At 37.7% G+C, this 144,179-nt stretch overlaps 1 protein-coding gene across 1 annotated transcript; it reads left to right on the top strand.

Annotated features, from left to right (window-relative positions):
• The first annotated feature begins 29,802 nt into the window (after positions 1-29,802).
• LCP2 (lymphocyte cytosolic protein 2) lies at positions 29,803-84,386 on the top strand. The gene is made up of 21 exons (XM_081319023.1): positions 29,803-30,023; positions 37,791-37,853; positions 38,249-38,295; positions 53,945-54,010; positions 56,667-56,698; positions 59,403-59,440; positions 60,405-60,600; positions 61,458-61,564; positions 62,267-62,333; positions 63,154-63,228; positions 65,176-65,198; positions 65,299-65,318; positions 65,417-65,521; positions 67,483-67,513; positions 70,153-70,165; positions 71,516-71,639; positions 75,659-75,699; positions 78,743-78,864; positions 81,386-81,463; positions 81,753-81,908; positions 82,285-84,386. The coding sequence occupies exons 1-21, from the start codon at positions 29,946-29,948 to the stop codon at positions 82,405-82,407; spliced, it is 1,605 nt and encodes a 534-aa protein (XP_081175149.1). The 5' UTR covers positions 29,803-29,945; the 3' UTR covers positions 82,408-84,386.
• The last annotated feature ends 59,793 nt before the right edge of the window (positions 84,387-144,179 follow it).

Raw genomic sequence — 144,179 nt, 5'->3', positions numbered from 1 at the left:
TCTGAAAGAAACATTTCAGTAGCAATAAGAAGTACAATACTGTTAGTCAGAATAGTGCAGTAGGATTTCCAAACCTTGTTTGTTAAGCTCTGAAAAAGAAAGATTAAGAGTAGCAGCACATAAATTGTTTGTGTTCACATGTACACTAAGCTACGGTTTAAGTATGACTTACTGAATAACCCACACCAGGTTATATTTGGGCTAAAGTATAATATAATATATTGGTTTCTGTTTGCTATAGATGTAATGGTTTTCAGGTAGGTCTTTCTTTCAGTCAGTATTAAGGTTTCTGTCCAGTATTTTTCTGGACGTTGATATAGAAGCAGATTGACACTGCCCTTTTCCCCAATAATTCTTTTCTTCCTACTTTAATTAACAGTATTGATACTTAGCTTTTCAGGGTCAGCCAAAGTCTGTTATTAATGTTACAGGACTAAAACAGAACTCATATTTATTCCCTTCTACCCTGAAATGTTGAAATGTAATTAGAAAAAGAATGAGCTAACACATTCAGAAGACTTGTCCATTGAAGCCATAGAATAGGGGTGTCAAACTCGCGACATCACGTGATGTGTCACGACATATCGTGACTTTTTTGCCATTGCCGGCAATGGGGTGGGCGCGGTTTCACTATGATGCATCCGGCCTGCAGGTCAGCAGTGTGACACCCCTGACATAGAACATTTGATAAGATATTTTCACTGAACCTATGGAGGTATTCCTTGGCAATTCATGAAAGATAAACCAGGAAGGAGTTGGGCTGCTCTGTGCTCCAAATGATTGGTAACTGCTAGAACATTCGATGCAGCATGAGAAATCATAAATCCAGTTGTGAGTATTCTGGCTTATACAGAACATAAACTTCCAGAATGCTGCTTCATGAAGTTGTAAACCAAGGATTGGATTGTAAATGTGATTATGAATCTCTCTCAGAAGACTCAGTTAAAGGTGCAGAGATCTAGCTATGGCCAGTCAGATAATCCATATTCAGTGTGGTAGCTGGGTGGCTACACAGATCCCCACTAGTGTAGCCTCCATTTGGTGATGCCACCATAAGGCTCCACTACAATCACATTCAATGAAATTTTGAATAAAGAATATTCAGAGAAAATATTCTCCAATGCTCTAATAGCTAAATGTAATAGCTAAATGTTTTATAAACCATCAGTTCCAAGAACTAAATCTTAGCCGCTGACTTTATCATATTGCTTTGATTGTGCTCACAGGTATACTAAGTCATATGTTTATTTATTTATGCATTTATTTATTGAGAGAATTTATATAACTGCCTACTCACTCACAGCAACTCTAGGCGGACTACAAGTAATACAACACAAAATAATGGGTTGACTTTTAATTTTTGAATCACGGCGCTTACCAGCCAGTGCAGTCAGAAATTAAATTGATAACCTAAAGCAAGGCCGGGTGTCCCCTCTGAAGAAAGGTTTTAATAGGCTTCCATGATAAATCATATAGGGTGATTGAATTTCAGGATTCTGTTTGATTATTCAATTTGTGGTCACTAAGGGTAAACCTTAATTTGATGACAGATATTCAATCAATCTGTAATAGTATTTGCAGAATAGGCTCAGCACATCTGGCATAGACTAGGAACAGATGGCTGGGCAGCAGTCATTTTGCCTTCTTTTTTCTGACTTAGGTAGCAGTTTCTGTGCCATGTATTGGACTGAGACTGGTTCTCTGGGGAGACCTTTTGCCTCTAATTGAGAACTGTGCAAAACATGTAACATGTTGAATGGTTCATGATAATACTCAAATTATATTTATATTGCCTTCAAGTCAATCTTGACTCCTGGTGGCTGCCAGGGCAAGTCCCTGCAGTTTTCTTGGAATGATTTTTGAAACTGGCTTGACAGTGTTTCTTTCCTAGAGCTGAGAGAGAAAGAGCGACTGGCCCAAAATTGCCACATTTGTCCCTAAGGCGAGATGAGAAGTTGTGGTATCCCTGTCTCTAGCCCTGTCCCTTTAAGTAATATACCAAACATGTTGTGAAATGAAGAAAAATATAGTGAAACAGCATTCCATGTTGAAGGGCAATCCTCTCGAAAACAAATCCATTTAGCTGGAAAGCAAACATAAAAAGCTTGATTTTAAATTAGGTTTGGACTCCACTCCAAACAGCTGAAACTCAAGTATTGATTGCATAATAATGATTTGCACATACAGCAAGCAGCTACCTTGGTACATAAAATAAATATCAATAAAGATGTTTATTATTGAGAACAGCTCATATGCTTCTACAAAGGTCACAGATGGAAGAGTTTTAGTTGAAATGAATGCAACCATGCCATACTTGTTTTTTAATAACAATAACAATAACAACAACAACAACAACAACTTGACATGGCTTAAGATGGGAACCATCAAGAAAGAAACGGAAGGATTAATGCTGACTGCTCAAGAACAAGCATTACAAACTAATGCCATGAAAGCAAAGATACAAAAAATCTACTGACAATCCAAATTGCCTGACTTTGCAACGACAAAGTTGAAACTGTTTCACATTTAATATGTGAGTGCAGCAAAATCGCACAAACTGATTACAAAGCTAGACATGACCGAGTTGCTAAACTAATCCACTAGGCATTGTGTAAAAAATACGACTTGCCTGTGTCCGAAAAGTCTTGGGAACATAGGGTGGAAAAAGTTGTCAAGGATGACAGGGTGAAGATCTTGTGTGACTTCTGAATACAGACAGATCGCCATTTGGAACACATTGCAGTCATACAAAACCGAAGTGTACAGTTGATTGATATCGCTTTGCCAGGAGATGCCAGAGTTGAAGAAAAAGAACTGGAAAAAATTACAAAATACCGCGACCTGGCTATCGAAACCTGGCCATCGCGATTATGGATGAAATGTGTAACAGTGATACCCATTGTCATCAGGGCACTGGGAACTATGTCCAAAAACTTTGCAAAATACATCAAGAAATTGCAGCTTCCTGCAATAACTCCAACAAAGCTACAAAAAACTGCGCTACTCGAAACATCTTACATTTTAAGGAGATACCTGGTTGATACCTAGGATGCTGGCAGCAACCCATGTCAACTATTAGTGCCAGTCAATTTGAGTGTTCAGTTGACTGAGTTTCATGTTTTATGAATAAAAGTTTAATAATAATAATAATAATAAAAGGTAAAGGTAAAGGTTCCCCCGCACATGCGTGCTAGTCGTTTCCGACTCTAGGGGCCGGTGCTCATCTCCGTTTCAAAGCCGAAGAGCCAGCGCTTGTCCGAGGACATCTCCGTGGTCATGTGGCTGGCATGACTAGACGCCAAAGGCGCACGGAACGCTGTTACCTTCCCACCGTAGTGGTCCCTATTTTTCTACTTGCATTTTTACGTGCTTTCGAACTGCTAGGTTTGCAGAAGCTGGGACGAGTAACAGGCGCTCACTCTGTTACGCGGCACTCGGGATTCGATCCGCCAAACTGCCGACCTTCCGATCGACAAGCTCAGCGTCCTAACCCACTGAGCCACCGCGTCCCTATAATAATAATAATAATAATAATAATAATAATAATAATAATAATAATAATAATAATAATAATAATAATAATAATAGTAATACCATTTTAAAAACTTTCTAAGGTTTTTGGCTGCATGCAAAAATAAGAGCAATCTTACCAAACTAAAATAAAGAACTTTTCCCACATTTACTGCTAGTGGGTTTCACAGATTATTCCAAATAAAATTTATATTAATACCTGACTTCCAGTAAAAAGCTATCTCTCCCTCCACACATACCACACAGAGATACACTCCTGCACACACCTCTTCTATCCTGATATAACCCTCACAATATAATAGATGCAACTCATTCTAATAAAAAGTTGTTGCAACCTGTTTTTAGGGGGAAATGTATATTAGTTTGGCTCTTAGCCCACTTTTTTTTTTTAACTGAAAAGAAAGAAGCCTTTACTACATGCATAGCTCACACTTGGTATAGTACAATTGTGGCTTATTTATTAAGCTGTAGTGGTGCACTGGTTAGAATGCAGTATTGTTGGGTATTTCTGCTCACTGCCAAGAGTTTGATCCTCACTGGCTCAAGGTTGACTCAGCCTTTCATCCTACTGAGGTCGGTAAAATGAACATATTGTTTGGGGCAATATGCTGACTCTGTAAACTGCTTAGAGAAGGCTGTAAAGCAGGCATGTCCAAAGTCCGGCCCGCAGGCCATTTGCGGCCCGGGGGGCGGTTTAATACGGCCCTCTAACAGCCCTCCTTGCTCTGTGTAAATGCAGCCCTCCCATGGCCCTCCCTTCTGATTGAGGGCGGCAAGCAGAAGACTGTCTGCCACAGGAGGGAGGGCGGTGAGAGGGTGTTTCTGAGCAGCATATGGAGTCTCGGGTGCTGCCAGATCCCCTCCTTCTTTTCCCCCTTCTCTCTCTCTCTCTCTGTGTGTGTCTGTGTGTGTTGGACCCGCGGGGAACAGCTGGTAGGGAGGCGGCAGTCCGGCATTTTCCCCCCTCTCGTTTGTGTATGTGTGTGTCGGACCTGCGGGGAATGGCTGGTAGGGAGGCTGGTAGGGAGGCAGCAGTCTGGCATTTCCCCCCCCTCTCATTTGTATGTGTGTGTGTGTGTGTGTGTTGGACCCGTGGGGAACGGCTGGTAGGGAGGCAGCAGTCCGGCATTTTCCCCCCTCTCATTTGTGTGTGTGTGTGTGTGTGTGTGTCTCGGACCTGTGGGGAACGGCTGGTAGAGGTGGTGGCAGTCTGGTGTTTGCATCTCTCTGTGGGCCCGACACACACACACAGGAGGTAAACAACGCCAGACCACCGCCTCCCTAACAAACCTCTCCTGCATGCGGAGAAATGCCCATTCCCTCTGCTGAGCCATCCCAGTTGCTTGCATTGCGGAAGGCAATCATTTGGAACAAAGACACGAGATTTGGCATTTCTCCGCCCGCGCTGATCTCGCCCTCCTTACAGTCTCCCTCTCTTTGTTTCAGCTTGCTTTCTGCATTTGGGATGAAGACTCGAGAGAGGGAGACTGTAAGGAGCGCAAGATCAGCGTGGGCTGAGAAACGCCGAATCTCGAGTCTTTGTCCCAAATGCAGAAAGTGCTGATCTCGCGCTCCTTACAATCTCCCTCTCTTGAGTCTCCAGTCTTTGTCGCAAATGCAGAAAGCAAGCTGAAACAAAGAGAGGGAGACTGTAAGGAGGGCAAGATCAGCACGGGCTGAGAAACGCCGAATCTCGAGTCTTCATCCCAAATACTTGCCTTCTGCAATGCAGGCAACTGGGATGGCTCAGCAGAGGGAATGGGCGTTTCTCCCCACGCGCTGATCAGCGAGCGCAGAGAAACGCCGATTCCCTGTGCGCCCTTACAAGATATGGAGGTGCTCCAGGGAAGTAACTAGGATGGCTCAGCAGAGGGAATGGGCATTTCTCCACACGTGCTGATCAGCGGGCGCGGAGAAATGCCGAACCTCGAGTCTTCATCCCAAATGTAGAAAGCAAACTGAAACAAAGAGAGGGAGATTGTAAGGAGCGCGAGATCAGCGCGGGCTGAGAAATGCCGATCTTGTGTTCAGATTGTTGGGGGCAATCTCGCTCCAGCGTCTCGGCGAGCACACTGGGCCGCCCCGCTCCTTGGGGCTCGCTGCTGCCATGGGGGCTGGCTCGGGGATTTGTTTCTGCAGGTTAAATCGGAACCAAGCAGCAAGTGAAAAAGTTAGTAGCAGTAGCGGGAGTGGTTTTAATTGCCAAGCATCCCCATGGAAGTCAATGGAGGTGCTGCGGCTGGCCTTTTGAGTTGGTGAGTGAATGAGAGCGAGAGAGAAACGTTTATTGAGCAGTGTGAGTGAATGAGAGCATGAAAGAGGCTTTTTGGAGCAAGAGTGAGGGAATGAGAGAGCGAGAGAGAAGCTTTTGCAAACAAAACATGAGTGAATGAGACCGAGAGAGAAACTTTTCCAAGCAAAGGTGAGTGAATGAGAGCGGATGGGGCAGGGCACCTGTATGTCTCCCCTTAGGCTCCACTGTTCTGTCAAGCCTCTTGTTTTGCACATAAAATACATTGTGAAAACTCAGCTGTCAGTTGATCTTAATGTTATAAAATGAAAAGTATGCCATTTGCAATTAACTTGGCATAAAATAATTCATTTGCATTTAATTGTAATTGTTCAAAGAATGTTCGGAAAAATGTTCGGCCCTCCAGCATGTTCACTTCATCCAATCTGGCCCTCTTTGAAAAAAGTTTGGACACCCCTGCTGTAAAGCACTCTGAAGCAATATATAAGTCTAAGTGTTGTTGCTATTATTAATGTATAATGTCAAGCTGTTATTGGGTAAAGACATATAGCACAAAATGTGATGTTAAGAATTTCTGGGTCATAAAAATGCTACAGGGAGAGTTTAGTTTAGGGTTTTTTTAAATCCCCTTTTAAAAACAGATTGTCTTATATATTTGTTACCCAATCTTTATTCAATTCATTATTCCTGCAGTAATTTTCATCTTAAAATGTATGCCACAACATTAGCTGAACAGTATATTATAATTTAAAGTGCTGGGTATGTATCTATTGTTTCCTTTTATCCTCATGTAATCTGGGCAGCAGGACTCTGCATGAGTTGAGCATCTTTTACATTAGTGGGCTATGGGAATTAAGGCGTATATTCCATTTTGGAATTTTGGATTACACGACATCTCCCAAAAGAATTGAGATGGCAACTGAATACATTCCGCATGCTAAATGCATATTATTAAATTAGTACAGTACTTATAAATGAGAAATAGCTCTAAATAAAAAAATGTCTTCTCTGTGCATATTGTTCTATGACTACATACAGTAGAGTTTGCCACATTCTTATGCCTCTAATCTCATTCATAATATTTAGTATGGTAAGGGACTAATCTCACTTTATAAAGATGTCCTTTGCTAATGAGAGGTAGGTAAGTAGGTAGACAGCCAGACCTGTGAAAACCCTTTGAAATAGATCCTTTGGAATGCACAGAAAGGGTAATCTTTTTGAGGTACTTCTTTATGAATTACTAAAGCAACCACATCCTGCTTTACAAGCTGCTTGCTGTCAGGTGTCCTCTTCATGGGTACAGCCTCTTCATTTGAAGTATTCAAAACTATTCAGAAAGAAGGGCCTCACAAAATGGCAATACCTTCCGAAGTATCTCTTTGGAATGATTTGTGTGGCTCTGATTAAAAATGTATTTATTAATTTATTTTTATGCCACCCAACTCCCCTATAAGTTGACTCTGTAAAGATACAAAGGCATATATTGTGCAGGTGTTTCTCTCTCCGACGTAAATACTCTCTCCCTTCATATGTAGTATATTTTGGAAGAAAGAACCAACGTATTAATGATGAATGGCTATTTGCAAGCATTTAATGAAACTGTTTCCCCTCATTGGACAATTTCATTACAATATATTTGTTGTTAGGCTTAAAGGCCCACAAATTCCATTTTGAAAATTAGTTATTTTCCACTTGAGTTTTTATTATTTTGTTTCAAAGCAAAGTGTGGGATGGCAGCAACCAACAGAAGCTGAAGGATACCTGCTGTGCTTAAATTGTTCCCCTCTTGCTGGGATTGTAATGAGAGTTTAGGGTTTTGATCATGAGGTTTATCTGTATGAATAGCCTTTAACTTCTATGTATGTATGACACCAACTTGCTTGCCTATGTTGCAATTATTATTATTATTTATTATTATTATTTATTCAATTTCTATACCGCCCTTCTCCCGAAGGACTCAGGGCGGTTAACAGGGCATATATAAATAACAATACAAAAATTAAAAAGAAATTAAACAAATGCCCAATTAAAATACAATAACAATAAAAACAGTAAAAAACCCATTAAAAAAACCCTAATGTTCCCCATCAGGCCAAACCAGCTAGTTCAAATAAGTGGGTCTTCAGCCCGCGCCGGAAGGAGCGAAGGTCCGATGCCATCCGGAGCTCAACCGGCAGTTGGTTCCATAACGCCGGAACCATAACGCAATTGCTTTCTTCATCTCCATTGCTTGTTTTCATTTACAAAAAGACAATGATGGTGTGTGGGAACATTCTCTCTCTCACACACACAGCCCAAAACAAGGGAGGGTACGAACAGATTTCCTATTCATCCCCCTCCCCTTACAATGACTGTTTTGAACTGCTGTTCAAATCCTTCCTGGTTCTTCAAAATATTGGTACCAGTTTATTATTATCTATGCAGTCAGTAAAACATCAGGATTGACAATACTGCAAACGTTATTAAAAAATAAAATTTCATGCAGAATCAGAAAACTGCATGGATAAAACACTGGGCATGCTTTCAAGCTAATACCCAGTTATACTTTTTTTTAACAGTTTTTAAGTGTCTAGATTAGTATTCCTCAACCTCATCCAGGAAACTATAGTCCAATCAGCTTGACATCAATACCTGGGAAAACAATGGAAAAAGATAATCAAGCAGTGGATTTGTGAACACCTAGAAATGAACAAGGTGATTACTAGAAGCCAGCATGGGTTTGTTAAAAATAGATCGTGCAAGACAAACTTTTTTGCCTTGTTTAATAAAGCAACTAAATTAGTGGATCAGGGAAATGCTGTGGATATAGTATACTTGGATTTCAGTGAAGCATTTGACACAGCAGATCACAGCCTCAGATGAATTCACAGTTGGATGACCAACCAAACTCAGCATGTAGTTCTCAACGAAACTACATCTACATGGAGGGGAGCATGCAGTAGGGTACCCATTAGTTAATTGCTTAAAATCTATTAAAATCACCAATATTATGAGCTTTTTGTTGATGCACTGGATAACAATTCAGATGTATGGGCAGTTAATTGCACACAGTTATTTCTGGTTCAAATTCTTGTTGGGGGAAATTACCAACCAGAAACTCAGCAACTCTCCAGCTGGAAATGGAGTGCATGATTTATGCCTTTTGAATTTCAGTCAGAGCTGATTTCCTTGACTTGGCATATTTCAGGTGAATGGGATTGTTGCCTGGGAATGCTAAGAGCCTGCCATCTGTCAGAGCAAGGCAGTGCTAGTCTGAGAAAGACTGAGTTGTGGATTCAAGAGAGGAGAAAATGAAAAATAATATGAAATCAGTTCTGAAAACTGAGGCACAACTTCTGAATCATTTATTGAACAATGTGCCCTGATGAGAAAGACAAGGGCAGAGGCAAACCATGACTAAAACATCAGAATGGCATATTCAGAGATGGAAATGTGATTGATAGAAAGGCAGCTATGATTGGGGATGGGGGGGCAGGAAGAAGAGAAGAAAGATGCCATTAATTTAGCAGGAAAATTTCACAGCAAGGCGCTGTATCTGCTGACAAGAATCATAATCTTGATGATATAAGTGGGAACAATGAAAACAGAGCCACCCTGAAAGCCTTTACAAGACAATTTCCTTCATTTACAATATGGAAAAAGGCTACATGCTAGAAGTTACTGATTATTTTTCCCATTCTTGTCCTTCAACAAAACCTTGTTTTAAGTAGAGAAGTGGTGATGACTCACCTCAGCAGCAAAAACAGTCTTGAGTGAGTATATTAACAACCATCCAGAAATTTCAGCTGTCATTCTGATTTAGTACCTTGAATATACAATTATGCCAGGAAAAGTTGTTCACTGGAAAAGTGTCTTATATAGAATTAGATGGTTGAGCCAACTGGCTCAAAAGATCTGCTTTGTAAAGACTGGGGAAAAAACTTCAGAGTATGGAGATGGGAGTACCAGACCATCTTATTTGTCTCTTGAGAAACCTATATGCAGGTCAAGGAGCAATGGTGAGAATTGGACACTGAACCACTGATTGGTTCAAAATTGGGAAAGGAGTCCGGCAAGGCTGTATATTGTTGCCCTGCCTATTTAACTTATATTCAGAGCACATCATGAGAAAGGCAGGGCTAGATGAATCAAAAGTTGGAATTAAGATTGCTGGGAGAAATATCAACAACTTAAGATATGCAGATGATATCACTCTAATGGCAGAAAGTGAAGAAGAACTAAAGAGCCTCTTGTTGCAGGTGAAGAAGGAGAGTGCAAAAGTTGGGTTGAAACTTAACATTAAGAAAACCAAGATCATGGCATCCGGCCCTCTCAATTCCTGGGGAAGAAATGGAGGTAGTGACAGATTTTATTTTCCTGGGGTCCAAGATTATTTATTTATTTTATTTATTTATTTTATTATATTTATATACCGCCCTTTCCCGAAGGACTCAGGGCGGTTTACAGGGTGATTAAAACAAAAAATACAAAAGTTAAAAAAAAAATATATCTGTCCCTGAACAAATAAAACCCCAGTTAAAATTAAAATTAAAATTAAAATTCTCAGCCGCAGATGGGGACTGTAGCCAAGAAATTAAAAGACACTTGCTCCTGGGGAGGAAAGCCATGGCAATTCTAGACAGCACACTAAAAAGCAGAGACATCACCCTGCCAACAAAAGTGCCTATAGTCAAGGCTATGGTCTTCCCAGTTGCAATGTATGGCAGTGAAAGTTGGACCATAAGAAAGGCTGAGTGCCAAAGAATTGAGGCCTTTGAACTATGGTGCTGGAGAAGACTTCTGCAAGTCAGTCCTAGAGGAAACCAACCCTGACTGCTCTTTAGAAGGCCAGATCCTGAAGTTGAAACTTAAATAGTTTGGCCACCTAATGAGAAGGAAGGACTCACTGGAGAAGAGCCTAATGCTGGGAAAGATTGAGGGCAAGAGAAGAAGGGGAGGCGTGAGCTTAAATGGACTCCAGAAGAGGACAGGAAGGCCTGGAGGAACGTAGTCCATGGGGTCACGATGGGTTGGACACGACTTTGCAGCTAACAACAACAACATGGATCCCCCACCTGTTTGTGCTGATTTGGGAATTTGAGAGCCTTTTATTATAACCCCTATAGGCATGGCCAATCAAAAACTGGATTATTAATCAGAAAAAAATTGAGTAACCTAACCATCTCCTCCATCTTTTCAAGGGTCTGCCTATTACCTTTGCTTACATTCCTCTTTCCTTCTTTTTGAATCAATATCACATTTACAAAGAAAACAATATTTTATTTTCTAAGGATGTCTCTGGATGCTTTTCTATCTGGGGCCCAGAATTATTGTTGGGGACACAGATTTTGCTTGGAAGCATGTCAGCTTCCCATGTATTTATTGTTTCTTAAATGAGATCAAGACTGCAAAAAGGTCTGTGGTAGAAAGCAAGTTGAAAATTGAGAAAGGGGATTGGGGGCGGGACTTGTTTTAAGATATCAGTTTTCTCAATAAATAAATGAATAACTAAAATGTTTTGACTCCTGTGTTTAATTGGATTCTTTTTTATTTTATTATTAATTTATATCCTACCTTTATTATTTTTACAAATAATTCAAGGCAGCAAATATATCCAACACACTTTCCTTCTCCTAACTTCCTCACAATGACAGTCCTGTGTGGTGAGTTAGGCTGAGAGAGAGTGTGACTGGGCCAAAGTCACCCAGCGACTTTAATGGCTAAGGTGAGACTTGAACTCATGGTCTCCCATTTTCCAGCCTGGTATCTTAACTACTACCTCAAACTCTTTATCTAGTTTGAAGATTTGAGTAGAGACCAGATCATGCTTTAGGTCCTATTTATGCAGATATATTAAAAATTCAAAAAGGTTTAGAAACTTTTAAATGCCTTTGTAGCTTTTGAATTTTTGTAAATTGGTGGATGGTTAGTGGTAAACCAGATTGTGAGGTCGTATTGCTTTATTGTATATGAGTTGCTAAGAAAGAGAATGACTTTTCAGAAGTCACCACCTTGGGTGAAGCCATCCACAGTAACATGTCTGCTTAAAGAAACCAAGAGAAGCTGAGTGTGTGTAGGGGGGTGTCAGTATAGTCCTTGAAATAAACCAGCCTAAGGCCCTAAATGTAATGGGAAATCTAGCACAGCCTCAAGACCTCTTTACTGACTCTGTAATAACTATTTTGGAACACAATCTGCCCATGTTTACTTGTAAATAAGTCCCGTTGTGTTTCTCAAACTTTTTGCAAAATGAACATGTTTAGGATTACAACATTTATTTATATTTCATATTTCTAAACCTCGCCTCTTCCTTAGGAGATCACAAACAGCAAGACAAATTGCAAATGCTAAGATGATGACGATGATGATGATGATGATGATGATGATGATGATGATAATAATAATAATAATAATAATAATAATAATAATAATAATAATAATAATAATAATAATAATAATAAGAAGAAGAAGAAGAAGAAGAAGAAGAAGAAGTTGGAAGGGACCTTGAAGGTCATCTAGTCCAACCCCCTGCTCAGGCAGGAAACCCTATACCATTTCGGACAAATTGCTGTCCAGTCTCTTCTTAAAAACTTCCAGTGTTGGAGCATTCACTGCTTCTGGAGTCAGGTTGTTCCACTGATTAATTGTTCTAACTGTCAGGAAGTTTCTCCTTAGTTCTAGGTTGCTTCTCTCCTTGACTAGTTTCCATCCATTGCTTCTTGTCCTGCCTTCGGGCACTTTGGAGAATAGCTTGACTTCCTCTTCTTTGTGGCAGCCCCTGAGATATTGGAACACTGCTATCATGTCTCCCCTCGTCCTTCTCTTAATTAAACTAGACATACCCAATTCCAGCAACTTTTCCTTATATATTTTAGCCTCATAGATACCATGATAGAAGCTTCTGCTGCTTTGCTTTTGGGGTTAGCTTCTGGAAGATTTAATCTCCCTGCCATCTTTCAGACACCAATGCAAAGAGTGGGAAACATGATTGCAGTCATTATTTAATTAAGGCATGCAAGTCAGTCCAATCTCCTCCCCTCTTTACCTTGCTTGAATTAGCTTCCCATAATACAAAGTTAAATACTATTAAAGTTACATAAATTATCATTATTACACTAATAAGAACAGAATGCCAGAGCTAGACTAGTACATTTTTTTCTAGGGGAGTTTGTTTTGTTCTAAGCTTTCTTTCTTTGACCTGTCTTTTCTGTGCTTAAACTCCCCACATCATTTGGTTTCCCACGTCCCACATACCAGCTTCAGTCTTATCAAGGTTTATAGTATTTTAGGATGATATTCATATTCCTTTGGTAACCTTTGATTTTCTGGAAGCATTTTCCATGAAGGTGAACTCATATGCAAACTAAAGAGGTCATCTGAGTGCCTTTGAGTATCGTACTTCAAAAGAAGTTTGCAAGCAGTTTCAAATATTTTGTTCTAGCTCATATAGGACAAAGGCAGGTTTTTTTGAGATATAACCAAAATACCACAATGATTTCCAAATATAGCATAGCTTATTCTAGTTAGTTGATAACAATGCCGCTCTATGTATTATTTTTGCATTCTTTTCAGCCTTGCTTTTACTTTGTTAATTATTCCCATTTTCCCCAAGCAGTAAGGATGCTAGGCAGGATTACTGCTTTTAGTTTCATTTGAATGAAAGAACGGTGGAGTAAAAATGTGGGATGACTGCAAATGGAAACAGCATAGACAACTTGATCTGATTTGATAATACAGCATTTTCTCAGTCAAACATTGCGAAATCTTTGAAGCTGCCTCATCAAATTTCCATTTCCAAAAGCAAAATGCGAGAAGAGATTTTGGATTCCAATTCCTACTATTAGAATAGAAGAGTTGAACAGCCACATTAAAATTGTGGGAAAGTAAAGGTGATTGGAAGGGACGCGGTGGCTCAGTGGATTAGGACGCTGAGCTTGTCGATCAGAAGGTCGGCAGTTTGGCGGGTCGAATCCCGAGTGCCGCATGACAGAGTGAGCGCCTGTTACTCGTCCCAGCTTCTGCCAACCTAGCAGTTCGAAAGTACGTAAAAATGCAAGTAGAAAAATAGGGACCACTACGGTGGGCAGGTAACAGCATTTCGTGCGCCTTTGGCGTGTAGTCATGCTGGCCACATGACCACGGAGATGATCTCGGACAAGCGCTGGCTCTTCGGCTTTGAAACGGAGATGAGCACTGGCTCCTAGAGTTGGAAACGACTAGCATGCATGTGCGGGGGAACCTTTACCTTTACCTTAAAGGTGATTGGATCTCATTAGTATGCCTTGTGTCCATCACCTAAAGTGAGTGTCAGAACTGCACAAGAGTTTATCTGAAGAAAAATAAACAAATTATCTGAACAAATTTAATGGGGATGTTTTATAAAAAGCAAAGAAAATTGCCATAGTTATTAAGGAAATCACTGCCAAGAAAATTACATGGACGTCATTATTGCTCCTTGATTTGAGGGCATAGTTACCTTTTGCTCAATTTCTCTGCTCTGTGTTATGTGGCTTGTTTTGTCCATACATGGAGATCTAGCTTTATAATTGTTTGTGATCTACTGCCATGCTCAGCTGTTGGTAATGGCATTAAATCATCCCATGAAGAAAAATTGCACCATCTCTGATATGATCAGGACTGGATCGTCAATCCAATGGTCTCGGTTTTCTTTGCCCATTTCTAGCTTATCCTTCTTGTCCATTTCTAGATGGATCTTCTTTGACTTTTTTCTCCAGCAAAGAGAAAAAATGTTTTGTTCAGGGACCATAGTCGTTACTCACTAGTGACTATTGAGGAAATAGTCTTCTTTAAACCCTTTTTTAAAGGGTTGTTTATGTGTTTCCAGGGAAAAGACTTCTAAGTGTCACAATGTATTGTGTCCAATGTGCCAGTAATTAGAGGAATGTTAAAAGGAGCATATTTAAAGCATGCCTTATTTGAACAGTTTCACATAACTTTCAGACTTCATACCGGTCACAGCAATCAATTTCTACTTTCCAGAAACTCACCTCTGCATTCTGTAATGAGCTAACAGCAGGCCCAGCAAAATTAACTAAGTGGTTAACTGCAGAGAACAAAATGTAATGTCTACTTCTGCTGCAATTTACAGCAGTCAAACCTTATATGTTCACATTCAGGGTTTGAAGTTTAAGTGTTGTTTTTTTCTTCACCTTTCTGAATCAGTGGATATTTTACTGGTTCTTCAAAGACGCTGGAGAGAGTTGCAGCTGACAGTCTGGGCTGAGAAGTTCTGGTTCCCATCTCTGCAGGTTCAGCTTTTTGGTGACCAGACTGTTTCAGCAGAAAAAGGAAGTATTAAACATCAGATTGTCTGTCTGCCTTTCTCTAAATTTAGGCACTGCCTGAATGGCTCACAGTGTCGTCTACGACAAATAAACAATAATACAGGTAGTCCTCAACTTCCAATGGTTCATTTAGTGACTGAAGTTACAATACAACTGGAAAAAAATGGTGTATGATCGTTTTTCACACTCATAACCTTTGCAGCATCCCCATGGCAACTGGTTCATGTTTATGATGGTTGTTGTATCGCTGGTTCATGTGATCACCTTTTGGGACCTTTTGGGACCTTCTGACAAGCAAAATAAAAGAGCCTTGGTGGAGCAGTGGGCTAATACCTCCTTAAGTAACACCAGCTGCCTGCAATTAGTGCAGGTTCGCATCCCACCAGGCTCAAGGTTGACTCAGCCTTCCATCCTTCCGAGGTAGGTAAAATGAGGACCCAGATTGTTGGGGGCAATAAGCTGACTTTGTAATAATGCCGCTTGTGGGGGGAAAGCCCTAATAAGCAGGCTTATACATAGAATGAAGGCTACTGCTAAGTTTGTAAGCCGCCCTGAGTCTTTGGAGAAGGGCGGGATATAAATGGAATTAAAATAAAAAAAAATAAAAATAAAATCAATGGGAAAGCCAGATTCAGTTAACAATCCTATTACTAACGTAACACTTGCAGTGATTCGTTTAACGACTTGGCAAGAAAGGTTGTAAAATGGGGCAAAATTCATTTAACAACCGTCTCACTTAGCAACCGAAATTTTGGGCTCAATTGTGGTTGTAAGTACAGAAGAAAAGAAGGTAGGATCCAGTCACTCAATACAGGAACAGACAAAAACACATTTAACAAGGGGTGTCATTCGTCTTAATTCAAGGCCTGGAAAAACAGCATCTTGAGGGCTTTGTAGTATTGACTCAGTTTAACATGCAGTATGCAAATTCTGTATTAGATTTAGAGTGTTTCCATTTATTGGTTGGTTTGTTTTTGTAGTGTTGAATTTTGGATTGGAGCTGAAACTTATTCTGGCATTTTTAATTCCCAGGACTGCATTTTTTAAATATATTTTTTTTAAATTTTTACAATAACAATCTTTAGTACTTGGTAAACAATGTGTTGTCTGGGTTCATCTATTTAACAACAATCGCTAATAGTTTCTATGATTCCATATTCAACATACTAGTTAGTGATTCATTTCCTTGATCTTCTCTTCTTCCAGTAGTATTTTCCTTTTGCCAACATTGAGTAACTACAATTCTTAGTACTTTCAATGCATACAAAGTTAGATGTAAATATTTTTTCTAGTATTTATACAAATAACATTAACATCACTGTATAACATCTTTTCAAATCAGCTTATGTTTCACTTGTATTTGCGAAGAGTCATTTTATTGAATCACCATAGGTCCTCTTTTCGATGTTCTTTTTTAAGCTTAGTTTCCCCTCAATATTCAAAACATTCTTATCAATTGTAATTTTCTCAAAGTTAGTTACATTTAAGTGTCCAGACATTCCACTCACAAAAGCCATCCCAATATTTTTGTATTTCTCTTAACATAAAAAGAAGAACAAAATCACATCCCTCTTACTATAGAACCCATTTGTATTCAAAATTTATCTATTCTTTTAGCCATATTTAAAAAAGTAATTACTCCATCTAGTAATGTCTGGGTTCATATATTTAACAACAATCAATAATAGTTAGTTTCTATGATTCCATAATTAACATACTAGTTAGCACTGTAATACATTTCCTTGATCTTCTCTTCTTCCAATAGTATTTTCCTTTTGCCAACATTGAATAACTACAATTCTTAGTACTTTCAATACATACAAAGTTAGATGTAAATATTTTCTAGTGTTTATACAAATAACGTTAACATCAGTCTATAACATATTTTCTAATCAGCTTATGTTTCAGTTGTATTTGCGAAGAATCATTTTATTGAATCACCATAGCTCCTGTTTTCAATGTTCTTTTTAAAGCTTAGTTTCCCCTCAATATTCAAAACATTCTTATCAATTATAATTTTCTCAAAATTAATTATGTTTAAATGTCTATAAATTCCACTCACATAAGCCATCCCAGTATTTTTATATTTCTCTTAAAGTAATAAGGAAAAGAACAATGGTATTATACTACTTATAAATCACATCCCTTTTACTATAGAACCCATTTATATCCAAAGTTTATCTATTCTTTTAGCCATATTCAAATAAGTGTTTAGTCATATAGAACTCTATCTGGTAAGTTGAATCATCTGATCTCTTGAATCTAACTTTAGCCTTCTTCTTTTTCCAGATAACTTTCTGAGTCAGTGTGTTCAGTTTGCCAGGAAATTATTTACTTACTTACTTACTTACTTACTTACTTACTTACTTACTTACTTACTTATTCATTCATTCATTCATTCATTCATTCATTCATTCATTCATTCATTCATTCATTTATTTATTTATTTATTTATTTATTTATTTATTTATTTATTTATTTATTTATTTATTTATTTATGGGATTTGTATGCCGCCCTATCTCCCAAAGGACTCAGGGCGGCTAACAACAATAAAAACACAAAATACAAACATTAAAAGGTATTAAATCAAATTATCCCATAAATAGTCCAATTAAAAACACAATAAAACAAAATTAGGAAAACCTCCCTTCCATCAGTCCAGGTCGGCCTGTTGAAAAGCCATGTTTTAAGGTCGCGATGAAAGGAACGGAGATCCGGGGCCATCCGGAGCTCCAAGGGGAGTTGATTCCAAAGGGCAGGTGCCCCCACAGAGAAGGCCCTCCCCCTGGGGGTTGCCGGTTAACATTGTCTGGCCAACAGCACCCTGAGGAGGCCCTCCCTGTGTGAGCGCACAGGGCGATGGGCAGTCATTCCTGGCAGCAGACAGTCCCGCAAATATCCCAGACCTAAGCCATGTAGGGCTTTATAGGTAAGAACCAGCACCTTAAATCTCACCCGGAGGACAACCGGTAACCAACGCAGCTCACGCAGGAGGGGTGTAATATGGGAGTATCAGGACGCTCACATCACAACCCGCGCAGCCGCATTCTGCACCATTTGAAGCCTTTGGGTAGTCTTCAAGGGCAGTCCCATGTAGAGAGCATTGCAGTAGTCTATACGGGAGGTAGTATTATTAGAGCTGGGGAATATGGATTAGGTGGAGTACTTTTGAGGGGGAGTTTTGCCCATTTGTATTCATTAAAAAGCATCCACTTTCCTTCTCCCTCATTTTTTTTCATTTTTTGTCTCCCAATCTCTAGTAGTTCTCCTGGCATCTCTATAATCCATTTTGTCACATCTTTTTTCTTATCCTCTGGTTTAATTTGAAGTCCTGAAAGATATCTTTTCCCTTTCCAATGTTATAAGAGAATCTTGCAGATTTTTCTTTGCCTGTGCTAAGCTGTAGTTTCTTTTGTTTATAGCCTTCAACTTTGGGTCACGTTCCTCCGGTTTGTATTCTATTGTCTGATTTATTTGTTCATTCTCTATCATCATTTTCTGAGAGGTTTTTTGGTTGTGAGCTTAAGTTAAAGATGTGTTCATTTATGTCATCAAAATTGTTTTTAATCTCATTATGATTTGAAACAATTGTCATTTGAATTAGTTGCAACATTGCATGCATTTCCTCCTGGAAAATATTTGTCTTATGTTGAAGTATTATTCCTGCAGATCTCTGATAATCCAGGCTGGGAATCTTCATAAAAAAATGTTGAGTGTGGTTTCCTACCACTTTTAATTAGGTATGCAACATCCATTTTCTTTCCCCCTTCTGAATAGTCTTTCACAGGTACCATAATCCCTATATATTAGTTTTATCCAACCAACCAATCTTAAGGTCTAAACAACAAATTTTTATATAGCTCTTATCTTTATATGTGGTCTTTATAGTCCAATGCATTTCCAATTGTCAATCCACCACTAAAAACAATATTTTATAACAGTTCTTCTGCTCAGGGTCCTACCATTATCAATCAATCAATCAATCACAATTTGTAGTACAGAATATTCAACCCTCCAAGAGCAATTCAGTAGCTTCTCCCCTAGAAGAATAGCCAAAAGTCAAGGTTTTTCTTTCTTTGCAAATAATTCTTGAGCCTAAAAAAAATCACTACTCAGTAAGTGTTTATAACCCAAGAAGGTCAGCAATTTTTATAACAATTGTAAATCTCACTCTGTAGTAGAAAGCCCAATGTATTTTCTCTCCTCTGTTCCCAGCTGTTCTCTGTTTATCTGGGAGTCACTGAGGATCACAGGGACAGGTTGTTATCTGTTTCTGGGCATTTTGCCAGTTTCTGAGCCAAGGCAGCTATAATTTTATGCTCTAATCCACCAATAGATGTCAGTAGCTGTTCATTTTTCAACTTTTAAAACAAATTTTTTTTTCTTGTAGTTTCCTCAACACTCTTTCAAAGGGAAGGTCTTAACAATTTCCACAGTTTTAAGATTTATCCAGACTATAGTTTTATATTAAATTCTGTTTCAATATGTTTAATATCTAATAAAAATTAGAGCTGCTTCCATCTATGGAAGGGTGGGGCGATCCCTTTCCTTCTCACTTTTTGAGGATTTTTGCTTCTTGGGAATCTTTTCCAGGAAATTAGTTGCAAAATAGAAAGAAAAAAAGATTGATATTCTCACCCAGTTTCCAACACGCTGTTCACAGTTGCTCGAGTTGGTACTTTTGGACATCGGCTGCAGGTAGTTTGGGCTAGTCACCGAAGTGCAGCTAGTCTTTCTCCAGTCAATTTGGAGGGCTTCCTCCAAATCAAACGGATTGACTGCTGTCTTTCTGTAATCCACAGGAGGAGGCCCTCCTTCTTTGTCGCCTCTCTGGGGCAACTTGAGACCCATTTAGGGTCCCCTGGCAGGGCAAAATCAGCCGTGGGGTGCACAACCCTGCAATCCCTCGGTCATGTCACTACGATGCAAAACTGGAAACCCCAGGACTGCATTTTAAGAGTGACCCAGTGCAAAGGATGTGGGTTGTAGACAAAAGTTTAACTTCTTGTTTAGAAATTCATTACTCACTGAAACTGTCCCATTGCTGTTTTAAGCACATTTATTTCCTTTATGTAAAGTGAGGAAAACATTTAATGATTCAGAAAGTGCATAATATATTGGCTATTCTGCATGCATTATATTTCTAAAGAATTTTTTCCCCCTCAAATAATTGCCTGTGAATCAGAAGATCTTGTTTATTGACGAATAAGAACAAAACCGTTAAAATTGAGAGTGTTAACTGGCTTTAAGAAAAATAACCCAGCAGGGCAGGAAAGGGGTTAAAAAAATAAAAGTAAAGATGGTAGTTGCAGCTATGCACCTGAAGCTCCACCCCTTTATTTTATTCAGTTTGTATGCCACACATTATTTTAAGATTGTTTTCTGGAAAAGCAATCTTAAGGTAATTTTAAATTGATTAAACAACAATTAGAAATTAAATTTTCCATCACAAATATAAAAGTTAAAATACACAGCAGCTGAGGAAGATGTCACAATCAGTAGTGGTTAGCACAACCAGGAGATGGGACCCTTCAAGGCAATGGGCTGAAGAACACAATCATGTCTTTAAGTCCTTGTGAAAGATTAGCAAGGTCAGAGCCATTCTAATCTTTCAAATACATGTGTGAAATTGATGCATGTACGAAAGGGACAGGGCTTTGCTGGTGTTGAACGTGATAATCATCTTGGCTTTTGGGAATCTCCTTGCAGATTCCACTATCTATGGTAATCCCGTATCTGTGTTAGTACGTCATAGTGAGTTAGTCATTTCAAACCAGAGAACTGTGTAGCTTGCAATAAGAGGTCAAACAATAAGTTTAAAAAGAATTCAGACAGCTTCAGTGAGGGAAGGACTACGGAAGGACTAAGTGACATGAAAGGGTGAACATCACTCACTTAATCCTTAAAAAAGCCATCATAGATGGCAGTGCAAGTCAGTTTTGTAAAAGCCACTAAAAAAAAAAAGTACCCTGCCATGGAACAGACAACAATACCGGATCTACTCTCCTACTGGCACTTACTGGCCATTTGTCTCCGAAGAAACCTACACAAAACAAATTTGTTTACGACAGATCACTTCAAAGAACACCGTATTTCTAAACACTGTCACTGCATATACTTCAGAAACATACACTGGGAAATATACAGGTAGTCAGTCCTTGAATTGCAGCTGTTCTTTTAGTGAGTGTTTGAAGTTGCCTCAGCACTGAAAAGTGATTTATGACTGGTTTTCACATTGACAACTGTTGCAGCGTCCCCATGTTCATGTGATCAAAATTTGGGCTCTTGGCAACTGGCATGTATTTATCACAGCTCCATTGTCCCGGGTTCATGTAATCACTATTTGTAATTTTCCCAGATGTTTTCTGACAAGCCAAGTCAATGTGTGTGTGGAGGCAGTCAGATTCACTTAACTGCAGTGATTTCCTTAATAACTACGACATTGAAGTAGCGGTGGGATTCAAATATATGAACAACCGGTTCTTTGTGTGGATGCCGCTTCTGGAAGTCTGTTCTGGGCCTGGGCAACAAAAAATTAGCTACCGGTTCTGCCAAACTGGTGCGAACTGGCTGAATCTCACCACTGCATTAAAGGTTGTAAAATGGGGCAAACTTCACTTAACAACTTTCTTGTTTAGCAATGGAAATTTTGGGCACAATTGTGGTTGTAAGTCGAAAACTTACCAACTACCAATGGGTCCATCAACAAACACATTGACTTAGGACCAGTGTATGAACCAATAAGAAAGAGGATCATTTGAGCCACCAATCAACGACAGAACTGACCACCCCCTTACCAGTTGAATTTTGTGCCTCACAGCAACTTGTCAGAAGTCACAAGACCAGAATCAGTCCTGTGATTCAATCATTCTTATGACTCAGTCACTCTTGTGATCCAGTCGGTCATAAGACCAACTGACTACCCAGGACCTATGTAAACATGGGGCTGCCCTTGAGGATCACCTGAAGGCTTCAACTGGTGCAGAATTCAGCCGCGCGATGGGAGCTTCCCAATACTCCCGTGTAACACCTCTTCTCCGTGAGCTACATTGGCTTCCGGTTGCCCTCCGGGTGAGATTCAAGGTGCTGGTAATGACCTATAAAGCCCTAAATGGCTTGGGTCCAGACTATCTAAGGGAACACCTGCTGCCGGCATCATCTGCCCATTGTCCTGTGCGCCACCACAGGGAGGGCCTTCTCAGGGTACCGCCGGTTAATGAATGCCGGCGGGTTATTCCCAGGGGAAGGGCGTTCTCTGTGGGTGCACCTGCCCTCTGGAACCAACTACCCACAGAACTTAGGACTGCCCCCGACCTTCGCTCATTTCGCCGGGACCTGAAAACCTGGCTCTTCAATCTGTTTGGTCCAGACTGTGGTGTTGTTAATTTAACTGGGTTTTAGATTTACTCTTGGGGCTTGAATTTAATTTAATTGTTTTAATTGTTTTTAATTTTTTGTATTCATGGTTTTAACTGCCCTGTAAACCGCCCTGAGTCCTACGGGAATAGGGCGGTATACAAATCCAATAAAATAAATAAATAAATAAATAAAATAAACAAACAAGACACTTCACCCCAAACCCCACTAAAGATGTTAATTAAATATGGTGAAGTTGCTGGATTGAGAATAAATAGACATAAGACTAAGATGATTGTTAAAAATATGACTAATAAACAAAAAGAAAAATTGGCTGGAATTATGGACATAGAAATAGTCAAAAAAATAAAATACCTAGGAATTAATATCACGGCTAGATGCACCTCACTTAAAGAAGATAACTATGATAAAATAGTGAAACAAATAAAAGGTGATTTGGAAAGATGGGGAAACCTGAAACTTTCATTATTGGGGAGAATTGCGGTTATCAAGATGAATGTCCTGCCCAAAATCTTGTTCTTGTTCCAAAATATTCCAATACAACTTGACTCCAAATTCTTTCGAAATCTGAACAAACTATCACTAAATTTTGTTTGGCAAGGGAAAAAACCAAGAATCAAAATGAAATACTTGCAGGATACAAAGGAAAACGGGGTTTTTGGATTGCCAGACTGGGAGTTATATTATCACGCCGCGGCGTTAAATTGGATTAGAGAATGGATAATTTTGAAAAATAGAAGATTACTGACTTTAGAAGGCCATGATTTACAATTTGGTTGGCACGCCTTTTTATGGACTGAGAAACAAGGATTATTTTCACACTTTCAAAAACATCGGATTAGGCAAGCATTATTTAACATCTGGAACAAAATTAGAACTCACAATTATACTAAAGTACCAGTCTGGCTATCCACTCTCGAAGCGATTGTTTACCCAAATCTATTTGATTCGGGCAACATAATTTCATATAAGGATATCATGAATGATGAGGGGGAATTGAAGTCTAGAAATGAATTAGATTTACAAGGAATAAAACTAGATTGGTGGGCCTATTTACAGATTCAATCAAGATTCGGGAAGGATAAAAAAGAATGGGGGATAAATACTCAGGAAACGGCCTTGGACAAAATATTATTGGGCCCAGATAATAAACAGATAAAGAAATTATATAATTTGCTTTTGGGATACAAGTTGTTCGAGGAACAAGTGAAGGACCCTATGTTGACTTGGGCTAAAAATCTGGGACATGGCATTGACCTTGATACATGGCAAACGCTCTGGGACAGAAATAAAAGAATAACATTGGCTTCATCTTACAAAGAAAACCTATTTAAAATGTTCTATCGATGGCATCTTCCTCTAGCACGTTTAGCCAAAATGTATAAGACAGTATCTCCCAAATGTTGGAAGTGCTCCGAAGAACTAGGTACATACTTTCATACCTGGTGGTCCTGTAGCAAGTCACAAAGATTTTGGGAAATGATTTGGGCAAGGCTAAAAGAAATATTAAGACAAGAAGTTGAGTTCAGTCCAGAATTTTTCCTATTGGGCATAACAAAAGAGAAATACCCTAAAGACGAGTTGTATCTGATGATCCACATTATTACAGTAGCAAGAATGTCATTTGCCCAGAATTGGAAAAGGAGTGAAATCCCAGTAGAAAACGAGGTAATAAGGAAAATTTGGGAATGCGCAGAAATGGATAAATTAACTTTGGAAATTAAAAATAAAGACCAATCAGGTTACTACAAAATTTGGAATAAATTTTATCTTTGGCGGGAACAAAAGGAAGGTCTCTATTAGAACTTATAGATTGGTTGATTGTTCTAAGTATTGTATTATATTTAATTGATTTGTATCTTAAGTGTATTTTATGTGTACATATATATATATGAATATTGTAGACAAGAAGGTATGTCAGTCCATTTGTACCGTGTCCAATGTTTTAAATAATAAATTTAATAAAGTTTAAAAAAAAAGAAGTCACAAGACCAGAATCAGTCCTGTGATTCAATCAGTCTTATGACTCAGTCAGTCTTGTGATTCAGTCAGTTATAAGACCAACTGACTACCCAGGACCTATGTGAACATGGGGCTGCCCTTGACGACCACCCGAAGGCTTCAACTGATGCAGAATTCAGCTGCGCGAGTTTTGATGGGAGCTTCCCGATACTCCCGTGTAACACCTCTTCTCCGTGAGCTACATTGGCTTCCGGTTGCCCTCCGGGTGAGATTCAAGGTGCTGGTAATGACCTATAAAGCCCTAAATGGCTTGGGTCCAGACTATCTAAGGGAACACCTGCTGCCGGCATCATCTTCCCATCGTCCTGTGCGCCCCCACAGGGAGGACCTTCTCAGGGTACTGCCGGTTAATGAATGCCGGTGGGTTATTCCCAGGGGAAGGGCGTTCTCTGTGGGTGCGCCTGCCCTCTGGAACCAACTACCCACAGAACTTAGGACTGCCCCCGACCTTCGCTCATTTCGCCGGGACCTGAAAACTTGGCTCTTCGATCTGTTTGGTCCAGACTGTGGTGTTGTTAATTTAACTGGGTTTTAGATTTACTCTTGGGGCTTGAATTTAATTTAATTGTTTTAATTGTTTTTAATTTTTTGTATTCATGGTTTTAACTGCCCTGTAAACCGCCCTGAGTCCTACGGGAATAGGGCGGTATACAAATCCAATAAAATAAATAAATAAATAAATAAAATAAACAAACAAGACACTTCACCCCAAACCCCACTAAAGATATTACCTAGCTTGGTAACGAAACATCTGGAAGCCAAGCAGCAAGCTTGGAAGACATAAAATCTCTGCCTAAATCTACAACCCCAGCTACGAATATTCTCTACAATTTCAAAAACTATCTGTATATCATGTAACAAAGAATTACATCAAAGAAATTTTGCAGTTTTTTTAAAAAAACCTTAGATAATTAACTTTAAGAACTACATAGAAGAAAGAATTGCAACAGTTGTAACGTTAGAAAAAGTTATGAGAGAAAAATGGAGACAGATTTTTAATCAAATTGTTTTCATCTATTTTTCAAAAAGGAAAAACTCAAGGTCAAGATATAGAAGATATTCCTCTAAATACCTCTGCAGGCTATTTTTAAAAGGCACTGTTTTATTTTTCTACCTCGTGACAATGCATGTGTTCTACAAGGCTGACTTCCACCTCATTCAGATTATATATGTGTGACAAGAATTGAGTTTGGCTGCACTCTTGTGGTGATGCAGACAACTACATATTATTTGTTTTTCTATTTCTTGATATGAAAGAGAATATCATCACTATGATTATAATTTTTAAACATCATTATACTATTTTAATATTCATCACTGTAATATAGGATGAAATAACTTGCACAAACTTCTAGCAGATGCTAACCCAGTTGTTAATGTAATTGGGAAAACAAAAATCTAGACCAGATCTACATAAAGTTTGTTTTTGATGTATTTTTGCCTCATCCAATAATAAACACAAAGAACAGTCTTGAATTTATTGATCCCTTACTTTCTTTATTATTTTTTTTCCACATCTTTACTTTGCATTTGCATAGCATGTTGCACAGTACTTGACAGATATTGGAAGACTAACAGTTGAAGTTGAACTGAAGGGACATCTGCAGGGATAAATCCAAAAAAAGTAGACAATGCAGCGTCAATTGCACAATTGTGGTTGCCATCTTCCTCCTCCTCATCCACCACCACCACCTCCTCCTCCTCCCCTTCCTCCCTCCCTCCCTCCCTCCCTTCCTTCCTTCCTTCCTTCCTTCCTTCCTTCCTTCCTTCCTTCCTTCCTTCCTTCCTTCCTTCCTTCCTTCCTTCCTTCCTGACACCCCTCACAAGCATTTCCATTTTGTACTAGCGTGCCGTTAGCTTGGTGACTGTGAGGCAGACATACTTGTGCTTGAATAATAATAATAATAATAATAATAATAATAATAATAATAATAATAATAATAATAATAATAAGAAGAAGAAGAAGAAGAAGAAGAAGAAGAAGAAGAAGAAGAAGAAGAAGAAGAAGAAGAAGAAGAAGAAGAAGAAGTTGGAAGGGACCTTGGAGGTCATCTAGTCCAACCCCCTGCTCAGGCAGGAAACCCTATACCATTTCAGACAAGTGGCTGGCCAGTCTCTTCTTAAAAACTTCCAGTGTTGGAGCATTCACCACTTCTGGAGGCAGGTTGTTCCCCTGGTTAATTGTTCTAACTGTCAGGAAGTTTCTCCTTAGTTCTAGGTTGCTTCTCTCCTTGACTAGTTTCCATCCATTGCTTCTTGTCCTGCTTTCAGGTGCTTTGGAGAATAGCTTGACTCCCTCTTCTTTGTGGCAGCCCCTGAGATATTGGAACACTGCTATCATGTCACCCCTCACCCTTCTCTTCATTAAACTACACATACCCAATTCCAGCAACCGTTCAGTATATGTTTTAGCCTCCAGTCCCCCAATCATCTTTGTTGCTCTTCTCTGTACTCTTTCTAGAGTCTCAACATCTTTTTTACATCCTGGTGACCAAAACTGGATGCAGTATTGCAGGTGTGGCCTTACCAAGGCATTGTAAAGTGGTATTAGTACTTCACACGATCTTGATTCCATCCCTCTGTTAATGCAGCCTAGCACTGTGTTGGCTTTTTTGGCATCTGCAGCACACTGCTGGCTCATATTGAAGTGATTGTCCACTAGGACTCCGAGATCTCTCTCACAGTTGCTACTATTGAGCAAGGTACCACCTATACTATACCTGTGCATTTGATTTTTCCTGCCTAAATATAGAACCTTACTTTTTCACAATTGAATTTCATTTTGTTAGATAGTGCCCAGTGTTCGAGTCTGTCCAGATCCTCCTGTATCTTAAGCCTATCTTCTGGAGTATGGCTATTCCTCCCAGCTTGGTGTCGTCTGCAGATTTGATGAGTTCCCCATCTATCCCCTCATCCAAATCGTTGATGATGATGTTGAAGAGCACTGGGCCCAGAACAGAGCCCTGGGGCACCCCACTACACACTTCCTTCCATGTAGATGCAGTTCCATTGAGGACCACATGCTGAGTACAGACTGTCAGCCAGCTACGAATCCATCTGGTGGTGATGCTATCTAACCCACATTTTTCTATCTTATCAAATAGTAGGTTGTGATCTACTTTATCAAATGCCTTACTGAAGTCCAAGTAAATTATATCTATAGCATTCCTTTGGTCCACTAGTTTTGTCACTTTTGTCAAAGAATGCAATAAGATTTGTCTGGCATGATCTGTTTTTGACAAACCCAAGTTGGCTTTTAGTGATAACTTTGTTCGCATCAAGGTGTTCGCTGATTTGTTGTTTGATTATCTTTTCCAGAATCTTCCCAGGTATTGAGGTCAGGCTGATAGGTCTGTAGTTTCCTGGATCTATTTTTTCCCCTTTTTGAAGATGGGAACTACATCAGCTCTCTTCCAGTCCTCTGGTAGTTCCCCAGTGCTCCAGGATCTTTGAAAAATATAGTTCAGTGGTTCTGAGATCACGTCTGCCAGTTCCTTGAGAACCTTGGGGTGTAATCCATCTGGTCCTGGTGATTTGAACTCGTCTAGGCTGGACAGGTGCTCACTTACCATTTTCTTGCCTATCTTAGCTTGCGTTTCTATTCTGTTTTTTATGGCACTGGTTTTGGTAGGTTGGACTGTTTTTTCCCTTTGTGTAAAGACAGATGCAAAAAATGAGTTAAATAGTTCTGCTTTCTCCCTGTTGCTTGTCACCTTCTTGCCACTTTCCCCCACTAATGGACCAATCATTTCCTTAACTTTTTTCTTGTTTCTTATATGTTGAAAGAAGCTTTTTTTGTTATTTTTGACTTTGGTCGCAAGCCTTAGTTCATTTTGAGCCTTAGCTTCTCTCACTTCATCTTTGTAGGCATGGGCTGTTTGATGACATTCTGCCTTAGTTATGTGCCCCTCTTTCCACTTCTTATACTTGTCCTTTTTATCTTTCAGTTTATCAGAGAGTTCTTTATGCAGCCATGCTGGTTTCTTTTGAAAGCTGTTATTTTTCTTCTTTGTTGGTATTGTGCTAGATTGGGCCTTTATTATCTCACTTTTCAAAATTTCCCAAGCTTCTTGAGTTGTTTTCTTCTTTAGGATTCTCATCCATGGAATTCTTCCCAAGGTCTCTCTAAGTTTATTGAAATTAGCTCTTTTAAAGTCCAAGACTCTAGTTTGGCTGTATTCTATTGCTTGTGCTTCCATAATGTTGAATTTCAATATTGCATGATCACTTCCCCCCAAGGTTCCTGTGGCTTCAACACTTTCTATCATTTCATCTCTGTTAGTGAGAATTAAATCCAATATGGCTAATCCCCTAGTTCCCTTCTCTACTTTTTGGGAGAGAAAGTTGTCTGCTAGGTTTGTCAGGAATCTGTTTGATCTTCCACTTGGTGCAGAGTTTGTCTCCCAGTTGATATCAGGGTAATTAAAGTCCCCCATTACTATTGTGATGCGCTTCCTACATACCTTAGTTAACTGACTAGCAAAAAGTTCATCTATTTCCTCTGCTTGGTTGGGCAGCCTATAGTATACAGCTATGGCAATGTCATTTTCCCCCCTTTTATATTGACCCAAATACATTCAAGTTTACAGTATCTTTAATTAGACTTATCCATTATACTGAATCAAAATGAGCTGGGTTTTATCTGAATCCAGGATCTTTATTTAGAAATCACACTTTCTAGTTTAGTTTTATTTGTTTTATTGGTTATTGTTACTTTGAAGCCACACAATTGTGGCAATAAAGCTTGAATAAACAAGCCTAGGCTTCATACAGTGGGTCAACATAATCTTTCAGCATTATCTTACTTTATTTTTTTAAGCTTGATCTTTGGCTGTCTTTCCTTTGCTAAAGAGGACTGGGGATATTTACAAACTGTCTTGTCACCCAGAGCAGGATGGTTATGTTAATTACAAGACAAGTATCAAATTTTGAAATGCTATTTCAAATATACAATAAATTTCATTCAAATGATTCTGAGAGAGGAATAGATGAAAAGAGATTCTGGCTTCTTTATTTCCTATTTATATCTGATTTTCTCCCCCTCCCTTTTTTTAAAAAAAAATAATGAATTCAAAAAGAATTCTGCAGCCTCAATTCCTAGCTTCTTGCATTTGAGCAGAACAATGTCTTTTCTCAAGGGTAACATGATTTTCAGGACTTCTTTTGCAACAATGGAATTGAACCACCTTATTTCCTTATTTATGAATTTAGCTTCAAAAAAGGAAGTGGTGAAGCTGAGCTACTTGATGACAGGTTTTCTGAGAAAGAGACAGTTCGCTCATACCGGAAGCTTTGCCGTCTTCAGTTGCAGCACACTTTGGAGGAAAGCCCAAACCTAGGAGTTCAATTTTAATTTTAAATTAATTCCGTGGATCTGCTGTATTTTTTTCTCTCTGTTGCTGCTGGGGAGATATCCTATGGTGTGTCACAGCCAAAGGTTAACATGTTTTGCTTCCTAACTGACTAACCAGAAACAGAAATGGATTTACGAAGCACGCCCTATCGTTCCGAAGTGGCCCACTGGTCGCCCAGTGACTTGGCAGACTACTTTAGGAGGGTAAGTTTCATTTTAGTTGAACAGTTTCAACCTTACCATTTTCAATTGGGTTCCCAATTTTCTTAATTGGAAAGTCTGAGTTTCTGTCTGTTTTCCTCCTCCACATTTTTCCATACATATATATTTTATGTAATTTCAGCTTTCCAAAATAATCCTTCCCAAAGAATTCCACCTCTTAGCTTGCATCTAGGGAGACACAGATGTATTATTATTATTATTATTATTATTATTATTATTATTATTATTATTATCATTATCATTATCATTATCATTATCATTATCATTATCATTATCATTATTATCTGTTACACTCTCTCCACTTATTTGTAATAAGAGCCTCTCATTTAGCATTTGAATAAGTCTTCCTTTCTTTTTTCTTTTTTCTTTTTTTTATATATATATGTAATATTAATATTGTTTGTAGTTATCCTATACGAGCTAGAGAGTGATAGATTTAAGAGTTTATTGTTGTTAGCATATGGAGGTTTATGATTGTTCTTTGTTTTTTATACCTTGTACTTAGCTCTGGGAAGTCGGGGGGGGAGGGGGGAATGGTGGGGAGGGGTAGGGAGGGATAGGTAGGGGTGGGGGGAGGGGGGGATTGTTAAAGACAAAATGTATTTTAAAACTTTTCAATAAAAAAAAAGAGCCTAGAATTCTACCGATTGGCAATAAAGCCACATGGCTTCTCTGTATAATTAGAGTGAACGACTACCATTCCAGATTCAAAGTTACAAGTGGCCAGATTATTTACATCCAATCTGTATCATAATCTGAATCTATCTTGGCCTTAAAGGCAAGGCTAATTCTTTTTTTCTCTCTCTCTCTCTTGGCCTACACATTCTACAGAGAGAGGCAGCATTTCTGCCTCAAAGCAAAGCTTGAGGCTTAGCTGACTTTTGATTTGAATGTCCACAGTTAAAGGCTTTAAAGCAAAAGACACATTTCTCACCATTCTCCATGGGGATTAATACTTGCCCAGAAAAAGAGGTATCTGGTTGTGCTTTGTCAAGTTCTTTGAGAAGGCTTTCTTGCATAGCCTGGTGTTTTAGCTTTTTAACTATTGGAAGAAGGATATGAATCAAATTGTAAAGAGCTATTGCTGTGCTAGGGAGAGGACACATATACAATCACACATTGGTGCTCTCCTTTCAGTGTAGCAAACATGGAATGCTGCTTATGTTTCTCGTAAAATGCCATCTCTCCTTCCACCAAATTGAATTAAGAGTGTGCATAGATTGTGTCGTATACTGCAGAGCTTTGAACATAGCCAACACTGGGCAGCATTAAAACAGTTTAACTCCAGAAATAGTTTGTGGTCTCATTAAATTTCCTCCTATTCCTCCATCCCTTTATGTCAATCACTCTTCTCTCTTTAAAATCATGTTAAGTATGATAAGTAAGTAGGTGCTACATAGACACCCCAAATAGTAGCCACACAGGCTCAGCTTGATGAAGTTTTCAGGAGACACAGTGCTTCCTGCCTTGTACTCCACTATGTGGCTACAACAACTTAATTTATTTTTCCTACAACTCATAGCAATGTGCTTTCGCAGATGAATATCATGTTAGCAGTCTCACAGAAGTTAAACCAAGTGGCAGACTTCATTAGAGAAGAGTAGAGACAGCAGGAACACTGACAATTACACTACCTTGGACTTACAGGTCTTCTAGCTTTGACAGATTCAATTAGTCTCTTTCAGCTTTATTATACCCCCGGGCAACAGTCAAGAATAAATCAAGCTCCAGTGACAACTTTGCAATGGCCCAGCAACAGACTACAACTCTCTGTAGTTCCAATGAATGTACAGATTAAGCCCTTTGTCAAACTGGAAGATAGATTTCTTGTTCTTTCTTTTTTTTACTAACTGCTTTAGTATGCCCTTCTTGCACTGCCTTTACAGAGTTGTGATCTATACTCTTTTTATGAAAAATATCAGCAGACAACCAGGTTTTGCCTAAAATATCTGGTCTTGCACCATCAACTTTTGCACAAAATATTGCACACAAAATATTGCACAACGCCACAAAATATTGGGGTTGCTGAAAGAGCTTGATTTTCATGCCCTTTGCATCTTAAAAGCCAAATTTCTTTCACGTGGTTCTCCATTACAGCATGAGTTTAGAGTATTAATAGTGATCATCTTTCTTCTCAGCTCTTACCTGTTTCTTTAAGTGGAGGTGGTGGGGGCTGAACTTGCAAACTTTTGAATGTAGCATTCATTCCACTAGCTTCCTCCAAAATTATACTAACCATATTTTCTTGGAATAAACAAAGGACAAATCTAAAAAGGGCACAAATCTGAAAGAGATTCATAAGGATAAAAAAAATCAAATGTATATATTTGTAACTTTGCCTTACAACAGACAGTCTAAGAGCAAGATCAAGAAAATTTTAAAAAAATAAAGAAATCTAAAACCTGAAATATAGGATTGTCGTTTGTAATAAAGGGCATCTGGTCACTGTATCCAAAATACACCAAGGATTCAGATGAAAGTGGTGTTCTTTTTAAAATAAGAGTAAAAATAATCGCTGTAAGCCACTCAAAGACATTGGTGGCTATATAAATAGAAATAAATAAATGAGAAAGAAACAGATAAGCAAAGACAAAAATCTTACACAGTACCAGATTTCTCCAACTTGACCATTCCAGCTGAAGATTTCTCCTTCATAAAGGAACATACAATAAACATTTGTATGCAAACCCTTATCTAGGTGAATACATATATGTGTGAGTATCTATAACTGCCATGGAAAGGCTAGTATGTTGAATTAATATATACATATGATATAAATTAAAATTAACTGCCTATACAGTAAAATACCATATTTATAAAGTTAATTGATCCTCAGTCTGCCAGCCCTTCTGTGTATACAAATTGCTGTCTCACACAGAAGCACAAAAGTGCATACACACACACACACACACACACAGAGAGAGAGAGAGAGAGAGAGAGAGAGAGAGAGAGAGAGAGAGAGAGAGAGAGAGAGTCTTATATTCTCTTCCAAAAGAAATAATAAAAAGGAAGGAACAAGGTAGAATAGGATGGAGAAAGGATATCTCTGCTGGGATGGAAAGAGAAAAATGGAAGAAAATTGGATAAAGGAAAGAAGGAAGCCTTGTATCGCTGTTTACTAACGTTAACTTAATCAAGTGAGCAGCTGGTGATTTGCTAATTTTTCAGTTTGCCAGTTTTTCAGAGTTAGACTCTGTTGTCATCTGCACTTGGCTGTTCCTTTGTTTGGAACAGATTCTTCAACTACAGCAGGGGTGTCAAACTCAATTTCATTGAGGGCCGCATCAGTATTGTGGTTGCCCTCAAGGGGCCGGGTGAGTATGGCCAAGGTGGGCGTAGCCTATTGGGTGGGCGTGGCTAGAGTGCATATGGCCTACTGGGTGGGCGTGGCCAGCTCTACATCGTTCACATCAAGGGTGCTTATGGGGGCCTGGACAGGAGTGGGACAGATCTGAGGGTCTCTGGCAAAAGGAGGGTCTCTGGGCCAGGGCCAAGGCAGTGGGGGCTGTTCCTTCACTGTTTCCAGGATGGCTTTGCGGGCCGCATGAAACCACTTCACGGGCCGGATCTGGCCCCCGGGCCTTGTGTTTGACATGTCTGAACTACAGTATTGTCTTCAGCAGAATGTAGGATGATCTCAACACCTTCCCCTCCCTTCCTGAATTTGTAAATAATTATCTGAAGAAAGAGCTTTATTTTTCTATCAGTAAATACCGTAAATGTGGTTCCAAAACCAAAATTACACAGGCATTCGACTATTTTATTTCTAGTGCTCTGTTGCAACACTTTTTAAAGCCCCATTGTTCACTTCTTTTGTGACAACACTGTCTTGCACTTCATAAACAAAAACCTTCTTCTTGTGTCCCTTGGGCTAATTCCACCAAGTGGCTCTGCCTCGGTGGAATCCTTTCTGCATCTATAACTTTGTGCATCTGGATTCTCACTCTTTTCCTAGTGGGAATGTAAAGTATGACTGGAGGCCTTGTCTCCCAGATGGTTAATGTAAGAAATTTTATTTCTGTGGATGTACCTTCTACTTTTTAGCAGCGTGGATTGCTAGAAATAGAGCAGTTGCTTGTTGTGAGGTGCAAATATTGTAGTTCAGATATTTCTGAATGTGGGTTGCCCGAATGCCATCCATGCTACCGGGACACATTTAGCATCAGGCCAAATTAGGGACTGAACTTTTCAGTACATTGATGTTTAATGCATTAGAAAATTCTGAACTGAATTGATCAGCAATAGGTTGCTTTGCAAAATCCTATTCAACTTTTGGACCTTCCTGCAGCTTTAACTTGCCACATTTCCAGCTTAGTGATCAATCGTGCAATCAGCAATGTGAAACGCTGCTGCAAGCCCATCTTAGTCTTTTCTTTTCTAGTATTAGATCACCTCTTGAGTAACTGTAATGAAGTAGTTTCCTTCAATGTTCTTTTTTTTGGTCCTATCAGTACTTTTCACCTTAAGCAACATGCTCAGTCCTTACAGACAAAGGTCAATCACTTCCTGTGCCTAATCCTGACTGATTTTCTTATTGCCTCAAATTAAAATATAAAAGCTGCCTTTGGTCTAATTATTTTGGATTACCAGCCTGTGTCAAATTTACCAGTCATAGACAAGACCCTTTGATGGGTAGTATCAACATTACTTGATTCCTAAATGATATTCTTTAGGAATATCAAGATATTTATTATTTTTGTATTTTCCCCAGTTAGTGTCTAAAATAATTTTGAGAGATAAACTGCTTTATTGACCTATGCCATACCTATCTTGGTCCTGTTGTGACTTGTGTCATGGGGGGACTTCTCTTAGTCTATTATTTTTATAATAGCATTGAGAACAGAAAAACCTTTCTAGGCCATGAGTTTGTGTGAGTGCTATACTTATTGTAAAGTGCTGTAAAGCACTATGGAGTGGTACATACTGTAAGTCTAAGTGTTATTGCTATTATGCTTTAGTTACTGTCTTGTTGAGGGCGGGACTCTGATTTTGTATTGAGAATTATTGTATGCATTTATGATCTCTAAGCAGGGATCCATTTTATCCCTCTGGCTAAGATTTATGCTTCTGGAAACAAATTTCAGCAAGGATATGAATGAGATGCTCTGTGTTTTGGTTCAAGAAGAGAGAAATTTTTGTCAGTCAGGAATCTTTAATGAATTCAGTGTTCGCTGTAATGATTGTAATGTAAGCTGTAATAAATTTACTGAATTCATTGAAAACTGAGTTTAAATTTAGAAAAAAAACAGAACATCGTTTTTATATCTTGGTTTACTGTATGCACAGTTTGTCTGAGCTTAAGTCTTAACATATTCAGTTAGCATAATGAGAACAAAAGGTCTTCAAAGTTTAAGAGAGGGATTTTTTTTTCCCCAGCACGATTTGTGAGAAGCCCTTTCTTAACCAAACTTAAGTAGCTACATGGTTTCAATTCAAACCATCATCCAGCAGTTCCCATTGTTGGAAGAATTTTTTTTTTATTGAAAAGTTTTAACATACATTTTATCTTTAACAGTCCCCCCTCCCCCTCCCTTCTCCCTCCCTCCCTACCCCTCTCCCCCTCCCCCCCCAACTTCCCAGAGCTAAGTACAAGGTATAAAAACAAAGAAAAACAATCATAAACATCCATATGCTAACAACCATAAACTCTAAAATCTATCACTCTCTGGCTCATATAGGATAATACAAACACTGTTAATATTAAGTATATATAGAAAAAAAAGAGAAAAAATAAAAATAAAAAGGAAGACTTATTCAAATGCTACATGAAACTTTTTAGTCCCATATTTGTTCTGGATATACTCAATCCATTTTCTCCACTCCATAATATAACGTTCTTGCGAGTGATCTTTCAAATAAGCCGAGATCTTTGCCATCTCTGCCAGGTCAGAAACCTTTAAAGTCCATTCTTCTATTGTCGGTAGTTCCTCCTTCTTCCAATACTGACCTATTAAAAGTCTTGCTGCCGTAATTAAATTCAACATCAACTTGGTGTCCACTACCGTAGCATCTGTAATTATTCCCAACAAAAAAAGTTGCGGACAAAACTTTATCCTTTGCTTGTTGGAAGAAATTTTTGTGGATGAACATCAGTCTCTTGATGCATGTGCAAAATACACTTTTTGCTCGTGGGTATCCTGGAGAAAGCATTAAGACAATATAAAGTAATAACTACCTTAGTTACTTCTTCAGTTCAGTGAGAAGAATTATGTTGCCTCTGTAGTGTGACACATCTCCTCAGCTTGAGATCACAGTCACTAGCAAAGGCCTAATGAGATTGTTCTGCACTCAGATTTGCTTTTAGGTGGTCAGATAATGGCTATACACAGGAGAAACCATTAAAAATATTATCAATATTTCTACACTTTTGCAAACTCTGGATAGTATACAGCAAAGCAAACAAGACAACTCAAACTAAAGCAATTACAGAATATGAATTAGTATACTAATTAATATAATGAATCTCACTATTATTCACAGCCATAGGCATGATAGAATAGAACAGTTATCAATTGCCTTAGGGCAGGGGTGTCAAACTCGCAACATCACGTTACGTATCATGATTTTTTTCCATTGCCGGCAATGGGGTAGGCGCGGTTTCGCCATGACGCATCTGGCCTGCGGGCCAGCAGTTTGACATCCCTGCCTTAGGGAGAACCAGGAAGGATGGAGCCAAATGCTAGCTAAGGAATTCTGGGAGTTGAAGTCCATACACCTGAAAGTTGCCGAGTTTGAAAAATACTGCTTTAGAGAGAGTACTGAAAAAACCTGCTTCCTGACCCACATTGGGTGTACCTTTTAAGGGTGTAGGAACCTCAGCAAGCTTTCACTAGATATTCAGACATGATGGGTAGACTCATATTGGCAAGGTGGTTCCTGATATATCTGGATATGTTATGCCATTTGCAGCGTTATAAGTGATACTTTAACAACTCTGCAGTAGCAAGCTGGCTCTGTCAGAAGTTTAGCAGTTGCATTCTGCACCAGATGTGAGTTGTCTCCAAAGGCAGATCCAGATAGAACACCTTGCAGTAATCCAGATGTGTACTGTTCAAGGTGCAAGTTATCTTTGTTAGAACATCCGGACTGAACATTAGCCAAAGTTGGGAAAAGCCCCCTTCAACCTGCTCTTTTAAAAGAAAACAAACCAATCAAATAGAAAAGCAGATATATTAATAGGGATTTTCTAAGGCTAAATCAGTTGTGAAACCGTACAAATTATGAAACTGTAGAAGATGAACTGCTACTTAAACAGCAATAAAAAAGAAAAAAAATCACATAGCACTCTTCTCACTGTGAGTAGTTACGATATTAGAGCTAAAATTACATGATCTCTTCTGCAATTAAGGTTTATTTTTTAAAATTAAAAAACTCTATCAGATTAGATCAGTATTTGAAAGCTTTGACAAATTGCGTCTTTAGCCTTTCAGTTCACAATGATGAAACAGCCTTGAATACTACTGTCTGACTACTAACATTATAGAAAGAAATTATGCAATCATAACTCCCATTGAAGTTAGTATTATTTCTGAAGAAGCACATCTAATTTGCAGCCATAAATCAATTATGCTTTATTCAGACATTTTAAATCTGGTTACAAATATGCTTGTAATTATTAACAGTACAAGCTTAACAATGTAAAATTGTGCATAACGTCTGAGTTTGATGGTATTTACTCCCCAAAAGTATGAGTAGAGGATGGCAGGCTAACAGTTATTTATCATTAACAATGTTAATTTTCATTTGCAGTTAAACTTCAAGGACTGTGAGAAAGTTGTTCGGAAACTTAACATAACTGGACAAAGATTTCTGGTAAGCTTTTCAATACTTTTATAGACTTACAGAATATAAAGTTGGAAATGGACATAAGGATTATTTAATCAAATTCTCTAGAAAGTTCAGGAACACCATTTAAATCTGGTTACAAATTTTCAGAAAGATATGTCAAAAGATTTAATTTCTTTGGCTAGGCAATCAGTTAATCAATCAACTGTTACTGATGAATAGTAAGTAAGCTAATAAAAACAAAGAGGTATTGGTGAATACTTAGGGAAGAAGATGAAGGGATGAGGAAATAGCATGTGTTACAAGTTACATTTAAGCAAATATCACTCTCATGTGACCATTGCAATTCTATTTCTATTTTATAATAAGTAACCAAAACTATGTCACATGCCTAATTATAGCAGTCTGCATTTTTGTTTCAGAACTTGTCTGAAAATGATATTCAGAAGTTTCCAAAGCTAAAAGTTCCGTAAGTAAATCACATCTATTTTAAAATCTGATTCTGTCACCAGTAATTTGATGCTAAATATGTGGAAAAGAAAACCATCACAATCCAATTAAAAAGAAAACTAATTCCTTGAACACAAGTTCTGCTCATGCTCTCTAGATGCTTCCCTCCCCCTCCCCCACTCAAATTGTCTTGCCCTGGATCAGATAAAATTAATTCCCTTTCAATAAAGATGAAGAGATGAGGGGCAGAAAACTACTTCTGAAAGATACAGCAAATGTTGGCCCAAAAAGGAAATATGATTGGAATCTACATGAGAAATAGATACAACCAATAAAACATTGTATAATTTATTTATTTATTTATTTATTGATGGGATTTATATCCCGCCCTATCTCCCGAAGGACTCAGGGCGGCTAACAACAAAACATATAATAAGTACATAAATCAAGATAAAATGAAATTGAGAACATCAGTGCAATAAAAAATTAGAGAATTTAAAAAGTGAATTAAAAATACTAAATATAAATTAATTAAAATGCCTGTTAGTCTATGTCAGCCTGGTGGAACAGGTGTGTTTTGAGGCCGCGGCGAAAGGATTGGAGGTTTTGGGCCATCCGAAGCTCAGGGGGGAGCTGGTTCCACAGGGCTGGCGCTCCCACAGAGAAGGCCCTCCCCCTGGGGGTCGCCAGCCGACATTGCCTAGCTGACGGTACCCTGAGGAGGCCTTCTCTGTGTGAGCATACTGGACGATGGGAATTTGTTCCCGGCAGCAGATGGTCAGACTCCAAACTAAGTTTATTTATTTATAAATAAGTATACCTAAAATAAAGAACTTGGGTAGAATCTAAGTTGAATTGCATTCAGATTTTATTCAAGTGAGTAAGAATAAGTCATGGACACCTTTTTGTACAAATTACCTTTAAAGCAGTGGACTTAGATGCCATTGATGCCATTATCATTGTCTAACATTTATTATGGAGTAAAAAAAAATAGAAATAATGATAAGGTGAAAAAAATAACTTCAAATTTTTATAGCCAAATATAGTGTCCTTTTTTCTTCCTTGTATAAAGCTGGCCATAAAGCTCCAATTTCAATTATATTACAAGAAATGTCAGGAACATCTAAAACTTTCACAATTTTTTTTTTTACTTTTCACATCAGGGAAGGATAAAAATACATGGAGAGCAATCAACTGTGTTGGTATAAACTCGATTTAGCTATGCTTCCTTTTCTTATCCACTTCGTTTAATATGTTTTGTTTACTACTTCTTTCTTCTGGTCTATGCATAACACTGCTTATTACCCCAAAAGGGAACAACACGTTGGGTTTGTAAGAATGCATGTCTAAAATTTAATTGTTATCGAGCAAAAAACATTCACTCCTGTCTTCTATGGTAGGCAATTGGTATGAATATATAAATGGCATTATCCACTGATATTTTGACTCATAGGCTTAATGGCTTTTTAAAAAAATAAAAATAAATCATTCTGAAACTATTATTGTCCTTGTTTAATTGTTTCAGAAGTGGTGTAGTTATACTGAAGTTCTGCTACATGCATTTTTTAAAAAAAACCTAAATTATCGCTATGGGATCTTTGCAAATTCACACAACAATTTATTGAGGTTGTTTCGGTACATTTAGGGAATATAAATAATCTTCTGGTACAAACGCAACACTCTGTAAAATTCCAATTTCTGAAATACTGTATGTCATAACTGTCCCTGGTTGCTCCGAATATATCCCAGAACTGTTCAGGCATCCTAGGCAAAACCATTTCTGGATGAGAATTCTGAAAATTTTAGTATCAATATATATTAAGGGCTCCAGGATGTGGAGTGGTGTAGTACATGAACGCTTGCTTGATCTTTTCTGCAATATTTTGATATTGTTTTTCCTTTCAGTGGCATGTGTTTTCCTGTCTCAGCTTTACCATCTAAAATAGCTTCAAGATCACATGTTTTGCAACACACAATATCATCTTCTTTTATTACCACCCACATATTGGTTCTCTTCCTCCCCATTTATAGTTCTTTTGCTTTTTGTCTCAACCATCTTGACAGTGGCAATGTTAACAGTAGGAGGAAGAATGTAACTGAGAAAGAATTACTGTTTTTCATTGGCCTTATTCAGGAATTATTCAGACTGACCAATCAGAGGTTCAGATTGACTTTGCTTTAGATAATGGAAAATGCTCTGGGAAAGCTTTGTTGGTGTCTGCCCATAATAGAATAACATAGAACCTGAGAATCATACTTGTGCCACAAATATTCTGTGGGATTTGATTAACATGTATGAACTAGGTCAAATAGAAATGACAGGAGACCTGCAAGAAACCTGTTTATTGCATGAGGTTTTGAAGCCCTGTACATACATGGCATGGCATAAATCATGTGAACTCATGTTCTGTATTATTACATTGTGGTCCCTATTTGTTCTCTGTTCATGTTTTGCTTTATTCTGGCAGATTGCCAGATGCATAAAATACGTCGTGTTTTGCAGGCAGATTGACAAATGCAAAAGAGTGCATTGCATGTGGCCTTACAAATAGTGTTGCTGTTGCTCTTTCAGGTTGCTAAATATAAAAACTATGTTGCTTTAAAATAATAGAAAATACTTGTAGCTCGGGTTTTAGATTTTGGCAGTGATTTGCTCTCCAAGCTTATTTCAATTTATTTTCTGAATATTTTGTTACCAGTCTAGGTAATATCATCAGCAGGATTTTCCTGTCCTATTCTCCTTAGCTTATAAAACTCTTGCATCCCAGTGTGGTCAGTTGGTCATGTCATTGGTTGTTTCTTTGGAGCTATATTTAAATTTTGAGCAGCTGATTGGTTCTCTTGTTGACTGATCATTTGAATGGTCTGCTTCCTTATGTATTCATATGCTGGATCTAGATCAATATGGTTGTAACTGCTCCTTTGGTGGAATGCCAGGACTCAATAAATTCACCTGTGTGGCAGGTGTTGGCATGCCCAATGATTTTTGTTCCTTCCCAATCAAACTGGTGTTTTTTTATTATCAATGTGGTTTGAGATCAGGGATTAGTGGTCATGCCATTTTAACTGCTGGTTGATGTTCATGAACCCTTGTTTTCAACATTGATTTATTTGGGATCTTTCTCAAGATCTTTCTCAACTTCATGGTTTTGCCTCCAGTTCTGAAGTTCTCTAGTGATCACTGTTCCTACTTAGTTCCCAAGCCCAAGTGAGGATATTGATGTTGACTTAGGATGCCTTAGTTTATCTACTGGGAAACTGCTGAATAGCTGGATGGCTGGCAACTACTATATATATGTTTCTCCCAACTTCTCTTGGGGAATGAAATTCCAAAATCAGGCTATCTGGAGGGCAGGAAAACAAATAATTGCAAGTCTGGGGACATGGAGAACTAGGAACTGAATAGCTACTAATCCAAGAGCTAGAATCTGAAACTTCTGTCCATAAAGAAGGCATGCTATGGGTACCATCAGCTAGGGAACCTAAATTTGGTGGGTCCCAGAAGATGTCCCTTCTTTGCTGTGGTGCCTGCCTTTTGGAACATCCTTTCCTCTGAAACTAGACTTGTCCCGTCTCTTTTGATTTTTCAAAAAACTAGTTATGCTTCTAGGCCTGGGGCTCCCAGGAACCAGAGATTTGTCTTGATGGCTCCATTGCTAAGGTGGTCGTTTTTAATCTTCGCCTTGCCTATAGTTAGTACTTTTGTTTTTATGAGGTTTATTACTGTCGTTTTTTATATTTTTTACCTGTTTTTATAATGGCTGTTTAATAAATGTTTATGTGCTGAGTCACCTGTTGTAAGATGGCTATATACATCTGATTAAATAAATAAAGTCTTTATTATACCAGTACTGTAAGTGATAGCACAGTTAGGATATAAACACTTGAGCCTTTGTTTCCTTATCCTCATTCTTTCCTTATCCTCATACCAAGATATGTAGACATAGAAAAAGAAAGGAAGTAGAGAATAGAGGAACTGGAGGAAGGGGGAAGAGGAACTTCTCCATTGAGCATTTCTGTGTGTTTTAACTTAAGAATGTTAAGTGAATTGCCTCTTTAAATCTGCTGACTCTAAAATTCTGCTGTTTTGAAGTTTGAGTATTAAGGTTCTGAGAAAAAGCTACTGAACGGTTCAAAAAGCATGGTGGGCTCTTTCATTAGACCACCGAAGCTTATCCAGCCTTTCCAAAAATTTAGACAACTTCTGCTTGGATTCAGTATGTGGTTGATCTTGGCAGCTTCCTCACCAGGGATTTATATCAATTTACAACATCATCCAGCCATTGCTATGGTGCTATCAGGTCTGCCTTGATTGATAGTGATTTATGAAATGTGCCCTGTTGGGGGGAAAAAAGCAACCTCTTAGCATTTGCTTTATATTGTGTGTTTGCTTACCTAATTTATATAGCCACCCATCTCACTTTTGGATGACACCAGATGGCTTACAATAAAACAAAAAGACTTCCGCTGGCGGCGCGGCGCTGAAGACAGCCTCCCCTGGCTGCCCGCGGCTCAGCTGTTTGTTTTTTCGCCCGAAACAGCGCCGATCAGCTGTTCGGGCGAAATTGAAGCCCCCTCCTCGGGAGAAGAGGAGGGGGTGAGGCCCCAGGTAGGGGTAGAGTTCTCCGAGGCCGCCTGAGCTTCGAGCTTGGGCGGCTGAAGGATCGAACTCCCCCGAAGCCTGGGTTGCTCCCAGCTGGCCGTCGTCTCTGCTCCGAACTTCCTGGAGCAGAGCCAGGCGTCTGCGAACCATCCCTGCCTGAAGAAAGGACTATGATTTAAAGGAGCAGGCAGAGCGGTACAAGAGGAAAAGGTGAAGAGGACTATTTTACTGTACTCTCTAACTTGTTGGACTTTTTAAACTTTAATTGAAAGTGCGTCATAATTGAGGATTAAAAGATGGCGGCTAAACCTCCCTCTAAAACTCTTCGGAGTGGAGGATCCTCGCCGGTGCAACAATCATCACTACAGGCATTGCACCCTCCTGAAGTGCTGACATCGAAGGATTTGCGAGATGCCTTGGATAAACATGCCCAGGTACTTTTGGAATCAATTAATCAATCAATTGCTGATAAATTTGCACAGATGGAGGAGAAATTGGAGAAATTTGAGGAAAGAATGGAAGAGAGGATGGAACAGAAGTACAGCGTGATGAAGGTAGACATTTTGACTTCAGTGCATAAAGTGGCGGAATGTGTGGAAGATTTAGATGAAAAAGTGGATGATTTGGCTCAAAGGAATGCTATACTAGAAGTAAAAGCACGGGAGAATGAAATTGAAAGAGGCAAGTTGGAAAGGGAGTTAAGCCATGCCCAATATTATCAGATGCAGTTTGCTGTCAGAATTAGAGGCTTAAAAGAGAATGTTAAAGAAGATTTAAAGCAGCTGATCTCTGAGGCTCTCGAAGGGGTATTGAACCAGCCAGCATCTGAAATAAGAGCAGCTATGGATAAAGTGTTTCGGGTGAATTCATGGATTGCCAGACAGAGAAAGTTGCCTAGAGATGTGGTGGTTTATTTTGCAAAAAGAGAAATTAGAGATCAAGTTATACAAGCTGCCTATGATGCTAAGGTTGTGATTGCTGAACAAGAAGTCGTGGTTTTAAAAGAAATTCCTCCAAGGATTTTAAGGGGAAGAAAGGACTATACATTTCTTGTGCAAGAGCTCAAGCAAAGAGATATAAGGTTCAGATGGGAGATTCCAGAGGGGCTGATGGTGATGTATGAAGGTAAAAGGTATAGGCTGACTACTGTGAAACAAGCACGTGATTTCTACAATAATGTCTTAAAAGCAACCCCATTAACGCTCCTGGAAGCTGGAAAGGGATCTGGAGAAGAAGAACAACAAGAGGAGGAAACAGAGGAAAATGGTGCTGGAGGAGATCAAGCTACAATCTCTTTGGATGATCCTAGAGAGCAAAGAGTGACGCGTGCTGCTTTAAAACGAGCAAAGAAAATAAAAGAACAAGATCAGCAAAAGTCTTCAGATTCTTCACATCGCATTCATAGCCAAGCTGTGGGAGGAGCACGGCCTAAAGTAATCAGTCCTATCAAAGCTGTGGTCCAAGAGCTTCTCGAGGATATACATGGCAACTAAATTTTTAACCTGGAACGTTAATGGACTAAACTCACCGCAGAAGAGGAAGAAAGTTTTTCAATATTTAAAACAATTTAAGATAGATGTTATATGCCTGCAAGAAACGCATATTAGAGTTTTGGATCAAAAGTATTTATTGAACTCGAGGCTGGGTACGCAATTTGTTGCTTCTGCAGAGAATAAGAAAAATGGAGTGGTTGTTTATGTTAAAAGTGCCTTAACAGCGGACCTAATTGAAGCAGATAAGCATGGAAGATATGTTATGATCGAGCTGTTGTTTGAAGGTAAAAAGACGCTTTTAGTTGGATTATATGCTCCAAATCAACAACAAGCTGACTTTTTTAGTTTACTTCATACAAAGCTTACCCAGTTGGATTATAAATCCTTTATTTTTATGGGGGACTGGAATGGAGTTATGGATGTACAGTTGGATAAGGCTGGAGCCTTTAAACGCATTTCAAGTCATGCTAGACTGCCTAAATCTTTTTTTGAAATGAAGGATGACCTGGAATTGCGAGATATTTGGCGTGAGAGACATTTGCGGGAGAAGGATTATACATTTTATTCTGATAGACACCAATCTTTTTCGAGGATTGATTTTATTTTGTTGACTAATGATCTTTTTTTGAGAACTAAAAAGGTGAAAATCTGCGCAAGAATTATCTCTGATCACAGTCCAGTGTGGTTGGAGATTGATAAGGAAAGAGGAGATAGACGCTCATGGCGCGTAAATGAGAATTTGTTTAGAAATCAGAGAAATGTGGAAGAATGCAAACAGCGGATGAAGGATTTTTTTGAGATGAATATGAATAAGGGTACCTCTATGGATATGGTTTGGGATGCTAGCAAGGCCTATATGAGAGGGGTGTTGATATATATGAATAATAGACATAGACGTGCAGTGGAAACTAGAAGGAAAGAACTGGAGAATGAAATAAAGGAAAAAGAAAAGGCTTTGATTTTGAACCCAGAGGAGGTGAAGATCAAGGAGGCTATTAGACTGTTACGAGGACAATTTGATAAATTAATGGCTGATCAAGTGGCGACCAATCTGCGGTTTGCTAGACATAATACTTTTTGCAATGCTAATAAGCCAGGCAGATGGTTGGCTTATAGACTGAGGAAAAAACAAAGGGCATCTAATATAGACAAGATTGAGCATAAAGGAAGGGTTGTGTATCAACAGAATCTTATTAAGGATGCCTTTGTGGATTTTTATTCGAAATTATATACTAAAGAGGACATTAATGCAAAAGATATTGATACGTATTTGGAGAAGGCTAGCATCCCGGTTCTTACGCAAGTACAAAAAGAGGGGATTAACCAACTGATTACAGAAGAAGAAATTTTTACAGCTATTAAGGAACTGAAGGTGGATAAAGCACCAGGCACTGATGGCTTGACTGCGGCCTATTATAAAAACTTACAATTAGAGATGATAAAACCGTTAAAGGAACTGTTCCAGACAATCCAGAGGGGGGGAAAGGTGCCCCCGTCTTGGAGAACAGCTTTTATCTCTTTGATTCCGAAGGAAGACCAGGATGCTACTTTAGTTAAAAATTACAGACCGATATCGCTTTTAAATACAGATTATAAGATATTTGCTAAGGTTTTGGCTAATAGACTGATGAGGGTTCTGCAACAGGTGATTCATGGGGACCAAACGGGGTTTATTAGTGGAAGACAAATGAAAACTAATGTGAGACATATAGTTGATGTGTTAGAGTTTTTGGAAAGGCACAACCAGATCTCTGCTGCGCTAATCTTTTTAGATGCTGAAAAGGCTTTTGATCAATTGAACTGGCAATTTTTGTTGAAAGTTTTAGACAAAATGGATTTTGGGGAAAAATTTTTACAACCGATTAGGGCATTATACCAAAAACAAACTGCCCGAATTATAGTTAACAATAGTTTGACAACAGTATGTAATATTGAGAAGGGCACAAGGCAAGGCTGTCCGCTATCGCCCTTGTTATTTATATTAACATTAGAGATATTATTGGTTAAGATTCGGAATTCGGAAAAAATTAAGGGGATACAAGTTGGAGATCAGGATTACAGATTGAGAGCATTTGCAGATGATCTGGTTGTTACAGTGACCCAGCCAGAGAACTCTGTTGTGGACCTGATGGAGATAATAACACAATATGGGAAGGTTTCTGGATTTAAAGTAAATATACAGAAAACTAAAATTTTGGCTAGAAATATGACAGTTTCGCAGAAGGCTTTCCTAGAAGGATTAACTGGATTTGAGATTGTTAAAAGGGTTAAATATTTGGGGGTGATTTTGTCGCCCTCTAATACAAAGCTATATAAAAATAATTATGAAAAGTTATGGGGGAAAATTCAAAAAGAACTGGAGAGTTGGGAAAAATTGCAATTGTCTTTGTTGGGACGGATTGCAGCAGTGAAAATGAATGTCCTGCCCAAATTTTTATTCTTATTTCAAATGATACCGATTCTTAAGAAAGACTCTAACTTGGAGGAATGGCAGCGTGGTATCAATAAATTTGTGTGGGCAGGGAAAAAGCCACGAGTTAAACTTAAGATTATGCAGGATACTCGTGAGAGAGGTGGCCTTAAAATGCCTAATTTTAAATTATATTATGAAGCTGCTGCACTAGTAGGAATAAGTGATTGGATTAATTTGACACAATCGAGGTTATTAAATCTTGAGGGCCATGATCTGTTGTTTGGCTGGCATGCATATTTGGTGTATGATAAGAAGGTAGATACTGTGTTTAGGATGCATATTTTAAGACAGGCATTGCTGAGAGTTTGGAAGAAGTATAGACATAAGTTAAGCAGCAAGATACCATTGTGGGCAATCCCAAAACACGCAATAGAAAATATACATGCTGGTTTCAAACATGATGAGACTACTTACAAGGAAATTTTAAGTTTGGAAAGGAATATTTGGTGCTTGAAATCATATAGTTCCTTGCGAGAAGAGAAGGTTGTTCAGACTTGGTTTCAATATATTCAGTTACAGGCCAGGTGGAAAGAAGACCAAAAAAATGGATTTGCAACGACTGATGAAAATTTGATAAAGCAAATTAGAAATCAAGGACCAGCACATATTAAACGGATATATCTTGCATTGATAGAGATCGATTCAGAAACAGAGCTTGTTAAGGATTGTATGATAAAATGGGCCCAAAACATTCAGGAAGTTATTACAATGGACACGTGGGAAAAGATCTGGGTGAGGAATGTAAAATTTACTCAAGCTCAAAGTTTAAGAGAGAACTTTTACAAAATGTTTTATAGATGGCATCTAGATCCTAAAAAGCTTGCAAGTATGTATCCGAATTATCAGCCTAAATGTTGGAGGTGTGGTGATGAAGAGGCAACATATTTTCACATATGGTGGACATGTAAAAAGGTCAAGGCTTTTTGGATAAAAGTATGGTGGAATATGCAGAAGATTTTTAAACGGAGGATAAAGTTTTGTCCGCAATTTTTTTTGTTGGGAATAATTGTTGACGCTACAGTTGTGGACTCTAAGTTGATGTTGAATTTAGTTACGGCAGCAAGACTTTTGATAGGTCAATATTGGAAGAAAGAGGAACTGCCGACTATACAAGAGTGGATTTTAAAGGTTTCCGACTTGGCAGAGATGGCGAAGATTTCGGCCTATTTGAAAGATTACTCGCAAGAACATTATATTATGGAATGGAGAAAATGGATTGAGTTTATCCAGAATAAGTATAGGGTCAAGAAGTTTTATCTAGCATTTGAATAAGTCTTCTTTCGTTTTCTTTTTTCTTTTCTTTTTTTGTCTTTTATATATATTTAATAATGCTAAGTTTTGTTTGATCCTATATAAGTTAGAGAGTGAGGGATTTTAGAATTTATAGTTGTTAGTATATGGTTGTTTATGATTGCTTTTTTATATATATATACCTTGTATTTAGCTCTGGGAAGTCCGGGGGGGGAGGGGGGTTAGGGGGAGGTGGGGGGGGAGGAGGGAGGGGGGGAGGGGGGGGAAGGGGGGAGGTAGGGAGGGGAGGAGGGAGGGGGAAGGGGGTTTTTTAAAGGAAAACTGTATTTTTAAAACTTTTCAATAAAAAAAAAAATAAAACAAATAAAAACATAAAACACATAATATAAAAAAATACAAAAACACAGAGCAGCTGGGCATGATCTAAGCTATCACGTTATCCATCTCCTAGCCTCCCCCCCCTCCCCCGGTCAGGGCAGTGCAGATGTTGAGAATTGAAATCCAGTCCTCCACAGGTTCAGAGTCTGAGAGACACAAAGTAAAAGAAAAGGGATGGAAAGGGTTGTGGGCAAAGAATGTGGTCACTCTAAATCTTGCTAGAGGAGAGATTATGTTGTTTCTCTCTCACTGGAAAATACTTTCCTTGGCTGATCTTCATTTTTTTTTCAGGGCCAGGAAAATCAAAAGCACATCCTTCCTTTGCCATTCTTCTGATATAAACCCTTGATCTGGATTCCTCACATTTCTGGGCTCTCGTAACCCTAGCGGAGGCAATTTCCTAAAGTTGTTGCTTGTCATCAGTCTCAAAAATCTTTTCTCTTTTTAAAAAGCTTCAGTGCAAGGCAGGAAATGCAAGGAGAAATAACACAGGTTTCCTTTTGCATAACCACATTGTCTTGCTGATTGGGTGAGGGCCCATTAATATGAATTCTACATTACCTGACTCTTGTTTGATACGCTGTTGGATGATGGCTTTCTTTCAGGTAAGAGCAGAAGACAGCAAGATTGCCCACCTGGTAAGAACAGGATGCAGTGGGTGTGTAGGTTTTTAATTTTAATTCCCTCTCTCCTTCTGCTCTTTTGTGGCTTGTATGTTTGTTAGTCATCTAGCCTCAAAGTTCATTCAACCTTTTCATACTGCTAGTAGGAAACTGCTTTCCATTGCCACCTTACTGGGCCATTTCTACTATGATCACAGGATCCCCATCATGTGACCAAAGCTAGACAAAGTATTCCAAGTGTGTCTTACCAAAGCAGTGTAAAGGGATATTAACATTTTGTGTGATCTTGATGCTCTGACTCTGTTGATGCAGTCTAGGACTGTATTGGTCTTTTTGGAAGCTGTGGCATAGTGCTGGCTCATACTTAAGTGATTGTGAACTAAACCTCCTAGATCCCTCTCACAGTTACTGCTGTTGAACCAGGCACCACCAGTTCTATACCTGTGCCTTTTTTGTTTGTTTAAGTATAAAACCTTGTTTTTCTCAACACTGAATGGCATTTTGTTGGATAGTGCTCAGCGATCAAGCCTGTTAACATATTGACCCTATGTTCTAAAGTATTGGGTATTCCCCCCAGATTGGTGTCGTCTGCAAATTTGATGAGTTCCCCTTCTATCCCTTTTTCTAAACCATTTATGAAGATGTTGAAGAGTATACATAAATAAAATAAAGGCGAGATGTAAATGATTGAATGAACAAACAAATGAATAAACAAATGAACAAATGAATCAAATTGATCGATCAATCAATCAATCAATCAATCAATCAGGGTGGCACCACTTTTGCAAAATTAGATTTGGCGCAGGCCTATCAGCAACTACCTGTTGATGAGGCCACGGCTGCAGCATAGAACAGTGTTTTTCAACCTTTTTTGGGTGAAGGCACACTTGTTTCATGAAAAAAATCACGAGGCACTCCACCATTAGAAAATGTTAAAAAATTTAACTCTGTGCCTATATTGACTATATATAAAGTAATTCTCTTGAATAGGAATCAAATAAACACAAAGAAAGTATTTTATAATTACTTTTCAATTTTTCCCACGGCACACCAGGCAACATCTCGCGGCACACTAGTGTGCCGCGGAACAGTGGTTGAAAAACACTGGCATAGACAATTGTGACCCACAGGAGGGCTTTCAGAGTAAAGCGCTTGCAATTTGGGGTCAGGGTAGCCCTGGGCATTTTTCAGGGAATCATGGAACGCATACTCAAAGGAATTCCAGGAGTTTGCCCCTACTTTGACGACGTGCTTATTGCCAGAGAATCCACAGAAGTGCTAGCAAGGAGGCTCTACCCAGCCCGGTGGGCAAGCTGGTAGGCCAGGACGTGCCTGGCTCCCCCAGGCATTCCACAAGGCCATGCAAACCTGCTTTTCTGAAAGATTTTGTTCTGTAATAATAAAGCTATAATGTTGTATGTACCTTGTATTTAATGCTGACCTACAAGATTGTAATGGACAATGGAGCTATAATGTTTTAAGTACTTTATTGTGCTGCTAAGTGGAACCTATTCACACCAGTGTTAAGTCTTTGTATTGCTGTAATTGCTTTCTATTGTTGCTATAGTGTTGTTCGTTCTAAGGGGGGGAGGGGTGTAATGTATTGGGCTTGCTTGTTAACACCACATGGTAATGGCTGGTAGGTTGCTAGAGCAGGGAGCTAGCTAACACTCCCAGCATCTCAGACAACCCGTCTCCAGCACTGCTATTGGTTGCCCCTAGGCGGCAATAGGTTGCTTCAAACCAATAGGCAGCCGCCTAGGGGCCAAGGTATAAATTGCTGCAGCTGCAGACCTGTTTTCTAGTTCAGATCCTGCAAGAAATAAACCATGCTCTTTGCTGAACTCACTCGCCTCGTCTTCATTCCTGTGCAACGAACCCAGTACACAACAGTTTAAATTCATAGTCACATGGGTACTTTGACAGAATGAATAGATTTTATGAATCCCCAATCCATCAAGTCTTGCAGAAGTTGCTTGAGTTCTTTTCTTTTCTTTTTTTTAAGGAGGCCTGAATCTAGATTGCTAGCAAAAATTAGCTTGAAAAGCTACAGTAACATGTATCTTTATGAGGCTGTAGGTTGCAAAATCAATTAGCTAAAGGATTCCCCAATAAAACTCAGTTTAAGTCAAAATTTAAGTCGATAAATGCAAACACTTGTCATAAGAAGAATTAATCCAGGTTCAAATCCCTCTATTCAGGCTATTTCTACATGAATCTGGACAAGTCTATTTTCTGGAGTCTAACTTCAAAAGAAGCTTAAGAGAGGGAAGTGGCAGTGAACTACAGTGAAGACAAGGGTAGGAAGTTTTGTGCTTCCTGTACATCTCCTAAGCTTTAGTGATTTTTTTTAAAATCTGAAATATGCTGCATTGGTAAAAACTGAACTATACAAACAATAACCTCTTGATCGGTCATGATGCAATAATACTTCATGCATAAATGTATAGTTCTGCATTTATGACCACTTTATAAACCATTAAAAAGCTAAAAGGGAAGAAAACATTGAAAGAGAAATTTGGTCTTACCAGTTCCTTCTTTATAAAAATATTTTTTAATTTAATTTAATTTAAAAGATTACTTAACACTTGCATTTTGACTAACCTTTTCCTACGCAAAAATAAAATTAAACCAAAATCGGAGAGTTTTTTTTTTAAAAAAAGGTGACAGTGGTTTTTGAAATAGTTTAATGCTCAATTTCATATATACAGTGAGAATGTAGGAGGGTTGACCTTTAAATTGCGGCTGCCTCTGCCTCTTTTTATTTATTTTTATTTAATTTACTGGAGATTGAAGGCTTACCATCTAATTCCAACTATAGATCCTTGCTTGTTACTCTCTTTACAAGCCAAGATCATATCCAAACACAATCCTCCAAAGAAACCTGGCTTATTTTTCAAAGCAAAATCAACAGTGAGATCTTTTGAAAATTATTGCATTAAATATGATCTATATACATTTATGAGGGTAGATTTTGCAGGACATTGTTGGGCGGTGGGAATTAAAAACCTCTAATCCAAATATCTTCCTAGGGAAAACAAAGCACAAATATGTCATTGTGGAGTCAAAAAGTCAAAATCAAAAAACAGTTTTCCAAGGAAATTAAAACTGTTATATCAGTAAATACGATGTGTCTTGTTAATGCATTCTAGAATTATATCTAGTTAAAATATGATTTCACTTCAGATTTAATATCTAATATACTGAGATGAACATTCACGGCTATGAGAAAGAATTTTGCTGAATATTGAAGAAAGATACAGCAGACATTTTATCTGGGAACTTAAAATAGGAGATATGCAGCAATGGCATAATTAAACCACATACTGTAGGTCCATAACAGCAGTTTAACCAAATCCAAGCAATAATTGATTTCATATATGCAATACATCATGTAGCAAATACAAATAAGCTTTCTCAGGGAGTCTAAATGTTTATAAATACTAAATATTGGTTGTAGGATTAAGAAGGAGGAACCAACAAAATATAACTTTTCTACTTTTCCATATAGGCATAAAAATATAGATTTTCACTCTGTATTTTCACAGACACACACAGACACACATGCACAAAGTGAAGACCTTAGCAGAACCCATATTAACACTGACATAAATGCCTTTCTTCTCATCTTTAAAGGTTTAACTTATCTAAATTCATCATGGTTTAAACATTTAAACATACAAATAGTTTATACTGCATAAATACCACTGTTCCCAACTAATATTTGTATTATGTAATGTATTATCGGCATCATATAACAGTTAATTGTGGGGGAAAACCTCTGTTAATTTAGTTGTTAAAAATTCAGAAGTCCAAGGTTTGCTAATATGCTGAGAAAAGGACTCTGCCTCTTAGCTCCTGCACAACTCTTTGTGGTTCTACTGCCCTATTATACCATAGTTATATCCTAACAGACTCACTGATCTCACTAGGCATATGAAATACAATGAAATACCTGGCTGCTATGTCTAATCACATATGCCACCACATTCTTTTTGATGTATATGTGTGCCTGTTACTCTCTTGTAATCCCTTCATCTCCAATCTGCCCTCTCTGCAAGAGGAAAAAAAGAAAAAAGTCCAACACAAGACAATTTGTACTGACTAATGGCAATCGTATGATTGAAGGAGGCTGCAAAGGTCATGAATGTGGGCATTGGTGCTAAAGTTATTTTTTCTGCAACATCATAACTTGGAATGGTCACCGAATGAGGCAGTTGCTAAGCAAGGAGCATATATATTTTAATTTACACTAATCTAATATAAGAAATACTATAACCTCTCCTCTTGTTAAGCGTTTTGACCTCCAGTACTATCAGTAAATTATTTTATACCTCAACAAAATATGTCTTGCTTCATACATATCACTAAAAGTTCTATGATTACAAGATTATTTACTCTTATTTATTTCCTTTCCTTCTTATTGCATTAAAGCAATAAGCTTGCCTTACCTTTCAGTAAGTATTATAATTGCATGGTATGTAGGTGATTTAAAATTTATCCAATCCTTTACTATAACTCCATTTAGCAACAGGGTTGTGGATATATATATATATATATATATATATATATATATATATATATATATATATATATATATATATATATATATATATATATATATATAATAACAGCTATTGACTTTGTCTTGTACTCTTTTCTTAGAACTCATGATGTAATCATTCTGTTCAATACTGTATGCAAAAAAAATAAAATAAAAAATAATGGAATAAATCCAGTTGACAATGAGCACCTTGAACTCCCATTTAAACCATAAGCTAATTTAACATACTATATCCTGTTTTATATAATGATTGTTTTATTAATAGTTTCTTTTCTCATCTCAGCATTCTAACCAAACTAAGTCAGGAAATAAACCGACATGAAGAAAAAAGAAGCATCTTTCCTAAAAGGTAGGAAGAATTTAGTATATTTCTGTTATAACAATAGTAAATGAAAACTTTCCAGTTACTTGCTGCCATTAGAGGGCAGGAGAGGATGCACATCCAACTGTTAGGATGAATGGAATGGCTTTCAGCTGTGTTCGCTTGATACAGTGTTAATTGCCAAACCACATCCAAGGAAGGAATAGTAAAAGCAAATTTACTTAAGCCCAATTCATCCAGCATGGATCAAGAGATCAAAATTTAAAACTGCATACGAGTGGCATTGCAACAGAACACATTCTATTAAACACCAGCAGAAATGATTGTGTTAATGACTTGGCACTTACATTCCCTTGAATAGATGCTAGATTTGTTCACCCAATTCAGCTGTACTACTATTATTTATAGGGAGAAATTACCAGTACTTTCATTCTTGGTTAGCGCCCTGAATTAGTTAATCTGAAACTCCCTCTGAAAAACTTTAATATTTTCAGATTCAGCAGCAGAGTCTAAAACAGAAACTTCTTCATCCACATTGGAGAGAACCTTCCTTTCCAATCTATTTGTCAGTTCTGCCGTCTTCGCAGTGGCATAGCGTGGGGGGTGCAGGGGGGGCCGGCCGCACCGGGCGCAACATCTGGGGGGGCGTGACCGGCGGGCTAGGGCAAGGCTGCTCGCGAGCGAGGGGTATCTGTGCCTGCGCCGACACAGAAACGCTTCTCTCTCCGGGTGGGGGAAGGCTCGGCGGCTCCCTGGGTCTATATACGCCTCTGTATGCGCACGCCGCCGCGCGCTCCCGCGAACGAGAAAGAAAGAACGGCAGCGGCGGCGTCTGCGAGCCTCGCCAGCGGCGGCATTCCTCGGTGTGGGCGTGCCTGCGTCTTTGGGTGTGAGGCTTTCGGAGAGGCTGCCTTTGGCTCCTGGTACTTGCAGCCGGTGTAAAAGAACAAGTCTGTGAAAGCGGGCGAGAATTTCAGGGGGGTGGGGGGGGACAGGAGATCGCGGGAGGCTCGATTCTTCTTACGCCAGGGGGGTGCCAGGCGTGCGGTGCGAGAGCGAGGGGGCACAAATTACTTGCCTTGCCCCGGGTGCTGACAACCCACGCTACGCCACTGCGTCTTCGGCCTGGTGCCCTGCTGACATCCTGCCATCAAATGCTGGGGGGGGCAGAAGGGAGCGAGGGGGGGACAAATGGACAATAAACCTGTATGGGGAAATGGTGAGATGTAGGGAGAGGGGTTTGACATCACGAGGAAGACCAAGATGCCCGGAACCAGCTTGTGCCAGTCTTCAAGGCCACGATGCCGAGCGGTCTGGGAATGGAATGTGGATTGCTCCAAACATCGAAGCGATTCTTACACCACCTATGTGGCTCTCCATTGGCTGAAGATGAATTGGTCAAATAGGAAGGCCTGGGTTGAGGGGCAAAAAAAAAAATTGTAACCTTTTGCCCCGGGGAACCTTAGTTCTAGCCTGAATTTACTGCAGCCAACAACCTTTAGTAAAAGAACCTATCATTTCAATCAAATGGAGTCGAGGGTCTTTCTTTTCTAAGGGATCTAACCAGAGCAGATCTGACATTAATATTATGTAGCTGCAATTGAGAAGGCTCAGCTGTGAACTATTTTCTTCTGTGAATTTATTTTACAACAAGAGCTTGGATTCAGGAAGTAGGCACCAAAAGTCAGTGGTACGTGCTTCTTTGCAAAATGTAATGCAACACTCAGAATGCTTCTGAGGGATTTTTTTTTTTTTGCCTCTGCAGACAGCACCCAGCGATTGGAATGAAGTGTTAGGGAGTTTCACAATCTAGTGGTGTCATGCAATATATTTTATTGCTAATTAGTAGATCTTTCAAGGGCAAAGGACTTAAGGCAGAAATAATACAGCCCTCCATTTGCAGCAACTCCATCCTGACTCTAGCACTGAGCACATTTCTTGAAATAAGTGTCATTAATTTCAGTGCCTCAGGCTTTTAGTCTCATTAGCTTCACAGCTGACTCCAATGGTTAGCACTAAGAAGAGAGCAAGAAAACTCTTTAAAGAAACCTCAGGTTGAGAGAGTGGTTTTTTTTAAAAAAAAAGCATCTGAATATTTAGTCTGGAAGAGACAGAAACTGCACAGAATCTGAACAGTATATCTGCACATAGCACAACTTGTACAGCTGCCCAAAAAGGAGGAGGTGTATCCACAAAGGCACACACTACCTAGGAGTGTTTAGAATGGGTTGTGCTGGCAAAAGTTGGAAAAGGTACCATTTTTTGATGCAAAAAGAGAGAGATGGAACTGCCTTTTGGCCAGGGCTGGATTGGGGACAGTGTCACATATGTGTCCACAGTGTCCACAAATGCTAAGCCAGAGCAATCAGGACATTTGAATCAACTTGTCAGGTGCAAGCAGCCAGAACTAGTCATGAATTATCTCAAGCAGAAACTTTATTGTTAGGCAAATATGTTACAAGGATCTCCCCAGACTGAGTGCATTCCCTTGGAATGATCAGACAAGGCTTCAGGAATTCTGGTGGAAGTCAAGCCTGTGCTGCTGTCTGCAGTACGAGGACTCTAAGCTCTGCCTACTCTTAGCTATCTCCCTCCAGTTTAGCTGGAGATCTCACCACATAACCCAAGTTTCTTATCATTGTCATCATCTAAAACACTAATTTGCTTATTTTCTAATTTACAGAACACAGAGGCAGAAATCTCCTGAAAATACAGGTAAAAATATTTGTTATGCCTATTCACTGTATACCAATATTCAGAATTCATGCTGGTAATGAGTGTTGTTGTGTTTTTTTTTAAATATTCCTACTGTGGCATAGCTTTAGGCTATGTTGGTTATACTTCAGTGTTACAGAAATCAATGTGAAATATTAAACATGATGTTTAATTTAAATGATTTCCAAGAGAAATAAATGAAATCAATTTACCTTGGAGTCAACAGTTTGATACATAATAATGGCTTTTAAAACAATGAAAGTTGAAGAGTGGAAACATGACATAAAATTTAGCATAAGCATAGAAACATTTTTCCTACTTGTACTTCTGATGCCATACTAAAAGAAAGAATTGGATTACCATTTTGCAGCTGTAAACCCATTTTGTGTTTCCACCAAAGCCATGTAAATTGCACTGATAAATAAAGCTGGACTGTTTACAAAACTTGCATCTTGCTCATGGGTCAGACGTATCTCTCCCTTCTATTCATTTTTATTGGCAAGCCCAGGGTTGAAGGCTTTCATTCACAAAAGATGAAAACAGCATTGCATAATTGCAATGCAAAACTCCACCTCTTTCATACTTGGGTGCGATGCCACAGTACACATTCAGAAGGGGTGGAAGTCACAACTTGGTGCTGTATTTGTTATTTGATCTTTTGAAACTATGGCTACCCAGAATCAAAACAAACTTATCTAAGAAGCTTAGTATTGTATTTTGTTTCAATACTGATTAATCATAGGCTATGTTTTCACTTCAGTGTCAACTTTCTCCCTTAACCAAATGATTTTGCTCTAAAATCCCTCCCTCTAACCCAATGAGACAACTGTAAGTCATGTTTAACTATATCAGTAAAAACATACAATTAGAATATAATTCAACAATAGAATCAAGGTGTGTAAAATCTGTTATGCTTTGCAACTTATTACTTAGAGGCAAAGTTAGATGTACAATAGAGAGTATGATAGAAGGTAGTTTGTGAATTGTGGAGAGATATTACATAGTCCCTTTCTCCTGGTTATTAAGTCACCTCAACTATAGTCATCTCTTGCCCAATGTTGACCCTTTTCATTAGCATTCAACAAGTTCCTTTGAACTTTGTCTATTTACAGCAACAACTACTCTCCAGGCTTCCAGCTAGAGATATGAGAGTAGAACAGACTTCCACTATTTTATTTAAAGAGTCAGAGGGATCACTTTAGCTTTCTTCTACTTTAATAATATTTTGAAATGTATTTAACTGAAGCTCTGTTTTTCCTCATTGAGTGTCCAGAAAATTATGAAGGACAATAAGCCAGATTTTCATTTATCGTTACCCTTATATCAGTCCATTTCGATTGCTTTCCCCCAGTCCTGGGAAAGTAATGAAAATAGTTGCCCAACAGCTGATCAATTTTAGTTCTCTTTATAAGTTACATAGTTAGCAGGATTTCTCATCTTCCTATCTTAGTCTTCCTGGAGTCTTTCTGTGTGTTTCACATATTTTAACCATTTAGATCAGGCATGTCAAACTGCCGGCCCACGGGCCAGATGCATCACAATGAAACCGCGCCCTCCCCATTGCCGGCAATGGGGAAAAAGTTGCGATACGTCGCGTGACGTCATGTGACGTTGCGAGTTTGACATGCCTGATTTAGATGGTCAAACATCTCAAGATGTGGAAGGAGGGACTTCCTAGAAAAACCAAGCAGAATCCTAATGAGAGACTAATCATATTCCTGCCTCAGTAATTATCATGATTCATGATTATCTTCATGACTGACTGTCTGATATCATGCTGAAAGGGAAGAGTGGTAAAACAGAAGAGAAAAAAAAAGCCATGCCTGTACCAAATGGATGTTCATCAGTCAGGACGACACTATTCGGTGCTCATGCAGAGCAGGCATAACAGAGCCAGGGCAGGAATTGTCATTGGACATTTGGGGGGGGGAGGGTGTAAAAAATAGGAAATGTTATGCATGCATTTTTTCTGCCAACCTAAAGGTGGATGTATAGTATTTTAAAGAATCTCTGAGGATTAAATGCAACGTTCTAAGAAGATGGGAGAGAAGAACATCAGGAGATCAAAGTATAGGTTACAAACAGGGCAAGACATTTTCTTGCCTGAGGTGAAAGACAAAATAGCACACTCTCTATCCCGTGTACAGACAATGAACAAATTGGCAGTTCAGTCTTTCTACAACATTGTTTCTGCCTCCCACTCACACCCAACGAGAATACTGTAAACTAATAATGGGGTGCAGGTGATATAGCTTGATACACACAATTGTGTTTTTCACCTCAATTTCATGCAATTGAGTTGGAAATGGTATGGTCTGTTTTTTTAAAAAAAAGTACAAGATAGGGAGTTTCTCTGAAGCCATGTTCATCATTTATATGTTCTCCCAAGAGGTGTAGTAAGAGAGCCATGATCATAATTAAGTAGGAAACCTGATACATGAAATGTCAAAACAGGGCTCCTGACATTTCATGCTCTATCATTTTCAGTGGAATACATTTAAATATTCAACTGATGCAGCCAAATAATATTGTTGAGGGATTATCGTGACCTATCAGATAATATATACATTACTTTATTAACTCTGGTTCCTCTACCATGCTCTGCTAACTATGCATTAACAGTTAACTGGGTAACCATCTCACTTGGTTATTTATATTCTTCTGTGTATTAATAAATATATTATTTTTTACTGTTTTTCCACAGAATATAAACAAGAGGAGGAGGATGGCTGGTCCTCCTTTGTAAGTATATTTTGGGATTTGAGGCAAGAGTTGCATATGTTTTAAAGAATACCCAGGCAAAGAAATAAAGCTGGTTAAGTGAAAATGTATATTAATTTAATTTAATTTACAAATTAATATAGGGTTAAATAGAAAAAAATACCCATTTATGTAGCTATGAAAATGATGACTGTTACTCAGTGGTAAAATTTGAAGAAGCTCTAGATGGTGCACTTAAATCTTGGTTTTAAATACCACAATAGATATGCTTGAAAGAAATGTAATTATAGTCAATATGACAAGACTGCTACTACACTCTACTGTTTTACTTGGCCTACAGTTTGGGGTTGAAGCTGCTACTAAAATGTGACAATGTGTATATTGTAATATTGTTTTTAATCTTTGTAAACCATTCAGAGTTGTGCATGAATGAACAGCCATAGTGTTATACATGAATGGACAGTCATATAAATTAAAATTATAAATTAGTTTTTTCAAGAACATTATTTTGTTTAAAAAAGCCCGAAGTATCAGAAGTAATTCAACTTTCTAATGAAACCTATTATGCAGGTTTGAGAACAGATAAACATGTTTGAAGAAAGTGAATTTAGTTTAAGTTACCAAATTTCTATTGTCACAAATTCTCTAAGCAACATATTTCCCTGACAAGGCTAAATGAAGCCGCCTTTCAAATCAGTCATTGGGGAGACAGCAGTATCTAAATATCACATTTTTTTTGAAAAAAAATGTAATGCCACAGCAGTTAGCATAATTCTTGAAAATTAAGGACTACATAGTTAGATTTTCTATCACCTTATCAGAGTAATCACTATAAATAGAGGTCTTAGCTCCTGAAGTGTGTGTATATGTTTGTGTATTAAATATTACTCTTGGTTGTGGCTTGTGATAGAATTCATTCTGTACCTTGAAAGGTAATCTTAAGATGATAGATTGTTTTGGCAAAAGGACACATCTGTTTTGACAGGATGAAAGTGATGGTTATGAAAGCCCAGATGACTATCAGAGGGGAGATGCTGTAGATTATGAAACACCCAATGATCAAGAAGGGTTTGAGGATGAAAATGAGGCAGATTATGAACCTCCTCCATCAAATGATGAAGACACCCCCCGCAATGCTATATTTCCTCCAAAACCGATTCCGACCATTTCTGATTACATAGGTAACTATTTAAAATCTGATTTCAAGCACCTCATTCTTCAAATAATTGTAAGGGGAGATGTGGTATTTTGCAGAAGAGATGTGGAAAACTTTTTCCATGGAATAATAATAATAGCAACAATTTTCTGATTCCTTAAAATAATTCTTTCTAATTTGTTTTTTAAAATTCACTTTTTAAAAAAGTTTGCACACTCTGTCAAGCTGCATTATGGAATTCATTGATGGATTTCTGAAAAGACAACCTAAATATAAATATAAAAGTAAAATAAAATGTCTTTAGACATAAAATTATGCATCCTGACCACTACTTATCTAGATTACTATAATCCACTCTACTTGGGGCCAGCTCATAAAGGATATTCAGAAGTTTCATGTGGTCCAAAATGCACCAGCCTGTATGCTGTATGGCTTCTCAACATTGGCAGTACATATCACCAGTTTTGAGAGCTTTGCATTGGTTGCCTTTTGGATCCAACTTAAGGTCTTGGTTTTGAACTCTAAAGCCCTTCATGGCTCATAAATCTATAGAATTGCTGTCTCCAATCAGTTTGGCCTGATTCTAAATCTAACAGGAAGAAACACTGTTTTAGACACCCTTCCCCTGATTGATTTTGATATTGCTATCATTTTATTCTATTTTTTTTAATACTGTGGCATTGTACTGTTTTTATTTTTATGTTGTTTGAATTGTGGTATGTTTTCATTTTTATATTGGATGTTTTTTTTTACATTTCCCCTCCGCATGGAAGCCACCAAGAACCATGTTTATTGTGGCAATATAGAAATATGTTAGAAAATACATAGCTCACAGAACAAAAAGGGCTGAATATATTCTGTAAATGTCCTTGCCTTTGTTAGACAGACCTGCAACAGAGAGAGGTAAACCAACTCTCCAGCCTCCTATTCCCCCACAGAGGCCTATCCCCAGTCCCACACCAGGAGCATCTCGAACCAGAATCCGTGAGGTATGTTTCTTTGAAGTTCAAATAGTTTATTTTGATATTTATTTGAAGGATGAAAGCTACCTACTTCAGTGTCATGAGGAAATGCTGTATATCAATGTCTGCATATTCTTCCTCACATCACTTAATCATACTGTCTTGAACTGTTGGCTTTGAGTGTGCTTTAGGTATAATCTGCATCTCAGAGTTGATGAGGCATTCTTCACTAAAGGTATTCTAAAGTATAAATAAATGTAGAGACATCCCTTAAATACAGTATATAGTAGCTCTACCATCCCTACCCAACCTTGGTTAATCTTGAAAAATATAGTAGGGCTAGGCCTGGCTAATATTTGTTGGGAAACTAGTAGGCACATGGTTTAGATTGGGTTGTAAAAAAAAAGTGTGCAAGAAGGCAAAGGGATTTTTTTTATATGTTATTGTCAAAACCCCTAAATAAGTATGTCTAGAAAGTCAACGGGATTCAATCTTCACTTAAAGGACAGTTTTTCATTATAGCTTAGCCTACTTCAATATGCACTCATACATAAAAAATAATTGTAGAAAGTAGGACAGATGTATTTTACTTGCTCATTCTGATACTTTGTTGGCACCTCTGTGGGGGGACCTAAAATTATTTAAGCAAATTAAAATCAAGTTAAGTACCATACTATTGAATGTACTCCGGTTTATTTATTTGTTTATATTAATGTGTTCTTTTGGCAGACACCTTTCAGTTCTCCTTCAAGCAATAATGACAGTTACAGTGACAAAAGTGCAAATCTCTTTAAACGTAAGTGTGCTTACTTTCTTTCATTTAATGGATTTCCCCTATTCAAAACTATTAAATAGTTTGCCTACTATAGAAGAATGGGTGTTTAAAGTATCAAATCTTGCAGAAATGTCTAAGATTTCTGCTTATTTGAAGGATCATTCACAGGAAAGATATATTTCAGTTTGGAGGAGATGGATAGATTATATTCAGAATAAATATGGGACTAAAAAGTTCCATTTAGCTTATGAGTAGATTTTAGAGGGATATTGTTATTAATTTCAGTGTTAGTACTTTGTATGTATCTATGTTAAAGGGGAGTTAAAGCACATTATGAATTTGGTTAATTTTATATTATGGATAATTTTTAGTTAGAATATGATTATTATATCTATAACCCTGTATTTAGCTCTGGGAAGTGGGGGGGAAGGGGGGTGGTTTGGGGTGGGTGGGTTTTGGGGATATGTATTGTAAAAGCTTTTTTTGTAAAACTCTTTAATAAAAAAAACATTAAATATTCCTCCTGCCTTCCCAACTTTTTCACAATTCTAATTTGAATTTGATTTTTTCTTAAATGATAGCATGTTGAGTTTTTAAATTAACTTTATTTTGTAAAGGGTTTTTGATTTATTTATGAGGAAAAAAGGGGATATCACTAGTACCCCAAATAGTGCTACTCCACCCAGATGGTTAAAGCTATTCTTTAAGTTTAACCAATTTTTGAATGAAAGTTATTTCTAGAATTCTAAAAATAAGTAAGATGACTTTGAGTTATGGAAATAACACATAAGAATACTAGCACACTATCTGATCCAATATACTTTTTTGGGTTTCACTCCAGCACCAGTCGATCGAAGCAAAAAACCACCAATGGACCGACCTGGGCCAACCTTTGAGAGAGAAAGCCTTGGAACTGGTGAGCATGTATTTATGACCATCATTTTTTAATTCTGGCCTTTGTTCAGGGTCAGATTTGTTAATTGCCTGAAAAAGAGAGGGCACTAGACAAATTATTAGAAAATAGATGGTGATGAGATAAAATGTATAGCTTCAGAAGAACACAATGGACAAGCAATAGCAGGAGATTTTTTTTTCAACCGAGCTATAATTCTGATGAGTCTTCAGGAACATTGTTAGAAATATCAGAGGTTTTTGTAGCACATGTTTCAAACCACAGAAAAATTGGATAAAGGTCAGAAAACAAATTTAGAGTGGGTGTATAAAGCTGGAGATAAAAAGTGTTATGTCTTTGCAAGAACATTTTAAATGGGATGCCATAATTTGGTTTTTAACAAGGAAGAGAGAGCTCCCTTAAAGAGTTTAGTTGATTGATCTAGCAAATAAAGGAATAAGAAAGACACCATGGTTAATGCACCTTTAATGGACTTTAACAGTAAAGCAGTTTCTCAAAGGGAACTATAATTTCTTTGGCATTCCAGTAAGAGAACATTTCTAATTTCAGTCTGAACATTCTTTACATTTAGAAGTGCAAGTTTGAAAGTATGACTTTGAAATGCTATTGATGCCTTTATGAAGAATATTGTATCATATATACCTACAAACAAGGAAACAGGTTGTGATAAGATAAAGTACTTATCTCAAACCGGCCAAATTTCAGTTTTATTTACTTCTACATTGTCATCAGTATAATTATGATGTAAAGCATTTCTACAGAGTTATTGTAATAATAATAATAATAATAATAATAATAATAATAATAATAATAATAATAATAATAATAATAATAATAATAATAATAATAAAGTTGGAAGGGATCTTGGAGGTCAACTAGTCCAACCCCCTGCTCAGGCAGGAAACCCTATACCATTTCAGACAAGTGGCTGTCCAGTCTCTTCTTAAAAACTTCCAGTGGTGGATCATTCATCACTTCTGGAGGCAGGTTGTTCCACTGGTTAATTGTTCTAACTGTCAGGAAGTTTCTCCTTAGTTCTAGGTTGCTTCTCTCCTTGACTAGTTTCCATCCATTGCTTCTTGTCCTGCTTTCAGGTGCTTTGGAGAATAGCTTGACTCCCTCTTCTTTGTGGCAGCCCCTGAGATATTGGAACACTGCTATCATGTTACCCCTCACTCTTCTCTTCAATAAACTACACATACCCAATTCCAGCAACCGTTCCCTATGTGTTTTAGCCTCCAGTCCCCCAATCATCTTTGTTGCTCTTCTCTGTGCCCTTTCTAGAGTCTCGAAATCTTTTTTACATCATGGTGATCAAAACTGGATGCAGTATTCCAGGTGTGGCCTTACCAAAGCATTGTAAAGTGGTATTAGTACTTCACTTGATCTTGATTCTATCCCTCTGTTAATGTAGCCTAGCACTGTGTTGGCTTTTTTGGCAGCTGCAGCACACTGCTGGCTCATATTGAAGTGATTGTGCACTAGGACTGTGCAGGGTGACAGCCCCATTCACACAAAATCAAATGTGAACAGGGCTGTAAAGGGTTGCAGAAACAGCACACTACACTGATGGTTCTATTCTTAATCCTGAATCCCTCAGTTATGCTGATTCCAAGTCCTCAAGTACAGGACACAAGGCACTCCACTATCCAATTGTTGCTTATAACAAGAAATTCCTTTAAGAGAATCTCTTTTTAAGGCCTAGTTAGGGATGCAACATGCAAGCTGTCCACAGAGCAAGATGGGAGTGCTCTACAGGCAAATAAAACACAAATATTTTAACACATTCTATATGAAGGAAAGGGATTATTAGATTTTTATTTTCTTTACAATGACATGGTAATACCCTTCAACTTTCTCTTAAAGTTAACATAACCTTACAGCACTGTCTAGTTTTCTAAATCCAGTGATGAGTAATTAACTGTTCTTCCCTTTTTTTTCTTAATTAAGGCAAACGAGTTTTTCCTGAAATGGTAAGTGATGGCTTTATTCTAGTGAACTCTTGCAATATTTTAGCTTGTTTTTTTTCTAGTTTTTTTTAATGTACCCTTGTTTTTCCTTCCTTCTTTCCAGGGTCTGACACCAAAGCTCAGGTAACCATTTAATTTTCTGTAAAATAAACCATCAGAATTAGCCAAAGAAACACAATGTGAAGAAATTCTCTTTCAAATCCTCTCTCTTTCTCTCTTAGGTCTCTGGCAGAAGACTTGGCAAAGATACAGAAGCCTCCTCTGCCACCAACTGAGAGATTTGAAAAAAACAGTCCTTCCTCTAGAAGAAGGCCGCCACCCACAAAGTAACTATATCTGTAAAATATAAATAATTTATCATTAGCCTAGAGTCAGGGGTAGGCAACCTTGGCTCTTTTATGACTTGTGGACTTCAACTCCCAGAATTCCTGAGTCAGCCATGAGTTGAAGTCCACGAGTCATAAAAGAGCCAAGGTTGCCTACCCCTGGCCTAGACAAGTGCTGTGCACCAATGAACTACATCTCTGGAAACAACTCTGTGCACTTATTCTTAGCAAAGTATCTTCTAATGTTGTTTTGAACATGCTCTGAGTACCCTGTTTTCATTTTCAAGCTGTAACATAAATGTAGCAGAAGGTCACGTGACTGAAATGCAAATGTGTATTTTCAGTAGCCCACTTGAAATTTTATCTCCATTCTAAAAATGGGGACATAAATGATCTGCATAGAAATTCGTTCCTGAGCTGTTTCCCTCAACTATTGTCATTGCCTCCTAATGCTAGTAGTCCTTGTTTAGTGACCTCAATTGACACAGGAACTCTGTCATTAAACAAAGCAGTTGCTAAAGGAAACCATAACTATGCTTATGATCTTTATCCCAAAGGTGCTTTTTCAGGAGGCAACTGGACCAGCTTTCTGTAAGAAATATAAATCCTTCCATTCCCCACCATCCAGTCAGAGCTGAAGAAGCTTCTTGCATGAGAAGCAAAAAGTCTTCAAAGAAAAAAACAATAAAGTCCAGTTTCCTTCTGAAAAAGCACCTTTGGGACAACCATGATCTGGATGATCAAGAATCTCCATAGACTTATGATCTACTGAAGTCAATGCAAGGATTGGTCTCAAAATTACTTTTCCATTATCCTAGTAACTATGAATGGTCACTGTATGAGGCAGTGGCTAAACAAGGACTACCTGTTTTGGCTTCTAAGTTCCTTATGTTTCTTTTAGGTTATAAGCACTATTACAATTAAAACAACTTCGGGAACGTAATGTATCATTTATTATTAATGTTAAATTTATATGCCACTCATCACATAGTTTGAAGCAACTCTTGAGTTCAGAGAGGACAAAAGTTCAACGGCTAGTCTTTGCAATCAGTGCTGCCCTTTAAGTCTCCTTGCGTGTTTAGATTTCTCTGCAGTTCACCTGTCAAGAGGAGGAATATACAGCTAGTCCTGGACTTATGACCAGAATTGAGCCTCAGGTTTCTGTTGCTAAGTGAGACATTTGTTAAGCGAGTTTTCACCCATTTTACAACTTTTCTTGACACAGCTATTAAGTGAATCACTGCAGTTGTTAAATTAGTCATACAGTTGTTAAGTGAATCTGGCTTTCCCATTGACTCTGCTTGTCAAAAGGTCACAAGACCCCAGGACACTGCAACCGTCATAAAGATGATTTAGTTGCCAAGTGTCTGAATTTTGATCATGTGACCATGGGGGTGTTATAACAGTCATGTGAAAAATGGTCATAAGTTACTTTTTTCAGTGCAGTTGTAACTTCGAATGGTCACTAAACAAAGTGTTGTAAGTCAAGGACTACCTGTATAGGGATTCCTCTGGTATATACTTAAAAATTAATTTACAATGTTGGACCGGCTACTTGTATACACACTAATGTATAGGCAAAAGTTGAGTATGCATAACATATTAAAGCATGGTTTGTTTTACCATATTCTATTTAATTAACAATCACAAAGTTATAGACCAAAGTTTGCAAAACACAATGCCCACTTCATACGGTATATTAAACCTTAATTGCTTTGGTTGATTTTGATTTAATTGTATAATTAAATTTGGTTGCATAAACAGAGGTACTAAGTAAAGATTTTATACTTCCATTTTCCTGTTTACAACAACAGCAAATTAGCTGGAATCAAGCCATCTTGTTTACTGATCATGCAATTCCATTACTTGAGATTTATTTTTTATTTTATTTTTTTAACAGAGTAACAGTTTTTATTAAATAATACTAGCAGAAAGTATTATTAATTTTACTTGTTTTCTAGGAGCAATCAGATGCTTGAAAGACAGACAGAAGTAAGTATATCTATATATAATCTCTCTCTTCAATGATGTTATTTGTAGCATGTTCTCAATTTAACTTCTTAACACTTTTTTTTACTTTTTCTAATTTGAGTCTCACTAATCCTTGAACTCGTTTATAGCATCCCTTTGCTGTCTTGATATACCATGTTCAAATATCTTTAACTTAAGGGATAAATTAGTAGCAGTGCATTTAAGAACCTGGTTGGGTTCTTTTTACAGTAAGTTTAATACATGCTTCCTACCCAAATAGTGGAGGATTTAAAAACAGAGCCTCCCAAAATTATGCTGCCAATTGGCAGAGTAGAGAGTAGAAGAAAGTAGTCATCCCAGAAGATGACAGAAATGTTTTGGTTGAACAGGTAAAAATTCGGCTCCTTCAACATGCAGTTGGAAATCTAGTCTGACTGAGATCCACACCAATGGGGAAAATGCCTATGTAATTGCAAGCTAAGGCAATTACTGAGTAGATCAGGAAACCAACTCCCCAGGAAGACTAGAGCAAGGCTTTTCAACCTTTTCACCCACTGTACCACTTTTAGGATATGGCAACATCCGACTACCACCAGTCGCCTAGCAAGGTGTCAAAAACTTGATGACCCAAAAAGCCCTGGACTAGAGTGATCCTTTCATGGCTGAAATAAGAGTATCTTGCAAGTCTGATTGTGCTTCTCCTTCCCTCCCTCATCTTCCTCAGTCAGAGAGGAATTATCCTGAGACTCCTCTTAATAGGGGTAGTCCTCGACTTACAACCACAACTGAGCCCCCAAAATTCTGTTGTTAAGTGAGACATTTGTTAAGAGAATTTTGCCTGATTTCACATTTCTTGCCACAGTTGTTAAGTGAATCACTGTAGCTGATAAGTCAGTAACCTGATTGTTAAGTGAATCTGGCTTCCCCATTGACTTTGCTGGTCAGGAGGTTGCAAAAGGTGATCAGGTGACATTCTCACACACACCCCAGGATGGTGCAACGATCATAAGTATGAACCAGTTGCCCAGCATCTGAATTTTGATCACATAATCATGGGGTGGTGGCAAAGGTTGTAACTGTGAAAATGGTCATGTCACTTTTCCCCCCCAGTGCTGTTGTAACTTTGAATGGTCACTAAATAAACTGTTATAAGTTGAGGACTACCTGTATACTATCTCTCATCCCAGGATTTAAGGAACTCTTCCATCCTTTAGTCAACAGCTTCTGAATACTGTATTTGTATCAGGCCCCTCTCCTTGGCTCTCTACAAAGGAAAATCCTACAAAAGACAGCTTTGTGGTGTTTCTTTGACAGATGGGTTCCAATTGGCAGGGATTCCCATCTTCCTGCTACTCAGGATTGTTCCTCTACACTGCAGTCAAGGCTCGATTAACACCTTGGTGATTTTCTCTCAAGTTCCTGAGTCTTCTGGAGTGACTCTGCTGCTACCATGCATAGGAGACACCTGTTTCTTCCCCCCTCCCCCCACTATAAACAGATGCAATGAGGGAAGAGTGAGAATGGGAGCAGATGGTAGTCTGGCTGCCATTTTTCATGCTGCCACCTGGGCTAGTTGGAGGGAATGATGGTTGGCTAAATGGGACAATAGAGGCCAGTGAAATAGGCAACAAAGTAGTATAGAAATGCTTCAGAGCATGTTGGGGCAAAGCTGGTGTCTGTTTGGAAGTATCTTCTCTTATATTGCCACAGAAATAGTTTCTCGGCAGAATAACTTTGGGTCACTGTGTTTGTTCATTCTCCAGTTAACTTTTGAAAACAATGACATCCCAATCAATTGGATGCCTAAAGGGTTTTAAAAAGAGGAAGACTGATCTTAGATATCTATTCTTTCTTAGTCCCTAAATAAAACTTTTCAAAAATCACCTTTAGCAAAACATAGCTAGACCTCCTGCGAGTCCCTTGGACTGCAAGGCGATCAAACCAGTCAGTCCTAGAGGAGATCAATCCTGACTGCTCTTTAGAAGGCCAGATCCTGAAGCTAAAACTCAAATACTTTGGCCACCTAATGAGAAGGAAGGACTCACTGGAGAAAAGCCTAATGCTGGGAAAGATCGAGGGCAATAGAAGAAGGGGATGACAGAGAATGAGGTGGCTGGATGGAGTCACTGAAGCAGTAGGCGTGAGCTTAAATGGACTCCAAAAGATGGTAGAGGACAGGAAGGCCTGGAGGAATGTTGTCCATAGGGTCGCGATGGGTCGGACACGACTTCGCAGCTAACAACAACAACAACAAGCTAGACCTAAAACTATGCTTCATTAAATTACTTTATATAGTTTTAATTACAGATGCGATGATTTATTGAATTGATGTCTCATTTCTGGCAAATTGTTGGTTATAATGATAATTACTGAGGGAGGGAGGGAGGAAGAGGAGTAGTAGGAGTAGGACGAGGAGAGACATATATTACTACCTTAAAAGATTTCTTATCTCTTCTAAGATAATTCCTATTATGTCATTCGTATGTGTGTGTGTATGTATGCAATGTATGTATATGCACACATATATACTGTACCTATGTTACATTCTTTTGATTTCTGTAGGTTTTGTACAGATTATGTTGATATTCTGAATAAACCAATGCAGTTAATCAATAAAAAACTGGCAACACTAATATTGATTTATGTTATATTTCTTTCAGATGGAATCTGACAGTACGTAATGTTTTATATTTACTTTACTATTGTCATACCCAGTGAATCTATTTTATGTTAAAAATTAACAGTAAAGAATGAGACCAAACATTTTTCAAGAAAAAAAAAAGAACTCTGGAGAAGGTGTTGAAAAAACTTTCTATGGGAAATAAGCAATTTGCACTGAACCACTTTCATTGGTTAGCCATTACATTGCTAACAATAGTATATGCTAAGAATGCTAGCCAACTCAACTTGGTTTGAAATTAATGAGCAAATTTGAAGCCAGTGGTGGCTTTGCAATAGGGACTCAACTTATTAGAAATCTTATTAGATGGAAGACGTGAATAGGACTTACTGTCCTTGCACAATTATTTTGCTACAGCATATAATATAGCTGCTGGGAATGCATAAGAATGTAAAAAAAAGAGTCCTGCTGGATCAGGGCAAACCCAGCTTAGTTCAGCATTTTGTTTTTCACAGTAATGAACCTGATATCTTTAAGGCAGGGGTCCACAATCCTCGGTCTGTGGACCAGTACCTGGCCGCGGCATGCCAGCAACCAGTCCACACAAACAAGGAAAGCCCTATCCAGAGGATGCAGGCAGCACACAAAACCACGCCCCCTCCGGTCTGCAGAAAAACTTCTCTTCACAGAACTGGTCCCTGGTGCCCAAAAGGTTGGGGACCTCTGCTTTAGGGTGCTCAACAGCAGGAGGTGGATATATTCCTCGCTCTTACCACTGTTCCCCTGCAAATTCTATTTGGAGGCAGGCTGTCCCTAAGAGACAGTTAAACTTGAACCTTCCTAGACCAATAGCTCCTAATAAACCTGTCCTCCAATAATTTTTCCAATTTCTTTTTAAGACCATTCAAAGAAAGGCAATTTCTATATTTGCGGTTATTCATTCCACAAGTTAACTGTGCCTGATGTGAAAAAAGTACTTCATTTTGTGTGTTTTAAATCTTCTTTCAATCAGCTCTATTTTATGGGTTTGGGACAAATGTTTTGTGGTAGTGACAAAACTTCCCTATTCAGATTCTCCATGCTGTTGGACTTTATATCCCTAACTTGTGTCTCCTCTCAGCTGCCTATCTTCCAAGCTAAAAAGTCCCACATGTTGTAGCCTTTTCTTATAGAGGAGGTCTTTGAGCTCTCAGATAATTTTGGTTGCCCTTCTCAGTAGCCAAAGATGGCTACCAGACTACCAGGCCCATAAGCAGTATTCTAAGCAAAGATGTACTACAGATTTGATAAGAGCATTACAGTGTTAGCATTTTTATTTTCAATCCCCTTTCCCAGTGAAATTGGCCTTTTTCACAGCCAGTGAAATGTTTTTGTCAATTGTTTGTTTTTGCTGTTCTTTGTAGATATTCTCCAAAGGCCAGTTCCACAGCCATCAGCTCAGCCCTTCAACACCTTTCCTTCCAGAACAACTAAGTCTAATATAATTCTTTTACCACCCAAAATGAAGCCTGATCTACACACAGAAAGGTTGGTTTAATGAACTGTAAGCCCAAAGTATACAATTAACTTATGCTGCAATTATTATTCATCATTTAATTCTATGAATAATATTCTCTTAATAATGACATAGTATGCTAGTATTCATTTTAATAGTTAAGAAGGGCGTGGCACTTCCAGACGTGCAGGAAGAGTCTGCTCCCTGCCGTCTGATCTTTCTTCCTTGGAGGACCCTGAAAAGGGTCGAAAGTCGCCCTGGAGGAGCGACCACTGTGAGGAGGCCATCCCTGTGATTGCGGAAGGGCAGCAGCCCTCCACTTGAATCCGGAGCAGCTCCTTTGGCCCAAAGAAGAGGCCGGCCATGAAGTTGGCCGATCATTAAGCCCCTCCCTGCCAAAAGCCAAAAGCACTACCTAGCACTAAGAAGCAATCTGGAGGACCTGGGTGAGACTTTACCTTTCTTATTCCCCTAATCATCTTTTTGTGGGACTCTTCTGAAAATTTCCTCCCCATTTTTTGAAAGAACAGCGATTATATACTTGGGGAATAACTTTTAAAGCCTTAAAGCCTTAAAAAAAATCAAGTAACTCAGCAAAGAAATTAAGCAATCTTATTTCTACTTACTAAAAAGCTCCTACTTTTTGGTGGGGATCTACTACCCGATTTTCTCTTCAAGCTGTGAATTAATGAAAAAAAGAATGGACATTAATTTTTTGGGGAAAAATTTTTACATCTCATTTTATATGCTATTGATGACATCTTCTGGCGAAACTTGGTACAGCAAGAAAATCTTTTTCCTATTGTGAGAGCTAACTGAATAACAGAGCTGTCCTTGACATTACTTTCAAAGATAAGTGTGGGAACACCTGGCACTGAAAACAATTCTTTTGGAGATGGAAAATCATTGACACTTATTAAAATAGCCTCCATGGAAGATTTAGCTGTAAACAACAATGAAATGGATGAATATATCCCACCACTTAATTACAAACTGATACTGAACATGATTTTGGCAATGACAGAGCAAATTAAAGCCAAACTGCAAGATAAATCTGACAATTTAAAGCCACCAAATCAAACTCTGACCTTAAATGAGGAACTGACAATCCAAAAGCAAACAGAAGAAGTGGAAACTAACACTAAAATAGGAGATTTCAAAGAACAACAAATGCAACCTACAGAGAACCTTAAAGTCCAAATTTCAACATCAACTACAAAACTTACAACTCAAAAAGCAATAGCACCCAAAGAAAGCAACATTAAGAGTGAAGATATTAAAGGCCTTCAAATACACTATGTTGAGGATTCAGCTAATCAAATGACAACCATAACACCAACTACTATTTTCTATCTAACCCAGATGGAATTGGAAGAAGAAAAAGACAACTACTGTATATTACATCAAACATCAAAAACTGAACTATTAAAGCAAAATTTTAATGGTTACAAAGGGGACACTTTCTTTGCAAAATTGATATTTGGATGGTCTCCCTGGATTCAAATAAGGGGTGTAGGAAGAAAGAGAGATACATTTGAGAATTTAAAGATGCCAAAAGGGAAGCCTGATTGGCACAAAAGGAAGGCAAGAGTTAGATTTAAAGAATCGAACTTGTCTCTTTTTAGGGATTCCTAAGGGTAGAGTTTTAAAATATCTTTTAATGGATTAAGGGGAATCTCTAAAAAATATAACTGATTTTACATTTAGGTTTTAGATCTGTAAGGGAAAACAAAATTAAGCTTCTAGCATATAACTCTGAACTATATTATAGAATTTGGAATGATATAACAAAAGATAGTATTTTAACAATTAATGAAGGGTTAAAACGACATATTGAATATATTAGTTGTAATGATATAGACAAAAACTCATCTTGTATTTAACTTTTAAAGGAAAGTTGGCTATTGGAATCGATACATATCATAGAATTTGGAAAGGTATAATATAAGATATTTCGCTATAATTGGTGAATTGTTAAGATGATAAATTGACGTTATTGGTAAAAAAATAAGAATGTTTTGAAATGAACAATGTAAGTTTTGTAGACAGGATAATTACTCTTTATTGAAATAGGAAAATGTGGGTTACCCAAAAAGTAAGTTTTCTTCCATTTATCATAGGCTACTCTAGATTATTTTATTGCAATTAGGTAAAACCTAAAAGCGGGATATTGATATGTATTAGTGAAAATATATTGAAAATTCTTTTAATTGACTAGGTCACAATTAGAAACATATTAATTTGACTAATTTGACTATGTTATAACTAAGGGAATTGGAGAGGGAATCCTTGTTGATGTAACCTGAGCTATTTACAAATAACTTGTTATTTGATATTGTTTACTTTTGATTACCCAACCACCGTATTGCTTCACAAATATTTGAATGTAAATATTAAAAAATTAATAAAACTTGAAAAAAAGAAACTTTCATAATAACATATTTAATATTTTTAACCTAAAGATGTTTCACTGCAATGGAAATCCAACAGGCAAATAGATAAGTTTATAATAATTTATTATATGTTTATAAAATTAACAAGCAAATTAAAATATTTTAGCATCAGTCTGAGACTGCTAATTATGTCCTTGTTTCTATAAAGAACATAAAGGAAGAATAGGAGGAATAGGAATAGGAGCAGGAAAGGAAGATACAGCCTCCCTCTATGTTTTTTATGGAAAGGTTTGATGCTTGTTTTAGACATAGATCTACTGTACTTCTTTATTAAAAACATCAAAGCACATTTGACAAGTGTCTAATGGAAGTATAATTTTAATATTTATTCGCATTATAAATGTTCACTCTGGAACAATAGCAATTTGAAAAATAGAGGCTATATCCTTATTTTGGAAATAAAATCAAGACAATTAACCAGTGGAACGGCTTGTCTTCAGAGATCATGGGCACTCCATCACTGGAGGTTTTTAAGAGGAGACTGGACAGTCACTTGTCTGGAATGGTAAAATTCTCCTGCTTGAGCAGGGGGCTGGACTAGAAGACCTCCAAGGTCCCTTCCAGCTCTATTCTATTCTATTCTATTCTATTCTATTCTATTCTATTCTATTCTATTCTATTCTATTCTATTCTATTCTATTCTATTCTATTCTATTCTATTCTATTCTATTCTATTCTATTCCAGTAAAATGGTGATCCCATCTTTTCTTAAGAAGGTAGCAATGCTTCATCTTCATTCCCTCCTTAAGAAACCAATGCTGGACCCAATCTTTGGACCAGAAATTGGGCAATTTTGGTCATGTGCTCAACCTGCCCATTTAGGGAAAATCGTTGATTTTTAGGAAAAGTCAGGACATAGCTTCAGAGAGTTCAGGATATATCTGAACCCATTTCAGTTGGATTTCATATTTAGATATAGTATTGAAGCAGAATTTATTGTATTTCTGGATGATCTCTACTAAGAACAGGATGACCCTTCTGAACTTTCAGTGACCTTTGGTACTATTAATCATGATATCTTTCTGGATGGGCTAAGTGGGTTGGGATTGGGGACACAATGTTGTGGCAATTCTCCTCTTTCTTCTGAGGTCACTTCAGTCAATGTTGGTAGATTGGAAAGGCCTTTATGCTGTGCCTGGCTTTGCACAGTTCCTCAGGAAATTGGATAAATGAATGAGTTTAAAAAAGCTTAACCAACTGATTGCCAATCAAGTCTCTAGGTTATTTCAGTTATTATAAGAGGAATGTGTATTACCTAAAACTGAAGTGGTAATATATTCCATTAAAACATCACTTATCTTTCTGACATGCTCCAGACCCATGTAAAGCTCCTAAGGTACTATCAGCATTAGAATTTGCTTTAGATTATTCTAAAGCTACATTATTTTTATAGAAGTATTGTAAATATTGTTACTGGCAAGAATTCTAGAATAAAGGATTAGAATAAAGGCAATCTCTGGTTTACATATAATGAAGACTATAAAAAAAGGGGGCAGCAAAAGTTAACTTCTTGATAACACTACTGTTTATATAGCTGGAGATTAAGAGACTATCAGTATTCATTCGTGTATCCTAATCAGTCTTTGTTTTCATTATAGCATTCCCTCAAGTGCATCATTACCACCCCGTCTTCTGCCAAGTATGTATTTTAGAAATACTTTATTTCTTGAGCTTGTATTTCTACTGATATTGAAATCTAGTATCTAATTAAATCTTATCAGTTGGAGAACCATAATGTATTTGTGTTAAAGCAAATTTATAAAGCATCAAAGCATCAATGATCTGTGTGTCACTACAAAGGAATATGACCAATAAATTAAAGACATGAAATAAAAAGAGAAATGTAAAACTTACGCAACATTGTTCACCATTCTTTTTTGTAGTTTCCCATACTTGCAAATCAGGCACAACTTCATATATTTCCTTTTGTTCTAGATTTGAACTAGTGATATAACTATAAAGAGATGGAGATATGTATAACTACTATGTTGTTGTTGTTGTTAGCTGCGAAGTCATGTCCGACCCATTGTGACCCTATGGACAATGTTCCTCCAGGCCTTCCTGTCCTCTACCATCTTCTGGAGTCCATTTAAGCTCACACCTACTGCTTCAGTGACTCCATCCAGCCACCTCATTCTCTGTCGTCCCCTTCTTCTATTGCCCTCAATCTTTCCCAGCATTAGGCTCTTCTCCAGTGAGTCCTTCCTTCTCATTAGGTGGCCAAAGTATTTGAGTTTTAGCTTCAGGATCTGGCCTTCTAAAGAGCAGTCAGGGTTGATCTCCTCTAGGACTGACCGGTTTGGTCGCCTTGCAGTCCAAGGGACTCGCAGGAGTCTTCTCCAGCACCATAGTTCAAAGGCCTCGATTCTTTGGCGCTCAGCCTTTCTTATGGTCCAACTTTCACTGAAATACATTGCAACTGGGAAGACCATAGCCTTGACTATACACACTTTTGTTGACAGGGTGATGTCTTTGCTTTTTAGTGTGCTGTCTAGATTTGCCATGGCTTTCCTCCCTAGGAGCAAGCGTCTTTTAATTTCTTGGCTACAGTCCCCATCTGCAGTGATCTTGGAGCCCAGGAAAATAAAATCTGTCACTACCTCCATTTCTTTCCCATCTATTTGCCACGAATTGAGAGGGCCGGATGCCATGATCTTGGTTTTCTTAATGTTAAGTTTCAACCCAAGTTTTGCACTCTCCTTCTTCACCCGCAACAAGAGGCTCTTTAGTTCTTCTTCACTTTCTGCCATTAGAGTGGTATCATCTGCATATCTTAGGTTGTTGATGTTTCTTCCGGCAATCTTAATTCCAACTTTTGATTCATCTAGCCCTGCCTTTCTCATGACGTGCTCTGCATATAAGTTAAATAGGCAAGGCGACAGTATATAGCCTTGCCGGACTCCTTTCCCAATTTTGAACCAATCAGTGGTTCCGTGTCCAGTTCTCACTGTTGCTTCTTGGCCCGCATATAGGTTTCTCAAGAGACAAATAAGATGGTCTGGTATGCCCATCTCTTTAAGGACTTGCCACAGTTTGTTATGATCCACACAATCAAAGGCTTTAGCATAGTCAATGAAGCAGAAGTAGATGTTTTTCTGGAACTCTTTAGCTTTCTCCATGATCCAGCATATGTTGGCAATTTGATCTCTAGTCCCTCTGCCTCTTCGAAATCCTGCCTGTACTTCTGGTAGTTCTCAATCCACATACTGCTGAAGTCTAGCTTGTAGGATTTTAAGCATGACTTTACTAGCATGAGAAATGAGTGCAATGGTGCGATAGTTTGAACATTCTTTGGCACTGCCTTTCTTTGGAATTGGAATGTAAACTGATCTTTTCCAATCCTGTGGCCACTGTTGAGTTTTCCAAATTTGCTGGCCAATTGAGTGTAGCACTTTTACTGCATTGTCTTTTAAGATTTTGAATAGCTCAGCTGGAATATTGTCACCTCCACTAGCTTTGTTGTTGCTCAGCTTTTCTAAGGCCCACTTCACTTCACATTCTAGGATGTCTGGCTCGAGGTCAGTGACCACCTCATTGTGATTATCAGGGACATTAAGCTCATTCTTGTATAGTTCTTCTGTGTAATTTTGCCACCTCTTCTTGATCTCTTCTGCCTCTGTTAGGTCCCTGCCATTTTTGTCCTTTATCATGCCCATTTTTGCATGAAACGTTCCCTTCATTTCTCCAATTTGAAAAGATCTCTGGTCCTCCCTATTCTATTGTTTTCTTCTATTTCTTTGCACTGTTCATTTAAGAAGGCATTCTTATCTCTTCTAGCTATTCTCTGGAATTCTGCATTCAATTGGGCGTATCTTTCTTTTTCTCCCTTGCCTTTGGCTTCCCTCCTTTCCTCAGCTATTTGCAAAGCTTCCTCAGACAGCCATTTTGCTTTCTTGCATTTCTTTTTCTTTGGGATGGTTTTGGTTGCTACCTCTTGTACAATGTTGTGAACCACTGTCCATAGTTCTTCAGGCACTCTGTCTATCAGATCTAATAATTCCTTAAATCTATTTGTCACCTCTACTGTATATTCAACAGGGATATGATTTAATTCATACCTGAGTGGCCTAGTGCTTTTCCCTACTTTCTTCAGTTTAAGCCTATATAACTACTATACAGGGTAATAAATATACATATTAAATATATGAGCAATTAAGGTGACCCTTTAAAATGTGTGTGTGTGGGGGGGACATTTTACAAATATAAAGAATGATGAATCATAATTTAGGGTAGAGTAATAAAAGTAGGGAGATGCACATGGACCAGTGAAGGCCAAGATCAACAAATAACCTAACATGTACTATATGACCAGTTAGTACTGTACATGATTTACCACAGAATATCATCATCTATTTGTCTTAGTTGCTTCTACTCTCCTAGCACCAGTTAGAGGAGTAACATCTCTATATACATTATAGTGAAAGAGAATATCTGTAGTGGATTTTACAAATGGAAAATTTTGGGAATTTTCAATGTATTTGGGTGTAAACGTTTGTGGGTGATATAGTCTGTTTTTAATCAGTTTGCATACCAGATTTAAGCTACAGCAAAACAGCATTAATCTAAATCTTGGTGTCAATATGAAGTACATATAGTTCACTTGAAATAGATTCCTTAACCCCATCTCAGTATGAATTCAGTGGACTAATTTTAATTTCTAAACACATTTAATGTTTCTGAAGGTAACCTCTCCAGAACTTTTTCCAAGATCCCAGCAGATGGCAGACCACCATTACCAATTCCCAGTAAACCACATGCAGAATTTCCTAAAGCTGATAATGAAAGAGGGGAACAAACATATAAGGTATATACAAATATCATCAAGAAAAGTTAAATGGTGGAACACGTAAGTGATTTATTTAATAGAAACTCAGACCCAGCTGGTCCATACGAAATCAAGAGAGCAGTAATATGGACATAGGATAAGGTAAGATAAGTAGAGATCAAGGCAAGTTGAACAGTAAAGTCAACAGTAAAGGCCAGCAGGAAGGAATCTACTTTTATTATTTAAGTAAAATAAAAAATATGTTTTTTAGGAAAACTTGTAAAAAGATTTGTCATAGGATCTCCTCTACATAAAGTAGGAGCTTTTAATAATATCTGTGGCCTGCAGAGGTGGGAACTAGATCTGCAAGAGGGTCCCATTTAAGCCACCCATCAAAACTTGCCCTCTCCCAAAGGCACATGGCCCCTCCAGTCACATATTCATTTTGCTTATCAAACACCACCATGTGGGGACGGGGAGACTAAAACACAGGCAATGGGAATCAGCAATGGGGACAACAAACTCCATGCTAGTGTAGAATGATAGCAATCCAAAAACAACTGGATAATATTTTAACTTAGTAGTTAGTAGTTAACTTAGTAGATTTGATAAACTACTATAAATTTGATAAAAAGGAGCCACTGGTGTTAGAAAAGGGAAAAAAGCTAACAAGAATGACTTGTCTAATTGTGGACTAGGGACATGAAAAAGAAGTTTGGACTGCACAAAAGAATACACAATCCAAACTCAGGTCAAACTAACACTTCTCTTGGTTTAAACTACACCTCTTTAAACTTAAGATTTTTCCCACTGTTTCTACTGCTTACCTCATTCTTTGCTGTTATAATACTATCTAATTACCTTACAAGGCGGAAGTATTATAAATCATATAAATTGTATTATATACAGGTAGTCCTTGACTTACAACCACAATTGAGCCCAAAATTTATGTTGCTAAGTGAAACATTTGTTAAGCGAGTTTTATTATTATTATTATTATTATTATTCAGATTTCTATACCGCCCTATTCCCGAAGGACTCAGGGCGGTTTACAGGGCAAAGTTAAAAACAGTTAAAACAGTACAAAAATTAAGATAAAATTAAGATTAAAATAGGATTAAATAACAATAGCCCAAATATAAAATTAAAATTTAAAAATTTAAAACCCCTCAGTCCAGGCCAGATAAATCAAACAACCAGGTTTTTAGGTCCCGGTGAAACAAACGAAGGTCGGGGCGGTCCGGAGTTCCACAGGCAGGTCATTTTACAGGGCAGGCGTGCCCACAGAGAACGCTCTATCCCTAGGGATCACCCATCGGCACTCAGTGACCGGCGGCACCCTAAGGAGGCCCTCCCTGTGGGAGCGCACAGGATGATGGGAGATTGATGCTGGCAGCAGGTGCTCCCTAAGATAAGGTTTTGCCCCATTTTACGACTTCTCTTGCCACAGTTGTTAAGTGAATCACTGCACCTGTTAAGTTAGTAACCTGGCTGTTCGGTGGATCTGGCTTCCCCATTGACTTTGCTTGTCGGAAGGTCACAAAAGGGGATCACGTGACCCTGAAATATTGCAACCGTCATAAATATGAACCAGTTGCCAAACATCCAGATTTTGATCATGTGACCAACGGGATGCTGTAATGGTTGTAAGTGAGAAAAATAGTCATAAGTCATTTTTTTTTCAGTGATATAAGTTTGAATGGTCACTAAATGAACTGTTGTAAGTCGAGGACTATCTGTATTACAAAAAAAAATATACAGAATTTCTTTATAGACCCTTAAGCAAAGACAAAGCAAAGCAAAAACAAAGATCTGGCAAAAGCTGGGAAATATGGAAGTTGTTGATTAGATAACCCATGTGTACAAAACAAGATTCAGAGATACTCTGAACAAATGGGGTTATCCGGTGTCTTCTGCCTTTGTGACAGTGATGACAAGCAGACAACAACACATATGTATAGCTGTCCTTTGTGTCCTGATTAGTGTATACTTGAGGATCTCATGGCAACACAATGCAATTAATGTTGCTAATTTCTGGGCAAGATCTGTTTAGCTTGTACATATTTTCATCTTGTGTTTTATAGTTTAAATGTTATGCTGTATAGTATGCCTTACTTTAATCATGATGCTTCTGACATGAATAAAGAAAGAAAGCAAAGATAAAAATGTAGCAGGGAGAGGAGAGATGAAGGAAATATCTCTGGGTAGGGTGAAAAGTTCCAAATACTAGTTGGAAATTCTATCTTAAGACAGAATTTGGAAAATTGCATGGAAGTATTATTAAACTAAAAACATGCAGGTACAAAATTTTTTAGAAGAGCATCCAAAAGCCATGAAGGATAAACAAAACTTTTTCAAGAAGATGTAATATAATTTGTTTATTTACATTAAACATAAATATTTAGCAACATAAGAAAAATCAATTCCCAGTAGATGAATACTTTCGGGTCTTTAAGTGATCTGTATGCTTTCCTAAATACATTTCAAAACTCCACATCCATGTTTATGATCATAAACACATTTTTCCATTTCTTTTTTCATTTGGCCGACTGATCATCAGGGTCAACAAAATCGAAAGTGGTATGTTGCTGATATCACCCGGTCAGATGCAGAAGTTGCACTTAGGAACATAAACCAGGTAAAGATTTGAATGTTATTGTCTGTACGAATCAGTATTTATCAACCTCAGCAAATTTAAGATATGTGGGTCTCATGATGGTGGGGCATTCTTGGACCTGCAATCCACACATCTTAAAAGTGGCCAAGGTTGAGAAACTCTAGACATACTGTATATATATAAGAAAATGGTTAAATGCTTAAAAATGCAGTGCAGATCTATTTCAGTTATTTATATATTTATTCAACTTCTAAAACTGTTGTGATGATATCTTTTTTCAAAAACATTTTAATATGTTACTTTTTTTTAGGATGGTGCATTTTTAGTAAGAGACAGCTCCAAAAAATCAGTTGAGCAGCCATATGTTCTAATGGTGCTTTACCACAACAAAGTTTACAATATCCAGATACGTTATCAACAAGAGACTCAAGTCTACTTCTTGGGAACTAGCTTGAAAGGAAATGAGGTATGCTGTGGCATCATTCTCTTAACTCCATAATCTTTCCACTATGGAGGCTTATTAAATGTAAGACTTTCTATGTCAGTCCAATTGCTCTTCCCTAGATGTTCTACAAAATCTGTATATATTAACTAAGCAGAATCAAATTATAAAAATAATGATGTTATCCATTTAGGCATGTCCAACTCTTGGCCATTCTATGGGCCAGGTCTTCCGATCTTATACTTTCGATAAAAATATTAGTAACTAAATAAAGATCCATTGATCTGTCCTCGACCAAATAATTCTATAAAATAAAATTATAAGAAAGTAGGCAAAATGAAGTTGTTTGAACTTTTTTCTGTCATGGAAGTAACTGAAAAGTATTTTGCAAATCACACAGGACTTCACTTCGGTGGCTGACATTGTTGATTACTTCAAACGGATGCCCCTTTTGTTGATAGATGGCAAAGACCGATGCTCGAAGAAGCAATGTATGTTAACATATGCTTCTGGTAGTCTTTAGAGGAGAGAATGCATGAAGATCAAGTTCAAGCTCCACTTTGTCTTTTCAAGTTAGAGGAGTAATTGATTTGTGTTGGATGAACTGAGATTCAGATTAGAGGAGTTACCAATTTGTGTTGGATAAACTGAGATAATTTCTTATTTGTTTTTTCTAATATTACACTATGAATGTTATTATTGTATTATCTCTTCCCCCCTCCTTTTGTATGAAAGCTATTAATCACATTCATTTTTCACTGAAAAAAATTATGTGTGATATCTGTTGATTGAAATATACTCTGTAGACTGTGTCATATTATTATTGAATATTTTTCTTCAAGATGAAGAAGTCTTCTAAACAATAGTTCTAGATATCTTTTCCATATAAAGATTTAGTAACAGATTCATTCAAGAATAACTTAACAGATATTTCCTGATGTTATTAAACCCAGCATGTATGCTAATGTTTGTTCTTAGTGAAAACATTTGTTTATTGAGTTTCATATATGATGGCACCAATTAATTGCAGTCAGAAAGTGTCAAAAGGATTTTTGTGTGTGTGTGGTCATTTTCTACTTAAACATTTTTAAAGAACTAATTGTTTCTCTTGAAGTCTTCATTTGTGTCTTTCAAAGCTATTGTATGTTATGATTTCTCATAATACAGTACATATGATATAAATGTTTTTTTTATTTCTTATTGTTCTTGAAACTATGAAATGTAAATTAATTTCTGTACCAATCACTGAATATGGTTTTCATTCAGATTGGGTATAGGAAACCCTCTAAGCAGGAGGTTGGAGTAGAAGACCACCAAAGTCCTGTCCAAGTATGTCAGTCTGTTATTATTGTTATCTAAAATTATCTAATTTTAGATAATTGCCAGTCTGACCTACCAAGATGTATATTTCTATTAAACTGCCATTGCAATTTGTCTGGATTGTATTTTTTGATCATTAACATATTATATCTTGGTGCCCAAGTTAAACTGAAGAACTATTCTTATATTTTATACTACTAAAGAAGCTGAAATGACACCAAAATATTAGTGTGTAAATTTCATAATGTATCTTACAAAATGCAAAGATGGTGGAGTAGAATGGGTAGATTTCATGAAAAAATATTTTAGTGACTTAAGCAAACCTTTTAGTCAACAACTGTTCATTATATTCTTCTTGTACAGGAGCGGAATATTAACATTTTAAATTTTGATTATAGTAGAAGAGTGGTTGGATCTGCCTGCTGCAGTGTAAAGCTTGTATATTCTTACCTTATCCAAAACAAGAACATTTGAACATCATACCAAAGCATACTGTGGTGTCAGAAAAACACAAGGAGCCACAGACTTGTTCTTATGTGTCTAAGATACAATGTTTGGAGGTATTTGTCTCCAGTTTATTCATTTAGATGAAATAAAAATCACTATTAAATGTGATTAAAATTAATTATGGAATAAAGCAAGCTTGAAGCTTTGTATATTAAACAAAATATGACTAAAACCAATCTCATACCAAGCTATGATTGGGGGGGGGGAAAGAGTAAAAATTTCTGAGCAAAGGAGTAAGAGAGGGAAGGGAACCCATTATTGCAAGACTTCAGTGGTTTGAACATGTTGTCCCAAGCAAGAAATAATCTGATATTTCAAATGAATGATCAGTGAGCCCCCTTCGCCCCAGCAGAAAATATTTTGATGAAATTGATTATATGTTGCTAGTTTGCTTTTTTCCCCCCAGGAAAATAATTATGAAATTTACCTGTCAACAACTGCATTTATATAAATCAATTTTATTTAATACACAATTGTTTTAACAGCTAAACATTCCAAGTTAAGAATATAACAAGTCAAAATATGTTATAATTCTTATTGAAATAATATAATATTGAATATTTATTAGATTTAAACAAATAAGCAAGAAATGTATATTGATGTTTATATAAACTGAAAATAGGCATGGCTTTTATGTTCAGAAAAAATATTTTGCTATAATATATGCTGGGTCTTTTTCACAATACAGAAATATCTTAAACCGAGGAATAAAGACTTTTTTTTAAAAAAAATCTCTTTTTCTCTCTTTCTTTTTCTCTGCTCTTACACAATACACGCTCACTTTCATGTAAAATGTTGGTAAAAAGAATAAGAAAATGCCAAAAACATCCTAGCTTATATATCAATATTTTAGTAACTAAAGACTTTACTTCTGACTTCTGATACTCAATTAGAAACATATTCAGAGAAATATTTTAAAGGACATTATGATACGAGACCGTTAAGAAATCAGTAAAATTCCCTTTCGCTTAAACATTTTAAATATTGATGTTTTAGACAACAAAACTACTGGAGAGATACTAGCAAAAATGATAGTCAGTTTTTATTTTTGAACTCTTCTTGACTCTTTTCCTCATCTTCTCTTGAAACATCTGCTTGAACAGGATGACTGAAGTTCAGAAGAAGATCACAAAGCAGGAGTTCAGTTTTTACTGTAAGGCAACATTTGATTTTGTCTTGATTTGATTTACACAAACTGGGTACAGATCATACAGTATTCTTGATTTCAGAATTAACCATTTGTGCTAACAACACCAGTGCCATGGTTTAGCGCATTATCATAGGATTTATGTATAAATTCCTGACACTACGCTGCAAAATGGACTGGAAGGGCCCAGAATTTCAGCAAATATGAGTTATGCTTTGAAGCAGCTGAAGACAAATTTAACTAAACATCCCCTCTCCCATTCCTTAATGCTATCATCGCAAGCAGTGTTTGCATTAAGTAATGTTTTCTGCTGCCTTTCTGGAACCACAACCAAGATGCAGTGATTCTAGACATTGGCGGCCTAGATGCAAATCCTTGCTCAACCACAGAAACAATTCAGCAATTCAGTAGCTTCTGGAAAATTGGTGTATCTCAGCCTAATCTAGAACCAGAATGCCGTCATAAACTGCGTTAAAACTGTTTCTCTCTCCCTCCCTCTCTCTCTCTCTCTGTGTGTGTGTGTGTGTGTGTGTGTGTGTGTTTATATGTGTTCATTCAGTGGTGGAATTCAGCCAGTTTGCACCAGTTCATTAGAACTGGTAGCTAATTTTTTGTTGCCCAGGCCCAGAACGGACTTCCGGAAGAGGTATCCACACAGAGAATCGATTGTTCACATATTTGAATCCCACCACTGTGTTCATTATATAAAAATATTGACTTAGCAAGTTTTAAAAGCACAGTTTCAGCAACAGAACATATAATCTACAGCTTCTACTCTCATACATTTGAAAAATATGTAGTTTTAAAAAACTAATATACATTCAGAGCAGGGTTCTCCAAAGTGGTCAGTATCAATCCCTAAGACTTGACAGTATTATCCATTATTGCTATTATTATTATTATTATTATTATTATTATTATTAGTAGTAGTAGTAGTAGTAGTAGTAGTAGTAGTAGTATTTATTAATTTTTTATAATAAATGGTTTAATGAGCTGAAGTGTTTTGGGACCTCCAATTTAAAGTAAGTAAAAAATTCATATTCATATCATTCTTCATTTCGTATCTTTATTCTTGCCTTGGCATTAGAAATTACCAATAAGTGTATTCATTTCAGATGATATTTTATTCAAAGTTCTGATTGTATTATCAATAACAAGCAAGTGATCTTTCTCATTCATGGACATCTGAAAGAAAATAAAAATAAAAATCAGAACGAAAAGCAACAACTTTCTCAAAACTCTTCAAACCATTTTAGTAACTGAAAAGAAAGATAACTATTGTCATTTTTTACTATGGGCACACTGGCACACATTAAAAATGAAATTCTGTTGCCTGCTCTCAAAAGTGTACACATACATGCTATATACATACATATGTAAATACCTACACCCTACATATAAATACATATAATCACTGTCCATCTTGAATACATAGCTGAAAGAGGAAGCTTGAGAGTTCACAAGGCTGATACTATATGGAACAAAACTGTGACTGAATTTGGATGTTTTGCTTTGGATACCATGAAGCCTTCTCCCAGAAGGTAACAAGTAAGGAGTCTACGTGTAAGTGTAAATGTAAGTGTAAGTGTAATGGAATTAATTAGGGTAAAACGTGAGCTAAGAAACAGTTTGTTCTTTAAACTCCAAATAATGGTAGTTTATTTATATCTCACACACATACAATAAAATGCTAATAAAATGATAAGATCTTCAGGGTGGTTAAGTTTGATTCCTGATTATTTTCTAAGGAACAGAACTTAAGAGAAACTGCCTTTGCTTCTTATAGTGTATATTTTTTAACTTATAAATAACCTTATAACCTAGTCTAGACCACATTTTTTTCAAATTATGTTCTGTAGAATCTTAAGTTTCCATGAAAAACTTGATGGGGTTCTGTGAGAGGTTAAGGGAGAAAGAAAGAAAGAAAGAAAGAAAGAAAGAAAGAAAGAAAGAAAGAAAGAAAGAAAGAAAGAAAGAAAGAAAGAAAGAAAGAAAGAAAGAAAGAAAGAGAGAAAGAAAGAAAGATCACTGCTGTTTTTTTAGTTTTGCCAGCAGCTCATTTCTATCTGTACATTTTCCCCTGCTCTCTGCACTAATTAAGTAGTGTTCTCTTTATCAGGGATTACAGGATTATAATATTAGCAACAGGTTTCAAAGTTTGGAAATCTTTGTCTAGGCTACAGCCTTGGCATCCTAATCAAGTACTAAGCAGATTCAGTACTGTTCAGTTCTTTCAAAACTGGTAAAAATTAGCTAACGTCTGCCACCTAGCAGTACAACACAGAATTTATCTGCAAATACAAATAGCAAATATAAAAATACAACAGGTAAAATTCCCATATTGCTATTTCACAGACAAAAGATAAATATTTTTATTTACAACTGAAAAAAGTCATATAAGTGACTGAATATAGTTTAAATCAGAGGTCTTCAAACTTGGCCCTTTTATGACTCGTGGACTTCAACTCCCAGAATTCCTCAGCCAGCATGCCTGGCTGAGGAATTCTGGTAGTTGAAGTCCTCGAGTCATAAAAGGGCCGAGTTTGAAGACCCCTGGTTTAAATCTTTCTTGCTTGACATAATTTTGTTAAACAAACTGAAATAACCTATTTGTGTGGAAATGGGTTGAAAAATTTAACAGCATCTGCAATCACAACTGAGGTAGTTGAATAACAATCAGTAGAAATGACAGTCTCCATATAAAGCACCTATCATGAAAATAGGCAGTTCATTATCTATTGCTTTTACCATATATGCAAATAAACTTGTGTCCTATAGTATCTCTCTCTCTCCCCCTCCCTCCCTCTGTTTGTATTATATACGTCAAAAAAGCAGCAACTGCTTTAATCACCTTAACCACAAGGGGACGACTTTGGCATTTTAAGATATTAGAGTATATTCATCCCGTTAGCTTTATTTTACTGTACTACATCATGGGAACTCAAAATGTAAATACACTTGTTTTATTAAGAGATGAATCATGTGATAAATAGTAAACACCCTTGTTCATTTTAACCCACAAAAGCTGTTCTTTTGGGTCACGTCCTGCTTAGAAGAAAAAAGCATTCAATTAATTCAATTGTTATAGATATCCTGCCGATTTTCTTCTGTATGAGTCAGGAGTAAACAATAGTGTTAATCTAAAAATATACTAGATATGTTACATGATGGAAAAGTAAAAGCAGCCCGATTTTAAGTTATGGGTTAGGTTTTAAGGAGGCCGAATTTATGTTTGATGCCAGATTGGGTGGTGATCTGCATTGTCCTTGGAAGTTGTGATATTTTAGGTAGAAAATACATATATTTAGAACAAAGTGACACACATCCCGGCAGACCATCCTATGAAGTAAATTTTGAGGAGCGTGTAGGTAATAGAAATTAAGGCAAGAGCTGCGGGTGAAATTTGCTGTTTGCGGTTCGTTGGTACTATTGAGAAAAGCCAGAGAACAGATTTTAGAGATCGTGGAAGATGAAGTATTTGTGAAAGAAATTCTGAAAGGACGTTTAAAGCTTTTCTATCTGCTATGGAAACGAGGGCAAATATATCGCCTGTCCCGGTATATTTTAAGCCCCTTTTGCTTGCATACTAAAAGGCGATAGCGAGGAGAAAGACCGGTAAATAGAACTCAGCCGTGTAGTCTGCGGTAAATCTTTTCTTCCTTTCCTTTCCTTTCCTTTCCTTTCCTTTCCCTTCTTCCGCTTCGTTCTAATGTTCGGCCACGCGGGGTCGTTCCGAACAAACGTTCCGAAGCGAACGCCTTTTTCTAAAAGTCGAACGCGGGTTGCGACAGGAGAAAGAGCAAAATAAATTCTAAAAAGGCGCTATTTGAAGCTTCCTGAAGAGTATCCCTAATTCTTTCGTTAGACCAGGGGTAGGCAACCTCGGCTCTTTTATGACTCATGGACTTCAACTCCCAGAATTCCTGAGCCAGCCAAGCTGGCTCAGGAATTCTGGGAGTCGAAGTCCATGAGTCATAAAAGAGCCGAGGTTGCCTACCCCTGCGTTAGACATTAAGCTACGTATTACCACGCGACTTAAAACCAAGCGTTATTCCAGCCGGAAAGGACTTCCCCGAGGCTTTATATGCGGAGCTTTATATGCGTCGAACCCACACAAGTGAAATGGGACACGACCCTCAGATGCCTAAAGTAAAATAAACAAACTTTTAATATGTGCATGTCCAGAATGGCCGTCAGACTATGACCACAGGGTGAAAGGCAAGGCCCACCTAGAAGAAAGCGAAGTCGACGACCCACGACGAGGGGAAAGGAGGAGCAGTGACAGCCGGAAGGGTGAAGGGGGAAATGAGGTGAAGGACGAAACACGGGGCGGGGGAGGAGAGAGACTACGCGAATGGAGGGAAAGAGAGAGAGAGAAAAAGGAAGAGCAGAATGTCTGGGGAATGCAGGAGATAAATATCCGTCTGTATGTGCTTGCCTTTATCTATATAGCAGTGTTTCTCAACCTCAACCATTTTAAGATCTGTAAAGTTCAACTCCCACAATTCTCTGGCCGGTGGTTGCTGGGGAATTCTGGGAATTGAAGTCCAACCATCTTACAGTTGCAGAAACACTGATCCATGGCAAAATAAGCACTAAAGCCCCCTTTAAACCATTACTGGGTCCAGTGAAGTTACCACACATTTTGCTTTCAGTAGTCCCCAAAGCTGCCCCTCTGACAGCAGAAATATTCCTTGGACTCAAACTCAGATGTCTGAAGCCAGGACAGATACTTAAGCACCAGCCACCATTTCCATTCCCTGCCTGGCTTCTGGGGATGTGCAGACCAGCCTTTTTTGCCAGAAAAGTTCCCAGCTCCAGAGCCTGAACTAGTTGTCGCTTACAAGGGCAGACAAGTAAGGAACCAGTACCACTGAGTTAGGCACTAAAGGACTAGCAGCAGCATCAAATTTAATCCCCCTGAAGACTTAATCATTTTATTAGCATTTTATTATACATTTTATTGTGTGTGAGGTACAAATAAACTACAATTAATTGGAATTTAAAGAATCTCTCTTGGTCTTTCTGCCAATGCAGATCCAGAGGCCTCGGTCTTTTTCTGTCTCTGAGATTGGGAAAGAAAGGGCTAAGCCACTGGGCTCACTCAATCTAGTTAATATCTTCTCCAAGCATCTTCAGCAGGAAAGCTACTGGTGCTCTACCAGGTGACTAATTCCTCCACCCCATTACCTCTGGAGTGCTTGGTTTTCTTCAGCTTCTCTTACAAGTCTCACGACCATGCTTTCTGCAATTTTTATTAATTTGGAATGGGTTGGGCATGCTACTTTGCCTAAAACTGCTGAGAGATGGGCAACATATAAATTAACATTATTATCATTCTGGTACTATTTTATATAGTTCCATGACTAGCAAAACCTAGATATTTCCAGGTATTGCTAGCCATAACCACTTGTTATCAACACTGCAATGCCCTTGGACTACATTCTAATTTGTGCTGTGTGAGATATTCATTCCATTTTTGATGTCTGTTTCCTATGAGGCAAACTTATTTGTCTTGATTAAAAGCCATTCTATTATTTCATACCATTCCTCTGTCATTTTGTGATGTTTTTTAAATTCATATATTTAAAAGTTGTCAAAGTTTAAAATAAAGTTCTTGTCAAATTTGATAAGAATTCCCTCTACCTCCTCATCTCTAAACCATTAACAAGTTACCGATAAGTACAGGGCCAAGGACTGAATTTGTAGCAACACTTCCAGTATCTTTTTTCAGTTTTATGGGTAACCACTGATGAGCACCCTGACTGCTATTTTCAAGACAACTCTTTACCCATTTACTTGTCATACCATTTATCTGCACCTAACCAGCTTATATCTATTGATGTGTAACACTTTCAGCATACAATCAAAACGACCTCATCACCTCATCGAGAATAGTTTCATGGAGAATAATTTCAACCTGAAATTTGAATATTTTAAAAATATATACTGGAATATGCTGCTTAGATCCCAGACTCCTTACCTTCTGCTAATCAGAAAAACAAGTATTTCCAGTATCTGGTATAGTCATACCAAAAGTTCCATTTAGTTTTTTAATCTGTCTCAGCCCCCCACCCCACCTCCAGCCCTCTTGCAGTTTTCTGTATGCTTTGAGCAAGTTTTTTTTTTAAAAAAATCACTTTTTTTGTCTTCTCAACTTTCTTGCCTCTATCTTTTAAAACTTCTTGTTCTTTTTTCCTGCCTCTACAGATTTTTGTTGGCTTTGATTCTGTCTCTTTTTTTAACATAAACTTTAGTGAAAATATGCAATCTTTTTGTTTTACTTCCTTAATAAAAAAATCAAGTTTCTTGAACAGCTCTGACTTAAACTTCTTGCTTCTGATTATCCCCAAAACTGTACTCTCTGTATTCTAGAGTAATTTCATAAATGCCCCTTTTTAATGTCAGTTCAATTGGACTTGCATTTCATTTCAGTGGAACTGCATTAAGGTAACAGTTGGGAAAATTTCTCCAAACACGAGCCAGATTTTCACTTTTCATTCCACTCTTTGTATTGCGGAAAGTCCCCTACATTGCAAACCCCAAATACTTAAAGCAGTTTATACTTCTAGATCAGGGTCCATATGCCAAGTAAACTTGCTGATATATGTTTTCTGATTTTGAAAAATTTGAAATGTGTTATTTTCCTATATACTAAACATTTGAGATATTGGAAAATGTATTGAAAAATTTTCTTAAAGAACATAAAAAATAAAATGCAAACTAAATGAATTCCTCACCTTTCCTAGGTATGGAACAATCCGAAGAGCAGGACACACAGAAAAGTTTACATTAGAATGCTACATATCTGGACTTAATCATTAGAATTTCACATTTCAGGGAAGAGTGAATTACACCTGGGCACTAGAATAAAACCAATGTGGCTTACATATAATACATAGAATGTTTTAATATATTCACACCAGCTAATAATCAAGGGGTTGTGTTCTGAATCACTGGAGTGTCTATACAGTTTTCAAAGCACCTCAGTATAAATCAACAGTAATCACATCAATCGTTTTAAAACAAAGATATCATAGAGCAAAGACATTACAAATTCCATGCATTTTTAAAATCCCTAATAATGACTTGATCCTTTGATGAAACTTTGTATTTCTCATTAAGCATTTCTAGTACATAGAAAATTGCATCAAAGAAGTTCATTCACATTATGTCAAAGCAACCATATTTGTATAATGTAGTCAGAGATATATTTTATTGGGTGCCTTGTATCTTTGCTTTCATATGCAAGGAGATAATCAAATTTAAGCTTGTCTTAAAGCATGTTAATATTTCTCCTTTTTAAATAAGTGCTTTCACATTCTAATAGCATCTAATTCAACTTGTTAATACATAAGATATATCATTTACACACAGCAGTACTTAAGCCCTCTTCATACTCACTCATTATATTGCCTTAATCAGACCATGACAGAAAAGAATACAAAGCAGGATTAGTTCATTTTGCCTCAAATTATTCTCCCCCAATATTTGCTGGAACATTCAAATCACTCTTGCTCCTGAAGTTCTTGAAGTTAAATTAAACCCATTTTTAAACTAAAACAAATAGCACCAGTAAGAACATTTTTAAGTTAATTACTAATTTGTGCGTAATACAGCAGCTTCTTGATGCCAATAACTGTAAGACCTAAATCTATATAAACAAAATGACCTCTTAAATTCAAATGTACTTTACATGTGCAAATATTTGTGTTCTAGTTTATATTATTTAGAGTTCCCTGCTTAGAGTTTTAGCTTAGAGGTGGATTACTGTTTTACATTGCAGTTTTGCATGAAGATATTGGGTTTCTGTTTCTTTTGATATATTCTTTTCTAGTGTAGGGATTTATATTAAAAAGATAAACCGCCTAAGAAAGCTATATTCCTTCTGTTTAGTCAATGCATTCTTTGTTTTATTATCTCATGGAGATGATAAAACTATATTTTAGTTAAACTTATCTAAAGACAATTTGGTTAGGCATTACAGCATAATTTGCACATTTTTGTGCCAATTATATTTTGAAAGTCTAAGTCAGGCATGTCAAACTGCTGGCCCATGGGCCAGATGCGTCATATCGAAACCGTGCCCATCCCATTGCCAGCAATGAGGAAAAAGTCACGATACGTTGTGCGGTGACACGTGACATCGCGAGTTTGACATGCCTGACCTAAGTGGTCAACAGGTAGTGTTGATTTACCACTACCATCAACCAACATTCACACTATTCATTATGTATTTGCTATGTGCAAAGAAGTAATCAAGATAGGTTTGGTCCAATAACAACTCATACAAAAAATGTGTCTTTTTTTTCTAGCAGAGTGGTTAATACTAATTTGTAACAGTAATTTATTAAACTTGTATGCTGCCTAAGTCTCAATAGCTCTAGATGAATTTATGTTCAATAAATTCATCAGTCCCATTTATGGTCGCAACAGGATTATAGCTACCTTAAGAGACAACATGACAAATTTACATTATTATATTGGCATATGCTACACTATGCACTATGCCCAACAAGAATCAGAGCACCCTTTATTGTAATATTCCTTTTCTATTAAAGTTTAATGTAAATAAATTGGCTGGCAAATAACATTAGCTGACATTTGTTACTAGAGAACAAAGTATCAAGGATAACTTTACTAGTGTAGATACATGCTTGAACTGGCACTATATGATGATTGAAAGACTTCTGACCTGAAGGAAGCAGAAACTGATGTGAAAGACCTGTATACGTATTTATGCCTTTTATTTCTTCAGTAATAAGCACACTATAGAAAATATATCATGTCTAATGCACTTCTTCAAAATAAAATAGGATACTATTGAAACATTATATAATGTAGAATGAGCAGAAAGCTACTGTGGGAACCCTAAGGAAACAATATTTGATATGTTAGTTCTTTGATTTATGTGAACACATATTAAGAAAACACCCATGTTGTCTTATCCAGGCATGCAGTCCTTCCATATGAATATATCCAGCTGCATGGAACTTAGCTCCAAGGAGTTCCAGCACCTTTTTTGGATGGAACCCTGTAGGGTAGGCAAGGTGGGTTGTATGACATGTGTGAGTTCCGGCAACAAGTTACTAATTAATTACTGGCAATAGAAAAGGCAGTTTATAATGCTTAATTTCTGAAATCTTCACAAAAAATTATCATTTATGTGCCTTAAGGTAATCAGAGACCATACACAAGTTGTAGTTTTCTTCATTCTTGTCTTTACCCAGACAAATAATTGAATGTGTGAATAGCTTTTGTATCATTATTGTCCAGCTAGATTTACCAACAGGATTATACTCACAATTGTGGATATATAAAAGCCTGCAAAATACTATTTTGTTTGTGATAGGAATAAAGCTTATCTATTTACTATTGTTTGGAGGGATTATGGAGCAGCCAATTATTTCTGGATTTATTCTTACAAAATAGGTTTTCTTCCCAGATCTTAAAATTGTTATAGCCTATTTTTGCTTTGGTAATATTATCGAACTATCACATGTTATACCTCATAGGGATGTAAAGTCTTAGAAAAAGATGTTTATAAGTGGACAGATGGGTGAATGATTTCAAATGCAATGTTTTCTTAAAATTGTTAGGGAACAAAAAAAGCAACAACATAAGGTTCACTTCAATTATGAATATTTAATTGAATCTCCCTTATATTGTATCTACGTGAAGTCCACAAAAGAGAAAACTCTCTATGGCAGCATTTAAGAAAGATGAAGTACCGACTCATATTTTATTAATACAACCATTATGTAATGAGATATAATGGGTATAAGCTGCCTTCTGGTTCAAAAACAACATTTTATGAATGCCAGTTGCTGGGAAGTAGATACAGTATATGTGAAAGATTTGTCGTTATGAAGAACAAGCAGAATTAGATGGATTCTTGGTTTGATCCAGACAAGTTTTTCTTATGCACCTATGTTTATTTTTAGAAAGTTATTTAAGAAACCAGCAGAGGCATACAGCTTTCTGGTATTTACAAAATGTATCAAGTTTGGGTACAAGTTTTGGTGTAGGAAAAATTAATATTATTTAATAGCTGTAATATCTTCTATCTTTTTTAATTGCAAAGAAACTCCCAAGGTATTTTTTTTAAAAAAATAGTATCAACAAAAAAATTCTGAAAAATATAAGTACAAACTATTAACAAGAAGTTACTTACTTTACATTGAAAGCCAGATATTTTTTAAAAAAAAATTGTTGGAAAGCTACTAAGAAATTTATAATTATTTCCTTCAACACTGCATACCCATGAGACCCACTGTGCCATGAGTGCACTGTTTAGCATTAACTTCTGGATAGAATTCAAAATGCTGGTTATCACCTATAAAATCTTTCCTTGGGCTTTGTTTGAGGGACCAGCTGTCTCCATTGTTTCTGCCTGTCCAGTGGGATTGGACATGGTGAGCACACTTTGAATGCCATCTATTAAGCATCATGCAGCATCCAGGGTGCCTTATCTGGCATGGTGCTTGTCCTCCAGAATGATATCCTCTCAGGAATCTGGGTGGCTCTCAACCTGATGACATTCAAGCAGCTAATACAAATAGACCTTGACAAATTTCTGTCGCTAAGCAATGCGGTCATAAAGCAAGGCAATGCAGCTTCTTGCCAGCTTCCTCCCACAATCATGTCAGCTGAAGTGACTCTGAGGTTGCAAGTTTCAGGTTGTTCTCAAGCATGCTGGCAGGTAGATAAGTGGCTGCTGCTGAATGAGGAAGAGTGCAAGTGTAAGAGCAAGGTGTGGCCAGACTCTGGTAGGTGTAAGATGGAGCACAAGGTTTGGGGAAGGTGTGTGGATGTATGCAAGAGAGGTGTGGAGAGGTTCTGGAACAATATGAGTGTGTGAGAGTGGCTGGCATGTGAGTGCAGGAGGCATGGGGGGAGGTTGTATAGGTCGAGGAGACATAACCCAGTAACGTGCCACATTCCTTGCCAGCTTCTCCATTGACTTTCTGGGAACGCCTGCAGGAAAGGTTGCAAATGAAGATTGCAGGGTGTTGCAACCATCGTAGGTATGAGCTGGATGTCAAGCACCCAGATCATGATCAAGTGACTAGAGGGTGCTGGGATGTCCAAAATTCCAAGAATTGGTCAAAACCAGCACTCAGGCTTCAGTGCCAGCATAAGCTCGAATGAAAAAGGATAGTACTTTATTTGTTGAGATAAGAAATACTTTAAAATGTTTGCTCATTTTTTAATGTGTAAAAACATAAGGTGTTTGACATATTGGCACAGAATCATTCTACTACATTAGGAGATATTTTCTCAGATAATCTTTTTTTTCAGTTGGAAAGGCAAATATCAGAATCTATGTGTTTTAATTACATTAAATCTTTTAATTAAAATATCATTTTTAAAGGGAGATAGTGTTAGCCCTTGAAGATAGGTTAAGTCTGGCAATAGACTCCACAGGTCTGAATGGAAATACTGTACACTTTATTGATTATAGAGTATAGTAATATAACCTTAAAAGGGACGCGGTGGCTCAGTGGGTTAGGACGCTGAGCTTGTCGATCAGAAGGTCGGCAGTTTGGCTGGTCGAATCCCGAGTACCGTGTAACAGAGTGAGCGCCTGTTACTCATCCCAGCTTCTGCCAACTTAGCAGTTTGAAAGCACGTAAAAATGCAAGTAGAAAATAGGGACCACTCCGGCGGGAAGGTAACAGTGTTCTGTGTGCCTTTGGCGTCTAGTTATGCTGGCCACATGACCACGGAGACGTCCTCGGACAAGCGCTGGCTCTTCGGCTTTGAAACGGAGATGAGCACCGGCCCCTAGATTCGGAAACGACTAGCATTCATGTGCGGGGGAAACTTTACCTTAATATAACCTTGAAAGCTTGACTGAATTTTCTTTTTCCTCCCTCCTACACTCCAGTGAATTAAAAAGTCAGTTTGAGCATTGTATTTATTTATTTAATACATGTATTTATTAAATTTAAAGAGGTTTTTTCTAAAGTTTTATATTTTTCTGATTCAACACATATTTTTTTCAATCGACTTCAGAAATTTCCAAACAAATCTCTGTGATTACACATCATTAAGATATGCTGAACAATTAGAGCAAAAAATCCAGAACTCTTTTAGGGCCTCTGAAAACTTTTTCAAACCCCTGTATTAAGAACGTAAAATGTAGCACAGATTGGGAAAGGAATCAAAGTCCCAAAAAATGCCAATGTACTTAATAGAATTAGAAAAGCTAATAAGGAGAGAAAAATGAGAAAACAGAAAAGAACACATGAAAAACAAAGTGCTGAACATTAATTATTCAAACTTTTCTGATATATCAGCCAAAATACAATTCAAAACTAGTCACAGTTTGAATATATTCATATAACAGGTTGGTTTATTAGAAAAAAAAACCCAGTGAATTACCAATAATTATTTTCATTTCTAAAAATGACATATTGTGGTTTCTTAAAAGAAATGAACTTTGAATTATTGAATATTTTCTATATAGACAGAAAATTAAACAATGCAGACCTACAGAGAGAAAATATTTTGTGGCATATCCTGGCAATGTCAATATCATCATTTCTGTTCTAGAGCTACTGAATTCTTTTTAATAAATGAAGGATCAAGTTACTTCACTGTTTATGAAAATAGCATTTACTGAATAAATAAAGAAAATGAAATAACTACAAAATCTCGAAGATTCAGATGAAATTTTCTCTCTGCTTGATGCTGTTCGTATGTTCTGTCTCTTTTTTAAAAATAGTCTGTGCTGCGTTACCATTTAGAAGCACATAAAAGCATGAACCAATGTTTCTTGTAAACACAAAGCTTATATGAGATCACATTACAGTTTTGCTGCACTTTGATTCAGAGTAGATTATTTTAAAATGAGAGAGGATGTTCTTCCAAGAGTTGTTTTCTTAAATGTCAGTGATGGTTTTGAGAAAACATTTTATTTCATGTAAAAATGCAGTGCACAAAAACATAATTTCATCCCCACAGAGATATTAGGAAAACACGGAGCTGGGATCCTTCTGATATAAATCCAAACATCATATTTTCATGAGGCGGTACCAGGGATTTAGGTACAAGCACTGCTTACTGGATGTATCATTGTGTTCCGCTTTCAAAATATCACTGACGATCAAACTGTTATGGGAAGGAAGACAATCGTGTTTTTCTAAGACATTATGTGCTTATTTTTCAGTACAGCCAGAGTGTGCAAATTTCTGTTGACTTTGATGAAGTTCCCATCCTACCCAAACTGTTGTTTTTTTTTTGGTAATGTTGTGATAATAGAGCAGAGTTCCCCAACCTTTTCAGCTTTGTGGCCTGGTGGGTGGTGGTGGAGGAGGAAGAGGGGACGGTTCAGGGTGAACAGAGGGCATATGTAGCTCCATTTGTGCTCACACAAATAGAGTGAGTGTATCTGCTCTTGCAAATGGAGCATGTGGGCATGCGCTCGCCCACTGCTCATGCAAATGGAGATGCATGTCCTGCTCTCCTGCCACTTCCGTGGCCTAATTCTGAATGGCTCAAGGGCCAGTAGTGGGCTGCAGCCTAGGGGTTGGGGACCCCTGTAATAGAGGGAGACTTTTCCTCCATAATCACTACATTATAAAAAAAATAGCTTTTTCACTGTACCGTCAGGATAAAAGGAAAGATAAAGACTGCTGACTGGAAATCTGAAAGCTCCACTTTGGCATTATTTGACTACACATTTCAAGATGACCCAGTCCTTAACTTTTGTGTATTACAGTATGAGAGGGAAATTATCAAGCTTCTAGTGTGATATACTGCAGCAAATTGAGCCCTATGTCTGTCCATGTGTGTTTGAGTAGCACTGTCCATATTTAATATTTTAACACTTAGGGCTTCAAACCATATTTGTATAAGTGTGTGTGTCTATGTGTGTGCGTGGAGGGCGGGGGGCTTTGGGAAGGGCTGACATTTCATAACTGAACTTACCATTTTCCCTATTCTATCTACCTTCCAGCTGTTGATGAGTTTTTAAAGGTAAAATGTTGGTCATCTGTTCTATAGTGCTTGTGCCATACTAGATTAGTTCATCTTTGTTTTCAAATTCTCTGGTTGGTCAGTTGGAAAAAATAATTGGCATATGTTGTTAATAGCTTGGGGATTTTCAGGTCACCAAAAATGAGGATAATTAAAATCAGCTTGTGACTAGTTGTTGAGGGATTGAGGGGGTCCAGGCAGAATGAAAACTGCCACTCTAGAGTGTCACACTCAGTTCTCTCTCTTTTTTTGTCTTTGATTTCCATTAGGATTGACAGAATTAGGCAGAGCCAAACTGGTTGCATGTACACATTTGCTCTTCATCTCTTAGTTTTTCTGTAATTTGAAAAATCACCTAATTAATTTTTGTAAAGCAGGATCAGGTAGAGTATATGTGAGGATCATTCTGTTAGATTTCCAAGGAGCTATCATGATAAAGGTATTTAATTCCATGATATAGAGCATCCATGGAAGCAATCAAAAATAATCTATAATTTTTAAAATAATTATTCCAGTCTTCTTATAGGGCTTCTTAGAGAGGGCCAGAAGGAGCAATGACTAAATTCTGTTGATGTTTGTCTGTATGGGTTCATGTGTATGCATAATTAGCAACTGGGTTGCAGGTATTTATGGAGGCCTTAGGGAAAGCACTTATATATTTAAAACATGGATTATCATGACACATGAGTGCTTGAGAAAGTACTACAATGGTACCTCAAAATTCATGCTTAATTGGTTCTGGGAGGTGCAATAAATACTAAAAAGGATGAGTATCAAACAAACCATGTGACTTACCATGTTTCAGCTGGGAAGGAATTCCTATCTGTCCCTTTTCGTATATCAGTGACCCTCCCAGCATGGCCACCTTCCTGTCTGCTCTCTGTGGCTGTCCCCCACTTCCTTTTGCAGCATGTTGAATGACAAAGAGTACCGGGACAACATTTTCACGTCAAAATGTGTCGAGTACCAAATTAGATGAGTTTTGAAGCGGTCAAGTACTGAGGTACTCCTATATATGCTATTTCCCATTCTGCCCGTTTGTTTTATAGGGATCATGATGTTCTTTAAATCAGTTTGATTTTTCTATATATTATCCAAAAGCAGTAAGCGAAACCACCAAAGCACATTGTTTTAGGTCAGGCCACCACCCATAATATTCTTTGATTTTTATGCATGTTCTTGAACTTATTGATAGTTGAAGTAATTTGCATGCAGCCTGGTAATTTAGGGACTGCTTCCCCTGATTGTATCTACTCACCTAGCATCCAGCAGGAGAGGCATGCTATGGGCCCTATCTATTAAAGAGTGTGATTTGATTGGATGTGTTTCCAGTGTGGTGCCCACTATTTGGAACACCATCTTCCTTGAGATTAGGTTGGCCTTGACCCTGTTGGGCTTTCTTATGGGCTTGAAGATGTGGTTGTGTCACTGAGAATAAGTAGAAGAATTTGTGAATGGTTATGTTAGACGGGTGTTGTGAAATGCTGTGGACATAGTATACTTAGACTTCAAGTAGACATTCAACAAAGTGGACCGCAACCTACTTCTTGGTAAGCTAGAAAAATGTGGGATAGACAGCATTACCACCAGATGGATTTGTAACTGGCTGACAAACCATATTCAATGAGTCGTCCTTAATTGTACTACATCTACATGGAGGGAAGTAAGCAGTGGGGTACCACAAGGTTCCGTCTTAGACCCAGTACTCTTCAATATCTTCATAAATGACTTAGATGAGGGAATTGAAGGGGAACTCATCAAATTTGCAGATGATACTAAGCTGGTAGGAATAACCAACATCCCAGAAGACAAACTCAGGATACAAAACATCTTGACAGGCTTGAACAATGGGTCCTATTCAACAACATTAAATTTAATGTGGAGAAAAGCGAGGTTTTATACCTGATCAGGAAAAACCAAAGGTACAAATACAAGTTAGGTGAAACCTGGCTCAAAAACAGTAACAGTAAAAAACAGGGACCTTAGAGTCCTAGTGGATGATCACTTAAACATGTGGCAGCTGTGTGTGGCAGCAGCCAAAAAAGCTATCCTTGGTTGTATAAACAGAGGCATAGGATCAAAATCATGTGATGTATTAGTACTGCTTTATAAATCCTTAGTAAGACCATACCTGGAATACTACATCCAGTAGTAAGTTGAGACTTTGGAAAAAGTGCAGAGAAGAGCAACTAAGATGATTAAAGGCCTGGAGACTAAAACAAATAAAGAACAGTTGCAGGATTTGGATTTGGCTAGTCTAGAGAAAAGAAGAACTAGGAAGGACAAGATAGCAGTATTCCAGTATCTGAGAGGTTGCCACAAAGAGGAGGCGGCCAACTTATTTTCCAAAGCACCAGAGGGAAGACAAGGACAAGAAACAATGGATGGAAATTAATCAAGGAGAGAAGGAACCTGGAATTAATGAGAAACTTCCTAACAGTGAGGACAATTAACCAGTGGAACAGCTTGCCTTCAGACATTGTGGGTGCTTCATCACTGGAGGTTTTTAAGAAGAGACTGGACAGTCACCTGTCTAAAATGGTATAGGGTCTTCTGATTAAGCAGGAAGTTGGATTAGAAGACCTCCAAGGTCCCTTCCAGCTCTATTCTGATTGATTGATTAATTATGTCAGCTGTTGACTACAGGTAGTCCTCCACTTACAACCGGTGATTTAGTGACCATTTGAAATTATGAGGGACTCCCCAACCCACTTTCAATATTGTGGCCACTGCAGGATCCCCACAGTCATTTGCTCTTACAACTGACCAAGGACACTGTAGTACCCCCATCCCACCACGTAGAGTCCCAGCAAACATTGGGCCTGCTTTTCCGCCCTGACCAAGTTCCTGCAGGCCTTTGGCATTATTTAAAGTGACTAAAATCATGATTATTAAAAGTAAAAGGAAGCGACTTAATAACTTTCTTATATCAGATTTACAAAAGAGATTTGTTAAAGCTTTGAAGAAGTTTTAGACAAAGAAAAAATGAAATCGGGTTCTAGAACATTATTTGAAGGGACTAAAAATCAAGATGGTTAAAAAGAAAAGGAAGCAATATAACTTTGATTATTCTATAAGGTTAAAATAAACTTGTTATCTGGTAACATTTAATAAACTTTTGCCAATCAGAACTGAACAATGAGGCCTTAAGGATTTGGATAAGAGAAGATATGGGAAGAAGTGATCATTTGCTGCATTTTAAGAAAAGTTGATAAATTGTTAAAATTGTTTATACTTGCAATGGGGGAGGAATAATTTTTTATTTACTGCACTTCTTTTTTATTTCTTTACTATATTCTTATTTTTTCTTTCTTTTCTATTTTTTTTCTTTTTTTCCACTTTTTCTTTTATTCTTATAGTTTATATTAGTTTTTATATTTTAATTGTATTTTCATGGATATTTTCATAGTGAAAATGCTTCCAATAGAAAATAACATCTCTGACTTTATGCTAGTAGCTATTGTAGCACATTTGAAAATTGCAGCATGCTTGCCACATATTGTTTATTTCGACAAAGCTCAATATATCTGTAGTCCCTTTACTCTACATGGGCTTCTACTAAGATACAAGAGCTCTTGGATGCCCACCCTGGAAGGGGAGAGCTCATAATATGTAGCATTCTGTTACTTTCTCTTGTGTGATGGAGATAAGGTTAAACTAATGTGCCAGGATCAGATGGAGTTTTCCCCTCCTCTCTCATGCACCCTGTGCTTTGCGTTTGCTTGGGCTATAAAAATAAAATCAACACATTCAAAATCAGCAGGCACTTTTTTAGTTAATGACCTTCATCTTCTTTTTTCAGGATTGTTTGCAAGAGTGCACCGATACAAGTGGGCACAAACACATTTGACTTTGCTAACCAGCAAAGGCTTATTTTGCAAAGAAACATCAAGTGTTAGTTGTTGAAACTATGCTGTGCATTCCCACAAACAAATGACACTATTCAGAATTTCCTCTTTGACCAGTAGATAAAGTCTGCGGTGTTGACAATGCTAATATTATATGCAAAAATATATTTTGTCTTTATATCTTGCAGATTTTTATTGCTTTATATAAATTGCCCAGCAGGGACTCATTTCAAGAAAGAACTGTATTTCTTAGAAGTGCCCTGGACAGGGTCGGGATATTAGTTTTGCACCATGCTTATGGATGGCTTAAGGAAAGGATCTGAAAAGAAACAATTTTGGGTGCACCTCATGCATTTATAGTTGAAATCAGTTATGAAGACAGAAGATTTTTAACGTTTCTTGCATTGCTTCATAAAAGGTGACATCCTGAATGGACATTGTACAATGATTTTACTGTTATCTCTGCTTTTTAACTAGAGACAGATATAATGTATATATTTCAGCTTTGCCAGATACTGTGGTATCACAGTATGGAACCTATCAGGAAACAAAATCCCTCTTTTATGGATAAAAATTTATATATATTCCTGTGATGATGTACCTTTACCACTATTTTCAAGTGTTATAGACACCTTATACTGAGCTTTGGAAGATGGGATTTATGGTTAACATATGAAAGTTAATGAAAAATGTACTGTTTTTAAGGTAAAGTAGATAAATGCAGCTTCTCTTCTAAAAGCTTCATGAATTTGATGCTGTTCTTGACATTTCTTTTTCGATTGATGGCTCATCTTACACATTTTCTTTCAGTATGTGTATGTGTGTATGTATATGTATGTATATATTGGATCTACCTTGTTTGAAAAGAATTTATTCAAAATATATATCCTTTCAACATTTTTTTTCTTTTAATGTTTGCGGTGCTTTATGTATGTACATGTTTGTCATGGAAGAACAGTCTGTAAGTTATGAATGGTCTAATACCAAATAATTTGTCTGATACCAAATAATGGTTTTGATTGGAAATTTTCTTTATTATCTGCAGTTGTCACTTAGGTAATTGAACATAGAGGAAGCACATAAGTTAACTGTTGGGAAGTAATATTTACAATACCGTAATTTCAGCTTCATCAATCTGATAATGCAGTTGGGAATTCCATTCCATTCAAAGCCACCTGTTGAGATGCAAACAATCCTGCAACCTCAGCTAGATTCACTACAGCAAAACCTTGCCTTTCATTTTCCCCCCGAGTACTGTTTATGTACAATTATTAGTTGTCTTCTAAATATTATTTTTAAAGGGAATACTTACTTCCATCAGTTTTAGATATTTTTGGAGATTTGTTTGTTGGAGTTGTACAACTGTGACCTAGAACAGAGATGTGATAGATAGAATGTGCGGAGTTATAAACTGAAAACATTCTAGGCTGAGCTGCCTTCATAGTACCCATTTATAATATATGTCTGAATGGTAGTGAAAATGTTTGTAGTAAATTACTGTAAGATATACAGTCCTTGACAATACAACTTTTCCCATTATATTGCCTTTTACCAACCTGCTACACCAAAGTAAACAATTCTGCTGTTTCCTGCCTTTGTTTATTTTCCCCAGGACCCGCTTTTATATTTTTCTATCCAATAATTTTTGACAATTACTGGTAACTAGTCACATCTTTATTAACCGACGTGAATGTATTTTTAAAAACCCTTTTGAAAACCTGTTTCTTTACAGAGATTTTGCAGTCATTGTGGGTGTTATTTTCCCATTTCACATTCTCCACTTCTGAGATAAAATTGTCTTATTCTCTGTTCCTGAAACTTTTTTTTTGTCAGTCTTTGTTCTCTTTCTTCTCTATTGTTTTGTATCTCACATCACATTTGGAGCATCGACTCCTGGAGATAATCTATGATATTGATAAAGAGTTTTGTTGTTGATGGAAGGGGCTATTGAAATATTTGTTGTCAAAGCATAAGAACACAAATTTGCTTTAATTAATCCTACATTATTTGGAGGAATGGTTATTTCTCAGAACATTTTGGCCACCTGTTCTTTTTTATTTACAGCCTTGGAGAAGAATCATAGGCATGAAGATTGTGGTTTTTGTCTAAATATCTTTTAAAAAAGCTGCTGTAAAGTACTATTCCAAGGTATTATAATCATGTCTGTTTGGTGACCAAACAAATCAAATGTTTATAGAGAACCAATGTAGAATCCATAGAACAGAAAGAAGTTGTGTTCAGCTTGTCACTGGTTTTAGACATTAGTTACCTAAACTCTTCAAAAAGTGTTTGAGATATTTTCCAGAAAGATTTAAATAATTTTGCATTCAGAACATCTGTGAATCAAGAATATGTCAAGTTAGGCAAGTGACTAGATTATTTACTTCAATTCTCAGATTTTGGTGAAAAGATGCCATTGTTTCTCCCAGGACAGATTGATATATTGACAGACAGACATTCGATTCATGTTTTCTCATAAAGTTTAAAATGTCAGGTGGAAAGCCAAAATATGTTCCAATTGTAAAAATCTTGATTCCAAGATCCTTGGAAACTGTGGAAAGACTGGACTGAACAGCTGGCACCTTTGGACAATCAGAGACACAAGTAATCCAGAAGAAATGCAAGTTGTCCTGAAAAGAGTGAAAGGAAAATATCTGGTGAGGCAGCTTTAGTTTTTTCCCCATTTTTTTATAATAAACAAAACTATAAGACATTATATCTCCTGTTGTTGGAACATCCTAATATTTCATTCTCAAGTTGCAGACATACAGGAGGTAGGGGGAATAAGAGATACAGAAATTATTTTCTTAATAAAATCCACAAACTTATAGTACCTTCATTTTGAGCCAAGCTCTCCACTATAATGTCTAGTAGGCCTTTCCAAAATTAGTATGAAAAATTAAAATCTTTATTTTAAAAAAATATCAGATGTAATGGTTTGATATTCAGCTTATTTACAAAATAAAGAGGCTAAGCTCTTCCCATCTCACCTTTCTTCAGTAATTCAAGTCTACTTGCACGGAATGCAGTATTGTTTCCATTTATCCAAGTAAAAACAGGTCTTGCTATTTATGAGGATTTTTACTTACAGGTGATTTTGTTTCCATTTCCTTATCAGGCATTTGGAGAGGTTTGCTTATTTATTTCTCTGAAACAATTCCAGTTTCAGTTATGCAGATGTCAGTGTACTATTATATTAATAAAGGGGAAATCATTAGATAAAAATGGTCTAAATCAATCTAAATTGTTACTGATTTTTATACCAAAAGAACATTCTATGCATCAGTGCATTCTAGCTCAATGGGAGGCTTAAAGCCTTGGCCAAAAAGAAAGAAAAGAAAGAAAGAAAGAAAGAAAGAAAGAACAAAGCAGTTTCTATAGTTTATCACTGCAACCATAAATTGGAATCACCTGGTGCTAGGGTATATTGGTAATATGTGGTAAAATTTTACCTTTGATATATTTTTAGTAAACAAATGTTTGTTTTAATTATGGGATTGAAACACATTTTATGATCATCTGTTCATCTGCTGTAGAAAGCTGCAGATTAAAATAAAACAATTAAAACGTGATCTAAAGGGAGAAATGCATAAACACAATCCAGGAAAATAAAGAGCTGTTTAAAGCCCACTGTTTTCAGTCAAAGGTAGAATATTCATTTCAGGGTCTGCTTAGTCTTTTAGTGAATTATGGAAGACAGGCAGAATGCCACATTAGTTGACTTCTATATGTCAACACTTAAGGGACGCGGTGGCTCAGTGGGTTAGGACGCTGAGCTTGTCGATCGGAAGGTCGGCAGTTTGGCGGGTCGAATCCCGAGTGCCGCGTAACAGAGTGAGCGCCTGTTACTCGTCCCAGCTTCTGCCAACCTAGCAGTTCGAAAGCATGTAAAAATGCAAGTAGAAAAATAGGGACCACTACGGTGGGAAGGTAACAGCGTTCTGTGCGTCTTTGGCGTCTAGTCATGCCGGCCACATGACCACGGAGACGCCCTCGGACAAGCGCTGGCTCTTCGGCTTTGAAACGGAGATGAGCACCGGCCCCTGGAGTCGGAAACGACTAGCACGCATGTGCGGGGGAACCTTTACCTTTACCTTTATATGTCAACACATTCAGAAACAAGTGTTTAAATATAAATATTGTTAAGAATGTGTTTAAAATTAATATAAAACACTAATTATTGCAAGCATGTATGGTTTAAAAAATAATCTGAATATTTTTATCTATGTGCACACATGAGAAAATACAGGAATATCATGTCCAGTGTTTGGGATTTAAAGAATCACGTTTCTTTTACAAATATGCTCTGAACCTATGTTTCCAGAATAGCTAAGGTTATGAGATTGAATCAGACTTGGCCATAGATTATAATAAAGTTACCTGCTGTGGTCTTGAACTATGATTAGGAATTCAAAATTCAAGTTCACCATCAAATCTGGAAGTTCCCTGTTGACTTGGGTCAGTGCTTTCTCTTATTGCTATGAGGGGGGGGGGGGAAATCTGGAAAGAAGGCCGTTATGGATCCCAGGAAGGAAGGAAGGAAAGAAGGAAGGAAATATAATAATAAATAAAATAAATATTTCATTTTAATTTGAAATGGCTTGCTGAAAAACTGAAAAAACAGATTGTACTGTCTTGGAATCTAACTTGAATACCTTAAGAAAGAGCTTTAAATGGTCCAGAACACTAAAAAAGTTGATAAGCATTCCTCTACAGGATTATATTGATGGACTGAAATAAAGTTCTGGTACTTTAAGATTACTAATGTCCAGTGTTCCTCTCTTAGCTGCTACTTTCACCTGTACTTACAACTTTTTTTTGGGCAGGAGGGAAATACCATTGCATTTATTAATGGTTTTTATTGTTATAAAATACTCTAAATGGTGCATACTTCTGGAAGGCAGAATATACATTTTATTGGCATGTGTATATTCTTGAGCCTACATAAAAGATATATTTCAATCCAGTCAATATTCATAATCTCTGACACTGGGATTTTCCATTACGTGCGTTTCTGATACCTCTTTTTGCCCTTCAAACTGTAGAAGGGTTATACTTATTTACACAAAATATGGTTGGCCTCATTTCATTGTTTCAGTTCTTGCAACCAATGTAATATACCATCCATTTGCAGTCTTAGCAGGAAACAGTCCTACCACAGGTCACAATTATATGACTTGTGGGTTCATTCCATTCTGAAAACTTTAGCAAGCATGTTGTTTCTAACAACACATCTGATGTAATATTTACAAAAGTTCAGCCTGTTCTGTTTTCTACTTATTGGAGATATGACTGTTATCAAAACATGATATTACAGGCACTATTGACCTTGATTTTCAGAGGATCATATCAAGGTGATATTTGAAAGTTAAAACAAACTTTGACTTGCATGGATGCTAGTTCAGTGTGCTATATCTTGCTTTTGAAGCATAACTATACTGATATTTTGCATTTCCTGACTCTTCATTAAAGTGAAGATAGATTCTAAACTGCTTAAGAAGAGTGAATGTCAAAAGTTGCTGTGAATATTTACTAGAAATTAATGCTTTGTAGAATACTGATATTATGTCTATCAAGAGATCAAAATGACAAATAGCAAAATAAATAAGCAACAACAAACAAGAAAATTCATGACAGCTGGAATTTCCAGAAGGATTACAACAAAGTCCCATGGAACTAAGTAAAGTTTCAGCAGATGAAAGCGCTTGCATGTGTTGTCACTTTATGAATATTTAGAAGCTTAGTAAAACAATAGATCTCTTTTTAAGTGCTCCATTCTTGGATAGAAATAAATATAGAAGAAAGTCTTTGGATTCTACAAAAAAGAAGCCAGGCAGTTCAACAATTTCAGTTCTGCTAGCCTGGAAAACTCAGGTTCAATAATTGGTTCAACATATATCCAAACTATAAAGCTTTATTGAACTATCAAAGTATAACAGATCCAAGCAGGAAACAACAGGAAACAATTCCTACTAATCAAAGACCATTTGCCACTCAACACTTGTGTGTTCTCAGTGGTGGGATTCAAATATGTGAACAACTGGGTCTCTGTGTGATGCCACTTCCAGAAGTCCATTCTGGGCCTGGGCAACAAAAAATTAGCTACCGGTTCTGCCGAAGTAATGCAGACCAGCTGAATCCCACCGCTGTGTGTTCTCCACCCAAAACTATGAGATTTTTATTTATTTTTATTTTAATTCCATTTATATCCCGCCCTTCTCCAAAGACTCAGGGCGGCTTACAAGCTTAGCAGTAGCCTTCATTCTATGTATATGCCTGCTTATTAGGGCTTTCGCCCCCCCCCAAGCGGCATTATTACAAAGTCATACACCAGATGAGTGTTTGTTATTATTTTTTTCCATCTAGACTTCTTTCCACTTTTAAAAATTAGGGAAAATGACAAAAGAGCTTTTGTTAGTATGGGTTATATTTATTGATACTTACTACATTAAAAATGAAAATTCACACATTCATACAATATTTATTCAATTGTACAAAAATATTAAATATTAGATGTTAACATAAATACAATATTTTTATGATAACCCCCTTCTATGTTTTTAACAAGTAAAAACATAATGGAAAGATTCACATGGTTTAAAAATTTTCTTCAGTATCTGGCAAACAGTTCTGAGCTCATAGGCTCTGGAGAAGATTTTGAGAAACCTCCAGAGATTCTTAGATCACCCTTTAAGAAATACTGATTACATAGTTCTTCTGCAACAAGTGTCAGCTTCACTAACACACAGTGGAATGGTTTCTGATATAGGTTGTTGGAATCATACAAACAACTTGTTTTCAAGTACTATTATGCCAATTATTGTCTTTCAGTTTATTATACAGCTCTGAAAAAACAATAGCAAAAGTATGTTAATGTCCCAGTGATGGTGGGTAAATTCCAGTACTTATTGAGCAGTCAACTCCCACTGGAAATTTTCTTTTCTCTTCTAAAACATTCTAAAGTTTTGGCAGAATCCACACAACATGTGACGATTTAGGCCAGGGGTAGGCAACCTCGGCTCTTTTATGACTCGTGGACTTCATAGCTGGCTCAGGAATTCTGGGAGTTGAAGTCCATGAGTCATAAAAGAGCTGAGGTTGCCTACCCCTGTTTTAGGCCCTGTGGGAGGCAGTGCAGAAAGAAAGTTCCTAATATTAACCTGATACTCTTGTACTAATTGTGCAAGATTTTTAAGATTTGGATAAATGTCTACTCCCTTTGTGATTTAATGAGCCTCTTTACAAATGAACTTACTAATCTTCCTATGATTCTGAACAAGAATCTTGAGAAAAGGCAACAGAGGAAAGGGGAAAAGATGGGTTTGTATCCTACCAATACAACAGTAGTTTTCACCCCCACCCCCATAATTTCATTCTTTGTATATGCTGGATTTTATCTTTGTCTGGATATTTTGAATTTTTACAAATTTATTCTATGTTATTATCAAATTTATAATATTTTTGCTTTAAAAATTAACGTTGTAGTAATTTTTTCCCATTTTTAAAATTCTTTAAGGTTTTTTTTGCTTTCTGTTTGCTTATAGAGAGCAATTAATCCTGTTCAGTTATATTTTACCCATAAATTCTTAATTCCTGACTGCAGTACATTTGTCCCAATTTTCAGTCAGTTAAATGATTTCTATTTACTTGGTTGAAAATTAAAGTTTCCATACATCTATAAGAGACCAGTTGGAGGAATCTGAAACATGTCTAGAACAGATATAGCCATCTGCTTCAGGAATGATTTTAGAACATACACTTTTCTGTATTAATTAATTTATAAGCTGCCCCAGTGATAGACTCTGGGAAGGTATGAAGCTGGGTTTGGATATTTTTTTCAAGAAGAAATTTGTATAAATAAAGTACTTAATAATACAGTACCATAGATGATGCCATAAATGTTCAGATGAATAGAGAAATGAAATGCAACATATTAAAACAACATCTTAAATAATATATCTTGATTGTAAATGTCTTTTTCATGATGCATTCATCTATGATTGTTTTTACCAATATAAAGGAACCAAATAAAACTCGCATAGAAGGGGTAAAATATTTTGATTCTTCTTTGGTCTGGCAGCTACTTCTCCAATACTTTTCTGAGTTAGAAGAGGGAAGCTAATTGTGAAACCAGTTCTGGAGCTCTTTGAGGGACAATGGGTAGAAATTGTTTAAAATTAATAAATGTACCAAATATTCCAAGCTTCTTTATATCCATACAGAAATCTGTATAATGATTTTAGGACAAAGATTATAAAATATTCAGATAGTCTAAAGCCCCAAGAGGTGACATCATGGAGCATAAAATGTAAGAGTTATGGCATCTGGATTCTCTGTGAGAAATTAAAGATTTAGTTCCATGGGAATCAAAGACAAGGATAAGACACCAGTCCTAACATGTATTTGATTTTATTATCTTGCCCACCAATGGGATTTAATCAATGCACAACAAATTTGCAGCATTAAAAATAATGTTGCAGAAACTGCATTTTGAAATAGAAATGTCTGTTCCAGTATGTAGCACAAAGCCACTAAATAATATGTTCCTAATAACATGATATGTTTCCATAATCATTGGCAGATGATATTTGATATATTCACCAATGAAGGAAAACTTTACCATAAAGAAGTATTTTCATAAAGCCAGTGGAATGGGATAGTAAAACAATTGGAGCATGATTTGAGCTTGCACAAAAAAGTGGATTAACAGTTTTGGTCCTATACAATTCTACTCAAAAATCTGCTTGAGTTTAGAACTTCAAAACGTATGTTTAGGAATTGCAATATAAATAACCTTTCAAACTGAAAAGGTATAGGCAATTAAGAAGAGTTTGCTGGGCAGCTGTTGTGGTGAGGGAATTTTCATATGACCTGATGTTGTACAATAAAGAAAGTAGTCAATAGCTTATAAACTACATGCAAATTCAGTAGCAGGAAGAAGGTTAGCAGGCTCTAGTTTCATCTAGTTTTTATTCAAAAACAGCTTTGCTTCTTAAATAATTTTGAACTCCACTGATCTTTGATAAAAGCCCCGTTAAGCTCTTCCAGTTCTACTCAAGGCTAATGGGTGTCATAGATCAGTTTTCCTTCATGAGTATGGATTTGGATATTCACTCTTCATATTGATTTAAAGATATCAAATACTTCATAGCAGATATCTAAATATTTTGAATATACAATACTTTTAACTAGATTTGGTATTGGTTTTAGCTGTAGATACTTCATTCAAACCATAATGTAATCTTACATATACAGTATTTGTTACAGCCTATAAAAACATAGTCAGTTTAACAAACACATATTAAAAATGTAGTTCCAAACATACTTATTAGGATTAAGACTTATAAGTATTATTGGCGCTTATTCTTATAGTGAAGGTAGTTTCCACATAAAGCTGTTGACTCCATTGCAAATACAGTAGTTGTTTTGAACCTCCACATGATTTACACTGGGCTTTACAGTTACCTTTCCCCCAGTGGTAGAAAATTCTGAATATCATCTGCACCTTGCATGGCATCTTTTTAAATGAAGTAGAGTATACTTCCCTAAATGTGACTGTTGTGCTCCTAATCAGACACTGGATCACATAGTGACTAGCCTTTTGAGAGCTTATTCAGGATGAAAAGCAGACTTTCTCCAACTAACAAATACCACGCTTAATTGGATAAATGGTCTAGATAGTAATAGAACAGTTATTCTATTCTTACGAATCAACATATTTTAAAATGTAATTTATAACATATACATATAAATACTGGAATTCCTCAAACCTTATAAAATTTATCATATTACAGTTATCATATTACAAAATATGATAACATATTTCCATCATACATGTACCGTAGTATTATGTGTTTGTTCTATATAATTTTAATACTGTTATCCATGTGCTCTACGCCATACGCTGAATAGTATCCTGCAGAGGTCTCTCTTGTGCCTCTGTTTCGTCACATATATAAAACCACTCACCAAAGTTTCCAAAAGAATGGCATTAAATATACTAAACCTAGTTCTCAAAGCCTGGCCCTTACTCCATATCTACCTATGACAGAAGTTTCCATAAACCCCCAAAGACAACTTTTTGAAGGAAAACTGAAATACTAATGGCTATTAAATCCCACTGCCTTGTCAGCAGAAAAGCTGAGACACTAAACTGAGCAAGCATGGATTACTGTCAAAACTCAGAATCATAATCTTAGAAAATCTCTGGATGCACCTTTACATTTAGGCTTAAAGAACTACAAGGAAAATCCAAAATTAAATTTTCCAGAGAATTGTGCATTTGCAGCGTTCACGTTGGCTTCCTGTCCTTTTCTGATCACAATGATGCTTTGGACTTTGGGAGGTGGGAGTTAATAAAACATTTACTGTTCATATTTTGGATTGGATTCTGCCATCATGGTTCTGACTTTCCCCTTCCAGTTTCAGCTGAGCAGGCCAATTGAGAGGGCAGAGATTGTCCTCTGCAATGCTTTGCTTTCCCCACTCATGTTTTCTGACTGAGGCTGCAGATTTTACTTTTTCTTCAAATGACAGAACCTGGTGGCAGGCATGCGCCATTGGGCGATATTGGTCCACATAAAGTGAAATATTTCAAAAGAAATTCCATGGAACATATTTTGACCTTTGAGGTGAGTGGGATATTATTCCTGCTGTTTATATGACTGTTTGGCTAGAAGGGCAGTTATTAGGTAATGATGAGAAATAATAAATTAGCTTTTGTTTTGATGTATAATAAATAAAATTTAACAAGAAAATCAGGGGTCCTTGGTGCTCTCTGAGTTTGCTTGTTTTCTTGCAGACGTTTCATTACCCTAACTAGGTAACATCATCAGTGCTGATGGTGTTACCTAGTTAGGGTAATGAAATGTCTGCAAGAAAATAAGCAAGCTCATAGAGCACCGAGGACCCCTGATTTCAACCCTGAGCTACAAATATTCTTCATTAATAAGAAATTTGCTCAGTCTTAATTCAAATGAACTAGGAAAATTAATTTGGTCTTGTGCTCCTTTTAGATTTTCTATAATGCAATATTACACAGGGGGAAAAAAACTCAGCAGCATTAGAAGTTTCTACCAGCGATTATTCATTGTTTCAGGGGATGGGGTGGGGGAGTTGTTTGTTTGCTTGCTTGGCTTTTAAAAACTTGTATATGTAAACTCATTTATGCATCTCCAAGAAGAATGAGGAGAGAACATGCCCTCATTTAAAACCAGTAAGTAAAGGATCTGTTGTAAAAAAAAAAGAATCTTCTGAATAAGTAAGCACTCTAGCCAGGATGATTTTTCCCCCCTCCTTATTTTGCATATGCTGCATTTGTGAAAAGCTTCCTTTAGGATGTTGTATATAGCTATGGACTCAAGGTTACTGCAGCAAAAGGAGAAGAGCAATACGTGAAATCTAAAACAGTCATGTCCTATCAGAACAAGTTCTGCTGATGTTAGTCCAGAGTAGCAATGCATTGAAATGAATCCAGCAGAAAGATAATGCTTGTAATCTTTCCCTTATTTATTACAAGTCTGTTTTACATAACACCAAAAAGTTTGCTCTCTTTTATGTGTTTTTTTTTTTACCTTCCCGAATTTGTAGTCCTCCTTTGCTCATCATTCAGCCAAACTAGGCACATCCAATCCTTGTAGCACGTCTTCATTCTTTTCCCGCTGCAGCATTTCTGGAAGAAACCGCCAGCCAGATATATAACTGCACTCTAGAGTGAATCAGTGAATACCCAGCCTCACTCCATATTTTACACTTGCTTGTTATAAGATAACGCTGTGTGTAGCTTCATCCCTTGCCAAGATAGAATATATTCCACACTCTCTGTCATTTAAGCTGTAGAGGGCAGTGGAGCATTTTAGGAAACAAATGTTAACACCTACAAGCAAGCGCTTGGCCATCTACACCTCTTCCATAGGGGGGAAAACATTTAAAAAGGAGTTATCCTAGTAGCTGCTGCTTCTCTTTTTCTTCCTCCTCTAAACCCCAAAGCAATTAGCTAGCTTTTATGTGCTCTTCCTAAGTGCTGATTCCCAAGTGCATATATGCACAGTAACAGAAGGAAGATGTGTGGGTTAACTAGCACTTTCTCTAGCAAGTCACAAAGAGGAGAATACATAAGCCGGCTCCCACATATTATACCCAGTGCTCATTTTCTCCTCTGAATTATGTTAATATCAGAATTAAATGGTTAATGTTAATGAACTGGATTGTATGTATTATTCAAAATATGCTGGAGGGGGGGGGGGGAACCCAGAACAGGTTATTAAAGGAACTGATGTTGGGTCTGAATGTTTGTATGACATCAGGTCTTATTTACCGCCCTGAGTCCTTCGGGAGAAGGGCGGTATAGAAATATTATTAAATTAAATTAAAATTAAATTTACAGAATTGTCCATTGTTTATTCATTATAACAAATATCACAAATAGTAGCCAGTTTGCTCTATTGCAGGGGTATTCAAAGTTGGCCTTTTTATGACTTGTGAACGTCAACTCCCAGAATTCCTCAGCCAGCATGCCTGGCTGAGGAATTCTGGGAGTTGAAGTCCACAAGTCATAAAAAGGCCAACTTTGAATACCCCTGCTCTATTGTTACCACTAGCCTGGCTACCACTGGCTGAATTGCTACAATCCTGCACAGAGACAAAACCATTACAGCCAAGCAGCATTCTTTTTTTTTGTTTGCTCCCTTTCTCAGATTCCCACTTGCATACACAAACATTTCCTCTGCGATAGGGAAGAAAGTGCTCTTTTGAAGAGAATATTTGTAGCTGAGGGTTGAACTGTGGGGTCCTTGGTGCTCTCTGACGTTGGTGGTTTTCTTGCAGACATTTTCATCAACAAACTGCACTATAGAGTGAATCAATGAATACCCAGTGCTGATGATGTTACTTAGTTTGCTAATGAAACATCTCCAAGAAAACCATCAAGCTCAGAGAGCACCACAAAGTGCTCTTTGCATAGCCCATTTTGGCCAGGTCAGACAGAACTGCCTTTGCTGCCTCAGTGAGAAACTTCGCTCTTCCTTAATCTGTAAATAGGGGCAACACAGATGGAGTCCTTTATGAATAAGTAAGGGGCATGCAGATCAGAGCTCTTGTTCAGACAAGAATTCCCAAACTCAACTTGGCTCACACCCTCACCCAGCTGTTTTTTAAAGAGACTAAGGCAGGGGTCTTCAAACTTGGCCCTTTTATGACTTGTGGACTTCAACTCCCAGAATTCCTCAGCCAGGCACGCTGGCTGAGGAATTATGGGAGTAGAAGTCCACAGGTCATAAAAGGGCCAGGTTTGAAGACCCCTGCTCTAAGGGGAGAATGCAAAGCCTTGAGCAAGGTATAGATATGCCAATTGTTTATATAGTTGCAGGAAGGAAATTCAAGAAGGCCTCTATCCTTCCAAATAAATGAAAAAAAGATCTACAAGTGTGAAAGAGAAAGAAGGAGGGATAGGGACAGTAGGATAGACTGGACAGTTAAAAATGCCAACAAACGACACAAGTATTTTGGGGTGTCCTTTCACTGGGATATGAAGAACTCATTGACAACCTTGGGCTAAGTCTCTCAGCAAGGAATGTATTTGGCTTTGATAAAAAAAAATAAAAACACTTTGGTGACTTGTCATTCAACAATCATTATGAACACAATACTTGACCAGAAGTGAGTAGAACTGTGTGTTTTCTAGCAATAGCTTTTTAAATATATTTTCTTACAAGGAACAGAAAGAATTCCTATATAAGTTTACAAGCAGAAGCAAAGTTCTCCAACCTCTGTCCAAGTTCTCTACAGCTTCCTGTTCACTTTTTTATTTCATTTTTTTTAGCCAAGAGCAGCTGCCTGCTGCACTCAATCAGTACATTATTTCACTTGAACTGGGTGAACTTCTCAAGGTCATTGAAAAGGCTGCTATAGAGTCTCCAAGATTGAGCAGCTTGAGAGCTCTGCCTGCTTGAGCAGGATTCCTTTACGCAGTAGCAAAGCTGAGGCATGAGGGGGAGGAATTTGGAGCAAGGTCAAAATGGCAATAGCCTTTTCTATTTTTATTTTATTTTATTTTATTTGCTGCTGCTGCTACTGCTGCTCCCTCAGTACCGGAATTTTAAACCTGCTACCTGAGCTTCAGGCAATGCTACACCCCCTGAAACTAGTAGCTTTACTATGTTTCTGGAGAGGTATTATGTTTTTTTCATATGCACTATGTTTCTTTGTATGCTGTAGGAAAGCAGGGTATAATGGTCAGCAGAGTTAAACCAAATCAAGTTTGGTTAGTATTCAGAAGGGATTCTGGCAGAGAATGCCAGGATGCAGCTCCCATTGGGAAATCAAAACACTCTGAAAAGGGGATGTAGGAGAATCACTTCCAGAAAATATCACAGCCATTGGGAAGACTCAGTCACTCAAGGATTCAGTTGATCTAAATTTAAGGAAATGGAGTTTCATAAATATTATTTAGTAAAATATCTTGAACTTTGGTTTCAGTTTTCCTCTTGTGATAATAGGCTTCCAGTAGTCAGGATCTGTATGCATGTCTCTTCCCAGGGCCTTTTTCCTTTAACTGTTCTGTATTTGGGTCAGTTGTCTTTCTCAATATCAATTTACAGTACCAGGTTTTCCATCCACTGTCATATTAAAGAGACGCACAGGGAAGCCACTTTCCAAGACATTAAGATAAGGTTATCAGTATGCTCCAAAAGGTGATAGCATCATTCTAGCTGGACTGACCTCAAAAGCCTCCACTCACTTGGAGTTTCCTACCATTTGAATGGGAGGGGCACCAGGAAACCTTAGAGCTTTTTAACTTTTAGGAAGTTAAAAAATGAAATTTCATAGGAAAATATAACTACTATGTCATTATCAAGAAGACAGACCATATGCCTATGAAGTCATATATAAAGTCTTGAGCTCAACTCGAGAGAAGCTTTATGTTTAAAAAATTGTTTTTATTTTGGGGTGAATGGGAATAGAATCTGAACACAATATTTCACAGTATTTTACTCCTGCCCATTTTCACACCCATTATATGTCTTTTCCTTTTAAATCAGACATGTCAAACACAAGGCCCGGGGGCCAGATCTGGCCTGCAAAATGGTTTCATGTGGCCCGCGAAGCCATCCTGGAAACAGTGAGGGAACGGCCCCCACTGCCTTGACCCCGGCCCAGGCCGGCTGAGAGCCAATGTACAATTTTGTGGTGGTCATCTATGCTGAAATACATTCAGTCTTAGCTCCACAAGGCTGTCTGGAAACAGCGAGGGACGGGTCCCTGCCGCGTTGGCACTTCCCCCTGGGCACGTGCTGGGGAGGTATCACCCTTCGTGAGGAATGAAAAAATGCACCATCTCCTGGAAGTAGCCAGCAGATGGCCCTCAGCGTTGTGCTTCTCTTCAGATTCGTGCCACCTGGCTCAGCCTCTCGGCACTGTGAGGAGAGCACCTTGCTGCCTGCCAAAACCGGGCAGGCTGGGGGCTGGGCAGCGTTGCACAGGTAACATCGACTCTCATGCTGCTCATGGCATCCCCTCCCACAGAGCCCACCAAGCCGGATATGTGAAGTAGGTGAGAGCCATGTGCTGGCCACTTCCAGGCAATGGGGAAGGAAGGAAGGAAGGAAGGAAGGAAGGAAGGAAGGAAGGAAGGAAGGAAGGAAGGAAGGAAGGAAGGATGGAAGGAAGGAAGGAAGGAAGGAGACGGTCTGAGGGAAGTCCTGCCTTAGTCCTGCCCTGTTGCCCTTTCACCATCCCGTTGTCCCCTCCTCCTAGCCTATCCTGGGGGGCCTACCATCCTGTTGCTAAGGAAGCATTGGATACAAAGCCAGGTCTCCTCACATGGAGAGGAGTGGGCCTCCCTCTTGACTTTGCCCTCATACCCATCATGAGCAACCTAGCTAAGGAGAGCAAGTACAGCAGCAGCAGCCTTGAGGAGGTAAGTGCAGCTGGGCACCTCCTTGGGGAAGTGGGGCTGGGCTTGGTGCCACGGGTGCTTGAGGACTGGGCTGGGTATTTGACCTCTGTGCCACCATCCAGTCTCCCCCCCGCTTGGCCTAAGAGGAACAGTGAGGCTCCTCCAGTGGACCATGCCTTGGCACTTGCCCTGGTCCCATCTCCTTCTGCCAGAGACCCTCAGATCTGTCCCACTCCTGCCCAGGCCCCCATAGGCACCCTTGACATGAATGATGTAGAGCTGGCCATACCCACCCAGTAGGCCACATGCACTCCAGCCACGCCCACCAAGTAGGCTGCGCCCACCCTGGCCACAGGCCCACTGAGGGCAACCGCAATGCTGATGTGGCCCTCAATGAAATTGAGTTTGACACCCTTGATTTAAATCTATCTCTTCCAAAACTTTGAACTAAACTTAATCCTTGTCAGTTTGGCTACAGATGGTGGTCAGCTGAAGGCATGTCCAGCAGAGTACTGTGCTGGGATCTAAATGATGGCGAGATATTTCAATTTAATGTTTGATCATTTATTTATGCTTTATGATTGTTGTAACAGTACAGTTCCAGAGAGAGAAATTTGTCACAAGGAAGGAAAGACAACATAAGTAGATTTGTGGTTGTCCGAGACAATACCCTCAGGCCCCAGTATAATCCTACAATAGACAATGCCATACTAATCACTCTGGGAACAGAGCATTTTTTGTGGTTCAGATATAGGCCATGCTTCTTGTTAGAGAAGGAAAGAAAACTTCCCAGGCTCATGGCCAAAATGACGCCAGTAGAAATATTATCCTATGCCAAAATCTGGCAAAAATTTAGACATTCAGAAGCCAACAGGAATCACCCCATTCTCCATTCCAATGTCACAGATTTCACCTTAGAGGAACAATAGAATCGATTCAGCTATTGATTCCCTGTTTAGAAAAACATTTACTTCTCTGCTGATGTTCAGATGCTCTCTCCCAGACATCAAATATACACAGAATACTGACTTTTCTCATTAAAAGGTTCCCTATTATCCATTATCCTGATGACTATAATATTTAACCCTACAAAGACATCTGTTTAAACAAGGAAATTCATATAGCTGTCCCCAAAAAGGCAATGAGAAAAGTATTTGTAAAATGGAATTTCAGCTCAAGATTAATATTTCACCCACCGGATCAACTTCCTGCTTACTTTTTGCATATATTCACATCCAACCATTTCTCAATAAATAAGTACATAATTACTATTTTTCATATGGAAAAATCCCCTCCCATGAAATGAGGAACAGTCAATGATTAAAAAGTTATAGGAAACATTTATGGTTTCTTCATGTCACTTTTCTATGTGGTTTTGCCACCAAATATCAGTAATGCTGCCATTGCGCAAAGTAAGTGGTTACGGCAATGACTACTGTTTAGTTTACTGTAGGTAACTATGACCAAAGGAGTATACTAGAGCAAGCTTTTCATAAATTCACTACATAATATCAAAATTTTATTGAGTTATCACTCCTTCACTGATCTCATGCAAGATTATTTGCGAGAAAGCTGGTTTATTAACGGATAACATCAAACACCCTTGTTAAAACATAAATCTGCAACAGTCAAATAAAATTTGGAAGCAGTTAAGACAGGTACTTCCCTATTTCACTGAGCCATAAAGAGGCACAACGAACTAAGGAGAAATTTTCTGGCAATGAAAACAATCAGTGGAACAGCTTGCCTCCAGAAGTTATGGGTGCTCCAATATTTGAGGTTTTTAAGAGATTTGACATCCATTTGTCTGCAATGGTATAGAGTCTTCTGCGTGAGCAGGGGGTTGGACTGGAGGATCTCCAAGGTCCCTTCCAAATATTATTCTGTAATTCTTTTAATCAGTGGAATGGCTTGCCTTCAGAAGTTGTGGGTGCTCCATCATTGGAGTTTTTAAAGAAGAAACTGGACAGCCATTTGTCTGAAATGGCATGGGGTCTCCTGCTTTAGCAGGGGGTTGGACTAGAAGATCTCCAAGATCCCTTCCAGCTCTGTTATTCTGTTATTTAAATAGATTTCCAAAATTTGGCTAATATAGTCAATTTCATTAAAAATAGTTTTACCTTTCTGTGGAGTTGATTTTTGGCCTATGTAAAAAAGTTGACATCTGCTTAAAAGTGTTCCATTAATCCAAATCAAATTATTATTCTTTAGAACAGCTCCACAAGGAGTTCATTAGCGGTGGCATGGTCCTGCTCTTAATCTCAAGTGGTGCAAGGAACATACACATTATTCAATTGATGGTAAAAGATTGCCATTGCATTACATTTAACTTTCACCTCAGTGGATTGTTTTCAAGCAAACCCTATTGTTTCTGATTTCAAAGAACAGGCTTGCAAAATGTAAAGCGATCGACAACTGAAAGTGAAAATGAATCATGAAAATCTCCAATCACTCTGAATATCTTTAAAAAAATTTAAAAATATATATAATAGATTTTCAGTTTAGAAATTATATCTTATATCATTGGGTCTTAGATGGGGTGTTTGGATCTATGTTGGGGGTAATGAAGCAACTTGTTATTGCTTGTTTATGAGCTGACAATCTGATTTGGGACGCCTGTGGCCAAGCAGCACCTTTGTGAGGGGTGGGGGCTTGAGGGGGTAGGAGTAATGACATCATTTAAGACAGGCAAAAGGGGCAATTTGTACAACTATTTAAGAACCACTGTTTTAGATCAAGGAAGAATGTCACAAATGCAAGAGGAAATCAGACTGCCCAGAGAAGCTGTCAAAGACATGCAGGCCCTACCCAAATTAAGAGGGAAACAAAGAACACATGTTTTGGATATATATATATATCTCCATATATATATATATATATATATATATATATATATATATATATCTCCATATATATATATATATATATATATATATATATATATATATATATATATATATATATATATATATATATATATATATATATATATATATATATAAATTTACACAAATATGAGCTGTCACCGGTGTGACTACTGCCTGTCGATGGCCTTCAGGTTAGGCTGACACAGGAAATAAAGATTTGTCCCATGTTTGGGGCCTAGCAAGGTAATCTAAAAATAGTTAACAAGCATTTGACATATATCTCCCCTTGCTTCTCAGCTAACAAAGCGAGAGAGATCCTGTGGCTTAGAGGTGAAAACAACTGCCTAATGTGCAATCAGCCCAGGTTCGAATCTCAGAAGGGTATGGCTGACTGATGAAAACTAATAAGTTTGAAATGCATATCAGTCTCCCTTAATTCTTTGTTAGCAATTTAAAATTTACACAAATAAATTTACACAAATAGCATTTGGGATGATTTTCCGGAAGAAGATTGAAGTGAACAACAAAACATTTATTAAATATATTCTAATTAGGAAATGGGTTGAGAAAGCTATTGGTCTATTGGATGACAAAAGTTGTGCTAAAAGAAGAGAGCCAGGCTGGTTCTCCCGACTAGCAACTGAGAGACTGAGTTGTATTATTGTCTCAGGAACAAATCCAGCTGGGTGACCTTGAGCCATTCTCTTCCTCTCAGCCCTAGGAGGCAATGGGAAACCATTTCTGAAATCTTGCCAAGAAAATTTCAGGAACTAGTCCAGGAGTCAACCTCAACTCAAACACATACAAAGTTAGGAAAACTTCAGGAAAAATGAACAAATACTTGGTTTCCACACTGAGGATGCAAATCGGATTCTTGTGATTGTCTATCTTTTTCAGAATGGGAAAGACAAAGAACATAGACTGAAAGCGGACTAATAGTCTAGCTGGCTAATAAAAAAAGAAGAAATCTCTGAATTGAATAGTATCTACCCAAAGTTTTTAAAGAACTGAAGTGTGAAGTTGCTAATCTTTTGGTAAAAAAATATACGACTTCTCTATAAAACTGATGTGTTCTGAGGGATGGAAGTGAGCCAATGTAAATTTGATTTTTAGAACAAGGAACAAGGGAGGGGAGAGAGAAAATTATAAGGCAGGTACTTTAATGCCTGCTTGGAGTAAAGACTACAATTTATAATTAAAGGGAAAGTGGCATATAGAAGACTGCCTTGACAAAAAAGGACCAGCAGGGCTTCTGTCAGCAGAAACTGGGATGACTGAAGAGATATATTGTGCTTGCTTTAAAAAAAAAACTTTGATAAAGTCTCTCATTTAAAGACTCTGAGCAAACTTGGCAGCCATGATATCAAAGGTCAAGGGCTCTCTTAAATTGATAAGTAGTTTAAAGAACAGAAAGCACAGAGCAAGAATAAGAGAAAATTTTAAATTAAAGAAGCAATCAAAATGGAGTCCCCTTGAATCTTACTGTGACCAGTACTTCTTGAATTATTTATAAACAATTTGGAGTTTATGAATGGAGAAAATGTAGTGGGCAACTTTGCTGATGATACCTAACTGGTTGGCTGTTAAAATAAAAAGGGATTACAAAGAGCTCCAAAAAGATCTGTTTCCAGACTGGGTGAAATTGTATTAAGATGGCACATATATTTTAGAATCAGCAAGAGCAAAGTGATACATGTAAACAGTGCTTTTTTGTAAAAGAAAAAGGTGCCGGAACTCACACATGTCATATAACCCACCTTGCCTACCCTACAAGGTTCCATCCAAAAAAGGTGCCGGAACTCCGTTCTGAGCATTCTATGAGAAAAAAAGCCCTGTTCATAATTATCTGCCAGTGTGCGAGAATGTCAAGGAACAGCAAAGGCCAAATAAAACATATTTTTAGATCATGACATCTCCATGTGCATATTGTAATTGTTATGCCACCATCGCTACCTGTAGAACTATGTCTAAAACAAAACAAAAATAGATTTCAGATACTTATCATATAACCTTCAACTTACAACTATTTGTTTAATAACTATTAGCCATGGTGGTGCAGTACTGCAGGCTACTTCTGCTGACTGCCAACTGCCAGCAGTTTGGGAGTTCAATTCTCACCGGCTCAAGGTTGACTCAGCCTTCCATCCTTCCAAGGTCGGTAAAATGAGGACCCAGATTGTTGGGGGCAATATGCTGACTCTGTAAACTGCTTAGAGAGGGCTGTAGAGCACTGTGAAGCAGTATATAAGTCTAAGTGCTATTGCTATTGCTATTAGAAGACGGCACTGAAATATGTGACTTATAACCAATCCTTATGTGACTTATAACCAATACTTAACAGCCTTTGCAGCATCTCCATGGTCACATGATCCAAATTCAAGCACTTAGCAACCATCATCTATTTGTGGTGGTTGCAGTGTCCTAGGATCACATGATTGCCATTTGTGACCCTCGCAGCTGGCTTCTACCAGGTAAAATCAATGGAGAAAGCTTTATTTGCTTAACAATTGTGTGATTTATTTAATTACTCTGACAAAAAAGTTACAAAATCAAGCATGAGTCACTTATGGCTTAGGCTTAAACCCGGGATACCTGCAGGACCGTCTGCTGCCAGGAACGACTTCCCATCGCCCTGTGCGCTCACACAGAGAGGGCCTCCTCAGGGTGCTGTCGGCCAGACAATGTCGGCTGGCGACCCCCAGGGGGAGGGCCTTCTCTGTGGGGGTACCTGCCATGTGGAATCAGCTCCCCTTGGAGCTCCAGATGGCCCCTGACCTCCGGTCCTTCCATTGTGACCTTAAGACATTTCTTTTCCAACAGGCCAACCTGGACTGATGATAAGGGGTTTTAATATGGTTTTAAAGTTTTATTGGTTTTAGTTGGGGCTAGGTATAGTTTAATGTCTTCTTAATATTTGTATCCTATTTGTATTTTATTGTTGTTAGTCACCTTGAGTCCTTCGGGAGATAGAGCGGTCCAAATAAATAAATAAATAAATAAATAAATAAATAAATAAATAAATAAATAAATAAATAAATAAATAAATAATAAAAAAGAAAGAAAGAAAGAAAGAAAGAAAGAAAGAAAGAAAGAAAGAAAGAAAGAAAGAAAGAAAGAAAGAAAGAAAGAAAGAAAGAAAGAAAGACTGCAATGCTTAGCAATAGAGATTCAGGCCCAGTTGTCATGAAGCATGAATTAGCTGCAAATGGGATCTGAGTCTGCAAGGTCCAATGAGGAAAGGGAGGAATGAATGAATGAACGAATCAACAGAGTTAATCACTGCATCTTAAAAAAATAGCTGCATTTTAAAAAAATCAGATTTCTACTTTTTCTATGCTTGAAATAATTCAGGAAGTAATGTGAAAATAAAATCAATGTTATAAAAACATACTTATACTATTACACACAAATCCTGACTGTTAATCATGAAACAGTATAGTGCTAAATTGAAAAAGTTGCAAAACAAGGCAATTAAAATATTGGTCCTTTTTGAGGAAAAGTGATAGAATTTGAAACTTAAAAACTGAGAAAAAGGTTAGAGGAAACACGATAAAAATATATAAAATCATGCGAAGAATGTACACATGAATAGAATGACGTTATGTTTGATCACCCATTAACAGTTAATGTGGGCAATCTCTGGGACTATAAAAAGAATGATAAAACTATTACTATTGGTGGAATATATATATGTCTTAAGTGTTTTTGATGCACCTGGTTGGCCCAAATATGGGAAGAAGAAATCTTTTGTCTGTATACACACACACACACACACACACACACACACACACACACACACAGACGTAATTTAAATGTAATACAAATATTACTTAACAGTTAACATTACTGTATACTAATGTTTTTCACACACTTATTTTCAATTCAATTAAGTATAGAAAATATGAAAGGAAAAAAAAGATATGAAATAAGAAAAATGTGAAAAATAAGAAAACAGAATTATAAGTTCCACCCTTCTTTCTATACAGTAATTGCTTCCTTAATTTTCCCCTTTATGCTTTAGCCTTTTTAATCCCCAAATTCATAAATCTTCAGTTCAGTCTTTCCTTCTTTCAAGAAATAGTCCATATAAGGCTTCCAATCTTTATCATTTCTTCTGTACTGCACGCTAGGGAATATTGGGAATTGAAATCCACACATCTTAAAGTTGCCAAGTTTAAAAAACAGAGCTATATACATATTCTGTTCATATTCTGACAACATGCTAGGGGGAAAAAAGAAGGAAAATGCAATAGAAGTCTAATAAAACCATTTTCAATGTACACTAAGAAATCATAATATTTCTCCCAAAGATGTACTGATGCACCAACAAAGTGTGGGGATTATCCATTACATTAATTGGCAGAAAGGGAGAGGAATTGTTTATTCGAACAATGCATCATTAATTTACAGAATCCATGAAGGAATTATATAATGATGGACATTATCTCAAATGGATGTTTAGAAACACTAGGTATATAAATTAATGACAGCTCTGTTAATACCAAATAGTCATTTAATGGCTGAACAGTGCACTTCTGTCATTATATTCTTGTAAATGCCTGGCTGGTTGTAGTTTGGGTGGCAATGCAGGATCCTTTTGCCAAACAGTACAGCATCCAGATATAGGAATGGCTTCTCATCTCTTTGTATTGATGCTACTGGTTACTTTAAAAAAAAAGAAAGGTACTGGGGGAGAGAGAGAGAGAGAGAGAGAGAGAGAGAGAGAGAGAGAGAGAGAGAGAGAGAGAGAGAGAGAGAGAGAGAGAGAGAGAGAGAGAGAGAGAGAGAGAGAGAGAGAGAGAGAGTCTAGGAACTGACTCAAGGTGAAAGGAGAACTTAGGAGACAGTGTTGCAAAACAGGTTGTACAGCTTTCAAACCATTCCCACTGGTAACTGTTATAATAGAACTCTATGAAATGCACATAATTACTTAATGCAGAAAAACAATAATAAAAGTACTTTAAGTATGGAGTAGGGGGGATACATAGTGTCAGGAGACCTTGTAGGGGAAATGCATTATGTACAAAGCGAGTGAGCCAGAGTTTCCATCACCCAGGAAAACACTACTATAGATTACCAGTTCAACAAAGAGGAACTGGACTTATTGTTCGCAGCTCAGCTGGGAATTGAACAACATTTTTCTCAAGGCTTAGAATTTTGCAGCAGTGAATAGAGTGATAGAACTTGAAGATTAACAATAATGTATTCCAAAAGGAGAGCATAATGCGAGACTGCAGTGAGGTAGCAGTGCCTTTACTTAAAGAATGCAAAAGATTTGTATCATTTCTCAAGTTAATAATTGAATGAACTCTGGTAAGAGTAAGATAACTTGTACTTTAAGGATGAAAACACCATCTGAATGTTGAACGTATCTTCCGCATATCACAGATGGTGTTTCTCCATTGGAACGTGTCTTCAGAAGTAGTGGGGATTTTTATCGACTTCATACTTGGAGAAGAAGACATTAACGTTTCTAACCTGGTATTTTCCAGATCTGCTAGGAGGAATTCCTAATCTGTATGGAGTGGAATGGCGTTTCTGAGATTTGTATTCTCAGCAGATCTGGAAGATCCCAGGGAGAGAAGCCTGCATTAACCGAACTGAACAAAATAGTTTCAAAAGGGAAGTTCTTCCACAATGTAGATACAGAATTTAAAAGATATAGCCAGAGGCAAATCAGCTAGAGAAGAAAATAAATAATGCCACAAAATCTAGCTATATATGAACCATTTTCAAAAGCTGGGGTAAGTGTTCTAAAGCCGTGATTTGGGAATGAAAGGAAGTAAGGAAATAGGGGGGGAAATAATACTGTTGGGACATTCAGATCTGATGGCTATTTGTCCAAGGGTGGCATACTCAAGCTCCATGACTAACCTGACAGGCTGTGTGAACAAATCCTGTGATGAGGAGTAGCATGATGATGTTGCCTTTAAAATACCTGGCTACGTGCTGTCTTTGTAACTGGATTTCACCTAATGTTAGCTGACCTAAGAAAACTGACCTCCCCACCATATGCAAAACTTAGGAATGTATATCAATGCACCTTTCTGATTTTCACATTAGCATGGTATTTAAGCAATTCATAAGGAAATATTCAACCTGATTGAATGGTAGCAGTAGCATGTCTGCAGTAATACACAGGTATGCACAGGTACAGTATAGGTGGCACCTTGCTCAGTAGTAGTAACTGTGAGAGGGATCTTGGAGTCCTAGAGGACAATCACTTAAATATGAGCCAGCAGTGTGCTGCATCTGCCAAAAATGCCAACACAATGCTAGGCTGCTGTATTAACAGAGGGATAGATTCAAGATCACAGAAGGTGTTAATACCTTGGTAAGGCCACATTTGGAATACTGCACCCAATTTTGGTTGGTCACTACAACATAAAAAAGATGTTGATACTCTAGAAAGAGTACAGAGAAGAGCAACAAAGATGATCAGGGGACTGGAGGCTAAAACATAAGGAACGACTGCTGGAATTGGGTATGTGTAGTTCAGGGGTTGGCAACCTGAAAAAGCAAAAGAGCCACTGGGAACCGGTTCCATCACACACACAAAAAAGTGGGAGCCGCGTGCGTGCGTCCACGCACGCGCATGTGCAAAAAAATGTTTTGCACATGTGCAAAATGTTTTGTTTCTTGCGTGTGCGCAGACGTGTGCGCGCGCTTGCCACTTTATGTGTGATGGAACCGGTTGCGCAGCGGTGACGGCCCGTTTGCAGAGCCGACATTAATCTGGCACCCAGCCAAACGGTCACCTCCTTATTGTGATGCCATCTTTCAACCACCCGCATAAAATTTTCTGGCAAAGCTTCCGTAATCTTGGAAATACAGGGAGAAAGAAAAGCAACACAGAGCGTGAGCTTTTTGTTTTTTCTTTATGAGAAAAGATCCTGTTGTTAAAGTGCTCTTTTCCCCACGACATAAAAGCCCAAACCTTACAAACTGGCAGCCCTCATCCATTGCATCAGCTCTCCACACAGCCTAGTATTGTGCTGATTTAACGAGTCGCTTCAAGGGAGTCGCGGCACTTCGGGGAAAGGCAACTTTTTTCCCCCGGCTCTGCAAACAAAAAGCGCCACGCGCCTGAGTCTCAGAGCACGCCTGAAGGGGAAGTGAGAATCCAGGCGACGGGGAGGCCGAGTGTGTGTGTGTGTTGGGGGGGGGTTCATTCTCCCCATTTCTCACAACCAGGTCGCAAGGGGTTTTGCCCTCGTTGCCTGTGGACGCGCAGGACAAGTCCTCCATCCCAGCCATGCTCAAAAAAAAAAAAAGTTTCTCTTTAGCTGAGCGCCTCGGGAAACAGCATTGGCGGCAAAGATGGGCGAAGACGAGAGACATTTCCCCTCACGTAAAATGCCTAGTGTTATACTGTGTTCCTTTTGGGGGGCGAGGTGGGGGGGTGGAAGGAGGGAAAGGGGAATCCATTTTATTTTATTTTATTTTAAAGGAAATGTAAGCTTGTTTGTCATCAACATCAGACTGCGACAAGCCTGACTGGCTTCTTTTAAGCCCCTGGCGGAGGGCCACAATCAATGCCTTAATCATGGCTTTCAGCATTTCCCTTGCAAATCCGCGCCATTTGGACTTATCACCGGGCGCGTGGATGGTGCCAAAGACACCACATTCAAGGCTTTCCAAGAAATAGTTGCAAGCTGAACAATAGCGCTTCAAAGCATAGGGCGCTCACCATCACCCCCACCCCCCACGCGCGCGCCCCCGCAGGTATAGAGAAGGTATGTGAGGGATACCGGCGTGCGCAGGCCCCGGTCAGTTTCCTTAGAAACTGGCAAGTTATGTGTGCTCTGCAATATGTAGAGTTTAGTAACGGGCCGCGGCAACTTTCCATTCGGAGAGGTGCACGCGCAGCTCTCCAAAGGTTTAGAGAGCTGTGCGCGCACCTCCACCTGTTCGGAGAGGTGCGCACGTGGCGCCACCCGTTTGGAGTGGTGTGCACGCGGCACCACCCATTTACAGACCTGCTGCCGCGGCCCGTTTGCAGAGCTACCGCCTTCCTCTGAAGGCGGCAGCTCTGAAAACGGGCCGCAGCAGCTTTCCCAACAAGCGGCACCTCTCAGAATGGGCAGTGGCGCCATCCGTCGGGAAAGCTGCCGTGGCCTGTTTGCAGGCTGCCGCCTTCCTTTGAAGGCGGCAGCTCTGTAAACAGGCCACAGCTGCTTTCGCAACGAGCGGCGCCACTGCCCATTCGGGCGGAGGTGCGCGCGCACCACTGCCCGTTCGAAGAGGTGCGCGCGCACCGGGCGACTGCCCCATCTCTTCCCTTTCAAAGAACTCTAGGAAGTGATTTTTGCAACTCTCCAGGGAGATCCATCCAATGAATGGGTGGGTTTTGCTCTCTCTTGGCAATGTTTTGTAGCCCTGATAAGTTTTCTATCAGAGTTAACTGTAAGAAATGTGGGAGGCTTATATTATACATTAGATTAAGCCTGGGTACTTTGACCTCCAGTTTCTTCCATTATCTATTATCTTTTGCTTAACCAAGTCCCTAACAATGTTACCATCATGAAATTAGCTATTATCCGAACATTTTGAGCACTGGATGTCTCCTTGATTTTATTTGCGATATCTCGTTCTCCCTGAGAATTTTGGTTAGAAAAAGCAATGACATGTTCCCAGGTCTAGCATATTATAAAACATATTTTTTGTGGAATTCAGCATGGTGGAATCTACACACAAAGCTCCACCTTATAGAATTGGCATAGAGAAGCCTATACATAGCAACCCTTCGAAATGTCTCTGGTGTGCACTTTTTCCCATAATGCCTTGGCTTCTTTAACTGGCAGTCATGCTCCACTAGATGTCCATGATTTATTTCTCTGTTTTTCCCATCTTTTTTATGCAGTAATGGATAGCAGAGATAAAGGAATTCCCATACCACTAGGCAATGTCCATGTGCTTCTGGCAATTTTAAGGGACCATCTCTCCCCAGTTGTATTTGCCTGTCCCATCAAAAACAGCAGAAGAAATATGTTGTGGTTCTGGGTTCCATCTGCTGAGCAGCTACATCTGGTGGGACTGAGGAGGTGGACCTTTTCTGCTGCTTGCCGCATTGTGGAAAATAATCTCCCTTGAGTGAAGTTGGCTATATCTTGTTAATTTTTTGTAAGTCCCTCAAAACCTGGTTATGTTGTCAAGTCTGGGAGTCCCAAGGAAACAGAGAGTTGCTAACGTGGCTTCATTGCTCTTATATGCTCCCCACTCCTCACCTTTTAATCATATAATATCTTGGCATGTTAATTGCATTTATATCACAGCTTTTTTATTGTACACCACCCAGATTCACATTTTGTGAGATGAGTGGCTGTACAGGTAGGTATATAAATATGATGAATGGATGAATGAATGAATGAATTTCTTTGAAACCCTAGAACATGTTTTTCTAAGGTGTAAATCCTATGCAGAACTGCCTTCTCAATTAATTCACCATTAATGGAAAGATTTGGGGGCCAGCCCAGTCATTGTTACCTAGATTTTTTTTCCTTAAATGACAAGTATCCTGAAATCAGTTTTTTAATTACTTATCTTTGTGCTTTTTTCAGAAGGCTACATCATATCTAGATGTGTAAATAGAAGTATACAGGTTGTCCTCAACTTATAAGCGTTCATTTATTGACCATTCAAGGTTACAATGGAACTAAAAAGTGACTCATGATCATTGCAGCATCCCCATAGTTATCAGCAGGGCTTTTTTTTTCTCATAGAATGCTCAGAATGGCATTCCGGCACCTTTTTTTTTTGCAAAAAAAAAAAAAAAAAGGCTCCCTCTATTGGCTTTAGGAGTAGGCAATCTTGGCTCTTTTTATGACTCGTGGACTTCAACTCCCAGAAATCCTGAGCCAGCCACACTAAAGGGAAAGAGAGAGGTTTCAAAGCTGAGCCATGATGGCTCAGGAATTCTGGGAGTTGAAGTCCTTGAGTCATAAAAGAGCCAAGGTTGCCAACCCTGCACTAGAGGAGGACATTAAAATTATTTACAAGGTTACTTCTTTAGGAACTAAACTTTTAGAATCTAAAACAGCTAATTCAAAAAAAGTCAACAGGAAAGAACCTCACATTTTTCATCTGCTTCTGTCTTTTGGAAGGTAAAATTAGATAACAAAATAATCTATTTCCTATGTTGACATCTCTGTAACAGGAAAGAAATGAGAAACATTTTTCTCAATGTAGTATGTCTAATTTAACTGATGCTAGAAAAAAATAGTATCTTTTGTACACCCTTGAAAACTATTTTGAATCTATAACCATCTATTACAACTAAACCACTTTAAATTAAATAATTCTTAAGAATGAAATATTCTTAATTTGGACTTTACTTTTACTGTTTGGACTGTTGTGTGTTTTGAAAAATAGATTATTTAGAATCTAGTTATGTTGCACTTCAGTCTTTAAATAATTAACCTAGTATATACATAACAATATATGATGTTTTCCATGGTGAGCTTAACATCAATAACAACATTTATTAAAAAGGCTAAAATAATTTCTGGTGGTATTATCTGTACATTAAAATTTTGTTTAGTCACAATCTTTCAAAAGATGTTACATATGTGCATAAGTGTAGTCAGTAGCATATGCCTTTTTAAAAATATCAAACATGCAAAGAAACAAAAATAAGTCCAAAATATCTGTATTACATCCAGAAATGCCAACTTTGCAACCAATATTTCTCATCCATAACTATGGCACCCTAAGGATACCTGCATACATGCAAATGCTTCTCTGGGATCAGTAACGCAGCAGGGATTGCTTTTTCCTTCCAGTAACAGATTGCTGGGAAATACCAAACGTGGCCTTAAGAATTCCAATGTTTGTTACAAATATTTCTGGATGTGGTTGGAAAGAGTCTGTTTGGCACCGGAGACCACTGCCACGAGGAACACAGCTCTGGGTCGGGGTTTGGAGCAGCTCCGCAGTGTGGCAAGTGCGGGGAGGGGAATCCCCACGGCAGCTGTGGGGAGGGGAATCCCTGCAGCATGTGGTTCCGAGCCACAGGGGCGGGGGTGCAAAGGACGGGTGGCGACACTGTAGCAAGACACTGGCATCATTCCCAGTGACAGCACCTCTGAGTTCCGGGACCTTTTTTTTTTTTTAGAAAAAAAGCACTGGTTATCAGGCTTGGCCATCAGGATGTATTTATGATGGTTTGCAGTGTCTTAGGGGCTGAGATTGTCATTTGCAACCGTCTGACAAACAAAACAAATGGGGGAAGCCAGATTTGCTTAACAGCTGTAGTGATTCGCTTAACAATTACAATAAAATGGTTGCACAAATGGGTCCTGACTCAGTTAACAACTGATTTGCTTAGTAACTGAAATTTTGGGCTCAGTTGTGACTGTTAAGTCAGGGAACATTATTATATCTTGAGATTGTACTTTGTATGTTTTAACTTATGTTGCACTGGTCTCAGACTATAATAAAGAAAAATGTGATGAGATCTATTTCCCATTGCACAATCAAAGATCTTTCCATGTCAATTCCAGAGAAAGAGAATTTGTCTGAAGGAATTCCCAATTATCTATCAATTCTCACCAGACATCAGTATAGAGTTTCTCTTGCTACTTTTAGGAAAGTAAGTACCTGAAATCTGATTCTATTCTCCTTCAAGATGAGCATGGCCCACATTTTTATCCTTCCTTTAGACAAATCTGATGTTCTCTTCCCCAGGCCACCATTTTATTCCCACCTTTTGAGTCTTGATTTGATGGAGAAAAGCAATTTGATTTTTAAAAAAGGAAGGCTTCTGCTTTAACTGAAAATGAGCCATTTTGATCATGGGTTTTTGCTGAGCCTTTGTGAATAAAATATAAAAGCTCGCTTTTGAAAAGATGCCATACATTCAAGTTATGTTTCTGCAGCTGGAGAAGAGGCGAATGGCCTAACCAGGATATTGTTCCAAATATACCTGGCATCTTGTCTACTCTGACAACTTAAATATTGTTTACCCATGCAAGTAGATTGCAGTGTAGCTCTTCAGAGGGAGTTTGCTCTGGAATTTTTGCATTCTGCACAATGTTATGGGTTGGCAGCCACTCCTTAATGCTACACAGATACACTCCATTCCTTGTGTTTATCCTATAAACAAGAAAGTGCTCCACACTGTTATCCTAAAAAAAAACCACACACAAAAAGCTGAAACCTGAAGCAGACCAGTCCTGTTCAAACCATCCTAAGACATGCTGCCTACCACGCGTATTTGTTTTTCTTCGTAATTGTTAGTACAAGCTGGCAGCAGATGCTACATCTTCATGGATATCACTCAAAATGAAAGAAGAAAAAGCCTTCTATCAATCCCAAGGGATTTTTAAAATATTTCCCTCTGTGTGTGTGTGTGTGTGTGTGTGTGTGTGTGTGTGTGTATACACTTAGTAAATGAAGCACACCAAGGTCATTATATCAATAACATGTGGCAATATAAGCTGAAATTTAATGGTACAAGGTGTTAGAATTGTAGTTTCTTGTGAAAGACTTTTATTGGAATTTGAAAACCAGGTGTGATAGAATTTCTTGACATAGTCTCTTAAAGTTCAAGATTTTTTTGTTTAGATTAATAAATACTTTGTTGTTGTTTATATAGGAACATCTGAATGAATTAATATTATATACATTTACTAAATATCTATATTTTACTGATAAATTTAGATGATGTTCCACAATATCATAAGCTCCACATAAATGCTTGACTGTCATATTGAAGAAAATGTGAGAGAAATTATAGTTTAATAAATTAAAGCCATTTTTAATGGAAGGAATACCATTTTGGAAATATGTCCTATTTGCATTCTTTGTTGTTGTTGTTGTTGTTGTTAGTTGCGAAGTCGTGTCCAACCCATCGCAACCCTATGGACAATGTTCCTCCAGGCCTTCCTGTCCTCTACCATCTTCTGGAGTACATCTAAGCTCACGCCTACTGCTTCAATGACTCCATCCAGCCACCTCATTCTCTGTCGTCCCCTTCTTCTATTGCCCTCAATCTTTCCCAGCATTAGGCTCTTCTCCAGTGAGTCCTTCCTTCTCATTAGGTGGCCAAAGTATTTGAGTTTTAGCTTCAGGATATGGCCTTCTAAAGAGCAGTCAGGGTTGATCTCCTCTAGGACTGACCGGTTTGATCGCCTTGCAGTCCAAGGGGCTCGCAGGAGTCTTCTCCAGCACCATAGTTCAAAGGCTTCAATTCTTTGGCGCTCAGCCTTTCTTATGGTCCAGCTTTCACTGCCATACATTGCAACTGGGAAGACCATAGCCTTGACTATACGCACTTTTGTCGACAGGGTGATGTCTCTGCTTTTTAGTGTGCTGTCTAGATTTGTCATGGCTTTCCTCCCGAGGAGCAAGCGTCTTTTAATTTCTTGGCTACAGTCCCCATCTGCAGTGATCTTGGAGCCCTATTTGCATTCTTAGCCAGCATTAAACATTAAAATTATATAGAAGTCTTACAAATGAAAATAATAAATTTGATCCTGGTTATAACTAATTAAAATCTGTCTTTGTTTATTAATCTTCTTTGCAGATAATTTCTTAGTTGCTCTATTAATTTAGATTTCTTGAAATCTGAGCAAAATTAGTATCTGGCCATCATTAACATATCTTATCAATAAGATATTTTTTGTTCTACTTTGGAAACATTGGATTAAGCATTTTTAATTTTGAGTGTACATGTAAACAGCATTGTGGCTGATTCCCAAAAGCTAAATCCAGTTAAATTTGATTAAATCATGCATGGGAAACCACAAAAAGCCCAGACTATGGACTATTCTGGAAAGCTGAGAAATGTATCTGAAGAAAGCAACAGCAATGCCTACAAAACCCCATAAATTCCCTAGAGCTGATTTGGCTTAAAGGAAACTTTCCTTTATGTGCAGACAATTTACGTTAACTGAAACATCCCCATAATAACTGTCTAACAGAATTCTGGGATTTTTTTTCCTTAGACTTATATACCTGAAATGTGCCATGGGAAAAAAACTGTGCTCATATGTTCCTTCTCCTCTCTAGTAGATGTTGGCCTCTATTGCAAAATAGAACTTTTCTCTAGCAAGACAAGGGGTGGTTTGTGACCATTGTTATCACGACATTGCATGTGTTATAGATCTCCCATTTATTTTTCAATTTCTTCATGTCATACATTTTTCCTTGACTGCTATTTTGAAAACTTTGTTTAACTTTCTGTCTTCCAAGAAAGGAATGGTTAAAAACTGGCATTTTCAAACTTAATTTCCTTTAAAATAAAGAGTTGCTTGGGGAAGATGGGCAACCATATAAATTTAATAAAATAAAGAAATTAATAATAGTTCAGATTTGGCAGTAACAAGTTCTATTTAGCAGGCTTTTGAAATCAACCTAGTCCAGAGTGTTTGAATCAGAATGAATATCTGTCCCCAACAAACCTTTAATCTCATAGCAAAATATTACTCTTGAGGTTTGGTGGGAGGGATTCCTGCATTCTTTCCATGGTGAAATGATGAACTGATTTGGCAGCTAATTTAATAAATACACAATATCATTTAACTGTTTCTATGCTGGTACTTTAGCCCTTGGGTTTTGCAGGCATAAACAGATTAAAACTGTTATGTTTGATTTCAACTACAGAATTGAAAAATAATTGTGGACCACTTTTTTTTTAACCAGATGCAGTTGATTTTGCTCAAGAAGCAATAGAAGGGTTATCCTAATATTTGTAAAGGATGAATTTGGAAGAAGCATTACTAAATAAAATTATCAAGCCTATAGAAGACAAGACTTGCTGAAGAAGATAATCTTTCAAAGAAGTTTAATGACTATAAGCTTTTGACGCTGGTTATATACAACTTTTAAATAAACTTAGTATTAATTATATAAAAGTCAAAGAAAAATAAGCAAAGTAGGGATAGTTGGAATTCCTAATCATTAAAAAAAAGAATTTTACAATCTGCAATTCTTCACCATCTATTCATTGCCTTCAGTTCATTTTTGTTTCTACTTATATATCCAATTTCACTTCTGTACAATAAAGTGTGCAGGAGACATTTTTACTTCTTCCAAAAATCATTCCTAACAACCCATCACATGCATCCAACTACCATTCTGCCAATATTTTCAGGTCTTAAAATTCCTCTGTCTGTTTTCTCATCTTTATAAAACATTCTCCCAAGGTATTCAATTTCATCTGCTTTCCCTATCCTATTTGGTTTCATTCATTCCATTAATCTGTCAAATGCAACTACCTTGATATTTGATATATTAATTTTTGGATACATACCCTTCATTGCATCACACAATCCATCACTGTTGTAAATCATTTAGGTTTCAGCCAACACAGCATCATCTATATACAAAAAGAATCCATATATATATAAGTTCAAATGTCATATCCATATTTTAACATTTTCCCCACAATGCTGTCTACTTCTGCAGACTTGCCACTTTCAACATTCTTCCATCACATATGGCAACCTTTCATTTATTTTTTTTTGGGTAAGAACATTTGTTTCAATTCCATTTGTAATTCTCATACAAATCCATAACATACTGTATACCTTCCAATTATCCATCAGTCAGTTTCATATGAAATCATTTTGTTGCTTTAATTTTTAATTCAGTTATTCTGCCAGAGGCTCATATGCCTTCCATTTATTCTTTTAGGTGGTTTTCTAATACTTTCATATAGAATTCCTACTTTCTCTTCCTGCAATAATTCTACTTTATTTCACTCTTCTCCAATGCCCTTTTTTTGCCAAGATCCATCTTTGACCAAACTAAGTAACAATTTGTCCCATATTATGAGCCACTTATCATCTTTATATCCTTCTCTAAATCTCCCAGACTTTGATTATAAACAATCAAAATAATTCTGCTTTTAGATTGCTATTCATATCTTTACCACGAGTCCATACAAATGATCTAGCACTGCAAAAAACATTTTTTAAAAGAATATATTCATGTTTTTCACAGGCATCTTTATATTATTACTGTACTCTTCTTTCTTGAGTGTCCAAAGGTCCAATCACATTTCCTCTGTGCTTTTGTCTCATGTTACTTAATACAGTACTGAATCCTTTTGGTATTCATTCAACATGTTAAACGACTTTTTCCAGCGCCACCTTTGAATTTTAAATTATCAGTTTCATGGAGAATGAAATATCAACCACCGATCTACAAATTCTTACTTCCAGGTAACTGAAAACAACCTCAATAATATTCTAAATGTTTCATACAGATTTTAACCCTTTCACTCACAATTTAACATATCTTTTCTTCCTTTTATGCATTCTTCAATTTTACTCTACAAACTCAAACTTCTTTACAGAGATCTCTTGCCCTTTTCCTTTCTCTTAACTTCAGAGATACATATCAATTGTATTTCATTCACTTAGTTAGTTAATTATGTATTTTAAACACTTTTTCCTTTTACATTCCAAGTCACAATCTTCCATATGTTATCAGATGAGACCATACATATTGACCTTTGCCTTCTATTGTAGCTTTGATCAATCAAACGTTGACCAAATTTAATAGAATTGTTGTAGACTAGGTTTCTCACTTTAGTAGTATCCATCCTATGTGAAGCATTTTCTCGTAATAGTACAGAGTATTGATCAGCAAGCATAACCAAAGTCCAGTTTTATTCCAAGCATTATCACACTATTCTATGCAAGCTGGGATCTCTAACCTAGAAAACTTTCTTGCAAGTCAACATGATGTTGATCTTTATATAAATATGTGATGTGATTGTCGTCATCATCATCATCATCACCATCTATAGTTATAATTGAAAAATACAGCAATCATGGACTATCCTTTATTGGCAAACAATAATGAGCAGATTCTCTTGTCCCTATTTCTTCTACTACATATCTAGGGGCCATCTAATTAACTAACATGAGAAACGGACTCCTGTAGTATATGGAAGCCTCCGTTTGAATTAGCCGACATTTACCTATTAAACAAAAAACAAAACCACCGAGACGAACCTTCACCGAATTGTGCTTTGGCTACACACATGTTAGTACTGCACATTTGTGTACTTTTGGTTTAAAACACTGAGTCAATCAAACCGCTTTTATAATAAAATGAACAGCTTGTAAAATACCCTGGCAGTTTTTAAAGTAGGTGACACGGCTAAACAAATAACAGACAAAGATCTTACAATTTCATTAAAATAATTTGCTTCTCACTCAACCAGAATACTGAGGTGTGAATTGTCCTTTTTCAGTTATTCATTTACAGGCCTATCATTAATCATAAAGAATGCAGAACTCATGACTTCTCCTATTATGTAAGGTCCTACTCTTATCACTCTATTTTGCTTCACCTGCCTCTTCTTTTGTGCTTTTGATAGTTTTTGGGGTTAACTGACTTCAAAGACCTACTTTTAATAAAGGGAGGGGGGCAGAGACTTCATCTTGACTGAGGTTTTATTTATCCAGAACTTTCCTATTTAAAAGCACTACACAACCTGTGATCCATCGGTTCATCATTGCAGAAATACAATATTTCTTTATCTAAACAGAGAAATGACCATGGGTAGGACAAACAACAACACTGGGACTGGAGGAACTTCTGACTGACTGCCAGCTTTCCCACTGAGCTTCCTTGTGAGTTGCTGTCAAGGAGCATCATAAATCTTCCTCCCACTCTCTCTTTTGCCTCCTATTTTTCCATAAAAATCATCCTGTGAGGTAAAAGGTAAAGGTTCCCCCGCACATGCGGCCTAGTTGTTTCCAACTCTAGGGGATGGTGCTCATCTCTGTTTCAAAGCCGAAGAGCCAGCGCTTGTCTGAGGACGTCTCTGTGGTCATGTGGCCGGCATGACTAGACACCAAAGATGCACAGAATGCTGTTACCTTCCCACCGTAGTGGTCTCTATTTTTCTACTTGCATTTTTACGTGCTTTTGAACTGCTAGGTTGGCAGAAGCTGGGACGAGTAACAGGCGCTCACTCTGTTACGCAGCACTCAGGATTCGACCAGCCAAACTGCCGACCTTCTGATCGACAAGCTCAGTGTCCTAACCCACTGAGCCACCACGTCCCCTTCCTGTGATGTATGTTGTGCTAAATGAGAGTGACTGATCTAAAGACCGCAAGCCAGCCTTCATTTCTACTGGAGGCTTAAAAGTCTCTCTTGTTCTAGGCCAGCACCTCTACCACGACACCAAACTGTTTTTCATACATAAAACTTGTGATATGTTTTCAGAAGAAGCATAGAGGTTACATTTCCATAATTGCCAGGTTTTTTAAAAAAGGAAGCTGTATAATATCTGATCAGGAACCCTTACTCCTGTGAAACACTCTGCAGAGACAGGTGAAAATCTTGTTTGGAATTTGCTGAAACATCCTTAAAATACACACCAGTCTTGTTTTATAGGATGCATTCTGTATAAAAAAAGTAAAGGTAAAGGTTCCCCCGCACATGCGTGCTAGTCGTTTCCGACTCTAGGGGCTGGTGCTCATCTCCATTTCAAAGCCGAAGAGCCAGCGCTTGTCCGAGGATGTCTCCATGGTCATGTGGCCGGCATGACTAGATGCCAAAGGCGCACGGAACGCTGTTACCTTCCCACTGTAGTGGTCCCTATTTTTCTACTTGCATTTTTACGTGCTTTCGAACTGCTAGGTTGGCAGAAGCTGGGATGAGTAACAGGCGCTCACTCTGTTATGCAGCACTTGGGATTTGACTCGCCAAACTGCCGACCTTCTGATCGACAAGCTCAGCATCCTAACCCACTGAGCCACCGCGTCCCTGTATTCTGTATAAGGCACAGTGTAATTGTATATCACATGAATACCTCAAGAATCCCTGTTAAATTGTGCCTTAAATAAGCATTTTTTCCATGGTTTTTAAGCCCCTACAGTTGAACCCTGCTGGAAAAGAAAGCACTACAGGTAATTTATTATTGTTATTCTATATGAATAAAAAAATTCTAGCCCAGCTGGAAAAAAAAATCCTTATGTTGTGTCAGTGATAACTGTGTGGGTTAATACATATTTAACATTTAAAAAAACTACATATTAAGTTTGTATTGAAATGCAGAAAGCATAATAAATTCTGGGTTTGTTTGTTTGTTTTGTATCCAAAGGAAAAACTTCTGTTTTTAATATTTCACCGCCTAGAGCAAACTAAACTGTCTCCCTAGTGCTTTATGGCAATTCAGACATTATGAATATCTCATCATATAATTTCATGGCTTCTTATTTCAAACAAAATATCTCTTCTGAAAGTGAGGTTGGAACAGGCAGTCACCAAGTGTAGGAAATCTGCAATGATCTCACCAACTGTCTGTAACATCGACTTTACTTAATTAGGTTCTGTTGGCAAAGTTAATTCAATGATCTGAGCTTTGTTTTCCAAGGATATAGATATAAATAAGAACAAATCCATGAAAAATATCCAGGTGGTGGAACAGCAGGATCTCTGAAGAACAGCTTTGCTGAAGGACTCTATGAAGAGCTGCATAACAGGGAGGGAAAACTCTTTAAACGAGAGTCCTTATCTCCTGTGTTGATTCCTTAAGGGCATTTCAAGTGGAAAAGATGGATTTCAAGGCATCTTGTCATGTCACAAAAGCAAGATCTGCAGGGACAGGCAAGGAGGGTCACAGTGCTGTAAGCAGCATTGTAGCATCATGATACAAGCCACATTCCTTTTCTATATCCATTGCACTGATGCATTAATGTCCCAAAGAGGCAAAGCTTGTGCTTCAACATGGACTTTGCCTTTCAGGCAATGAGAACTCCTCATTGTTGTATTAGACGGCTGATGCTTTGCTATTTTTCTTGGTTGGGAAGAAACTATGCTCTCAGTGAAACTATTTTCATCTGCAGTACATCTGTTTTGAATAGGCCCATTCAAAAAGGTCCTTTGCAGGAAATCTAATGTTAGTAATTTTGTTGGCCGTGGTTGGCCGTGTTGTAGCATGCCGCCATAACTGTATTGATGCTCAAACCCTAACAATGTGGAAATTATTGGATTACTCACCTACAGTATATGTTTCAAATGCAAGATTAGTATTCATCCTTTCTGGTTGGAAGGTCTCTGAGAGTTGTATGATGCATCCTTTATTTTTTTTTCTTGCCAAAGAGCAGCATTAAGAATGTGTACATTTCAGGAGATATCAGCAGACTTGAGAAATACTCATACTATTCTTTATGGAATATGTGGGAAAAGGTTTAAGCACCAAGCTAGATTAGTTGCCAAGACAGGCCATGTACTTTGGGTTGATTTACTAGCTTTGACCTCTCCTGCAACAGGAGACACTATCAAAATAGAGAGATACGGCTTTACAAAAGAGCCAAAATGTATTACTGAATATGTGAAAAACTATGATGATTAGAACCTGTGGAGCACTGTTGAACTTAGCTTATACTAACTAAGCTTTCCAACTAAGCTGTTCTATCATTTTATCTTCACAGGTAGAGAGAAAATGACTCAAATCTAGTGAAGAAGCAACCACACATGTTTGATTCATATGTATGTATCACCAAAAAAAAAGCTTCAGCTGCTTTTAATGGCGTACAATATATCACCAGAAACACTGAAGTTATCATCTGCAAACAAACTTTCATAACTCTTATCTATATTCACTTCTCAAGAAGCCATCATTTGACCTGACTGCCAATTAAACAATTATTTACTAGTCTCCAACCTCCTTTTTTTAGATCAGTTGCAGAGAAGATAGTTGACTTTAACTACAAAAAGCTCTGAAACAAAAACTGATTTTCAGGATCCTTCCAGCCAGAGTGCAAAAGGAAACTACGTTTAGTGCTTTTTTTTGGCTGACCCATAGAACGGCCTGGATGGGGATAGTGCACTTCTCTGGCCACGTAGATCTTTCAACAGCATTTAGTACCATCAAGTATGGAATATTTTGGAACTGCTATGAGAGTGGGAGATTGGAGGCACTATTTTGCCTCAGCTTCTTCCTGAATGCTGTTTCTGCTATTGGAAGAAAAGAAGTCAAACCCTTGAATACTCCATTTTGGAGTGCCTCAAGGCTCAGTTTTCCCCCTCATTCTTTTCAATATTTTGATCAAATCATAGGGGAACATCAAATGTCAATATTTTAGTCTAGTGGTTAAGACTCTAGGCTGGGCAGCAGGAGATATGAATCCAAGTCTTGCCTTAGCTATGAAAGCCAACAGGCTGACTTTGGGCCAATCACTGTCCCTCAGTCCAACCCACTTCACAGAGTTGTTGTGGGGAAAATAGGAGAAGTTGTGTTGGCTATGTTTGACTTATTTGTAAAAAATAATAAAGGTGGGATACAAATAGATAAAATAAAAATAGCTAAAATAATTTTTGGTGATATCCACTTTTACATCTTTATTTCAGGCTGAGCAGGAGATACAGGATAGGGCAAGACCTGGTGAGTGGAGGTTGTGAGGAATGTGTTGTCTTTTTATGTGTGTTATATTTTTGAACAAGGAAGACTTGGTGTTAGGGTTGCCATCTATTCAGGACTGACCAAGCATTTCCTGCAAGTTACTGTCATATCCTGGATAATCCTAAAAGCAATCTGGGGACATAAGAGGACTATTGGTGGGGGCTGGTAGGTCTCACCTGGCACTTCTTCTGGGCATACCCATAGTTTGTACTTGCTCTGAAGAGAAATGCAAGAAAGTTACTTCATGAAAGGAAGCAGCAAAGACAGCAATACATTTGATGTGTGGTACCAGCAAGACTAGTGTCCTAGTCACTGGTCCAAAGCCTGAAATATATCAAAGGTTTGGGACAACTGTGCCATCTTTTTTTAACAACCTCCTCTGGTGCTGATAGTTGTATATTAGCTATTAATTGGATTCCTACATTATCCTACATCATAACATGCTTTGTTTGGCTTCGATTTGTGTGTTGTGGGACTCCATCCACACTAATGTGTAATTCATGCTGCATAGTTATTGTGTTGTATAATGTCCTTTTGACTTAGCCAATAAACTGTAGTTACAATATACCATAATTAAAACAAAGTACAACGTCTGTTAATTTGTTGTTAGCTGCTACATATTTGCATAGTCCATGAAGAATCAGAGAATTCCTTGTTGAGCAATGAATCAGTTGCTAAACTCATTAAATGACAGAGGCACGAAGCATGAAGCATATGCTTTGCAATCTAGCTGCAAACATGCTCCAAGCCTCTCATAGACTCACAACACAACAGTATTTAGAGTGCTGTGAATACTGAAAGCCTCAGCAGGGCCTGGAGATTAAGCCAGTATTTTGATAGACAATATTTTTCTCTTCAGTGAATCTGCATATTATCATTCTAATTGTTGGGCTGAGCAAGGTTAATACTCTAATCGCTGTAGCATGTGTCTTGACTGTGGTTGTCTGGCCTGCACCAGCTGTTGCTGATTTCAAATGTGTTGTGTAGATTTCCTGGGCGCTTAGTAAAGTCACTCAAGCATATGTGCCAAGCACACATTAATTTTGTGGTCTTCCCCTATGTAGATACCACATTATGCTTAAAAGGCAAATTAGACGTCAGTTAATACCTTTACAAATTCTGTCTAAGGATTTAAAAGCATCTGTTTTGTGAGCAATTCAGCTTTAGAGCTCCAAAATGCCTATAAGCAGCATGGTTGCTTTTTTCTGCTTAACTCATTCTTTGCATCAGTCTTCACACAAAAAGAAATGATAGCCAAACATACAAAAAAAAACAACCTACTGCAAAAGACAAACTAGCAACAAAAATTAAAATAAGCAAGAAAATGGTAACAGAACACCTTGACAAGTATAAATC

This window comes from Vipera berus (genome assembly GCF_964194415.1).
Source record: "Vipera berus genome assembly, chromosome: 2".
In the NCBI taxonomy this organism is placed as follows: Eukaryota; Metazoa; Chordata; class Lepidosauria; order Squamata; family Viperidae; genus Vipera; species Vipera berus.
Note: the sequence above shows the minus strand (reverse complement) of the source record. Positions and strands in the feature narration are given on the sequence as shown.

Excerpts from the sequence above, each read along its gene's own strand:
- LCP2 (XM_081319023.1), top strand. The coding sequence starts at position 29,946 with ATGGATTTACGAAGCACGCCCTATCGTTCCGAAGTGGCCCACTGGTCG. Across the intron at positions 37,854-38,248 it reads TAACTGGACAAAGATTTCTG|AACTTGTCTGAAAATGATAT; the intron begins GTAAGCTTTTCA and ends TTTTTGTTTCAG. Across the intron at positions 63,229-65,175 it reads GAGAGAAAGCCTTGGAACTG|GCAAACGAGTTTTTCCTGAA; the intron begins GTGAGCATGTAT and ends TTCTTAATTAAG.